Below are 103,955 nucleotides of genomic sequence, written 5' to 3' on the forward strand. Positions count from 1 at the left end.
AAAAGAAAAGAAAAGAAAAGAAAAGAAAAGAAAAGAAAAGAAAAGAAAAGAAAAGAAAAAGAAAAGAAAGAAAAGAAAAGTGGGAGGAATATTCAGACACTTAAATCGTACTTCTATGGAACTGCTTGAAAGTCAGAAAATGGAGTAGCCAAACGCCAAGATATCAAACTCATCATAATCATCAGGCTGTCTAAACTCCGACTCAGATGCTTTTTAGATGTCAAGTAATCCTGCAAGTGGGGATGTATGAATCAGTGCTACCACGGATTGCCTATTGTTAAGATAGTTGCAAAATACAAAGAAAGTACTTGCAGAAGTTTCTAGCACTAGATTTTATTCATACTCAATTTTCTTTTACAGTTTAATTTTCGTTTGGGCTCATTTCTCATGTTCAGATCCAGTCTAAAACATTCAAATCTCCTGCAGTGTGGAAACACCAACTTGTAAATTAAATACAAATTAGTAGCACCCAGCTGAGTTTGGAAAGGGAATTAAGAGACTTTCCTCTTTGCTTTCAGGGAGCAGAGCAGGACAGGAGCCAACAGGCCGGTTGGGCAGGGGCCCATCCCGGGCCCCAAGCAGGGCTGCCCTCAGTCTGCAGCTGGCAGAGCTCAGAGGGGCAGACAAGTTCATGGGGTCTAGACAAGTCCAAGGCAGGTCAGAAATTGAGGTCAGCCCATGGGTCACTGCCCAGATGAACAGGGTGCGTGGCCAGGCACGACACAGCTGGGTCTGCAGCGCCGGGCAGGGACTGAGGGCCTCCATGGCTGGGGCAGGGGGGCCAGGGCTGGTCGCAGCAATTAAGGGCTGTCAGTGCATTCAGGGCCCTGACATGCACATCTGGTAACAATTGCTGTTGTGTTTAAATCAGAAACTCAGATCCTTGCAAAACCCAGGATCTAGCGGGAGGAAGTGGTTATGCCTTTCAGCAAAGGTCTAGTGTTTCTCCTGGGTTGGGCAGCTGATGCGGTTTGCTCGTTTCAGTCCAATCAGTTGCTTCAGATACAAAGTCAAAATTCAACCTCTAAAGAGGATACCTAAGTCTCCCATTTTACTCCCAGTCTCCCTTTCCTGAATGGTGACATTCTGGAGGCTCCTGTGTTCTCTCTGAGGCCCAGGTTTTAAACATGCCCTTGGTCTCAGCCCCACAGGTAGATGTGCCCTGAGGCCCCGCTCATGCCCATCCTCCTGAGTCTGTGTGCAGTGTGTGAGCACGTGTTCAGGTTCTGCTAAAGACACCAAAACAGAACAGCTTTTCAGTGTTTTGTTCCTTCTCAAGGCTGAGGTCAGTGGAACTGGCTTAGGTAATGCTCCCTCCATTAGATACTAAACATGGCTCTCCGCAAATGGTTTTAGCAAGAAGCTGTTAGCACAAAGTTTGTCTCCCTTCTTTCCCTTTTCTTTGCACGTAAGGAGAGTTCCTGAATGTTCTCTGCAGTTTCTCTTAAGTTTAAGCACCATTAGAGACAGCAAAGGCTGAACTGTAGGCCAACTTTTTACTAATTCAAATTTGGAGTGTCTTTTTAGTGTGAAGCAACTTTTTTTAAAAATTGTAGACCAGAATTTTCCAGAGCTGCCAATCTGCAATGAGACCACACTGTGCTACAATGAAATAAGTTGTAAGTGAATTAGCTGAGCTGCAGAGAAGCCTGCAGGATTTTGCAAAGCTGGACTGAGCAGTCTGCTCCCTGTTCTGACATTGGCTTGCCACTGCTGTGCACTCCTCTGGGCATCCCCGTGTTGTCCCTTGCTCTACACAAAACCTGGAAACTCTGTGGACAGGGACTGTCTTTTCATTTTATGTCTGTGCTGTGCTGAGGCTGGGTTCTAGTATGGGGGTCTAGGTCACCACTGCTCTGAGTAGTAATATCTCTCCCTCCTGTTACTAAATTAGGACTTGAGATCATTCTTTCCAGCAGATAAGGGTTCCTAATCTTTCAGGAGATTATGCTGTGGCTGCCACCCCTCTGCATCCCCTCCTGCCCTCCCAGGGACCTCTGCCTCGGATGTCGAGGCACACTGTCCTTGCCTGCCTCAGTGTTGCTGTAATTCCTTCGTCTTTGCCCTGGACTCCTGCAGCAGTTTCCTTTCCTGGAACCCTTCCACAGTGCCACTGATCCCATGGCCCTGCTCACCCTCCCAAGTTCAGGTCTCTCTTCGCCACTTCTTGAGTTGTGGCTGCTTCTTCCCCCTCCCCACACCATCTGCAGAGCTGTGCTATGGGGGAAACCAGCTGCTTAGCATGACAGTAGTCAGCTGAACTTTCTGATGCTGGTTGGGAACCAGGGCAGAAGAACATGCTGACTACTCAATAGTCTAAACTCAAAAAATACAGAGATATTATTATGGAAAATTCAAAGTTCTATGGAAAGTCATTAAGAGCAAGCTCAGAAAATCTCACATATAAATGAAAACCACATGGTATTTTTAGGTGATACGTTGAATATGATTGTTTTTTGTTATGTTATGGCTGCTCATCTTAAGAATAATACACAGTTATTTTCTTGGTCTTAAATGGTGGTGTGGGGATACCAAGAACTTCCCAAATAAAAACTTTAATTAAAAAGCAAACGTTAATCTCCAAGCAGTAGCAACTGCAGCATATTGCAAGATAAGACTTCACCAACCTGAAAAACTAAGCAAGATTCTAATTAAATCAGAGGAAAAAATGATGAACTAGATATATGTTTTATTTAAGGATGGCAGTTATATAAGATATCAAAGATCTCTCAGTTGCTATCTGATGGAAAATGTTGCTGCCAGATCTCATAGACGATTTCCAGGGAGAGAAATCCTTGTTCCACTGGTTCCAAGTATTGTTGTGATTTTTCCTTCTGTGTCAGGGCTTTGCAGTGGCTCTCCCTTTGACTCGGAAGTCCCTTTGGTCCTCTTGAAAGCTGCAGGTGATCCAGTAATGAAGCAATGTGACCTCATGGTCTGAGGAACCACTGTACTGCGAGTGCTGCCATCTCTCCAGCCAGGAACCAATGCAAAGTCCTGACTATTTATGGTTATTAAAGGTCCCAGAGCACCTTTTGAAAATTAAGACTCTTAATCCCTGTATGAGGGCCAAAATCTATTTTCAGTGATGCCACTCTGGCTATCAGCATTTCCTGTATTGTTCCAGATGGAGATAATGTTGGCCATTGCATCCTATTCCAAGCTGCATGCTGAGCTCCTCTCTGGTTTGGAACAGCTGATATTTTCCAGAAACACCATGCTGCACTGATGTGTGAAGGGATCTCTATGTATCCCCCCTTGTCTCACAGGAATGGAATGAGGATTAATCAATTATGACTGAATCATGATTCCAGTGAAGTCAAAAGAAGGGTTTTTTTCCATTAGCATCATGGGGCCAGGGCTGGCTTCTGTGTGGATAGTAATGTTTTGAGATACCTGCATGTAAAAACAATGGAAAATGCAAAGCATTACCCTGTTGAAGGTCTCTGTGTTGTGAGATACTTCTTTAGCTGGAGAGGAAAACGCATTTTAATGGCTGTTTCCTCAAGAGTTTACTTATTTGTCACAAGAAGCGTTATTGCGCTGGAGGAAATTCCGGTTCACTGAGTGTGGCTTTAAGCATGTGATGCTGCTTGGCTGGCATTTGTGGCTTTACATATCCTATGCATTCAAAACATGCTTTGTTACCCTTCCAGGGCTGGCTCCTGCTCTTTTCCCAGGACAGCTTATGCTGAGGAATTATATCTCAAATCCATGTTCTTAAAAACAGCAACAGTTCAGCTTTAAATACTGGAAGAAAGTTGAATACTGAGTAACAATAGCTGCAGGTTATTCTCTTTGACCAAATGTTAATTATTCTGGGCAAACAAACAGGAGCTAAAAAAGAGCAACTCTGGCTAGATTTCTAAGAGACTGCAATATATTTCTTGCTTAGATCTTCTGTCACATGCCAGTTATGATGTCACATTTAAAATTGTAAAATCAATGTACAAGTTGGACAAATGATATCACTGAAAAACATTTTTGCAGGGTCGCCTAACTTCTCCCATGCAAACATAATAATAGTACATCTCTCATGCAAATATAGGAAAGAGTGGTCATGAACTATTTTGGGAAGAGGTACTCACCAGATGGACACAGAGAGAATATTTAGTCAGCCACAGAGGAGCAGAAGAACAGTAATAAATATTATTAAAGGGGGTATAGATGAAGATTAGCCTATTCCTGCAGGAAAACTATCAAATTAAACTTAGAAAAATGTTGGTACATTCACAATATAAATCATGTACACTTCTGCAAAGGAACAATAAATGAAAATTAGAGGATATGTGTCATCCATACTTAATAGTGTTAACTTCATTTTCTCAAATACGTAGAAAAGGTTTTGTATATTAACATTTCTCTGTTGGCTAAAGATTAAATTAAAACAAAACACAGCTCAAAGCTTTTCTGGAAGTTGTAAGTGTTCTGCTCCTCTTTCCACTGAGTCCCACGGTGTTAAACTGAATTGTGTAACTGAGTGCTTGGTGTCATCTCCCATGGCAGTGCACAGGGATCCCTGCCCTGCCTCCAAAGCCCAAACTGAGCTTTGGATAAAAAACTTATTATAATATTATGCATGGCTGCCTACCATCCTTTCAGAGCTTTTTCTAAACCCAGGTAAGGACTTGGCACTCTGTTGGTACTGCCCAGTCCTCTGAGAATTCATCCAGGTGAAGGATCCAGATGCCTCAGCCCACAGAGAAATACATAAGCCTTTATCTAGGTTTTGGGCATTCATGTAAATGAATCAGACCTCAGGTGTACTCAGGGAAATGTCTTCCTTTTCCAGCAGGGCAAGCAAGAAGCTGATTAAGGGGCAAAGTCCGTTGGTGAGTAAACTGAAAAAGCACAAAGAATGAAGTATTTTGCACCAGCCTGAGGGATGAATTCCTGCAAGCAGCCAAGGCAAGCACTTTTGGAGAACTAAAATGCTCTGAAAATGTCTGCCCCCAGCCTTTCCGCCTCCCTTCTGTTTTACATGGGAATCGTGTTTTTTTGTGAGAGAGAGGGTGTGGACACAGTGAGGAGTGACCCTTCAGGGAGGGAGCTGGAGATAGAGACCTGCCTCCTGGGATAAGGTCAGAGGGGAAGCAGGGTGACTTGGAGGAGGACAGGCTGAAAAAAAAAAAAATCCCACATTTCTCACTACAGTCTCTAGGAACATCCCACATTGCCTTCTCATTTCCTCCCCTGGCTCCCGCTGATCTGCCCTCCAGAGCAGCTGCAATGAGCCTGAGGGTGTCTTTTCCACCTCCTCCCCTCCCTCTCCCTCCAGCAGCATGACCCTCTTGCCCAGCTCTCTGACCCTCACCGGACATTGTTCACGTGCCGCAGAGCCCGGCACGGTCAGCGCGGCACAATGGGCTCATTAAAAAGGCAGCGTTTAAAATGCCAGGCTGTGGTTGCTTGGAAATGAAATCCAACTTTGGTATTATTTTCGAGCTCAGATTTTTGAATCCAGAATTCCATGTGACGGAAGAGGTGGGTATTTAAACAGATGTCTGCAATTTCTTTAAAAAATAGAGATTCAGTTACAGATGGTAGAAAGGGCCTGAGAATTAAAATCTCTTGAGCTCCAAGCAAATTTACATGTGAGAAAAATATTTTTCTGGAATGTATGGTCATACAATTCTGCATGTTTGAAAATCAAGCTTTTTTTCACCAAAAATGTGAATATCTTTTCCCTTCCTTATTATCTGTTTCCCTGCTAGTAGCCTTGGCTGTCACCACCATTGTGACAGCCAAGTTGCAATATGAGGGTCCTGTTTCTAACAGTCAAGACATACACTTCTCTCCCTCTCCTTTCTCTTGTACAATTTGGCCTGCCAGGACAAACAATTTTGATCTGAATTAGTTTAAAAGAAAACCAGTCTACCCTATCTACATAACTGGTGGCTGATTGCTGTAACTTCCATTTTATAAATCCCAAATAAATGGAATTTTGTGATATAAGCCTGGAAGGAAACCAGAGTCGTCATCTGTACTTGTGGATGAAATTGAATGGTTTTTTCTTCTTTTGGGATTTAAAAAGAAAATCACCAAAATAAACTTTGAGTGAAAAAGCCGATAACTTCTGAAGTGCCATATGAAATGCAAAGCACTGCATATTGGAAGGGAAAAATGAGCACATTTGGTACATTTTTGAGGAGCAATTCAGGATCCAGCTCATCAGCTGGGAGACCTGTGCATGCCTGTACTTTATGAAGAACTTCACTCATGCATATGTGCTCCAAAAAAAAGCAGTATTTGTGTGCATATGAAACAAGTACATAGACTTAAATACAAGCTGTAAAAGATTTACATGCAGTGCTCCTCACCTACTCTGCAGTCCCAGCCTGTCCACTGCCAAACCAGTTCAAATTGACATGATCTCAGAACAGAGCAGCAAGACCCACTACCTAGAGAAGAAAGGTGTCAGGTGAGCAACATTATTTACTTTACAGTGGAGTGGACATAATCAAAGTGTCTACATCAATGAAAACATTAAGAAGGACAATTGGGATTATCTGTTTGTCTTACCTTGACACAGAAATAGGTCTGTTAAGGGAACAAGGTCTGCTCCAAGTGTGAGACAACAATCCCACAAATGTTCAGGGTCAATGTGCACTCCTGTGTCCCAGGTTTCTAGTAGACCAAAGTACAAAGGATGCCTGGAGGATCTATCCCAAATTGTATATTAATGCTGACAGATGTTCTCTGCCTACACCAGTATTGTTAGAAACTCATCTCTTACAGTTTTGTAGCCTTCAACACTGTGCTGGGTACTCACATTCAGGGCTGCAGTCCTGTGGTGGCTGTAGGGCATTGTTCTGGTTTTGCTGACTTTCTTTACGTCTATGTCTTCTCTCTCTAAAATCTTATTTAATATTATTTTTGGTTAGCTGCATTTGTCTTCATTGAGAAAGCAGCATATACCACAGTGTGACAAGACAGCTCTTTGCATTTACAGAAACATTTGCTTTGAACTGGTACTCGAACATTTCACAGGACAACTCTTTAAAAGCGAGGTAGAAACTGTGTGTGCACTTTCTACAACTCCACTGAGACAGGTGCTTCCTGGCACTAAGCAATTATACATATAAGAATAAACTGAAAGAATAATAAGAGAACATTCAACCTACTATTTTAAAGTTGATTGACAAAATGCTTTTAAATTAGTTTCTCCCCTTTTTCCTTTTAAAGATACAGAAAGTAGTCCTATTATTTTGGCTTATTTCTGAAGGAGGCTGGAAAGAAAAACTTTTTTTCCCTAGAAATTATTTGACTTGCTGGAGGACTTGTTGAAGGTCTCAGATGTTTATTATGAGCTCCGACATTTTAATTGAAAGGACAAGTGTGTTGGTTTTTTTAAGTAAATAAATCTTTTGTGCTAATTGTTTATTAGGTATCAGGTTAAGTTGGTTTTAACAACAAATATTGTAAATCAGAGCATTTTGAACAGTCTGATTTAAAATCCTTTCTTTTCTCAGTTGCTCATCTTTAAAATTTTATATCCAGTGATATTATAATTACACTAGTTCTCCATTTGTCAGGAGATTTTGAAAACTAATTTTCTGTTTCAGATGTAAAAATCAAGAGTTCCCCAAAGCTTTTTTTGGTTAAACTCTTGATAACATTTAAAGCTAGAAAATGGTTGGTCATTTGTCAAAGGGGGGAAAAAGGGAACTGGCACAGTTCTGTTGGAGCAAAAAAATGCAGATTTCACCAATCTACATGGAAAAAGGAGAAAATCACAGTATTGAATATTTCATTTAATACTATCTGCCATGGGAAATAGGGAGAAGACTATCTTGAAGTATAATAGTTGAAAAAGACTAAATGGCAGGTTTTCTGAAATAAAATTATATCTAAAATAAAATAGAGTGGCAAAAGACAACAATAGTGAAAGCCAAACAAAAGGAGAGAACAGAAACACTGAGAGAGAGGAAGAGCCCAGTGAGCTCTTTGCTTTTCAGAATGCAGGCTGGGTACATACTCCTGATTGTTAGATCAGCTTTCTGAAAAGAATATTCACCCTGTATCTAGGAATCAAAAAATTATAACTTTAGGAGGCCAGTGGGAATAGGAGAAATTTCTCATCTAAAGAAGTAACATCCATTTACAGAGTGTGGATATTTTTATTGCTCAGCTTGAATCCTACCAAGGGATCCTGTGCCTTCAGTATTTTGAGTCTTCCTAACCGTGCCACAGTAATAAGAGCACACTTGTGAATACTAAATGAGGACCGAATTACCATCATGTACACATCCTGCATCTGAGCCAAATCGGAAATGAAATATCATGTCACATGTGAAAGCATAGGAACTGATTAATTCTGATAGCATATTTATAGTTCTCATTTACAGAGGACTGAAAATACTTTAAACAACTGGAATGCTAAATTATACAACAATAATGTAAATCAATGGGAACTATAAACAAATTAGGACTCTGATGGTGGAGAGGTTAAAGATGGAATTGTCTGTAGAGCAATTGCTTCATTTGATATTAATAATGTTAAATGGTTTACATGAGATCTGGGCCTTACTCAAATCCACGGCTCTTTTACCATTGACTTAAATTGAGGGCAGGACTTCATCCTCTTTTTGGCAGAGAAAAGAGGACAACAACAGTGTGCCACACTTTGGAAAGAGCAATATCTCATCCATTTGGAAGAATAGATGGAATTTCAGGTGAAGGGAGTGCACTTACAGAAACCCAAATATGAGGAGAAAACTGGGTTAACTTGCTGTCTGCCAGACCAAATGTCTCAGGGTACTTGAGAAATGGGACCATAATTGTATCTCTTCTAGAAGACGGTTGTACAAAGAGCATAAATGAAATGGGAAGGCCTTAGGAACAATGTACAAAATTTTGTATCATGTGAATTTCACAGCCAATTACACTTCCATAAGCTTAAGCTTTATTTTTATAATTGGGGATGAAAACACACTCTTGAATACAAGATTGGAAAAGATTAAAAAATTAGAAAATGCTAAGGCAACTGCAGTTCCAATTTCCAATTTTCATCTTAACATGACACATATAATAAGTGTGTTATCCCATTTTGATCCAATTCCATTAGATACTTGTAAGTCACATGCAGCACTGGTTCATAAAACACAGCTTTTGGATACTCACCAAAATGAGCTAATTAATCAGAGAGGACCAAGACAATTCCTCTCTGATGAATGGAGTGTGTAATTTAACAAAATGAGGTAAATGGTGTAAAAACAGTGAGATAAAATGCTCGAATTCATGGCAAGAGTTTTTTCCACAAGATTGCTAGTCCGCTATTTTTTCCCTTCAGAGAATACTACCCTGCACTGTTTCTCCTAGAAGAGAGGAATGGTCACATCAAAGCCATATTCAAGGATGCAGGCCATCATGAACACAGAAGGATTGTCACTTTTTCCGTGACTATCCCTGAGGAAAAGGAACCTCACCTTCAGATGGCAGAACAGGACATGGGAAGTCTTTTGACATCAGTGATTAGGTAAGGAGTTAAGTGTCCTTCAACATCCAAAGCGACCATCTGACCACGGTAAAGAGAGAAGGTATGCTGGAGAGGTGTCATCCCACAGCCTTTTGAAAATGTCTGCGTAATTCACCTTGCTCTTTTTTTCCTCATGACATAAGACTTTATTTGAGTGTATGGGATTGAAGTTCCATTTTGGTGTTCCAGACATTGGGAAATAGTTGTCTGTCAGAGTGGGAGACAGTTTCATTGTCCCTAGCGGGAAGGTTTTATGTTGCTGGCTAAGTTTTCCACTGAGACTTCCCGTGAGGTCCCCAGGTAATACTGAGGACAACCCAAGTTATTGCACACAAAGTTAAAGCAAGTGAACATAAAGTCTTTCCCACAATTTCTATGCTTTCTTGGAAAGAAAGGATAAATCTAAGTGAGATTTGAAAAAATGGATGAAAATAATCACTCTTGATGGCAGGGTATTAATTATAACTTTGTGTGGGTGAAGTTAAAATTCTCTCTTATGTGTGAATTGGGCATCTTTTCTCCACGAAAGAATAAGTGTGTCTGTGTAGCACAGTCCCACAAACACCCAAACGAGCAGGTCCATGGCTCTGCTATGGATTTGTGTCCTGTGATTGCCGGTCAGATGTCAGTGTCACCCTCGTAGCTGGGCAGCCATTACACAGCTCTTCCACACTAGTGCAATTTTTCCTTCCATGGACAGGAATCATCCCTCTCTTTATTTTCATGAAACCTCCATGATTTTGTGACCGTATCTGGCACAGATTTGGGGCGGGGCTGCAGAGGGCCAAAGGAGAGTCAGTCGTCCCGATGGGATTTACCCTTCTGGGCAGAGCAGCAGGGTGCTGGCGGGGTACGAGACCCAGACCTGGACTGTGGGTCTGGGTCTGCCAAGGCCAGCGCCCAAATGGGGCTGACACGGTGCCGTGGCTTGCAGGCTCCGCACTCACGGCCCCCATGCCCCGCATCGCCCTGGGAACACGGAGTCGGAGCGCGAAACAACCCGGGGAGGGCGTGACAGAGCGAAAGAATCGCCTGCCCGTATTTCACCAGGCATCCCTCAGCGTGGCATCCCCTCGGGTCGGAAGGGCATCCCCGGGACCCGCGCCGTGGCCGGGCCGCGGGGCGGGGGTCGCCTGCGGGGCGCTCCCGGTGCGGGACAGCCGGACCCGCACAGCCGGTCCCGGGCGTGGTGTGACCCCTCTGGCCGCTGGGGTTCGACGGCTGCGGGCGGGGCCGACTGGGGACACCCCCACAACTTCACCCGAAGTTTTCTGGCTGCCCCGTCCCCCTCCGTCAGGTCGGCGGCACCGGCGGGACGAGGCACCACAACCCCCTCCCGCGGCTCCTCGCTGCCCGCCGGGGCACAGCCCCGCACCGCCGGGGCGGGGAGCGGAGGGGCCCCGGGGCGCGCCCCCCGCCCATCCCCGCCCCGCCGCGCTCCGCCCGCCGCCCCCGCGCTGTGCCAGGCAGGGCGGCGGTGCCGCGGGAGCCGCTCGGTGCCGCCGCCGCCCGGGAGGGAGGTTATGTAAGGGGGGAGGGAGGCGGCGGCGGGAGGAGGAGCGGGAGGAGCAGGACGGCTCGCTGCCGCCGTGCAGCCGCAGCCAGCCGGGGCCGGGGCGGCCGCATGTGCGAAGTGGGGACGCGGCCGCCGCTGGCCGCCGAGCGCGGGGAGCCGCCCGGGGGTGCCGCCGCCGCCGCCGAGAGGTGCCGAGACATGGGGTGAGTCCGCCGGGCCCCGGCCACGCGTGGGCACCGCGTCCCGCCCCGGCCCCGCCGCAGGTGCGCTCGGCGGCCGCGGAGCGTGGGAGAGCCCCGGGAGCGCTCCCCAGAACCGGCGTTTTATAACGTAATTAATCACTGACGCCCGCCCGGGAGCGGGCTCCTGCCCCAGCCGCCGGCGGAGGGAGAGCACCGCCGGCACGTTACCGGCGGCGAAATCCCCGCTGGAGCGAGCGGGGAGGAGCTCGGGTTGTCGCGGAACGGGGAGCTGGTCCGGGGGCCGGGGGGTCCGGTCCATCGCCGGGAAGCTGCGGGATGTGTAGCGAGTTCATTGTCAGATGCTTCACTCGGGCTGGTTCAGCGAGAGCTCTGGCTGCTGGAGGCACGCGATAAACTTGCCTGAATTGTGCCAGTTGTTCCCTAATTTGCGTAAATATTTCCCCCCTTGTTTATTTTTTTTTTTATATGTGCCAGAAGTCTCTGATCACATGTGGTGGCCTCTTGGAGAATTCAGCTTGATCTTTTCAGAAATGAGTCCGGCATTTTCCCTATCCTCTAACTTGTATGAGGGGACAAAAGCTAAATGCTGGCATTAGGGCAGATTGTGAACTAAATATGTGGAAACAGAGGTTAAGGTTGTGCTTTTGACTTGAACTATATATGGGTTTGAGATTCTCTCGACCAATATGTCTTGGAGGTTTCCAAACCCACACATTTCATTTACTTTCTTTTTATCCTATTATGTTTTCTCACACCTTTTCCTTGCCTCTCCTCACCCCCCTGTGGCAAGGAATCGTTCTCCAGTTCTGAGCTTACTCCTGCTACTTCCAACTATCCAAATTCCCACTATAAATATGTTTATTTTTGTCGAAGGATATAATTCGAGCCTATATGGATAAATAATGAATTAAAATGTCATGCATGTGTCTGAATTTGATACCCAGGAATACTGAATAGAAGTACAGGGGCAGAAGGAGAAATAGGATCTAAGTGACCATCTCCCTGTGTTTCACTTAAGGATTACTAGGGGCTCATCTTCTTAATTATGTAAAGTTTCACTGGAAAATAAAACAGAAACTGTCCTTGGGATTGGAGAAAGATGCATCAAAACCTGTGTGGAGAAGCACTGCCCTGCTTAGTCCAGGATGGTCAGAAACAGCCATCCGTGGGAAACTTGCCTCTGTCACTCTATCTGGGTGTCTCTCAATGCAAATATTTTTGTTGTTGTCATTTTTAACCGTTTCCATACTGGTAGATCATTTTAGCTGTGGCTTGGAGAGAATTGAGTGAAAGATTGCAGTGGTCCCCCATCCCCTTCTGTCAGGCAGTTGTAGCTCTGGGCTCAGTGTGGTCCTGCTCTGCCTCTAGAGCCTCAGGCTGCGAAGGACTTGAAGACTTTTAAGAGCTCTGGTTGTGCTCCTGTCTGTGCTGCTCCATGTTAGGTCATGCAGACTTGTACAGGGAGCAGGCACGTCCACCAGCCTGGTTCAATACCCTGATTTAATGTGTTTCACTTAAAGTAAGTTATTTCAGTCTTACCCTGGTACTTGTGAGATCAAGCTCCCAGCATCATTCATTCCCTGGGTTTCAGTGTGGGTTGTACACACTCATACACTCTGTACAGAGTGCAGACGAGGTGTTTTTTGAATATGCATTTTTTCAGTGTCTCATGTCGTTGTCTTGCCATTCACCTTATTGATGCTGAGTACTTGGAAGTGTGTTTGTTGTAGCGTTGCTGCAGCTGTGGCTTAGCACACTTGACCCAGGAGCAACCCCCCAGTTTTCCTTCCAGTTCCATCTCTGCTGGTAAATCCTTCACCTCTGCCTTCTCTAGCTTTTCCTTCTGTGAAAAAGGCACCTCTATACTCACCTGTCTTTGTGAAGCAGGTTGTGGTCAGAGGACAGAGCTCGGTCTTCCTTACTTGAAAGAATATATTTTGGCCCAGGAGTTCCAGTGGGATTTGCTTCCTGGGCACATTTTGGTGTCACATGTAGGGCATTTTCTCATAGAAATTGTGACAGCAACTTGATTCTTAGCTCTTAAAATAGTTACAATAACTTGATTCTTAGCTCTTAAAATATTTTTTCTTTTACTTTCCTCTTTTTTTTTTTTTCCTAGGGGTGACCATTGCTAATGATTCATTTAAATGCTGCCTATGGATTTGGCAGTGACTGATGGTGCTATGAAACCTGATATAGCTACTTGAGCTCAGCAAAGCAAAGCTATTTAAATTGCTTATTAGCTGTGAGCTGAGCTATTTAAACTGTTGGTTTAGTTCGACTTACTAGGCAGCAAGCTAGGTTTAAGTTTTACAAAAGTAATTTACGTGTTAAAAAAACCCCTAATGCCTGTAATACAGGGGATATGAAAACAATGTTGTAAAAAAGTGTCCAGGAAAAAAAAAATCTGCTTCAGTGCCCATTAAAGTCAATGTGAAGGTTCCTGCTGACTGAAAACCATTATATATTGGTCAAGCCACTGTTAAGGGTCTCACTGGACAAATGTTTACTTTAAAGGGAACAAATATTTTCCTAAATCACAACTTTCTTCTACCCAGCATATCTGATAGCTGCTGTTTACCTCAATAGTCTCAGAGCTTAAACTTTAGCTATTTGAAAACCACAGTGTAACACATTTCCAGCTGTAGAAATCTTTGTCTGAAAATACCACCTGCCTTGTCTCTTGGTGTTGCAAGCCAAAGGCTATCACAGTCAAGAAAGGGGCTCTGATGTTAGTGAGCTGTACCTACTCATTTAATAGTTTGACCTCAATTTAAGCAGTGTAAGCTAAATATACAGTTATAAAGATGCTTGAGGTTTAGGTCTTAGCTGATTTAAGGAGGTATTGGGTAGCGCTTCATCTGTGTTTAAATTCGTTTACTATTTTCATTTCTGTAGTAACTTTGTATTTCCTTATCTCTCCATTACAAAATATTTCTTGTTATGAGGTGTGTGACAAGTATCCACTTTAGATTAGACCTGTAAATAACTTCACTTGTGCTGAAGCTGTTATTTATATTATCTGTTGGATTAAAACTCAAATCAATGTAAATACCCTCTAGCAATAAAATTGAATGTTAGATATGTTTTATAAATCATATAAAATTTAAAACGAGGCCTCTGACTGTTAGAAATTATTGCAGAAAGCTGTACAACCATGTAGAAGTGTGTGCTATACAGGTGATGAACTAGCTCACAGCACACATTTCTTTTGGCTGACATGAGATGGCTTCCCTCTGCTGCTTCCTCGTGGGCTAATGTGATAAATTAGTCCCCTCCAGCTGGGATCAGTCCATACCTCCCCCAGGTGGGCTTTGAGCCCACTAGCAGGAAGGTGGGAAAAGATGAGTTTCCAAGCCTAGATCAAGCAATGAAGTAACCTCATCTTAGGGTGACTGGACTCTTGAACAAAACTGTTCTACATGTAATATATTCATGGAAAGGTGCAATTGGGGGCTATATTACTGAGGGCATGTTTAATGTTTTTATTATGCAGCGACATTTAAGAGATAAGGAAAGTCTGCCTTGCACTTTCCCCTTTGCTGTCAGCAGTAGTAATGTCCATTGGCAAATACGTGGCTTTATTTGGGGAGTAAAAGGCATGATGAGTGAGGGTGAGGGAAGAAGAAGGTGAAGGAAGCAGAAGATCTGATGAGGCTCATGTTATAGGAAGATGTTAATTTTGAAGGGTGTTCACTTTCCCGGTACCAGCAGTACTTTAGAAACCATGGTGATAAGCTTTGCCTGAGAAGCTCCGTGGCAGGGAATAGTGTGCTGTAGAGGAAATTCACCTTGGCTTTCATCCAGCTCCTGCTAAAATCCATGAGAGTCTTGCACCAGCTCTCTTCAAAGTTTGGCCAACCCATCTGTCTGTGAGGAAAGGAGGCGTCTTGGGACCCTGGGAGTGGCACCTGCCTCTCACTGCAGTCTGGGGTCCCTCAAAGCAGGGCTGGGATGAACATATGCCCAAACACAGCTGAGTTGGTACTGTGAGCTCAGGGGCTCTTTTTTTGAGATTTTAAGGTCAGCAGCTTCAGTTCAGTTCCTAGCATAGCTTGGGGAGGGCAGATTATATCAGACATCATCCAGCTGGTGTTGGTGTTGTTCAAGGAAAGGGACTGAGATCTCATAGATGCTGAAGCTGTTTATCTCATGTTTTTTGAAGCAGCTGGCTGGGGGTGCTTGATTCTTCACATCCTTGGCTCCTTATGTAGATATTCCCATTTTACAGAGTAAATATAAACAACTGCTGTTCTGATTTGGAGGTTTTGGCATCTCTGTGTACAGATACACATGTCTGTACAAAATCCAGTGCAAAAGTCAGGTCCAGAGAACTCTAGTTCTGGAGCAGTATGTTTGGTTCACTGAAATGCATGGGAAAGCTCCACTGACCTCAACAGTATGTAATCCTTATTTAGGTTGTTTATGTGTATTTAAATAAGGTTAGAGAGGCAGGGAACTTGGTGGGGTGGGTAGAGGAAAAAAAGACCAAAAGATCCTTATGATCTGTGTGTGCTTAGGGTTTTGGTGTGGTTGCATTCAAGTGAGTGAACAAACCTCTGGTAGAGTTTCATCCAAGCCCCATTGTCTCCTCTCACAATTTTGTGAGGAGTTCATAGCAGTTCCTTTAAACTGAAAGTTTTTTAACTGATCCAAGATCTGACCAAGTGTCTTAAACTGTTCTTTCAAACATATTCCCAGCGTGACTGAAACAGGCAGAGAAGGGCAGTGAGTTTGCCGAGAACCCAAGAGCAAGGGCATCAGCCTGGTTTTACATCTAGATTTCCTGCAGTGCTGTGTATTCATTTTATTCGTTCATTTGGCTCTATTATTGTGGTGCCTAAGATAAACAGCCTCACCATGAACATACACTTAAGGACACACAAGAATTTTGAATCAGCTGTTGGTTTTCCTGTTGACTTTGTGATAGGGTGTGTGCAGAGTGGGAAGGTCCTCGCTCCTGAAGGCTGCTACATGTTCAAATCTCTGTCAGCTTTCACCTTGAATACTGTCTATCGCCTTTTGCACTTTGTGCACCGCAAATACAGCATGTGACTTGTTTATAGTGTGATTTGGCCGTAGCTCTTTAGGATGTTAATGTGCTCAGGGAACATATTTCAACTATGTTTCTCTGATAATTCAGCAGCACACTGTAAATAGCTGACGATCCTGTTATTAAACCTCAGAATGTGACAAGGGCACTGCTTTCAAACGAAGACCAGAAGTGTGTTTAAGCTTGAGCATTAAAGAAGCACTTTTAATGGCAAGAGCAATTAGGCAGGGAACAGACAATTAGTATTGGGGAAGGTTGCTGCTGCGCCACAGCCACACATCACCCAGCACAGGTTAGGGACGGTGTGAGTAGGGACTGTGTAATACATACTCATGCAAAATGTACAAGATGAGATTGGCTGATGCAGTTGATCTCTGATTATATTTTTGGTGACACATCCTAGCTGCTCTCTGCCTGTTTGCAAAAGAAATCTGCCCGCTGCTGCCGGCTTGGATGTGCTTAGCTCATGTGTGACACGAGTAGCTGGCTGCTTACTCCTCATTGACGTAGCAACTATTAGAGGCTATTGGATCCTCTTGCATCACTCTGAATTGCTTCATAATGGGAATTTTGCCACTGGGGTCAGGATTAAAATGAAGATAATATTTTAAATAATTGATGGTCGAGGTGTTTTAGGATTTGTTTTTAAAAAAAATGGATGTTGCTGGCTGACATCAGCAAGTGGGACAGCCTGCTTAGTGACTCATAGGGGAGCAGGAGGCTCTGCTGTGTAGGTGTTCTAGGATTTGTGGGCTTCATGTTGAAGGCTGGCAAGACTGGGAGCTTTAGCTGCAAAACAACAGTGGCTTTATCGTGGAGAAAGAGCGAGCAGATCTGAGGCAGGGGAAAGAGGGAAAAGGGGGCCTGGTGACAGAGGTGTGAGCAGTAGTGTGTGCTGGTTACTGTGCAAAGCCTGTTCCCTTCAGTGGCATTGCATCCTCCTTTCCTGCCTCCTCCACGCACTGATCTGATTTTATTTATTTGTCGTGGCTTATCAAAATGCAAGATTGTAAGAATTCCTGAAGGGACAAACTGTTTCCTTTCCATCTGGAAGTTTCACTGCAGCCTACAGGATTTAGAAGCTTGAACCCTGCTGCAATTCAAAAAGAAATTTTCTGTAGAAGTTGCACTTTTCTGCCTACACATCAAGAGGCCAGGGAGAGCCCTCCAGAGCTGCCAGTGTTGTTCCCTGTTAGCATTTTCATTATAATAATAATAATAATAATAATCCTACAACTGCATTCTTATCAGGCAACATTTAGTACCTCAGTGCAGCAAGATAGCAAAGGCCTCTGTGGAATATGTTTAAAAATATGTAGCCAGCTTGTATTGGGTTGCTTCTGCTTGTACTGAAGATCCCTCCTTGTGGACTGTGAAATAATGCTGTACATGTACTTACTGAATAAATACTTGTTGTTTGCCTCTGCTTAACACTTTGCAGTAGATTCTCCTCAGATATGGAACTACTGTATTTTTTGGGCGGGGGTGGAAATACAAAATTTTAATTTTGCGTGGCGTTGAAGGGAAACGTTAATTTTATGTGTGGAGGTGTGACCATCTTTTTTTCAGTATTCATTACTTACTGTTTCACTCCTGGAAGAAGTGCAGGTATTGCAGCCGGAGCTGGGGAGTATTGAGCAACACTTTTGCTTTTGAAAACGTGGTACTTCAAGATGCATAGTCTCCCCTCATATTAATTGCATTGCAGTGACTGACTCGAGTTCTCCGCTGTTGGTGAGTTGCTCTGTAGTCTGTAACAGCAACACTTTGTTGCCTTTGTCTCATTCCCTGCTTTTATCAGGCTTTTGTATTCCAGCTTCCCACTATGAATCTGTTGCACACATCTAAAATGTCTTCCTGCAGTTGTTTAAGTGGGAACATGTGATCTGTTTTGTGATGTTGAAAATTGTCAATAAGAGCATTTGAAAAAAGCTGGAGAAGTTCTTTGAAATGAGAAGTGTAAAATGTCCCCAGCCAGCTCTCAGGACTGTGCTGGGATGCTGAGCTGCTTGGAGGGTGCGTGGGAAATGTGGGGAGAGTCTGACACCTTATTAGCATTTATTTTGGAAATGGTGATGTGTAAAGAAGAGTCAGGATATCTGTTCTGGTGGGTAGTTCAGACAGTGGGACAAACTGTCTGGCAGCAGTGTGGTTGTCCCCATGTTACCCACAGCCCCAAGTCCTACAAATCACATAGATAAAATTTTTATATGAATTGCAGATGTAAAACTTGCTTCATGCCTCAAAGTGGGACATTTGGCTTGCAGAGAGGTGATGACAATTGCCCTTGGAGGGTCCTACCTTTTGGGATAGAGCAGTTTCTGGCATGCAGGATGATCTGATGCCAATCCTGAAGGGGATGTCGTCAGTCCCTATTAACTTACTTTTTCCCAGAGCTGTCGGTTTGGATTATTCTACTGTGTCTCCATAAGCACACTTCCACTATGTACATGTCTTGACTTGGAAGTGGGATTTCTCAACTTGAGAGCCACAAGCTGGTCAATTTAATCTCATTCCACCTTTATGCAAAGAAGGAGGTCTAGGCACTTTACCCTCTCTCTTAAACACCTATTTAGCATTTGTGCACTTTCCTTTTTTCACAAAGTGGGAAAACCCCCACAAATCTGATTTTTTTTTTTTTTGTCTTATGATGAGTCTGTATGTGGTGTGGCCTGTACATAAGTGTACCTATGCACTGCCCCTCCAGGTAAAGCCCTTACTTCTTACACTCTCATGTAGTCCAGTCCCTGATAGCCCCAAAGCTGAAATACTCCTCCCTGACCTGGGAGGTTTCTACCCAGACAGGACAGTGCCACAGTGCTCGTGGGCACGATGCACTTCAAGGACCCAAGTGCTGCCCTTGGGTATTCAAGAAGGAGATAAAAGTATCTTTGGACTCTCTTCATGTACATATAAAATTCAGTGATTGTCATAGTAATCCTCTCTCCTCCAGCTGGGATAGGGAGAAATTTATTCTTTTTTTAAATAATAAAGGAGATTCAGTTGCCTAAAACTTAACAGCACACAGGTGAATGAGAGCTCTCTCTTTTCATGATTATTTTTTTTTGACAACTGTTTGTTGCTTATGTAGTCCAGTACAGGAGATAGCTAATTTGAAGTTGCCTGTTGTTTATAGTGGTTATAAACTTGTATTTAAAGTATCTTCTAAAAATGCTCATTCATAAAAATCAGTCAAATTTGGTTTATGGTCCTTTTCAAGAAGAAAAGAAACTGGCTTGACTGAGAACAGGGATCTGTCACTTCACTACACCCACCCAAATTCAAGGGAGTTGAATTAAAAGCTTGAGTGTCTAATCTCAGTTACAATGAAATACAAAAACTGTGGAGCAAGGACTAGATCCCACACTCCAGAGAGGGAGTTGTTGGTTTGGGAGTTATTTGGGGCAGATGGGGAGGCTGCTCATCTCCTCCCAGGCAGATCCAGAAGTGTGTATGTGTCCCTGCTTCCTTGGGGAGTTTATCTTTCCCCTCTGTGTCTCACCTTCCTCTGTGCTTTGGAGCGGGGAAATGGCTGTTTGTGCACAATGTGAAATTCCACTTTGTCTTTTGAGAGATCTGAAGGACAAATAATGTCTTTAAAGTTTCTGTGTGATCCTCAAAGACATTCCCCAGACAGAAAGTTCTGAGCATCTGTTTTTTGAGACCTTCAAAATTGCATATTATGGAAGATGCATCATCTTTCAAGGACATAATCATGTGCAGTCTGATACTCCCAAGCAATCTCTTTTGCCCTGTTTAGACTTTTCTGGGGAGAAAGGCTGTGGTTTTTGCAGAGGGCTGTAGGGACAGCTTCCTTCATCACCTCGACCAAAGCCTGAGGTAAACACATCACCTGTGGTTGTGGTTACCTGCTTTTCCCTCTACAGGGAAGGTCTGTTCTGAATTTTTCAGCCTCAAAGTAATTATCCTGTGTATGTATTGTTCAGATCTTCGCAAGAACTTTTCTCCATTGAGTTAGAAATTAGCATTTCAAATTCTATGGAGGAGAAGTTGCCAAAGTTTTTTATATTTTAAGCTTAGAATTTGGAATGGAATCAAAATATCTAATCCACTTTGCATTCTCTGCTTGGTCTTTCCTCCCTGCCTTATGAATTGGCATCCTTGTCCTTAGGAGGGAGGGCAATATTGTGCAACTCTGTACAGCTTCTCTTGTTAAATATCAAGGTAATGTTGCCCTGATTTGCAACACTCTTTCCAATAACTGTTGAATTAGCACAAGTGAATGAGGTTGTACTGGAAAGGGATTATGCTTGTCAACTGCTATACGGGATGACCTCTGAATTATTGGCCAGGAGAGAAAATAGACACACAACTGCTGGGAACGATTTGGGATGGTTCAGTGCTGTCTGTTATTCCATTAAAGAACAGCTGATTTCCATGAGTTAAACAGGTTGGTTCAAACTTTGCACCTTGCAGTTAAGTTACTTTTTCTCCCTTTCTTTTCTTTTTCCATCTCCTTTTGGCACTTCTCCTTCCCCTGCGGTGACATTGGAGCTGCTGCTGCTGCCTGGGGGGAGGACAGCCTGGCTGGTGCCCAGGGTGGCAGCAGCTCCAAGCCTGGGTCAAAGTGTTGGCTTGGAGGCACATGGAAAAACACAGGGCAAGTCTGGGTTGTCTAGGGAGAAGTGGGCCACTGAAATGCTCTTTTGCTGCCTTTCAGGGGTGGTAAAGCTTCCTAAAAGAAAACTGTGTTTAGGGAGTCCTGTAATAGAGACCTTACAAATCAAATCGATTTAATTCTTAGGGTGCTAAAGTGTGAATGTGCGAAAAGCATAGTAAGAATTTCTCACCAGTTGGCACCTTATCCTCAGTGGCTGAGCGAGCACTCGATCCATTCTGCATACCAACACCAGGCACTAATTTTAGATCACAGGGACTACGAAGAGTGCAATTTCTATCTTTTGACTTGCTGTATTTTACTTATGGCAAGTAGGGGAAACTGGTGCATGAACTTTCTCCTCCAGCAAGGGAGGAGGCTGTTTCCGCTACCAAGAACTTTCCTACCATGAGCGTACATGCCAAACAAATTACTGCAGAATATAAAACATTATTTTTTAATCCTATTTTAAAACAAATAAATGTTCAGAATTTTGTTCTGAAAATGAAGCAAAAAAATAATTTAAATTGTGTAATGTAGGTTGTTATTCTAGCATAAACATCTCTCTAGAATTTGAGCTCATTTTGCTCACATTTGTTTGGTATAAATAAGCAGTAACTCAGATCAGAAGAGGATCATGTCTCCTGCATGTATTGTCCCGTTGTTAGAAGGGTGAATTCACTGCTGCATATATCTCATAAAAAGTTCAAAGCCCCACAGCAAAAGTATCAGTAAAGGATGCAGTCATAAGCATTTTGTGTTGTCTTTGGGATGTGTGTCAGCGTGATGTGCTTTACTTGCATTTGGTAAACACGCTGAGCTACCAGCTTTGTGCTGAAGGAGCACTGCAGAACTTAGCAATGGCTCACATAGTTGTCAGTGAGCAGGGTGAGCCTCTTGTCACCATCCAGCTGGTTTGATTTGTTTTACAGGGTTGCTGGGGCGTAGTTCTGTCCCCTCCCAGCTAATTCCTCTTTTGGGAGCAGACATGGGGATAACTAAATGTATATAGTGCATGTATAGTCATGGAACGGTTTGAGTTGGAAGGGACTTTGAAGATCATCTAGTTCCAACTTTGTCATGGGCAGGGACACCTTCCACTAGACCAGGTTGCTCAAAGCCCTATCCAACCTGGCCTGGAACACTTCCAGGGATGGGACAGCCACAGTCTCTCTAGGTAACCTGTTCACTGCCTCATCACCATCACAGGAAAGAATTTCTTCCTATTATCTAATCTAAAACTGCCCTCTTTCAGCATTTAGTCATTAATCCTTCTTCTGTCACTAGATGTCCATGTAAAAGGTTGCTCTGCAGCTCTCTTGTAGTCTCGTTAGGTACTGGAAGGCAGAAAATCCCAACTCTTTCAGCCTGTCTCCATATGAGAGGTGCTCCAGCCCACTGATCATCTTCGTAGCCTCCTCTGGACTCATTCCAACAGCTCCACATCCTGCCTATGTTGGGGCCCCAGACCAGGATGCAATACTCCAGGTGGGGTCTCACAAGAGCAGAGTAGAGGGGGAGAATCATCTCCCTTGACCTGTTGGTCACACTTCTTGGGATGCAACCCAGGATACGACTGGCTTTTTGGGCTGCAGGTGCACATTGCTCGGTCAGTCCTAGTCCAGACACCCTGTGTTCAGTTCCTCCAGTGTATTTGCGGTTTCTTTTCAACCAGAGAGAAGAAAAGGAATGAGAAAAAAATACCAGGAAAAGGAGGTGTTTGCATCAGTGTTGCCAGCTGACAGGGCAGCCGGCGTATCAAGCAGCAGATAGTGGCAACTAAATAAGGGCAAGGCAGAAGAGCTAAAATGAGTCCCGCAGTCCCCTGACGCTCACACAGGCTCTGAACTCCAGCTGAGGACCCAGCACACAGCCAGTTTCATCAATAACTGCGATACCCGCAGGCCCTGGAGCCTGCGTGGAACGGGAATCCTGGGAGAGAGCCCAGCCCCAGCGTGCCAGCCCATCCAAGCCCATTGTTTTTATCCCAGTTCATGGAAAAATTATTTCAGATCATCTCATCATTTCAAACATTTTGGTAAGTGTTAATATACTTTCAGCTCAGTGGAAATAATCACCATATGGCTGTAAGATTTGCCATCTGTCCAGAGATGCTGGAATACAATTAGTCCATGTAGTCCATTTATCAATCTATAAGTGACAACATTCACAGTCCTGGCAACTTCGGCTGCTGACAGAATCAGCACTTGCATAGAGCCTACCTGTCTGCCCTTATTACATCAATATATAAATGAGATGGAAAAAATCCCATCGTTCAGCTGTGTCCTTCACCCTTGACACAAAGCAAAAAGTCTATATTGGTGTAAATGAGACTGAGGAAATGGTATGCCTTAATTCTTGTAGCACTAATTGGATTTCTTTATGTCTAACAGACCATAATTTGATAAGGAAAAGACAGATTTACTTGCAGTTGTTCAATCAAGAGATACCAGCAGGACAGAGTGTGTCACAGGGGAAAAAAAATACTATGTCCTCTCCTGTTGTATTAATTTCCAAGGCACAAAAAGCTAAATATTACAAACACAAGGAATGTCATCATTTGCATCATACAGGTAAGAATTTATTTTCAAGGTTTCTTGTTTGACATCAGAAAAGCGAGAAGTTGGCTTTTCAGAAGAATGAATAATTTTTTTTTAAGAAAAGGTCAAGGCCTTTTCATTTTAAAGCTCCTAATGATCTGACAGTATAAAGTTCTGACTTTTGACTACTCCTGCCAATCTCACCCTGGCAGGCATCCTAGCGTGGCCCCTCAGAACTGCCATATCCTTGAAACCGGAGTTAGATTTGGAATATCCAGAAAATAACTTGAACTTTTTATTAGGTTTTATTTATTACCCAAACTCATCTTGCATAATAAGTTTATAATAGGAATGTGTGCTATGTCTTGTTTATTCTACAAATTTTCAGCCAGCCCACACTAGTTTTTGAGATTCTGCTGACAGGAGAATGTAATTTTTTTTTGGCATATTTGCATTATAACATGTAGTTATGGAACCTGCATAGCAGGAAAAGTGGTGATACTTGAAATTAAATCCTTCCATAGCCCACACCTCATATAACCTGTACCTCATGTAACACACAAAGTTGGAGGCATTGACATGCAGAAATCAGAAGTGCCAAGGGAGCAGGACTGCAGGGATCAGAAATAGTTGGCTATTGAGGTTCAGGAACTTCTGGGATAAGTTTCTCCCAATATTACCTGCAAATATGCACAGTTTGCAGGTTAGCAAGCTGTAGGGGTTTGGGTTTGTGGGTTTTGTGGCAAGGGAAGTGGTGTTTGTTTTGCAGATACTAATAGTAATAATAGTGGCCAGTCTTCGCGAGCGAAGATTTGGGAAAGGTCATTAACCCTTCGAGCCTGCGCAGTGGATTTTTTAGGTGAGACCCAGCGTGCGCTGAACTGAGCCCACCCTTTAATCCTGAGGTTCATCTGCCGGGGCCAAGCAAACTTGGACAGTGGCAGTGAGGTCCCCAGGACGTAGGTTTGTTTAGAGTGACTTTCTCTTAGATGGATTGCCTTACAGGGCTGACAAGCTCCATCTGCCCGGGGGGCTTTGCAGATACTATGTTTCTCATGAATAACCTGTTGGTTATACTTTTCAAATTAGTAGTTTTTCTCTCTGAAACTCAGGAGAACAGTATCGCTGCTTTTGCGCTAGGGCTGCTGACAGCTTTTTATACCAACAAATAATGTACATATCTGAGATCTGTACTGTAAATCTGATGGTAACAGATGGTGTTATATTTTTAAAGATCAAAGTGAATAATGTTAGCATCTAAATGTTTGAAATTTCCTTTGTGGTTTGAACTGGAAGCAGAAGAAATGTGTCATTCCGTTATTTTACTGGCTGCTAGGAGATACATGAGTTTCAAAAACTCTGTCCCCCAGTTCCAGAGAGAGGTGCTGCCTGCATGTTAGCAGCAACCAGCACACTCTGGTTGTTGATTCTATTAGTCTATTAAAATCACCAGAAAGTTGAAATCTGCTTCTTTTCAGACAGTCTAATTTAAACTGCATTGAGTGGGGAGTGAGGCTGGCTGTAGCCATGCTTGTGTCCAGCACCTTGCCCTTGCCTGACTGCAGCTGTGGGGTTCCTGGCTGTGAGCACAAGGGCTATGCTTGCACTGAACCTCTCTTTGCTGTTTTTAATACACTATCTTTGATGCTCTTAACAACCTTTGGTGATTTTTGTCTTCTAGACGACTTGCTCTGGTAGCATCAAATCAATTTAAACATGGCAGTGCTGTTGCTGTTGCCAGCCTGGTGCTGTTCTCAGCGCAGGCAAGTTGATACACGCACTGAAAACCCCACGCGGGCATTGGATTGCATTTTTCTAATCTCTTACAGGGCAAATTGCTTATCCTTTAATTGCTTTTAATTTTTACATCCTTAAGTTTCATTAAAGACGTGCAGCCTTGTATTAAGCCATCTGTTTGCACCCCTTTTCTTGAAGACTAACAAAGCACTCAGCCCTGAGTGCGTTATTAGCCCAGGTGCTCTGGTGGCAGCATGTCCCAGCACGGGGCACTTGCCCTGCCCTGCCTGTGCTCCAGCACGTGCTGGTGGCCATCAGGACCAGCAAAGCCCTATCGTTTGCTTCTGACATTATGGCTGGTAGAATTCCTTATTTGATCCTTCAGGCAGTAGATCAAAAAGAGTTATACAACTTGTTCTTTAAACTGAACTGATTGGCTTTTTTTTTTTTTCCCCTAGTGTAAGTGGAAGAAAAGCCTCAGGGGAGAGCATTTGAATAGGGCATGGGAAAGCATATCGATAATTACATGCATGGATTAGTGCACAAAAGTACTCCCCTCCAAGGATCTGCTTAGTGCTGTGGCGTTTGAAATAATGGAGTCTTTAATCATATTATTTTGCAATAGTGAGGCTTTGATTATGCCACTGATTGAAATCAAGTTTTCAGATTGCTTTGTGCAAAGATAACCTCATCAGCCATGCAAATTCCTATAGCATGGGGGTTGGGGGAGAAAAAGTCCCAAACATAAAGATGCTGCCCTGGTGGTGTCAGTGGGTTTTACATGGACAAACACATTGCGTTTTACTTCAACCTTCTGTTTGCAGATACCTGTGATTTGGTCATATATCCTCTGACATTTAGCCTCTTCATTTCATAAATAAACACCAAATAGCATGTACAGTCTCAAAGTACCCCAAACCTTCTGCCATGCAGAAGTGCAAAGAGTTAAAAGTAGCAATAAAAGACTCCACTAGCATGTTAAAGGAATTTTCTGCTGGTTTACAAATGCAAAATAAACTATTCTCTTTCTTTGAAAGTGTGTTTGCATTATTTCTCTTCTTTGATTATTTCTCTCCAGTGCCAACTGTAGATGTGTCTGATGTCTGACAGGGGGTGAGGAAGCCCAGGAGTGACTGGGGCTGCTGGCACCTCGTTTCCCTGGCAAGGCCAGTGCTGGGGGGTCCTGGGCATTGCTGGTGGGGTGGGTGAGGGCTCTCAGGAGTACTGCCTCTTTTTGTATTCTGCTTGGTGCAGTTCAGGTCTGTACACTGGCTTCTTATTTCTCCTTTGTAAAACAAACCAGGCAGCCCCTATAGTGTTTCATCTGTGCAGGAGAAGACTGATGGTGGCACAGGGCTGCAGAGCTGTGGTTTTGTCCAGTTTCTGCTGGCCTTCTGTGACAGCAGTGGAGGCTGATGTGTGCCTTGTAGGGGTGAGCTGAGTGTTTCCTGCACATGGGGAACCCCTGGGCTGGTTCAGCCCTGTACATCCCACCACAATGAGCTTCTATGGGGTCCCTCCTGCTCCAGCTGCCTTTGTGCTGTAACAGAGCTCGCTGAAAGCTTTCCAGAGCAGCCCTGAACATGTAAAATACAAGACCGGTGTGTGCTGGTGCTTCATCCTTCCCAGTGCCAGCTACATGGGGTAGATTTTGGTCTGTGTATGCGGGTCTGTGATCCAGAGCTTGGGATCAGTGACATCCCCTTGTGCCCTGAGGTGGGCACTACAGACAAAGCACTGGGGGAGAATGTGCTTCTGTTCCTACAGGCCTGTGCTCTCCAGTCCAGGATTTACACTTTCAATTTACAATGGCATTTCTCACTGAAATATTACAACACAAACATTGTGCCACATAGGAGGCTGTGCTAAAAGCATTAACTCCACTGAAGCTGGAGTGAACACAGAGGAGGTGATTTTTAACCAAGCAAGAAAAATAGGATGACTCTGGGGGGCTGTTCATGTGCTGATCCAGACTCTTTTGTCACAAGGGTAGGAGAGGTGCTGGGTGTAAACAGAGTACAAGTATTTTTTCCAAAATACGGAGTTTGAATTTATACGTATGCAAATAGGAGGCAGTGTAAACATTACTGAGAGTGCAGATTTATGGATCCTTTTTCAATGCCTTCTCGTGAAAAATCTTGAAATGGTCAGAGTTACACAACCAGTTTTATAGTCATGTGTCTCAACTTCTTTTTTTTCCAATAAATAACCTTACCTATGAAGGATTAGTTCAGGGTCTTCTCAGTTCCTGTCACTTGCGTATAATTGTTTATTCGCAGTGTTTTGAAAGGTTAATAGACCTCTGGAGATAGCCCCAAAATAAAGTGTGAGCTTTCTCACTGCCTGAGTTAAGCCTTTTAATTTGTGTATTGACTTTATAAAGGCATAGTGGTATTGTGAGACCTCACAGATGTTACAATGATTTTCATGCTGAGAGCTTTTGTCCTCAAGATTTATTCTTTTGGATTTACTTAGGTGCAGATAAAAAATTAGTTTAATTAATGTCTGTGCTTTTAAAAGACAATTCCTCTTTAGCTAGCTAGTTGTATTCTTATTTTTTTCTGTCTAAGTAACTGGCACTATTATGTTTCCTACAAATGCAAGAAGCACTTTTGCTCATTATATTGTGTTGAAATAATAATGCTTATAAGTGAAGGAAGCTAAAAAGATGGATTTTTATCATGAATTTCATGTATTTCTGTGGGTGAGTTGATATCAAATCTAGTATCAAGTGGGCACCAGAGAATCATGACTGGATATTTGAACGAGTTGCATGACCTTGCCCTTGACTAACACTGCTGCCAGATTCAGCACTTCAACCTCATTGTGAGGAGAGTGGTCTGCCTACAAAATAGGCATTTCAGCAGCTGAAAGACTGGAAAGAAGGACTTTGAGTAAATTCTATTTTAAAAATAGCTGTTTCTCTTCCTTGTTTTCTCTCTTTTTAGGAGCAGTGTAATTTCTGTCCTAGTAGTCTGGGTTTTCAGAAGTCATTCCCTGTACCTTCTGTGCACCCCCAATTCCACCCTGTGGCAGGGAATGCCACCTGAGAGGACAGGGCTTGGCTGGCGAGTACCAACAAAGGCACTTTCAGGAGTGCCTGCGTGTTTTTTTCACAGAGAGAATAAAGAGCAAAACCTGGGAGCAGCTGTCCCCTGCTAGCCCAGCCCATCTCTCGGGGCCAGTTTTCCCATCCCTGTGTACAATTGATAGCAAAGCCTCCCTCTTTTCTCTTCCTTGTATTGCTCAGGGTTGTGTCTCCATTCTTACAAGTAATTTTTGCCATGGAAATACCTGCTTGAGGAGGAAGGACTGTTTGCACTGCAGGACCAACAGGAGCTGGAGGCGGGTGGTTTGCAGGGCTGGCATCCCATCCCACCCTCTTCCACCGTGTGGGAGAGCAGCTCTTAAAACCACTGATAGTTCCTCTCTGCTCTGTAAGACTGTTAATTCTTATAATCCTCTGTTTTGTTCAGTGGTGAATATTCAGCTGTTGATTTAGCCTTTTAAATTCAGGTAGTCAAAAACTTCCCTGGGTAGATGTGGTATAAAACTGCCCTGCAAATGATAGTGATAGCTAAGCTACAGAGAGAAAATGAGGTGATTTAATTTTATTTCCAGGCTTGCTAGTGTCTCTGTTATCCTGGGATGCCATCTCGCTCTCCCTGGCTGTTTCTTCAGGTGTAAAATGGAGCCATTACCCACCTGCTCACCTCATGCTGAGTTTTGCACCCTTGCAAGTCGAAACAGGCTCTTATTTGCTTCTGCTAGTTGTGTGGGCTGGCAGCCGGCACCAGAACCTGCCTGTGGCAGCTGACGAGATCTGAGTGACCTGGATTAATTAGCATATGGCAATTTGGGAAGGGAGCAAAATGCCAGTTTGCTGCTATCACATCCAAAAAATGTGCAGGTTTAGTGTTCACCTCTCCCCAGCTCAGCTTGTGCTGAGTGGGCCCAACCTGCTGTCCTGGTCCCTGCCCCCAGCCATGATCTGGGCAGTGATGGACGTTGAGGTGACAGTATCTCAGGGATTGGGCTGAGACAGCTGAATTTGCTGTGTTGTGCTGAGTGTAAAGGGGGATGCTCTTGTCTTGACTGGAGTGTGTGCAGAGAAGTGAGAAGGGGTCCTCTGTCGTTGTTCTCAGTCATCATTATGAAGCTAATTTTTGTGGTTTTCTTTTTTCTAAAAAGATTTTATCCAAGATGGCCCAAGTGTCCAACATGTAGAGATAACAGGCTGGAGGATAATGGACTCTCATTTTTGCTTGGAGCAAAGATTAGTATTGTGCATAAACTGCAACCGCTGTACTGATTGCGGTATTGCAGTGTGTGACACCACGAACTGCAACTTCTGCCCACAGCGGTTATGCCTTCATCAGAGGAATACCTTTACTTGGATTTTGGTGTTTTGGGGAGAGAGGTTGGTTGTCTTTTGAAGTTTGAGATGTGTTTGTATGAACTAGTGGGGAGAGTTATGGGTAGATGAAACAGTGTTTTCACAGGTAATTCTTAGGCATCATAACTTGCCTGGACTTTCATCGAGCTGAGTATTCCAAATAGGAGAAAAATCTCCATCTGTGAGCTCAGGGGCCATCGTGCAGCAATAAAACCTAGAAAGGCAAGGCAACAGCAGCCTGGCAGGGCAGCTGTGCACCCCGAGGGACCCTGGGGACCCCCCGTGCTGGCACTGCTGTGGCTGAAGGGGGACATTCAGTGACTTTTGGGGTCTTGGAGGGGTAACTGGAGAGCTTGCTGCTTTCAAGGGGTAGGATACAGTTACTCAGTTTTGTTTGGGACCAAAGGCATGAGTTTGCCTCTCTAATATGTATTAGCCTTTGGAGCTGTGCATGCATGTTGGGGAAATCAGAGGCACTGGTAATGCTGGGTGGCTTTGGGAGCTGGCATCGTGCCTGTCCCACTACCACACAGGAGTTGAGGGCAGCTAGTGTGAAAGCCATGGCTGGGCAGGGGTGGTTTGGGAAGAGCACTCTTCTTTTTAGCAACATTGCTTATTTTTGAACAATCACAAATAAATACAAATGGCATTCCAAACTACGATATGTGAAGATGTACATAGAGGATTTACTCTTTTTATTGCACTGTCAGGTAGTAGTAGTGATATTCAATCCAAATAACTGTTAACAACAAGTTTATCACGTTGCGTTTAGCAAATAAATTTTTTTGTATCATGACCAGCGATAGGGGATATGTCACAAAGTAGGATTTTGCATTTGTATCTACTCTTCTTTCTTGAAAGATCCTCATTATCTAATACTTGTTACAGCAAATCACTGCAGATTGCTGGTGCTGTCAGGTAGTATAAAGCTCAGCGTGTGCACAATGCTGGTCTGTAGCAGGAAGCACCACGTTTGAAAATATCTATGCTGATGCGCTGTTTGCAGCCATGTGCATCCTCCACCAAATGGCAGATATATGAGGATGTGTGCTTTCAAAAAATATTTTTATTTCAATTGATAAATTAGACAGCAAATGCAAGACTGTTTACTATTAGTGTCGGGAGAGCACAAAAAATCCTGTCCTGTAAACTAGGAATCCTCATCGCAGAAATTTTAAGTGATCCACTAATGAAAGTTTTAGCAAAATGTGCAAAGAGTGGTTTTGCCTCTGGTGGAGTACCAGAGCTCCTGTCACAACTATATTTGATCTTCCAGATCCTACAAAAATTAAAGGACCTGCTTTGTTCTATTTATTGTGCAGTCAGCGCATCCACCCGATGTGCACTGGACACTTTGTGCATTTAAAAGTATTTGAGTGCTGATCCCGCAGCCACCCACGTGAGTCACTGTGTTTTATTTACTACCAGAAAGGGTTGCTCCAGTACAGAAGTGTTCACATCATCAGTGCCTGGTTCAGAGCTGGAGCTGGTTCCACGTGGCCCCATGCGTGGCTGGGTCCGGGGTCCCGGCTCTCCCAGATGCTGGCTGTCCACCCAGCCAGGGCTCTCCATGCTGCAGCTCCACCAGCATCCCACAGCCCTTAGGGTGCTGGCTGCCAGTCAGCAGAGGCTCTTTACAGCTGAAGTGATTTAAATCACTGGTTGTGCTCATGATTCAAGTGATAAACAAGGAAATTTAAATTAAATAATTTGAACTTTTCCTGGGTGAGAGCTCATTCCCGTTGATTAGGAAGAGTAATGTAGAACACATGGCTTGCAGCTAGTCACACACTTGTAAAATTTGGCGTGGTTATGTATTAACCAGAAAGTGATGCTGCATCTCTCGCAGCTGTGCAGCAGTTAGTTAGCTTGAGAGTCTCGGTTTTCACTTTTTAAATTCTTCAGAAAAGGTTGATGACATTGATGGAGAATGGTTGTTTTTTACTTGAGATTTGTCTCATATGACACAGAAATTAAAGGTCGACTAAAATATGTAAACCATTACTTGAAAATTGCGATTATATTTTTGAAACATGCTTTACATATTTAATAATAAAAAGCATTTTCTGTCTTAAATTACATTACTAAACAAAGAACTATTAGGTATAATTTTCTACTTTTCGAGCAGCTTTACTCTAAACAGTGGATGTTACTGTCTAATTGATTTTTAAACAGTTGGGTTTTTTTTAAAGAGTATTTAATCAATCATTAACAACTTTGGTTAAAATTAATGAGATTTTAAACATTCATAAATTCTCTTTGCCTTCTGATGTGCGGGTCCACAGCCCAGCTGGCAGTGCTGCTGCTCCCTGCCTCCCCGGGCAAACTGGCAGCCTCATGGAACGACCAGCTCACGGGGCTCAAACCATGCAGCATGTGCTGTAGGAGCTTCGAGTTAGCATTGCTGCTGTTTTATCATAACAGTTGATAAATCTCTGATAAAACGAAAATGAAAGGAACACTGGGAAACAAAGCTGTTACTCTACCGTAAAGTGCTTTCTTGAATGTCAAAAGCAGCAAGTGAGTTACACAGAATAATACATCTCCGTGCGGAGCTCTGTAGGGCCCTGGTAAAGTGTTTTAAAAGTAACTAATTCAGCGTTTCATTTGAAAATTGAGTGCCACAGTTTTATAGTTGCCTGTGTGTGCCTCAGTGGTCAAAGGAGTTTGGGATGTAGTGAAGGATGTTCCCCCCCCATGTTAAAAGCTGTACCACTGGAGTTTGTCAGTGCTGTTGCCTTTCCCAACCCGCTGTAGTATGTGGGAAGGTGTGGTGGCACCGGCTCCCAGTGCTGGCTCGTGGGCCCTGACAGTGGGTTTGGGCTCCTTGGAGTAAGAGCTGAGCACAGACCTGCAGCAGGGCAGACACAGCCACAGAAATGCATCTTCTTAATTATTGTGAGGCAACACTGGGAGATCCAGGAGGCTATGTCCTGGGGGTGCTTCCTTTTCTCCAGGGGGTCAAAAATCAATCCTGGGGCTTTGCTGCCTTGTAGAGCCACCTATGGCAGAAAGGTCAGAGGCAGGTGGAGCATCCAACTGGCTCTTCCAAATCTGAGTCTCAACAGAAGGTCCACAGCTCACTTACCTCAAATGAGTTAAAATGCTTAAGTTTACACATTGCATTTTCTTATTTTTAATGATTTATCAACTAGCAACTATCACTGTGAGTGTTACAGCTGCTGTTTGCACACACAAAATGTAGGGGGGGATTTTGTCGTTGTTTAATAATAATAAGATTTAGAAACGTAGATTTTGCCTTTAATAAAAGCCCCACGTGAAAGGATAGTTGACTATCTCAAGCCCTGAGCTTCATTATCCATTAATTTATCCACTTGGATACATGTATACAGCTCCCGTTGACAGCAGTAGCTGCTTCAAGACTCCTGAAGAAATGGAGATAGATGGTTGTGGGTTTTTTTCCTTCCTTCTACTTCTATTATCTCCAGATTTAATTTATATGCTTACTGCTCCTGCAGCAAAGAGGCCAGGCATAGTTTTAACAGTGTTTTCTGGTATCATTAAGATGATGTAACAGAGTTAAAGTTGTTTGTGGAATAGGTTTGCATGGGGGAAACTTTGGAAAGTTTAAACTGTGATATTTAGGTCATATTACTGTAGCAAAACCAATTTTTAGTAGAATCAACTAAAAATATAGAACTGAGTAAAAGGCAAAATAAATTCAAAATCATCCTTCACTCAGGCAAAGTACATATTTTTAAGATTAAGCAGCTTGCAAGAAACTTCCCCTCCCTGCATTCATTATTGCAGACAAACTCCATGACCTTCGTGGGCGTTACAGTGCTAATCCAGTGTAATGGATGTTGGAAATACTTTTAAATGAAGACCTGCCCTTTCTTTCCTCCCAGCTAAGGATGGCATCGATATTAGCCTGTGAAATGAGAGCTGGGTTCAGTGAGTTACTGATAAGGAAGAACTGAAGCAAATGCTACTCTTTGACAGCTGTAACATGACAGTCCCATTCTAATTTCAGTGTATTTCAAGTAAGTATTTTACATGGTTCAGCACAGCTGTCCATCCAGAAATGGAAAAATGTAGAACTCTGCATAAGTCTTGCAAGGAGAAAACCACTGTTTTATTTTCTCCCTCCTGAGGCCTTGCTGGGATTTACTAGTTCACTCCATTACTCCACTGAGCTAATTCTACTCTTAAATCACTTTATCTGTTTGATATTTGCAAATTTTCTCCCCTCAATTTTAATTTAACTGCAATGATTAAGATCATGTGTGAGGGTTTATATGGTTCCTACATACGGTATCTGAAATGGTTGTGTTCAAAAAATGCACAGGTGGCTATACAAGGAGCTGAAAATTATAGAAATAATAATAAAAACATAGTTCCAAAACTATGGGACTGAGAATAATAGAAGATAATTATTTCTTTGAGCAAAAAAGAATAACATATGAGAATAAGAGATCTTTCTGGCCTTTTGCCTACCTCTTTTCATTTGCTTTGTGCAAAATTCATCCTGACAGCCTTTTCAGTTTCCATGTGGTCAACATTCTAGGTGGTAACTCTTGTAGTACAATAGTTTTTGAATCCTGTCATAATTCTGTCAAGTGTACCTATTCATGATATGATATTTTGTATGGGGTAAGAATATACTGAGCAGTACACTTAATACAGAACATTATATACTGCAGCTTTTAGGAACCAAAAGCATAAAAATGTATATAAAAGCACAGCAGAGCTTGATTTGCAGTTCACTTCTACTGCAAAACTTGGATTAAAGGTCTGGTTGGAAGTGAATTTAGTTTTATGGCATTTAAGTAAGTCTTAATTCTGATCTTTAGCCTGGATGACTTTTTGTGTATCACATTTGTTTCTTTTGGTCCTTTGTCTTCTCTGCTTTATGTGTGATTTGCATTGTCACGTGCTGATGGTAAAACAAAACCTCTCCACTGTGTGCACAGTTTTCTTGATGAGAAAAACATCCAAGGAGAGCTGGTGCTTAGGAATGGGGTGTCAGGGGTGGTACATCATCCACTAAGAGCTGAACTAAAAGGCAATATATATATCAGCTCTGGGGTTTGGTTGTGTTTCTTTTTTCCCCTCGCTTCCCAGGATGATTGACTGGTTTGCATCTGATGAAATTTTCATGCACATCCGCAGAGCAGTGGGATCCTGAGGAGAGAGATTAATATTTCAGTAATTGTACCATGCCTGTAGGTCACTGGGGTCCTTAGTGCATCCACAGAGGAGCCCTGGCTGTAGGTAGCAGTTAACAGGAATGTTGGTAGGAGGAAATCCAGCTGTGGGGGGCTTGTTGCTTCTGGCAAAATATGTGGATGGGAAAAGAAAGAATGCATGTGAATGTCCTTTCCTGCAAGTAAGTGTTTTGAGGAAGGGGTGGGTACTGAGTTAGTATAATGCAGGGAGAAAAAAGCTGATTGTTTCTCAGGCTATGGCAGTAACTTCAGGTGCTGAATGTAACTTAGTGATGCCAGGGAGAGGTACCCAAGGCTGGATCATGGCTTGGCAGAGTCACTGCTCTGTCTTTTCGTTTGGGGGATTGCCAGGCACTCTCTGCCTTGTGCTTTCAACATGCCTGGTCAAGGCTGGGCTTCTGGAACATTTCATCTTCCGCAGACTCATGCATCCATTTCTCCTGTCCCTCCCTATTCCAGAGAACAGCCCATCTTCACCACCAGAGCCCATGTCTTCCAAATTGACCCCAGCACGAAGAAGAACTGGGTTCCTGCAAGCAAGCAGGCTGTAACTGTTTCCTACTTCTATGACAGCACGAGAAACAGCTATCGGATTATCAGTGTGGATGGAGCCAAGGTAGGAGGCTGGTGGTACCCCGGCGTGTTTGCTGTGTGGAGCGGGGTGTGACTGTCAGCCCTGGCTGGAGACAGACATAGAGGGGCTGCATTAAACACTTAAGTGCATAAATACTCAGGTTTTTTGTATAATCCGTTATGGAGACTTGCAATGATAATTGGAAAAACATAGGGCACCTGAAAAGTGATTTTGCCCAACTTAAATGATTTTGTCTCTGACTAATTTGCTTCATGACTGTAACGAGCCAAGAGCCTTAAGTGTCCAAATTGAGTCTGTGACACAGTATCTAAAACAGCCACCTATATTGGGTGGATAAGGCTGAGGCCTTTTTGGTGAAAAAAATTTTCTTTTTAAAGGGAATGAGGAGACAGATAAACGCAGACTAGAGCTTTTAATGTAAATGCCAACTGCATATTCACTTTTGCCTGGTTGAACTATTCACAGGTTAGTACTTAATTTTCTTTAGCTTTTACACTGGGGTTCATCAGCCTTAGGTTACAAGTTTGACATGAAGACTCTGCCCCCACATTTTTTCTTATTTTGTTCTGCATTGCCAGAGAGTGTGCTGAAGTATTTCCTGTAAGAATCCCAATCAGCTGGGTTGAATAGGTTGCTCAGACAACTGTTTTTACTACATACTAGATTTATGCCTCTGATTAGGCCCTCCAAGGTCACTTGATGAGTGACCACTTTGCCCTAGCAGACCCCAGTCAGAGGTATAAGTGAAAACATTTTACTCATGTACAAAAATCATTGGTCATTTCTGTCAAAGCACAAACCACAGGACAACAAGATGAGTTCACAGCCTGTTTATCTGCATTCCTGTTTGGATGAGGATGTTAAAATATCACAGTTCTGGGAGATAGAGATCACAGAAATCATCCCTTAATAAAGCTTTTCTATTTGTCATGCCTATTTCACATACTTGTTTTTCCAAACATCTCCTGTGCTATATTTGGTTATATATTGGCTTATAAATCAGCCATACTGCCTGCTTAAATTGATGGTAATGTCTCATTGACACCGGTACAGCATTAATACATCCCATCATTATGCTGTTTGTGCTGGTGTGCTCATTCCCAGAAATGCCAGCTCTCTGCCCTGGTTTGCAGAGGGCACACACAGCCCCTGCAACTTGCTGGGGAAAGCTGAGCACCCCCCAAATTTGCTTATACCCCATGGATGCCTCTGCTTGGCAGAAGCTGGTGCTGCTGGTAGTGGGCTGGTGCCTTTACAAACCCAGGCGAGTTTTTTTCCAAGCCAAAACTGCTGTACTCGCAGCAGTGGGTTGCCTGATTTGTGGCTGTGCATGCACGCATTAAGAGCAATTAATGAAAACAAAGTAATTACTGTATGCGGCAGGCGAAGCTGCAGGGCAGTGTATACCCACAGCCAGAGCTCCTACCCAGAGCTGTGACTGGAAAGTGTGTGCTGAGAATAAGGTGGGCATCTGGCCTTTGCTTTGTGATCTGTCCAAAAGTCATTCAGAAGGAACAGCCCCAACTCCCCACCCCCATTCTAGTATGTCCCAGAAGAAAGTGAGTGTTCCATGATTTGAATTCTCCCATGGGGCCTCCCAAGCAGGAATCAATTTCTGGCCACATAAATTATTCCTCTTTTATTGAATCTTTGCTGATTAAGGAACAGGTTGAGAGGAGATGCTGCCTTCTTACTCGCCTCTGGAGAGTCCCGTGACCCTGCATGTCCATTTTAAGAGTGCTAATTTGGGAAAAAATTGGTGACTATGCCCAAATAAGTTAAAAGTTGCATTTTTCCCCTCAACCAATTATTGTTTAGTGTTTTGACCTACTTTTCCAGGCAAAAATGAAACTGGCTAAAACTGTGAGGAAGAATATAGACAGCTTCAGATGATGGTGTCCTGCTTTCTGTACATTTCACTTATTAGAATGAAGTTTTCTGTGTGTTGGCAAATACCAGATGGATCAGCATCACAGCACCACTGTGGGCAGGAGTTATCTCTGTCTTACGGACAAAAAAGCTGAAGCTCAAGTAAATGAAGGGACTTGGCCCTAGGAGGAAGGTGGTGACAAAGGACATGTGTCTCTCCATCCTTGTCTGAGCTGCAAAGGGGCTGTTCTAACAGTTTATTTGAGACAAACATATGCAATGCACATTGGCTTGCAAAGAAATCTCAGTTAAATCCAACTCGTATGCAGCTGTTGGATTAATTTGGTAGTTTTTTTACCTTACGTTGATGTTATATAGTAACAATAAAAATGTTTTAAAGTGATCAAGACCACAGGGCATTTCACTTAAATATTGCTCATTACCTGGTTGCATAAGCTTTCTTTTACTTGTAGCATTCAATGTGTCACTCTGGGCAGCGTGTTGAGTTGCAGAGGAGCACAGGGCTGCTGGACCCTGTTAGTGCTGCTGCCGTGCCAAGCACAGGGCAGGCTGTGTAATGTCACCCTGATGAGTATTTCCTCCTGCTGCAGCACTGATCTGATGGGCTGTGATTCTGGCAGGAGTGGCTTCTCCAGGCAGCTTCTGCTGTCCTCAAAGGTCCAGAGCCTCTGCAGTCCCCTGTCCTTCAGCCCCATCCTCTCTTCTCCCAGCAGGCATAGCCTGTCCCTATTTCCTCCTTGCCACTCGTCCCCATGCACCTGGGGTGCTGGAGGATGGGGAAGGGTTCTGCAGGGCAGAGGGGAGCAGCAGGATTTTGCAATGGGCTTAAAGAGGGGGATTAAGGGAACTGCTGAGTCTGTGTGTTTAAAGGTATAAATATTGGGAGCTCATTTTGTGAGCCTGGCTGGCAGAAGGGCAGAGGAGCTGCTTGGCTCTGCTGCCCAGCACAATACAACACTGCCTTCACATCCTTACCACTTTGCCAAGTGGGGAAGGACCTAGGGGGACCTGGCAGGTACACGTGGAAGTGGTGAGGATGGACATTGCGGCAGAGAAAAATGGGATAGAAAGAGAGTAGGGTAAAGATAGGAAGCAGAGTGAAGTCAAGACAGCTTAACTCTTACCTTGCAGAGGGATGTGCAAGAGTCTTATGCTGAAAACCAGGAGGGCAACCAGGAGAGGGTATACATCTTCAGGTACAAGGTTTCTTCCAAATCCTCTCAGCCCAATTACAAAAAAGCCCCACTGAAATGCCTGGGGAATCAAGCACTGCATGGTGGAGACCCTAGATTCAAAACAGCTTGTACCACTTTAATTCCTCATGTTTGCAAAGCTAGACGAGAACAGCTATTATAATTCCTGTGTCTTTGACAGAAAAACAGGTGCTGTGGACAGTATCTTACACTTTATAGCAAAAGATTTCACAAGTACTATAAAAGAATGCACTGAATGATCTTAACCAAGATACCATGACCAAACAAGGGAATAGATTAGTATATCTTTTAATTACATAGTAATTGACTTGTATGTTGTCAAGAAAGTAATTTCATCATGACGTTTTAAGAGGTTTCTAGCCAGAGGCTAACTGTGGCATAATGAATGGTGGAGGAAATGATACAGTAAAATGCAAGGGCATACACTGATTCAGAGTTAATGATGCAGCCAAAGACTTCACCATGTGAAAGTGTTCAGTGTTGTGGGCAAAAGTCAACCCTGCTGAAAAATGACAAAATACATGGATGGTGCAGGGAGAACGTGAACTTGTAAGTGCCCAGCTGCTGTGCAGTGTGTGGGGAAAGCCACACACAGGGCTCCTCATTAAAAGTGACCTACATTGATCTGTCTTTTTGAGGTGAAAAGAAAGTTTGAAAAGGTATGAAAATTATGCAGACTAATAGCCTCTATCATCTTCAGGAATAATGCATGGTAGTGCCCAGGTTGGTGGGTTTATTTATTTTTTATAAACTGGAAATATGTGTTGTCCAAACAGTATGGAGAAGGAGGAAAGGCATTTCAGATGGAGATATAATCCCTCAGAAACAATCTTCTGCCCTCATTTTCAAATGTTCATATGTTGTATTTCTACAGAACTTGTGATTGCAAGGTCATTTTTCTCTTTTGAGAAATGAGTTGTTAACAAGGAACGTAAAGCTATCTTAAAAATAAATAGCCAGCAATAAAGCGTATAGTGAGACATACTGAGTTGGCAGCAGCAAAGTGACGCAGCAAGAGTCATCTCAGATGCCAGTCCTAAGTTGTCTCTGAGAGATGCTTAAACAGATGACTAGAAAAAATTAAAATCAGGGTTTAAAAGATTACTAGATTGCAAGAGTAATTGTGGTAAATACATGATACAGAAATAAAGTCTGTGTTTCAGGGAAAAAAACCCCAGCCATCTGACACTCATTCCCGGTTACTAGATCATTTAAGAATTTATTACCTGACAATTACCTAGAATATTGGAGAGCAGCAGCTAAGTTGGGCATAAGTGTGTGAAAGTACTGAAGGGAGAACCAGAAAAATTGCTGGACTGGGAAAGCAAAATCAGTGAATCTATTTCTGAAGTAAATTGCAATTACTGAGAACAAGAATATGGGCCAAATTTTGCCAATCAGTATTCACATAATTCTCCCCAAAGCAAATACAGGGCATTGTAGGGTGTGATGAAGCTGTTTGATTTAATGGTATATATGCAGCAGACAGTGTGATTTCCAGAGCAAAATGAAGCTGGCAGGGACAGAGCCCCAGCAGCCTGTGGCAGCAGATATTTAGTGAGGTAAGAAGGGGTGATATGTAAGTCTGCTAATATTTGATGTATTTCTGGCTTTGTCAGTTCCTGTACTGGTCCTAATTGCTACCTAATTGAATAGCTGCCCACCTCTTTCTGACCACGCTTTCCGTGTTGTCACGACTGGAGTCACAGAGAGGAAATTCAGAATCCTTCCAGTGATGTGTTCAGACACTCAAAACAGATCATTTTCTTTGCCCACGGAAAAGGAATTATTTTAAGGCATAGCTGTTAAAAATATCCTAGAGTATTTTGCCAAAAGGTGACTCTTAGATTTGAGAAGCTTTTTTTTCACAGGAAAACAATTGCAGGGTATGGTAGCACAGATGAAATTCCTTCATCTTGTTAGTTCTTTTTGTTCCTTTTTTTTTATTTCATTGACGTAAATTCAGCCACTAAACCAATAGCAACTCTTTCTCAGGAAAAGCCTACTAGGTAATTTACATATTACAAAATTTTTGGCACTGAATTATAAAAGGTTTCTGGCAGCATGTACCTCACCAGGGGTCTGCGTTGGTGTGGCAGCATTTAACTGCCTCCAGGACCTCATGGATCTGATTTTAGATAACATGTAGCAGAAACAATCAAAACATCACCTTCTCACCTGGCATTCAGAGTTATCAGTGTGTGTTCATCTGACCCTATACCCGATGAATTACGTGATGTAGAGTGCTCTATTTTTAAATGCCCATATTTTTTTTAAATGCCAAAGTTTTTTAACTACCTAATTTTTCAAGTTTAATGCCTCTGTAGTGAAACTACAGAGGATGTTTTACAGCCTTGGGTAGCCAAAGATAAAGGGACATAAAAGTACATGAAAAGTGACCTTACAAAACGGTGTGTTGCCTTTTCTTTTAACGTGTATGGAAAAATCCTGAATTAGATGCTATGATTTGGAAAGATGTGGGTGAACGTATTTGTGTGTTTTGTCAAAAGAATGGAGATTCTTTGATTTCTAGTTTTGCCTGCCCTAGTTTTATATTTATGGCCATTGCTTGTCACACTGCTGTGTGCTGTATCCCAGAAGTGTGGTGCTGCTGGGGTCCCAGCCAGCTGCCCTATGCCTGCTGAAATGCCAAGAGGCCCCACTTCTTGCCCTGAAGATTATTTTGCTGACAGCAGCATTGGCAGGACTATGATTTCCAGAGAGTCCCTGCTAGTAAAATCTGATTAAATTAGCAGAAAATACTTTTTGTTCCATTTTCTCAAAGCTTTTTTTTCCCCACCGAGTAACTGAGATGGGTATTTCTTTTTCTCCAAAACTTCTTTTGCCTCACAGTTTCTTCCAGGCTGTGTGGGAAATCTCTTCTGGTGGTCCCAGAAAGTGTGCCAGCCATAAAACCTGGATGGGGAGAAGTATGAGCTCAATATAATTTATGTGTCTGACACTGAGAACCAACACGAAAGGGACCTTTCATCTAAGGGCAGCATGTGACACTTTGATGACCTTTCATCCAAAGGCAGCATGTGACACTGTGCCCAGGAGACACATCCAGCTTGAGGGGGACACTGCATTAGGGTAAACCACTGCAAAAGTGTCCAGGCTTTGACCTCTGGAGGTCTGATTTCGCTGATGCAGTATTTCTGCCTTGTTGTCCACACCTGTCCACAAAAGAAACCTCCATATGTCATAAGAAAAGACTTCCAGTACTGGTCTGGCTGATTACTGTAATACAGAAATATGAGCATATTTGGTGGCCTTTATCTTCTCTTTACCATAGTATGTAAGTATTTAATGAACTATTGGACCTAATTTCAGCATGACTATTAGCACTGGAAATGACACTGGAGTCAACAAATGGAGCTAATTAACATCCCATATAAAAAGAACATCTTTTGAAATAGAAAAAATGGTTTAAAATACTATTTTAATGCATGATCCTGTCTTCCAGTGTGCACTGTGCGTGTGCATGTTACAAGAAACATCTCATTGCTTTTATGCTAGGGAGATGACTATTGAGTAAAAACATTAGTTGTGGTTTTGTGATTTTATATATACGTTATATAATCATAGAATTGTAAAATGTCCTGAGATAGAAAGGACCCACAAGAATCATCGATTCCAGCTCCTGGCTCTGCACAGGGCTACTTCAAATAGTTAATATAATATATAAGACTAAAATAGAATAGTACTTTACTGTTGAAACAGAACAGCGATAATAAATACCGGTGTGTATATACTGTTAATCTGTACTAGAGCCTTTACAATAAATTTGTGCCATTAAATCACTCTCATCAGGTGACTTTTGGACTTTTCCTGGTTCAAATTTTCCAACCTGTGCTGGAGAATGATGCTCATCTGCTGGAGACATGTTCTAGTACAAACAGTGCTAAACCAAAGGATTTTATAAAAGATGCCTGAAAAGTCTCAAGCTGCTTTTTGGGGATCCCTTTTGGGCTTGTTATTGCTGTAACTAGTGAAACTAGATCAGACTGCTCTCTGAGAGGCAACTGCTCCGTTTGGTATGATGAGCAGATTGAGATCAGAACATCTGTCCTGGCCTGAGTCACAGCCCACCAGCCTAACCTAAGCTGGAACTGGTCTCTCACTGAGACAGTGAAGCAACTTGCAATAAATAATAATTATTTTTAATGGCTGTTTTCTGATTTAATTTAAAGGTGTTAGTGTTGTGGTGATGCAGCTTGCAGACTTTTTAGCATCACTGATTCAGGGAGAACCCTCAACTCAAGGAAGAGCTGCCATCAGTGGTGGTGCTGGTGGCTCCCAGGCAGAGGCTGCTGCTCCAGGGCAGGCTGGGGTGCAGGTTGTGGGGTGCAGGTTGTGGTGCAGATGTAAGGCATGAGGTGTAAGGGTGTCTGCATGGAGTGATGGGTTGGGCACCTCAAAGGTGTGGGAAATGTCCAAAATGTTGTTCTCCGGGGGGGTCCTGTGCAGACATAAATCGTTCAGCCTGTGGAGTATCAGAGAGAAATGTCAGTGTTGGGGTTAGGGAGAGCTGAAGCAGGACTGATGCAGTTAGAAATTGGAAATGGATGTTTTAACATGAGGATCATTGGAGTGAGCCCACTCAGGTGTGCACTGGATCCTTCTGCTGCATAGACTAGGACTTATTCTTCTCAAAGGCATCTTTGAAGTAAGAGTGAATGAAAGTAAGGAAAACAACAGTGCCTGATGATCTTAAAATATTTGTGGTGTCTGTATTAAGGGTTACTTGGCTTGATTAAAGTGACTTAGGCTTTGGTTTCTCTCTAGACCTTAAAATAACTTGAGAACATTTTCTTTGGAATTTGGTGATGAAGAAATACAGCATAAAGGAGAAGCAGAGCTGTCAGCCAAGGATGAGACTCCCCACTTGCATCATCCTTTATTTGCTCAAGGTCATATCAAGTATTCAGAAATTCAGGTTGAGGGGAGGTGCAGGATTTAATAACTAGGAGGATAGTACATTGCCTGGAGTTGTGTCTGCAGGAGATTGTCAACAGTTGCTAAGACAGGTTTAGATGGGTAGAGCTGGTAACATTGGGTGCACTTGTGTGAACAGGTCTTTTCAGTGTTCAGAGGATGAAAAAAAATGGTTAGGGCTTATCTGCAATGGGAATTTCAGAACTGCTGTATTGGCTCAGCAGGTACAGATGACCTGGCAATGGAAGGAAAAATTAAAAATGTTTGCACAAACAAGGTGTAGGGCTCCAGGTGGAAAAAAGAGCTTGTCAAAAGCTGAGAAAGGGAGCAAAGTAAATGCCAGGAAATGTGGTGGGTCCCTTGAGATTGAATCAGCCAGAAATCATGATCACCTGCTGAGGATGTGTTTTGGTTTAGAAAAAAATTAAAAGTCTAGAGCTGTAGAACTCAAATGTTTCTATATTAATCTCTTTCCAAGTTATTAACTTTGAAATGTGAAAAATCTTCTCTTCATTGCCTGGATTATTTCTGGAAATAAATCCTTCAGAAGCTGGTTAGTAAGCTTAGGAGAAAAGATAACAAAGTGCTGTCAACAGCTGTATCCTTGACAGAAGAGCAGAAGCACATCTGCCCCTGTCTGTTCCTATCTGGCTCATTTTTCTGCTTGTATGTATGTCGTGTGTGTCACTGGCTCCAGAAAGATCACACACAACCAAATCCAGGAGATTGCATAAACCTTTTCAGAAACAAAATTTCTTACTCATTTGAAAGCAAAAATAAAAGTCTGTGCTAAGGATTTCTTGCTGTACCACTCACCAGCAAGTAGGGAAACTTTGGTCTGGGGAGATTTTTTTCTTTTTAAAACCTCTCTGTAAAATTTCTCAGAAAAGCTCTATCAGAGTGTTTCAGTAAGTAACTGCCCCACACAGAGTCGTTTCTGATCACCAGACATGAGTATGATGTGGCATCTGAACATTCCAGAGAGGTTAATGAAACCACGTGATGTTATTGAAAAGAAACCTGGACACCCTGTCATCTCCTAAAAATAACATACCTGTCCTTCTTGGCCATTACTCCTGCCAAGGGACAGTTTTACTGGATTTTGGAGAGGAAGTAAGCTATCCTATTGCTAACCACTCCTGAGGTGTGTAGGTTGCTGAAGAGTAGAGGAGTCTGTAATGATGCTGTGTGGTTGTGCCATTCCTGACCTCTGCAAAGGGACCTTCAGGCTTTACTGAAGCTCTTGCCACACAGCTTGAAGGATGCAGAAAATGATCAGTGCTTAAATTATTCACTTAGGGATGTGGTTGTACTCTACACAAAGACTATATGCTTTTATTAAATCTCCCAAAGCATAAATGTGATATGACTTTGGGAAGTTTTATAATTCTATCTAATTATAGATAAAGCAACCTTCTTCCTCGCCCCAATTTTAATCACTAGGAAAAAATAAAGAGTCTCTACTGTATCCTTCTCCCTTTCTGTGATAAGTTAGGAATCTTAGTTCTCATGTGAGAATAATCCACAAGCATCTTGGTTTATATATTTTTTAAATTGTTGCATGAAATTCCTGGATAACAATTTGTTCTAGAGTGTTTGAAAATCCTTGCTGTAGATTTTCTTCGTGAAACAGCTGCTGGTGCTTTGAATCGTGTGGGTGGATGTGTGTGCTGTGCCTAAAAGGAAAAAAAAAGTTCTAGTCAGATGTCAAAGCAAAAATAGGAAATTTTAGAGATTTAGACTGGGTGGAGGATGTGGGAAGCCAACTGTACAGAGATGTTAATTACCTTGGGAAAAAAAAGAGAGCAATGGAGTAGGTGTAGAGGTGTAGCAGGAGATTTACTTAATACAATTCACATAATCATGAACCCACTTTTGTTGCATTTAGACAGGTTGTCAGAGAGGGCTTTAGAACAGAAATATTTTACCAGAGGAAAAACAATTATTAGTCTTTTTATTGGAGGGGAGGGCTATTTTTACATTTCTTTTCATGAAGGAGGACAAGAATTGTATGAGTTTTGTTTGATTTGTTGGCTTTTAGGGTTAAAAATGAACCTAATTTTTCATTGAATTTTTCTGGGAATGCAAAGTGATGCAGGATAAAAAAAGCATTATTTCCAACACTGGAAATGGCCCTTTTTCTCATAAAACAAGAAGCAGCAGCATGTGAGAGACTTTACCCATAAAAGGAGAACCTCCTCTCTGCAGAGAGAACTCAGGTTGGGAAGTAAATGTTGAGGGCTGCAGCAAGTCCTCTGTGGCTTGCAAGATGTCCCTTCCACTCCCACCTCCTGCAGAAATACAGGATGTAGTTTTGGAAGCTTTTGGACTTCATTGATGGGTGAAACAGCTCCTGTCCTGGTTAACTGTGTAGAACAGAAACTTTGGAAAAGCAGCAGCTGGCCAGGCATCCTGGCACTGAAGGGATCAAATGGGCAACCCGAGCAAGAGCCTGGTAGTGGATGTCCTGCCAGCTGCTGCCTACCCGGTGCTCAGCCCCCTTGTCATGCACAAACAATGGAGCAGAGCAGGAGGAACAGCAAAATGGAGAATCCCAATGTTCTTCTTAATGTACATTTACAGTGCTCCCAGTCTAATTATTCCATACGTCCAGCATGTCCCAGGAAAAGCACCATGTACACGTCAGGTGCAGCACATAAAGCAAAGCTGGAACAAGTGCTGTTGCTACTTTCAGTTTTCCCAGGCTTTTTTTTTTTTTTTTTTTTTTTCAAATGGCCTTCTATAAAGACTTGTCAGCAAGGGTGGAGAGACAGATTTGATCACTTCTGCTGCCCCTGATTTGTAAAACAACTATGATTAACCCTCCTGCACTACAGGTTCAGTTTTGGCCAAAGGCTGTTCTTTCTTTCATCCCCAAGTTCTTACACTGCTGTGAGAATGTCTTTGTACTTCTGCTTTACTCTGTTTGGTGGCCTCTGCAAGGGACTTTCTTTTTTCCCTTTAATACCACTATCTCAATTAACAATGTGTGTGTGCGTGCATGTGTTCTGACTTTCTAGGACTAGAAATGAGATGAGCAGTTTATCACCAGTGACATACTGGTGAAAAGATGTTAGAAGCAGAAGTAGGAAGGATGGTAGATAGTGCAGAGGATAATACAGATCATGGAAATGTAGGTGGGCTAATACCACAAAAGAGTTGCTGAACATTTGGGATAAGGGGAGAATTTCTCTGTAAATCCATCCCTGTCTCCTCATCTTCACATCCGGTGTCACAAGCCCTTCTGATTCATGCCAGCTTGATGAGCTGGAAGAACCTGCTGAGCCTGTGATAGCTGTGGCCAGAGGATTAGCAGCTTCTTTCCTTCTTCAATTCTGTTTTTAGACTGGGATACATCTTTACTGAAGATTAGCAGCCTGGTGGGTTGAGGAAATTAAATTTCACAGGGGCTGGGAACTGGAAGCACATATTCAGAGGTGTGGAAATGAAATGGGGAGATCTTAATATAGTCTTAAGGAGTAGGTCCTATGGCCTGGAGTCTGGGGACTTTTCTGGAGGTGAGTACTCTTTGGAGTAACAGGTGATGTGAATTTGAAGGGGAAATTGCAGAATAATTCCTGATCTGGCACTCTTGCCCCAGAATAAGGGGCCCCTTTCTCAATTAATTTAACACAGTTCCAAAATATATTGCCCAATACATTTATTAGCTTCATAGCTGTTATTTCAGTCTTTTCCTAGGTAGAGAAGCTGCTGCCAGGCTGGCTGACTTGGCTCATCATCCCCTTTGGTGAGTGTCCTGGCCAATTCCTGCCAGTGTGTTGGTTGTCCTCCTCCTCCTCGGGGCTGTGCCAGTGGCTCTGCCAAATGCCCTCTGCGATCTCTGCTCTCCTCCCCTTGGAGCTGAGCTTGCTCTCGTCTCTGCTTTTCCCTCTTGTGAACCTGGCAAGCTGAGACTGATGAGATCAGGGTGTGCACTGAGAGCCAAGCTGGCAAACCCCATGTGCTGCTCCAGCTCTGCTCCCTCTATACTCCAGCTGCTGACACACACCTTATTAATGAGACAGTGCCTTGGGAATATGTGTTTTCAGGAGCCACATCAGCTTTTCCCCTTCATTGCACTGTTGTGGTACGGGGAGTGTGGGAGTGGAGCCCTTTAAATATTCGAAGCACCCCCTAAAAGAAAGAGCAGCTGTATATATGGGCACTGCTCATACATTACAAGCAGCATGAGCTGCCAATACATTTTTCTCCTTCTACGCACTCAGGTCGTCTTGTGACCTCTCCCTGTTTGATTTATTTGGCAGTTTCTCTCTGTGGGAAGGCACAGGGATGGGTGTGTTGCAGCCCATGAATGTTCTGCTCTATGCCAGCTTATTTGCATTCACCTTTATCTGATGAATATACCCACTGTGTTCCTAAACGTCTGGAGTCACCTGTGGGAGCGCTACCTTGTGCTGGAAACATTCTTTTGTTTCATCTTCAGATAAAAATTTAGATCTCTCAGGTTCATTTTTTTCCCAAAGGAAATGAAATTAGTATGAGATTTTGTTTGGCTTATGCAGGTGTAGCAGGAATGCTTACCATCTGATAAGTTTGCATGTAGTGAGTGCAAAGGCAGGTAGTTTTTTTTTAACCACATGTAGACAACTCAGTATGATGAATGAGTTTATTATTTTGTAAGGTGCTTATTATATTATGCTCCTCTTTGTCTTTAGGGAGAACTTTTTAACCACTTCAGGGATCGATTGCATTTGATTAGAGAGTAGTATATCTTCTGAATCCATTATTCTGGATGAAAGTCCACAAGTTTATTCCGTTTTATGATGCAGCTGGAATTACACTGTGTGTGTATTATACAAATGAGGACCAAAGGCAGAGCTTTTTCATAAGAGCTCATTTGAATTGATGAGTGGCCTTTTCTTATAGGATTATAACACTGGATTGCAGGTAGAGATGGAAAAGACCCAGTGGGCTCATCCTATCTGCAGCAAAATAGTGCCCTTTTCCTTCTCTCCTTCTTCCTTTGAAATTTGAAAATTCTGGCTCATACCTTCACAAAAAAAGAAAGTTTTCCGAGTTTATTTGACCTTTCTTGTTGTAGTGGCCACAAATGCTTCCCCTGCCTTCTGCCCCAGCTGAGACTGCCTGCCCAGGAGATGGAGGAGTGGTGGGGATCACTGTCCTTCTGGTCTCACACAGCCGAGGGTGAGCGTGAGCCAGCATGAGGGGGGGATAGGCAAGATTACCTGGCAGGAACATTTGCAAGCCTCATTTTTAATTGTTCTTTTAAATCATAGCACCTTTTCTTTCTCCTAAACACAACCAACACGATTTTCCCCTGGCCAGTGTAGTGTCTCTGTTCAGAAATAATGACCAGATTTATGGGGAAGTGAATGTACAGGCAGATGGGGTAAGGATGGAGAGGAAGACAGGGTGGATAATCATGATGTACTCACAGCATCCATCTCCTCTCAACTGCTTCTGTGAGCTCTGATTTAATCTCCCGAGCTTCTACTTAGGTTTTCACTTCTCTGTAGGAATGCAGTGTTTCTGAAGTGCCTGATTGACAGAGGAGGATTTAAGGGGGAAAAAAAGGTAGAGCCAGCTTCCAAGCAGTTTCACTAATTGCAGCTTATTATAAATTTAACAGATGAACTGTCAGTTTCTTGAAGGTGTGTGCTCACCACAAGCTTTCCTTGGATTCTGCACTGGCTATAGAAAAAGATTAACTTGTAAGGTGCTCAGCTAATGGAGCGTATTTCATTGCTCAGTAAGGTGTTCCTTGGTTTACAATTTGCCAGCTTCATTATTCCTTTTACCACATCTGATAATACTGAACTGTAGTCTAAGATAACTTTGAGTTTGTTTTTTTTCTGTTTGTATTTACTCAATGATCATTGTAGGAGGTATGGAAGACTTTTATTCTTCTCAGGGTAAGCTACCAGTGAGTGAAGCTGTTGCCTTTCAAACAGGTCACTTTATTATTTTTCTTTTCCACAGATGTCTAATTTGATAGGCACAGCAGGACTGAAATAATACTTTTTATGACTTGAAATTTCTGGGCATTTCATAACTTCTAAATTAAATCGTGTAACTTCTAAATTAAATTCTGTAACTTGAGAAGCTAAACATTTCTAAGTGGTTCATCTGCCCGGTGTAAGATTTTTTTAAAAAGAAATATACGTATAGCACTTTCTTTAAAGTTTTTGGAAAGCATCCTGATTTTTCTGGGTTGGTGGTAGCTTTTCCTTCTGCTCTTGTGACTCTCTGTATCATGCAGTCCTGGTATCATCATAGTCCCTTTGCACTGTCAAACCCTTACCATAAAATATTTGATTTGCTTTTAATTTACATCTCTGAAATCACACTTATATTTTATGTTGGCTGTTTCTGTCGTGTAACTTAGCTGCAGGAGAGCACATCTGGGCAGCTTTACTTATACCTCTGCCTGTCAATTGGCCATTCAAAAAGATGTTTTGAATCTGGAAGCAGATCACAGAATCATAGAATGGTTTGTTTTGGAGGGGACCTCAAAGATCACCTAGGTCCAACTCCCCTGTCATGGGCAGGGACACTTTCCACTAGACCAGGTTGCTCAGAGCCCCATCCAACATTGAACACTTCCAGGGATGGGGTATCCGCAGCTTCTCTGGGCAACCTGACGTCTGTACAGTGTGTGTTGGCCAGTGCTGGTTGCAGAGCCTCCTCTCCCCCTTTCTTGCTCTGTTTTTTCCCATGCAAAGGACACTTTCAGGGGTACCAGCCACCTGGCCCTCCTCTGCTTTCATCCTTTTGGTGAAAGTCTGATTGGTAGGGAATGGTAGAAAATCGTACGTTTATTTGAAAATGATGATGCAACAAGAGGGAAATAAGTTGAGCTATTTCTAAGAAAGCAAATGAAAGCATCAGCGCAGAGGTCTGAAGTCATGGAGAGGATGGAGTCAAGTAAGGATCTTCCTCCGGTAGCTTTAATTCACACTTTTTGCTAAATGTAAATGAAAGCTTAGGAAAAAGTCTGCTTGGAATACATAGTAAATGATGTTGCCAGGATACTTCCTGATCATGTTAATTAAACTGTCCCACAGATTGGGCTTAATTACTGCATAATTTGCATATTGGAAATGATGGTACACATTACTAAAGAAAGTTCTTATTCTGTTAGCAGAAAGAACATTGTACATGAATTAATTTCCGGGGGAAGGAGTCTCTAGACTCATATAATGATGTATCTTGAAAATAAAGTTAAGGTTTCTGGTAATGAACTGACATATATCTCATTCCTTTTTGCAAGATTACATTTTATACCTGTTCCACTAAGTTCCTTGGAGACCTCATCCACCAGCCTTCATCTTTTTTGCTATTTCCTTAATTACAAGGACTACTGTTGCTTTCAAGGTTGCTGCTGCTGAAGTAGATATTAGTTAACATGTGTGAAAGGGCAAAATATTTGTTCTGAGGCCCAAATTTGATACTGTATGTGCATTGCTGGTGATACACTTCACCCCCTTCCCAAGTTGAACTCACTGTTAAGATATCAGCTTCTCCTTGTTTTGTTTTTTTGGTTTGTTTGTTTGTTTTTAACTTCTGACATGTCTCTGGCATCCTACTTGTGAAGGCCTGAGGAAAAATGGAGAAATGTAGAAATACCTCTCTGCTCTTCAGATCTGAGGTCAGGTGTTGCTGGTGGATGCCCTGCTTGGAGGCCTTGGGCATCTCAGGTGCCTGGTGGGGTGTGGTGGGAGTAGCTGTGTGCCTTCCTAGTGCTGCAAAAAGAGGATTTTGCATCTGCATTTCTGCCAGGGTAATTTTACAGCTCTTGACCCTGCTGTTGCTTTGAGTTCAGTGATGTTCCTGAAGCCTTTTTAGCTGCAGGACCATGATAGTGCTTTGAAAAAAAAAGACAAAACATCAGAATTTCTGCATGAACTAAGACAAGATAAAAACTGTTTTGTTTCGGGAAAAAATCTTCTGAACACAGCAATTTCCCAATTTAGACTGCTAATTGCTTTGGATGATATTGTTGCTAGGATATATATTCTGATGTGACTTCTACTTTTTAATTCTTTTTTGCTCTGTTTTTGAACAGGTGATCATAAACAGCACAATCACACCCAACATGACCTTCACTAAAACGTCGCAGAAGTTCGGGCAGTGGGCAGACAGCAGAGCCAACACCGTGTTTGGGCTGGGCTTTCCCTCAGAGCAGCAGCTGACAAAGGTACCAGGGCTCACTGAACTTCTGCAAAGCCTGTCTCGTTTCTTATTAGTGAAGAGTTGCCTAAACCCATCTGCTGACCCAGGTGTTTCTGCAAGTCCTCTTCAGCAGAGCAAGTCGCTCATCTGCTGTATTTACCCGCTGTCTGTGGGTGGCAGTGGGTGGTGGCAGTGGCAGGGGATGAGTAGCCCGGGAGGGCTCATGCCAGGCTTGCTGACAAAGCTGCCTCTGCATTAATACAAAACCCCTGGCCATGAGTTTGGTATTAATGAAACACTTCCCTGGATCAGGGACTGGCCACAACAGCAGGCTTGTAAAGTCTAGAGCTGCCTCTTGCTATGAATAGCCAGCAGTTTAAAATACATCCTCTGTCACTGGATTAGTGGTCTTGACAAGTGCTTATGAGGCAGCTGAGATGATTGTTTGTTCATCTAGTTAAAAGCCCTACTTATCTAACACATAGTTGACACCTGAAGCATGGCTACTTGGCACTGGGCTTTGTAAGGTAACTCAACATGGTGTCCTTGGGCATGGCACACAGTCTCTCACGTTGCTGTCCTCTCCTAAGAAAAGGATCATGAGAACAAGATGTTTCTTTTGTGTCCAAATCAGCAAAGGCAGAACATTGCAATAGAATGACTTTTCCATGAAGTGAATTGTTATAGGAATTTTTTTTAGTTAGTCTGTCTTACTGAGTTTTTCCAATTTCTAGAGAAATACGGTTTTTTGCAAGTATTTCTTAAAGGAAAGCCTATTTTACTTTTCATGTTAAATTATTTTTGTACTCGGGATGTCCACAAAGGTGCCATGACAATAACCTGCTCTTCAGGAATGCTAAGGCCACCCCATCAATCACATGGAAAGGTTGTTTAAAATGAGGTGCTGGTGATGGTTACATTTCATGAAGCTTGCCCAGGTGTAGAGGACTGCTCATTTCACTTGTGCATATTCCCCACTCCTGGGACAAAGAGGTGTTCATAGTAGTTAATAAGTAGTGTGGGAATATGGGAGGATTACACTGGGACCTAGGGGAATAGTTTGCTTTGAGTAACAGATAAGCATGATCCAATGCAACCTTTGGACACTGAATGAAAGGATTAGCACCACTGGATAATAATTTTTAATCCTGGATTACTGAAATTACATGTCTGCAACATGACACATGACCACAGTACCTGAGTGCGGGCTGGGGCTAAACCTGCACCGTGCACTGTGGGGCTGGTGATGCTGAGTCTGGATCAGGAGAAGAGAGGTTTATAATATAATAAGGCACAAGGTATATTTGGAGGTCTTTGCACCCTAATCAGAGAGGTTTTACCATATTCTCCAAAACTGTTCAAACACATACTTAGAAGAAATGTATTGCTGGTATCAGAAAGCAGCTCTTCAGTGTCCATGTGTCCAGAGTAGAGCCAATTTGAAAAGCATGTTGTATGGGCACAAGGACCTCAGCACCAGCTGTGTTTCTCTCCAGATCATTTTGCATATCTGTTTGCACTGCATAATCTGCTGAAGAGCCCACTGCCTACAATATAGCTTTCTACTTGCGTGAAAAGCTTTCCAAATCAGCAGAAAGACTTCTTCTGGTCAGAATATTGAGAGGGAGCTTAAGGGGAGAACTTCTGAAAATAGCTTGAGATGATCTCTAAAAAAAAAAAAAAAACCCAAGCCAAAACAAAACAAAAAAAACCCTGAAACAAAACCCAAAACAACAGAAAACCCAAAACTCTGACAGTTACCTAAGTGGAAAAAGTAAGAAAACCTGATTTATTACTACCATGCAAAGCAATGGGATAAAGGTGCTCCTTATCGTCCATGCTTCCTGTTTAATTATTGAACCATTAGTAAGAAAGATCAGAGCTGGTGGCAAGATTACAGATGTATAACTGTATTGGGAATAGTAAAATCAAGTTTCATTTTATGTTAATATCGTTATACTCTTATAAAAGATATAAATTAAAGCTTGCCTGTTTTACGGGAAATAATTGAAGTGCTTAGTCAGGAATTGGAAGGACACACTAAAACTCCACTAAACCAGAGATCAATAGCCCTGGCTTAAAATAAATATAAATAAATAAAGGTGAAAAATGTCTGCTGAAAACAATGAATAATAATGAGACAGGAGAAGAGATTAGCACGCCTAAAAATGCCTGCATTTTTAAGTATATTGCTTGGCCTAATAAAAGATAATGCCTCATTCTAATGCCTTGCTTCTCTTGAGATACTTAAAGTATTAATCCATACCTATAGGGAAAAGCAGTTCAAATTAAACATGAGCCATTAATGAAAACTGCATTCCGTGACCCAGTAACCTAATTACCATTCACATTGATTGGGAGAATCCCGGGGCTTAAAGTTGATGTCCTTTTCAGGGTCTTTTTTCCCTCTTGCAGGACTTGCAGACCCTCCTTTTCCCCCTTCCTACCCTGTGCCTCAGAAGGGTCTCAAGACATTATTCAAACATTGCTACAGCCAAACCGAAACAGGAATCAAAAGAAATTAATGGGGTGTCTGGGTGTGAAAAGGCAGGGCTGGTGCTCTAAAGGTAGTGCTGTATTTTGCACCTGAAGCAGTTAAGGAAGTCGTTCAGGGTGCTTTGAGGGAGACATGCTATCTGAGGAGCTGCAGTCAGTCAAGGTCATAGGGACAAAGATTTACACGGGTGAGAAACCCAGCAAACCCAGACTTTGCACATCATAAAACAACTGCATCCAGCACCTGGGAAGCACTGGACTTTATTTATATGCACACGTGCACATTATGTGGGGGGGTCACTGTGTTGCAGGGAAGCAAGTTCAGGGCAGAGCCTGCCCCTGCCTCCAGCACACAGTGCAGCCCCTGCTCCAGCATCAGAGCTGGCAACGCACTGGCTGGCATAGAGCACATTACTGGCCACTTCTGGGGTAAATAGTCTTGTTCTCTGTCAATCTGCCCCTACTGAGGGCTTATCTAGAGAAAACCACGGGAGAAGCACGGGTGCGTTGTGGGTCATGGCACAGCAGTTCTCCCCAACGGGGACGTCACCTCACCCAGCCTTCCAAAAACTGAGAGGGAGATGAAATATTTATGAGCCTGCTTTGGGTGGGAGCAGCTGTTTCATCCAGCACTGGCACAATTTGTCAGTAGGAGACATAAAACATAATGCCAGACCAGGACCCTAAAATTTATGCATACAAGATCATGCTTTTTAATGTATAAAATGCTAAGAAGGTCTATTTAAATATATATATATTTCACCTTGTGACAAGCTGGCTACAGATTTGAACATCCTTTAAATAATCTGTGCAATGCACATTAATTTTTGCTGGCCAAGCTTCCTAATCAAGCACTGCTCATGGGCTACAGCCACTTGACTAAAAGGCTTCACAAGTGTTGGTAACAGCACATCTTTTCCATATTGCAGCTTAATCTCACAGCTTCCTGGGGCATGGGAAGACGTGTCCTATAATCCATGATAGACTATTGGAGGGGTGTTCAGTTACTGTTTCTCCTACTCCAGTCTTTTGTTTTTTTGCTAATTTTGGGGACTTTTGTCTGACCAACAGCAAGCGTGGAGGAAAGTAAAGATGGAAGGAGAAGGAGCATAATGAATTTTTAAGTTGATTTCATATATTTATACTTTCATTGCCCTTTGCAACCATGCTTACCAAGCTTTCATTTACTGAACAGACTGTTCTTTAACCTTTTAACTAAGAATTTCACATTTTAAAAGTACTCCCTTTTGTTGCAATGGTTTGACAGCTCAAAGTCTACTTAGATCTTGGAAGTGGAATGTGATTTTGCAGTACCAATTATTTGTCAATTATTTATGTTTGGGACAGAAGAAATCAGTTACTAGAGAAAAAGCAGCTCTCTGGTTTCTGACAGTGATTAGGCCCTGTGGCTGTGCTGACACTCTCCAACAGCCTCGGGATCTGGGAGGTTCCAGAAACGCCTGCTGTGTTCCTGTAAAAATTAGAGTTGGTAGTGCTGCACAAGTGTGGGCTGTCACCACTGCCTTGCTGCGCTCAGGAGAGTGATCAAGTGAAAGGCTTTAATTTCATAACAAGCCAAGTGATCCTCTGTAGCTTTCAAAAATAGACTGTTGTAAAATCGAGCAGGTATTAATTAGCTGAGAAACTGCAGCAAAACTCTTTATGGACTGACTGTTTCCAAGTGTGAGGGGTAACCAAAACCCAGAGTCAGTCTTTCACCTCTGTTTCTGTTACAACCATCTTTATGCCTGTAACAACCATAAGAAGGAAGGGTAATATTTTGACGCTTAAAACCAAAGATCTGTTACTGAGATAGTGAAAAAAAATCAGTTATTTGTACTTGTTTCTAAAAGCAAATGTGTTAAATACTTCTGTTGGTGTTTCAGACATGACTGAACTCTATTATTCAGTGAGATCGTTATTGGTTTAGTATTGAAGATTAACAATTTTTTATTATGGAAGTGTAGGAAAAAATGCCCTTTTCTTCTCAACTCACATAATTTTTCACAGAAGTCTCCTGTGTGCTTTATGAAGATAGCTGCAAAAATAAAATTTGATAGATCACTCCCAATTCTTTTTATCTTTTCACATTTCATATCGCCCGTGAAGAACCCTCATAAGTTTTTCATACATAAGATGAAAAGATTTATTGTAAAAGAGAGAGAGAGATTTATTATAAAAGACAGACTCAAACCAGCCTAATACTATTTTGAAGAAACCCAAATATAGAACTTACTATTGATATAATATTTTAGAAATAATCAGCTGGTTATAGCTGTTTTGTCACAGCAGGAGATACATTTTGTGTAAAGCTGGAGTTAAATCACTTAAGGCACAAATGTGCTTGTTCTTAACGATCTGTAAAGTGCTACAGAGGTAATCAAGTCGTTTGTGTGTGCAGCGACTGCACATGCCATCAGATGGCAACTGCTGCCATCCAAGAGCACACAAGAGCTTTGCATATGCAATGTCAGCTGCTGTAAAGAAAACAGCTGGATTCCAGAGCTCCATCTTCATTCATAGGCATCCTCACAGATCGTAGAGTACACCCAAAATTTCGCTCAGCTTTTACAGTGTGCTTGTCCATGGGATTTAACACTGATGTGTGTGTGTGTGTGTGTCTTTTGGAAATTACCAATTTTTGTATTATACAAAACATTGGTGCCTCCACATATGAATCCATATTTCTTTTAGATCAAATGGAGATTTGTTTTGTCAGTCTTTACAGTCTCAATATTTTACTGACAGAGAGCATGCTAAATACCTGCCATAAATCTAAAAGTTAGAAGATAAGATTAGTAAGCGGGTAATGATTCTTCCTATTCCTCAACTATAAAGTTTGATGTGTTTTTTCATGCTTTTATTTATAGTTTTTTCATAAGTATTCTGAGTTATCCAAGGATATAATGGCAATCTTTTCATTCACAAACTGTGCAATAAAATACATCTATTTATATTTTTACTTTTAATATGTCCTACCTTTCTGGCATTTCAAGTTTCTCAAAACACAGGCAAGTGGGACCAAGCTGCTTTAGCTGAAAGACAAAGTTACCCATCCTTATACTGGATACATCTTAATTTAAAAAATAAATTATGTATTACACCTTTTTTTTTCCATCTTTGTAATCCTCCTTTTAAAACTTTAAACACTGTTTAGGGTGTTTGAAGCCCTGCAGCCCTGACTGGCTGTGATGATAATTGTATTTCAAAAGTGCCAGGCTGGCTTTGGAGCAGATGTCCTACAACAACTTGCAGAGGTTGGGATTTGTACTTTTCCATCTTTATCTTTCCTTCCCCTCACCTTCCCCAGTTTGATATAACCCTCTTACAGGAAGCATTCAAGCCTTTCTCTGAAGTCTTCTGCATTTATTTTTGCCAGTAATAAGAAAATTAGACCAGAAAAGCTGTGTTTTCATAGGACTCCATCATGCATTCAGATCTACCTTCTTCTCATTTTTCCTGTGTCTTGATAATCCCTTGCTTGCATTCTGCAGATGAGCTTATTTGCACTCTTTAATTTAATTGACTTGCTCTTAGGAATAGAAGACATTGATAATATTTTTATCCAAACATATGTCTTTTGTACTTTCATCTTTAACAGACCATCAGCACCAAGTGAAACAGAAGAGGGGCAGGAAATAAACCAGGAGACACTAAAAGCTCCTTTTCCTCTATGGGTTTTAATGTGGTCAGCCAGAGGTACAGAGATATCCCTCTTTTAGAAACATCCCCATTCCTTTTGAAAGAACCTCCCTGCCAAAGAATTAAGATGTTTTTTCATGCCAAAAAATTTAAATTAATAAAATTAGTTGTTCACTTTTGGAGATCTGTGAACCATATTGAGATAGTAATCTCAATGATTTAATAGATAAATCAAGTTAATACCTTTCATGCTTTTTCCAGTTTGCAGAGAAGTTCCAAGAAGTAAAAGAGGCTGCCAAACTAGCAAGAGACAGATCTCAAGAAAAAATTGAGACCTCAAGCAATCATTCCCAGGTTTGTAATTTAGCTTTAATGCCTTTACACATACAGGATAAATAGTTTAAAGTTAAATTTCCTAATGAACTGTGCCAGCTTCTGGCAACCAGCTTAAAGTGTACAAAATGGAGATTGCTGAAGGTAATTGTCAGATGCTGGACACTAGCATTGTCAGAGGAATACTTTTCATCCTTCTATGCCCTTTGCTTTCATTTACATCTAATTTTTTTCAGCAGTTCTTGAGCTGTTATAACTTTTTTAATAACAGGGGAAGCTATACGTCCTTTGATTTGTAATGTTACACATAGTTTGAGAGTTTGAGTCATTGGAGAGCAAGTCAGTGTAGTGCTTCAGCAGACAGTAAATGAGATTCATCGAGATCCTTCTTTTTGTCATCTGTCTAATCCACTTTTGTAGGTGTTTGATTTGCTAGTGGAGAGCCTGACTTTGTGGCCATAGTCTTTCCCTGCGTAGGTGTGGCTGATGGGAAGCTGTGGGAACAGAGGCAGTGCTTTAGTGAGTGGCTGGAAGAAGCTTGTGTTGTATATCTGTACAATACACTTTTCTAGGCAGCACACCTTTTATCACCAAGTGCCTCTGTGTTCAGGGAGGTCTGGGTTTCTTACAAACTGAAGGAATTGAGTGTTGTCCCAGTCTCTCTGTATTTGACTGTATTTTGTTGACTGTATTTTCATGTGCATTTCATTAGGTAAGAGTGAACCCTGCTCAGCAGGAGTTCTTGGCCTGGGCCAGTGTTTGGAGAAAAGTCAGACAGATTTTGATCAGAGAGGAATTCAGATTCATGATCAGAAAAAAACTGCTGAATGCTTTTAGTTTTGAAACTACCCTCCTTTTTGGAGTCCACAAATATCGATCTGAGCAGCTGATTTTGTATACTTATTTTATAAAGACTTTGGTCATGGTCTTTGTAGCTCACTTTGTTCTCTGTTGATGATCAGTCCCAAGCACTGTGTGAATAGTATCTGTTTGAAAGAGCAGTGTTTGTTTGTTTGTTTGTTTGTTTGTCAGTTTGGGCTTTACATGCTTCCAGGTGCACTGTATTGTTTCATTATCTTAAAAAAACCCAAACAACCTTTAGAAAACACAAACCTTATCAGGGGAAAAAAAAAACTTTAAAAATTTTTGAACACTTTAAACTTCCGTTTGTGTATCATTCTAATTTTTTCATTCTTTTTAAACAGACCAGCTTTGCAGCCAAGATGAAAAGGGTATGTGTGTGTTACCACTGTTCTGCCAGGAGAGCCGAGGTCTCAGCCAAGTGGTGTGGGATCAAGATTGCAAAGAAATTGGTGTTGTGGTCTTGCAGGAGATGCAGGAGACACCCAGTGTTCGTTTGTGTGTTGTGCTGCAGGAGTCTGGACGTGAAACACCATCCTCCACTCGAGCTTCTAGTGTGAACGGCACAGACGACGAGAAGGCATCACATGGTGGCCCTGCTGAGGCACATCTCAAGTCTGAGAATGATAAATTAAAAATTGCTCTAGCCCAAAGGTGAAGTTCCTTTAAACCTAAATTGCATTGGAATAGTGTGCTGTAATTGTCTGATGGCTAGTGATATTAACAGAAATTATTCAAATGTAATTGCATTAATTTAAAGTAGTGCAGCAGAATGGATGAATGAGCAGATTTTAGCAAGTTCCTCCTGGTATCCAGTTGAGAGATATTTACCATTTCATGTATTCCTGATCCAGTTTGTGAAGAAATAAGCTCTCTTTTATTCTGCTGATGCCAACTATTATAACCCCCTTTGTTCATGAAGTTTTAGAACTACAGAAATAACATTAAAGCCATAGGGGAGCAATTGCTGCTGATAACATGTGAAGGCAATCTTTCTTCCTCTTTGAGTTTGCTGCACTTACTTTGATGAAAATAGATATGGATATTTAAAATTATAAAAGGGAATGAACTCAACCATAAAAAGTTGAAGCGAGAAATATATTTTCATCAAGCTGCCTGGAAGTCTTAGGGGGATGTTTCTGAACTGGACAGAGCCCCTTGAAGTCACATTTTTTGCTATTTGCTTTGATAAATAATTTGAAAATGCTGAGAAGAGTAATTTGCAGCTGTAGTGAAAATACAGGCGTTGCAATATGCAAAGTTATGACATTAAAATAGAATAATTCTCTACTGGGATCTTGCCTTGTCTGCCTCTTGCATATGAATGTATCTGTGAATGGAAAGGAAATCTAATAGGATCAAGCTACTCTTAAAAAGGTATTTAAAAAATAAAGCAGCATCATAAGCAGCGTTACCCTGTGAGCAATTTCAAGGTTGCATATATTATATTTGAAGTACATCATCTCTCTTTATTGACATTTTAATAGCGTAAACTATTTCAAACCATAATGTTTGCTTGTTCCTCCTGCTGAAGACACCTCTACAAGCAGCAACTAGCACACAGGGAGTGTCAAAGCCTTCCTCCCATTCACCCTCTAATCTTGTGCTCTGTGCTGCAGCTCAAAGCTTTGGGGAATGAGTAGTTTAATTCTGCAGCATTATGTAACACTTTTATAGTTAAGACTCAGCATTAAAAAAAAATTCAAATATAGATCATGTCAATGCCCTAAAATCCTCCAGTCTGAATTATTGTACCATCTGCAGATGTGCAGAGTGGCTTTATTGCAGGGGTGCCAGGTCCCCAGCCTGTGCTGCAGCAGAGGCAAGGTGAGGCACAGCCACACAGCTCGGGAGGTGACGGGGCCCATGCACTGCACTGGGCTGAGACCCCTGTGTGCAAATGGTGGGGATCCCAGCTGGACCCTACAACCTCCTCTGACAACGGGGCTTTTCTTCCAGACACACAGGTCACTGCTGCTGGAGTTGGTAGATCCCTTTGTTTTGGCAGAGACTGTCAAATTAAGGCTTATGTTCTCCTTAGGCATGCAGAGTCTAAAAGGAATTACATATATCTGAGTGTTCTTCATCTTATTGCAACAAATTAATGGCCAACACACCATGGTAGATGAGTTTGCATACAAGGTAAAGAATAACGATTCACAGGATTAGAAGGTGAAACCACCTCATGGCATCCTGTTTTTCTCAGTTCATCCAATGTGAAGAAGTGGGAGACGGAACTGCAGACGCTGCGGGAGAGCAACGCCCGGCTGTCCACAGCACTGCAGGAGTCTGCAGCCAGCATTGAGCACTGGAAGAAGCAGTTCTCAGCCTGCAAGGAGGAGAACGACCAGCTGAGGAGCAAGGTAGCAGAGCATACCCACAGGAGAGCCATCCCCTCCACTTAGCTGCTCCTGCCATTGCTCCTTCTCTTGGATTTTTGCAGCTTTCTCGTTGTGTGTGTTAGGAGGTGGATTTTATCTTTGAAAGGGAGTTGGATGGGGAGTTAAGGCAGCTGCTTCCCTCTGCGTGCAGCAGGCAGGGAGGTTCAAAGGACTGGGGATCATCAGGAAGACTAATGCTGTTCCATCACGTGAAGCTCGCTGCCTCGAGAGTCTTAGCATCAGCAGGCATTGCTGGATGGGATCATAAACCAGAAAGGTTTTAAAAGTGAGGTTACTATTGCATATTCCTTTCTAAGCTCACTGAAATACTGATAGATATGAATGAGCAGAAGGCATGGTTATCACCTGGTTACTCAGAGGAAACCAAGCTGGGAACCACTCAGTATTAGAAGCCAATCCCTACAACATGCAGAGGAATGAGGATTTGAGTTATTTCCTCAGCACTGTGGGCTCTGAGCCGGGTCCTCCAGCACTAACACCTGGCACATCCAGAAACCTGCCAAGAGGCACTGTCAAAAGCCTTTTGCCCTTCATTACTGAGCACACATCTCAGTAGTGTTAAGATGGAGGGTTAGCAATGGTTACAACAGAGAACAACTCAGAGGTTTAAATTTGTGAAGTCTCAGTTTAGAGTAGTCATTGGTACCATCCCTCAGATAATACTGCATTTTCTGCAACAGCTCCACATGGGACTGACACCAGCCTGGGCACAGAAGAGCCTGGATTCCATGAGCACTGCCTGAAGGGATAATTTCACTTTATTCATCCTAAATGTCTTGGAAAAGCTGCATCCTTTTCCTTCTTGCTTAGATGGATCACTGGGACATTTGAATTAGAGATCAGATTGTATCAGTCTGATGAGGATATTTTTCGTTTAGTGTTTGCTTTCAAAGAAGGAAGAAATTTTGTGCCTTTCTGTGTGTCAGTAGCTGCAAATAGTATTTTAGTGTTGGAGGTGGTTTGGGTTGTCTGCTGGCACTGAAAATCCATGTGGACCAATCTTTTTCCTGAGGCAGATACTCAGCTGTCTATTCTCACGTGTTCTATGTGTGCACAGTGGTAATGCAGAGATCAAACCAGAGCCATATTAACTGATGTTATATTAACAAATTAATATTAGTTGTTACTTGATTTGAGTTCCTATATCCAGTCTCTTGTGGACAAGGGGGAAGTGAGAGACTGGAACAGTATATTATAAGAAAATGGCATAATTTGTAGTGCAGTTATTTGCTTTCCTATACTGTTGCAGACAAAAGTTGTTCTCATTAAAATTAACTGATGAAACATGATACATCCCAATAGCTGTACTAGATATGAAGACATTATTAAAACACTGCCTTGCTACAGCTGCAAAGTCATCATGCCAGTGACTAGCCAGACTGCAGCAGTGCTGTCTGTATAATGTGCCATCTTTTTCTATAGAGGGAGGTTTTCTGAGCTTTTCCCCAAGTAGGTTCCTTGCTCAACACTCACACTGCACCGCTGCAGCGCCCTGGGAACTTCCTTCTCCTTTATTAAATAGGTCAGAATTTTTTGCATATTGCTCTACCTTCAAATGAGTGAAGTTATAATCCCAAAGCAACACGAAGCTGAGAATTAAAGTACATACTTTAATGAGCTGGCCCATTGGCCTGTGGGAAGTGCATCTCCTGGGAGCTGAGTCCAGAGCTGGCAGGAGGAGGCATGGAGAGAGCAAAGCACCTCCCTGGGCGAGAGAACAAAGTGGCTCACATTGCTCTGAACTGGTTCTTCCCCTGCAGTTTTGATATTCTGTCCCTCGTACACCAGCTAGAATAATAAGCAACCCCCAAGGAGGCAAAGCTGGGAGTGATGGAGATATTTCTTCTCCTTGTTGTGTTAAGAAAACCCATCCCTTGTAGTCTTGTGTTGGTTTCATAGAAGTGAAGTGCAGATTTTATCCCCAGCTCCACTTATTTTAGGAGCTCAGTGTTTTGTGCATTCCTGAGTACTCACATGAGAGACTGTGACAGAGAATAAATACAGACCCAGGGCTTCCTAGTGGATGTGTAAATTTGCTCTTTTTAAGGAAAGAAGTGATAATTTGGTGAATCAAATGCTGTGATTTAGGAAACAGATCCAATGCCTATTTCATCATGCCCCAGACTTTCAGAAAATTGAAAAATTTCACCTGATGTCTGATATTTCTTAAAGATTGAAGAACTGGAGGAACAGTGCAATGAAATAAATAAAGAGAAGGAAAGAAATGCGCAACTGAGTAGACGTCTCCAAGAACTGGAAACAGAACTTCAGGACAAAGAGCTGGTGAGTGTCCTGAACACTGAAATGGCATTTTCATGTTTGAGTGGGTCTGTCTGCTTCTCTCTTGGGGTGTAGATTTATGGAGTGGCTCACCTACAACCAGAAGCAGCCTGGTGTTTTTGGGTTGCCTGCTTCTAGATTTTCCATGTACTACTCCTTAGCAACAGTTTGATAGAGTTCCTCTGTCTCAGTTTCATGATGTGTTATGTGCTGTGATGGCACAGTTTAATTTGTCAGGGGTTAACAAACATGATACTTTCATGTATACAACACTACTCCCAATAGAAGAGCCAGAGTGGTGAAACTTGTTGCCCAGTGCCAGACAGATGTATGCTGAGAACAGATTAATTTGTCAGTCCCCATGCCAAAATTCCTGTAGACATTAGGACCATCATTAAAAAGACATCATTTACAAAATAACTTGGCATTTGTGTAACAAGTCCTGTTTCTTTTTCTGGATGGCTCATAGTCTTCAGCTATGTTCTGTGGTCTCCCTCTGATCTCAGGACTAATGCCAACAGTGAGAAATTCAGATTCATCTCGAGTACCCCAGTTTGTAATTTTTGACATACAGGGTGTTAATTTTTCTAAGGAGGATTATGATGATGGCTTGAAACCCCTGGATAGTGGGGAAAAAAATGGGATCCTCTTTTTTTTCCATTGTTACAGTGGCCAAGTGCTCTGTGCTGGCTGAAGAGAAAAAGCTGTCAGCAGCTCAGTCAAGTTTGCCATGTGCCATTAAAGCATCTCTGCTGGTTCTCTTAAAAGCACTGCTCTTAAGGGATTTTATGGTGGCACAAGGAAATAGTTTAGGGAGATGGATTTTGATGCACTGTTATAAATATAATGTTTTTCAGCCCTATATTTCAAAGGAAAATGTCATTCTTTCTTCCCTACCTTTCTGTGGCAATAGCATGTATCATAACCCTTATTCTCTGCTAGTGTTTTCCTCAAGATTCACGTTTTTACAGTGCCAGATGAGCTAGAAAATAGACTGACTTGTAAATATTACACGCCTGTCTTGCATTTACGCTGACAATATGCTAACTTGTTTTAAAAATTCATGCTTACATTAGCAGGTTCTCAATTAGCTCTAAACTACCCATAAGTAATAACCTTTCATGATCTGGAATTCAAACCCACATGAAGTCTGCTCATGGGCATTGCTGCGTAAGAGAAGCTGTTGATACCCTCTTCATGTAGGAAATGAGGAGAGAGAAACGTAAAGACATGGAAATCAGGACAGACATATCTAGTGAAATATTTATTTATGTGTATATCTATGTCATATGCCATATGCCACATACCATATATAGTGTGTATATAAATGTACATACACTGTGTTATACTATATATGGTAAGTATACAGTATAGTAGTTATATATATAGTAAGTGTATATATCGTATTAATATATTTATATTTTGAGATGTGAGCTCTAAGCCATTATGTAGATATGTATATATATATGCACAGGAGTTCATATCTCAAAACAAAGGGTAAGTTACCCTTTCTTTCCTCTATGTCAGTAGCTGGGACATTGTCTGAATATAGTTACTCTTACATTAGTTAAATTCTTCAGTGCAGTTCACAAAAAATCTGGAGTAAAAAATGTGCTGTCTCCAATACTGAACCCTGTGGAACACCAATTGTCACTGGACTCCACCTGGACATCAAGCTGTGGACTACAACTCTTTGAGTGTGGCCATCCAGCTGATTCCTTATCCACCAAGTGATTCATCCATCAAATCCATGTCTCTCTGATGCAGAGACAAGGATGTTGTGTGGGACACTGTCAAGTGCTTTACACAAGTCCAGGTAGTCCAGGGATATACCCCTGCTTACTCTTGAGACCATCACCTACATGGGCAGTTTCTGGAGAAGGATCTTGCACTTTTTCAGGTCAGAGTTTCTCTTGGAGTTGCAAATGTGTTTTTCAGATTCCTCAAACAATCTTTCTGCAAAAATGTGTAGCCTTTCTTTGAGTCTTTCCCTACTACCCACATTGGTGGTGTTCATTTGTGGTATTCATGTAGTCAAGTTGTCTTAATTTCCAACAGAGACATGGACTCCTATCAAGGCATGTTGCTCTTTTTGTTAACTCCTTTCAGCTAATCTGCTGTATTTAGCTAGTGATGCCAGAACCAAATACAGATTTTTGGGGAGGGGAGTGCTTCTCAGAGCTGTACCATGGAGGAGAGCCCATTACAGCTGTGCTCTGTATGATGCCTCTGTATATGCAGCTGGTATTGCCATTGGCCTTTCTATTTGCTGTCATATATGATTGAAAATGTACGTGTGATTTGCTCTTTGCTACCATCTATAAATTGCTTATAGCATTACAGTCCTTCAGATTTCTCTGTTATTTAATATATCTTTTGCATAGGTATGTGGTTTAGGTTAAGATTTCATTAATATAATTAATGGCATTCATGCTAGAGATTGGATTGCATTGTCTGTTTTAGAAATGCAAAGTATAAAATTCAGTGAAAAAATGTATTCAAGTAGAAAATTAGCAATTTTGGAATGCAGGCAAGTTATTTTGGTTATTTTCCATCCAAATACTGTGCAGAATACAATAAAATATGCAAAGCCATTTCATCATCTCAAATTTCCATTATGTTTTAAATTGAAGCTTGCACTAATATTATTTTTTTCTTTTATGTTTTCAAAGGAACTGGAAGAGCTCCGAAAGCAGGGTGAAATTATACCAGAGCTAATGTCAGAATGTGAATCTGTATCTGAACAATTACAGGTACAGTTAGCAGTGAAATTAATTTTAAAAAAGTTGGTACATCTACTTTCTTTCTCACAGCTATATGCATTTCTCTGTTCAGACTTCAGTGTTTGAAGGCAAAAGAGCTCCAGTTTGTAAAAGCAAAAAATGCTAATTACGTGCAAAATACACCATGCCCTTCCCAGCATAGGAGTAATTAAATAGCTCTGTTTCTTTGCCTTGCTGTTTGCAGAAATTGGTTTGCCTGGGATCATGTTTCATCTGTCTCCTGCAGATTCCAGGCTGTCCTGTATCCTGTATTTTCTGCTGCTCTGAGCTCATGGAGCCGCACCACAGCCTTGTGTGTTGAGCAGCAATCCAAGACCTGGGGCTAACTGCTGCAGTGGCACCAGGGAAGGCTTTTGGGAAAGAAACAGATGAGCATAGCTGCACACCATCAGGAATAAAAGTTCACCTGAGGATGCATTTATGTGCTGTGTCATCCCTTTCCAGCAGCGTTTGGCTGTGCACATGTGGCTCCTCTGCTGGGAGGTGCTCGCTTGGAGCCAAGCTCACGGGGTGTGGGCACCCTGCCCCAGCCAGCAGCTGGACTTTGGGCATCCCTTCCTCAAGTCAAGGATTGTTTAAATGCAGTGAATTAATACATGAAAGGAGAATAAATATAGCAGTCTCATCAATGAAGTGAAATCCAATCAATAAATCCCATCACTCTGATAACCTAAATGATCTAAAATATTTTAGAAGGCTGCTGAGGAATGCAGATGCTGGAAATGGCTAAAATATGAATTTTGTTTGGTTCAGTATGGTAGAAGATGTGGTCTGTGGCTTTTGTGAGAATAAGCATGAGCTTCCATGCATGAAACAGAGAACAATACGCAGAAGAGTGTAAGAGAGGGGAAAATAGTTGGACGAAGTGCAGCAAGGGAAGAGTTACCTGGCTACCCCATTCCTTACCTGAGTGCTCACACAAAGTGGAACTTTACCAATAAATCCAAAAGTCCTGAATAAAGCAACTTTATTCCTCAGACAGTATTTTCTAAGCTTGTTTTTCAAGGTTAACCCATCACAGATAATTCTGTATGTAATTGGTGGCACAGTGTCTAATTCTGCAACTATAGCAATGACAGAAATGTATGCACAGTGCGTGATTTAAATCCAGCTGAATTTGAAGATATCAACCAAATGACAAAGTTTGATGCAAAGCATCTTTTCCAGTTAATCTCTGTCCTTTCCTGTATGGGCTTTCTTTCCTTTTATAATTGGACTAGCACATGTCTGTTGCTTTCGAAGGTGCTTGTGTTAATCACTTTGCAGAAGTTGAAGCAAACTTGCACAGCCCAGCTGCCATTTGTTGCTTTAAAGTATGAAATGCTGTTCATCCTTCATCTCCATAATTCCTCTTATTGTCCTTTTATCTTTAAGGCTGCTGAGAAAAAGAACAAAGATCTTGAAGAGAAAGTCAGAACACTAAGGACAGAAGTCGAAGAGAGTAAACACAGGCAGACCAACCTTAAAACTGAATTAAAGAATTTTTTAGATGTACTAGACGGGAAGATAGATGAATTACATGATTTCCGACAAGGACTGTCTAAACTTGGGGTTGACAATTAGATGGCAATAGATCTTTTTTGTAATCTAGGGTCTGGATGTTTGATGTTTTGTTGATCCCAAACGTGTTTTACGAAATATAACTAGAATGTTCCACTTGTTTGCATTGGTTTTGTACATAGAGGCTGAACATTTGCTGTGGGGGTTTTTTTGGTGGGTTTCTTGTTTTGTTTGTTTATTTACCAAACCAATCATGCTGCTCACTGAATTCTGTTGAGATTAGAAACTTTCTATATTGCTGCTCTGGCTTTGTGGGGTTGGGAACAGGTAGTGGGTTCTGTCTCAGGAATCTGGAACTAGATCTACCTTAAAATGAATATGCAGTTAGTTGTTGCAGGGAAATTTATATCTTTCTTAAGGGCTGTTGCAACCATAGAAACAGAAAACAAGTCTTTTTCCTGTCCAAACTATCAGCACTCTTAGCAACAAAGACTTTTATTCCTTGGAGGAGTAGAGAGATTATCTGGAGCTCCTGCAGTTTGTAAAATGTGCCTGTGGTGAGCTGCAGTCAAGTGAATCACTTCACACAGATACCAGAATCTGTAGGGACCACGTCAATCAGGCCTAATTCACCAAAAAAAAAACCAAACCCCCAAAAAAACCCAAAGTGCAGTGGATTTCAGATAACCTCTGACAGAGGTTACATTTGCTTGCCTGGACCCATACAGCACAAAGTCAATGATGTAGAAATGAGTTTCAGCTCTTGAGTCATGAGTCTTACCCAGTTGGTGAGGACAGCTTCTCTTGCTTAGCAGCATCACCTCTCTTTAGCCTTCAGTTTTGAACCCATACAGTCCCTTCATTATGTGCATCTCTGAAAAATGCCCACCTGAGTCTGGGGACCAGATATTTATTTTTAAAAGTAATATGTTGCTGGTTTGTACATGACTCATGCCCCTCTGTGCAACTTGATCACTACTGATTAACTTCTGCAGCAGTGAAGAAGGAGACAATGCATAAAAGCATTATAAGGTAACTTGAAGGTGCTACTCAGAAGCAAGTTTCTGCCCACAAGTCTGTCAGGGCCATGACCACATGAAATGAAATCCTTTCCTATGATTTCTGCATTCTTTGGCAGTAGGGTGAGAATTAGTCACCAAGTTATAATGTACAAAAAAATCCCCACCCCAACCTGAGGTGCAGAAGTGCTGTTGTATTCTTAAACTGGTTATTCAGCAGCTCTAAGGGTGTTTTGAGAAATGCAAGGTCATACCCTGGCCTCCAGTGAGAAGGAAGTTCACTTAATTACAGATAGGAATGTAAAACGGGCCAGAGAGGAGAATCCAGCCCAAGTTTTGCTCTTTCCCTAGGACTTCTTTCTCTTCTTTTTTCACAACCTGGTTTGTGAGTGTTCAGGGATCTGAATTAATTCAGGAAAGTACTTTTGTTTATGTGACATTATTACTTGCTTCTTGGTTAAGCACCATGTTAGTGCTTTCCAGCAGTGACTGATGTAAAATTGCCATGCTTTTTTTTTGAATTTAGGGGCTTTTTTCTTTTTTTGGCACATCTTGATTATTAAAGTGACCTTTGAAAGAAAGATAGGTTATAGATGAAACATGCATTGAATACTTTTTTGCACCTGAATATATAATCCCCATGGTGGGGATAGGGTCTGTCTGCAGTTGTCCCTTGAATTTTCTTTTCATCTGTTACATTATCTTCGTTGCCTGTTTTTCAGACTGGACTCTGAGTATTTTTGCTTTTGCTCCTTTTAAACAATGGATGTGAAGCTGAGACCTTTCATAACCATTATGACCATTTAAGTCTCTTTAAAACAAAATTGCTGTAGGCTTTTGATATTTAAAAATAAAAATAAAGATCAGGTACATAACATGTAGGCGTGTGAAAATTAGACTTTGCCAGTGTGGAAGATTCAACAGTTGCATAATGTGGGGGTTAGATCAGACTTCTCAAAATGAAAATGACATCAGAAACTCTGTGTGGTTCTGTACAAGTAGTCTCCGTTTTTAGTCTCCTTGTCTGATAGAAAGTCGGATATACACCAGCATTTATCAGGCAGCTCATCCTGCTTCTCCTCTCCTCCCATGCTGGTTTTGGTCCCTGCATCAGCTGGGAATCACAGCATAACACAACTAAGAGCTGCAAGAAGTACTGGCAGTCAGAGCCCTACTCCTCACAGTGGTTCATTGCTTTTGTATGAAGGACTCCACTCTATCTTCTTTTTCCTATTGAGTAATCTTAGGGCTCCCCTCTTTGTTTTAATATAACCTATGTTTTTAGCATGTTAGATTCCAGGTAAAAGGATGCAAAAGACTCTGTGAACAAATTATTTTATTGGGGTTAATCCAGATCTTTTTTCCCACTTTAGTCAGGTCTATCTCAGATCCAGTTCATTAGGAATGTATTAAGCCACTCTTAAATTGCAAGAGAAGTGTTTCCATGGAATTGCATTGATTTAACAGATGGAGTTTAATGCTGGCACATTAAGCCAGTGCATAGCTCTGACACAGGCAGTTATTTCTGGGTGCTTTGTGCCCACCAGAGGAATGATGAGGGTGTTCTTAGAGAAATCCCTGCCCTGTCTCTTCTAGTCTTGTCCCAAATGTATGTATTTGCTCGTTAGCTTCTATTGCTCTGATGTTGAGTTGTTAAGGATGCCTGTACACAGCTCTATGCTGTGGGAAACTCTATCCTTTAAGAATCCAAGGTCTTGCTATAATTGCCTTCTTACTTTTTCCTTCCCAGCAGCAGCAAGTTGAGAGCTGCTATGTATAATCACTTAAAAACTTCCCCGAACTCCATCTCTTTTAGCCTTTCTCTCTCTTTCATTGTATTTTTCCTCTTCAAAAGCCAAAAGTGTACTAGGAAGAGGCAGTGCATGCTCTCAGGAATGTTTGGGCACCAGCTGCAGCTGCCCTCTCTGGCCTGGCCCCATTCCTGCCCCAGGACTGGCATCCCATGCTGCTGCTGGGTAGGGACCATCGGTGTCACACACTGCTTATTCCTCAACGCTCTGGGATGGCCCAGCAATAACCCATGTGCCAAATCATGAGCCTCACACTGCTCCTCAGAGACTCGTCCATGCATTGAAATGCCTCTTCTCTCCAGGTGGGAGCACCAGGGCAGCCAGCCTTCCCCACCAAAATGCAGGCACCATCCTATGGATGCATTTAATCCACCTTTTGTGCACAGCTGGAACTCAGCCTGTTCCTGTGGGCGCCCTGAGTTCAGTTGGCAGACACCTGCTGAGGGACGGCCCCAAATGCTGCTGGGGCAAAGAAATGCTCACCCCTGTCCCAGAGAGGGTCTGCAGACTTTGGTTTTGTTATACAGTGCTGGGCAAATCCTGATTTCCAAATGCCATCAGGAATGTGTTGGTCAGTGCTCCAATTCCATCCAGCCTGAGTGGAGGTGTCTTTATACGAGGCTGAGTTTCACCTTGGGCCACCCTGAGTTCCCTTTCTGGACACAGGTTTCTCCCTCTAAGTGGTTGATGGCAGGATCTCTCCTACCTCACTTACACAGTCTTTTTTTAACAAAGGTCTTGTGCTTGGCACTTCTTGTGCTGAGTTCTGTTGGCTGCACCACCACAGATCCTGCCACGCTGGGGCTTTAGGAAGAAAAATCTGTGCTGGCCTCTTGTGACCCCAGGGCAGAGAGTGTCTTACTGTTCTCTGGGCTGTGTCGCTTCTTTTAGCTGGTGTTAGAGCTGCTGAATAATGGTGGGGTTTGAATGGTTTTTGGTGGCCAAAATGAGAAATAAACAGGGCTACTTCATATTAGCACAAAACCAAAAAATATTCAGTGAAATAAAAATACATGAATTTTTTTCAGTTGTTTCATATCTAATATTCCATTGGATGTTACATCACATTTTGGAAAATTACTTTAGTCTCATATTAGAAATAAATTATTTCAAAATGAAAAACTGAAACATTGTTTCACACCTCAAAATAAAGTAGGTTAACCTTTTTCTTTTTTACTATTTGGCTGAATCTTTATTTGCCAATTTTGACTCAACTTCACAAGTAGTTTTGTTTGGCCTAAAAATGTATTTTCAGCAAAAGTAGTACTTTACAGTGTTCTATCTACATCTAATTGGTGTCTCCTTTGCTAAGTGAGCTCACTGGAAGAAAACTGTCTTTCCTGTAAGGAATTCCATGCCACCTCTCCCTTTCTGTATCCTAGTATTCAAAAGAGTCACGTTTTAAAAACAATTTTATGCTGGGTGCATCTGTGCCCAGAAAACAAATGTTCTTTAAACAATGTCTTTTTTCTGGACAAACACCTGATTTTATTTTATCTGAACAATTTAGACAGAACATTTTTTTAAAGCTGCCCAGTAAATTAAGGCGAGTGGGAAGAGTTTCTGCTGTTCTGCCTGTTGTCACTGCCATTGCTTTCCAAGGGTACCAGCCAAAGCATTTGTGGTGCTGAGGCAGGTGCTCACCTGCCTGTGTTTGCTGGGTGGCTTGTTGGGCACAGGAAGCCTAAATTGTCCTTAGGCTTCTGCACTCTTCTCTATGCTGTTCAATTTTTTCCCAAGTGTTTATTTTCTCCCTTATTAATTTTTTGCCGCCTTTGGTGGCTTCATAAGTAACAGAAGGAAAATTCTCTGTTACTGCCACCACCTTGCAGTGGTGGGAGTTTCTCCGCCACAAGACCATGCTCTTCCTTAGGCTCTTCCAAAGCGTTATCTCTGCTAAACCCTTCGGAGCATCAGTGGCTTGTAAAGAATATAGTGTTGTCTTCCTGAGCCTATGGATTAACAAAAACAAAACTGCTATAAGGGTGAAACACCTCACTTAGCTTAGTGTGTGACCAATGCTGAACCCGAAGGGAAGGGGTGTAAGGAAAGGTCAGCAGCAGCAGCTAATTTCGACGATTGATTGTTTCAGCAGAGGCTTTGGTGAAAGGTGCTCTGCCCACAAGCTGTGGATGGGCCAAAGGTCTGGATGGCCACACTGATCCATCAGCTCACCCACCTTTGTTCAGGCACTTCTGGACTTGTCAAGCCTGTAATTATCAAAAAGTCCTCAGCATATCACACAGGTGGTGATGTGAGGGATGGAAGGCGAATGTCCTCACACACAGAGCTGAGCAGTGTGAGAGTGTTGCAGCACTGGTTATGATCACACAGTTGCAGTCAAAAATAGAAAAGGCTGTTGCTGTCCTACAGGGCCTCAGCAGTACCAGGGACCTTGCATAAGGGCAGGTTCAGCTTTTGACGGGGGCTGAAAGGCAGCAAGGACTCCATGGCTGGGCTGGCAGGGTCTGGTTGTGGACACAATTTAGCAATGGTAAGACATAGAGCTACCCTAAGGTAATTTTTCTTTCCATAGATCGTGTTCAACAAGCACCTGTGCATCATGCAAAGCAATATGTAGCCACAGGATGTTTAATCCAGACACACCACCGGTGGGAGAGCCCCATCTGGCTTACACAGCCTGGCCAGGGATGTTGTGCCTGGAGTCCTGTGCCCTGGGAGCTTGACAGTGTTTTAGGCTCGCTATTAGAATGTAAACTTGACAGTTACATGAAGTTTGCACGTCTTAAATACCATTCTCTGTGGTAAATAATAAGGTACCTGAAGTGAAATAGAGAGAGGAGGTGAATGATAAATATGATAAAGGTGCTTCCCAAATGAGGGCTCTCCTGCAGGCTGTGGACAGAGCTGATCCTGGCCAGGAGGGCTTTGCTTGTGTCCCTGGAGGATTTTGGATGTCCAACCTGTTTGATTTTCTACTGTGTATTGTCTTAGCTCTTCTTTTTTTTCTTTTTTTCTTTTTTTTTTTTTAAACAGGTAGCATGAACATACAGTCTTCAGATGAAGGTGCCTATACCTCCAAAAATTTTATATGCACATTTTGAAATTTAGTTCATTTAGTAATTAATATTAATGGTACACACATGAAAGGCACTTGAGAAAAATCTGTTTGCTGGTGTATTTTTGTTTGGGTTGGATTTGTTTGGGTTTTTTTTAACACTGGTCAGCAATAATTATTTTAGCCATATACTAAAGCTAAAAGAACTGATATGTAAGATTTGTGAAATAAGTTCCTAAGTTTGCAGTGTGCTGATTAACTTTGGTATGTGATGAGGGAGCTATGCTCAATAAAAGAGTATTTTGCAGCATTTAGATGTTTTCATTTAATTGCCTAATAGTGATCATGAACATAATATTCTATAAAGCTCATCATGAATGGCAAACAAAGCACATCATTTTTAACATGCTATACCCTTGTAGTTGAAAGTTCTGAGAGTGTTTTAGTGTGGTCTGCTATACCAAAATATTTAGATTATTATGAGATTTTAGTACTAAAGATAAACATACACCCTGTTTTTACTGTTTCAAGTAAAGTTTAGTGAATGACTGACAATTTGTTGGTATACAACTGTGGGAAAACACTGCAGTGTTCTAAATGTATCTTTTTATTTGGGTTTATTATATTTAGTATATGGTTTAATGAAAACTGAAGTGTTTACTACAGTTGGATCATCATAAAAGCATCTCTTACCTCATCATTTTGTCTGCTGTAAAAAAGTACTTTCCTCTTTTTTTTTCTTTTTTCAAATTGACCATAGACAGTCAATGTTAACATTTAGACTCCTAGTAGCAGTAAATGCTGGGTTTTATATCTCTAAAAGGAAAACTTGATTTTTTTCTTTATGAACTTATTATATAACTTTGTGATTTTTATCTGATTTTATTGTAACATAAAGTTGTTTTATGTAAAAATATATAGTTTAAGTAAAATCTCTTGTCTCGCTGTCTTCATTGACTTCAGAAAACCAACATCCTTGTGGCTGCAAGTCTGAACTCAAGTGAATGCTGTCCTTTGATAAGAAGAATGTGATTTTGATCTATACATATGGTATCAAGCCTTGGTAATCTTAAAAACTCTTTTTTCAGAAGGTGGAGCTTTAAAATGTTTGTCTTGCTTCCCTTTATTCTGTTAGTCCACTCAGAGGGAGGTTCAGTATTAGGGTGATACTTACATACCTAAACTGAGAAAGTAGAATCTATAAATATTTGACCATGAAATTTTGGATTTACTGCATGCTGAGAGAGGCCTTTAGTTAGGAGGCAGCTTTTTGGCATCCTGTTTGGGGCATGCTCAGGACTGAAAACACGCTTGTGATTCCTGGTGCCAGCTGGAGCTGGTATTTTCTCTGAAGAAACTACCTAGGACTCAGAAATAACCCTCTGCAATGAAATGAGGGATGTTTTGACACCAATTTCCTGCATCAGCATATAGCAGTTAATAAGAGCCTCTCAGATGAGACTGTTTCCAAAAGTCTCTGCTGGTGTCCAGTGACACAGTCCACACTCAACAGCACATTCCTGGTAGGGGAAAACACTGAAGTCCATCTACAGACAGTGCACAGTGATGCTCTCAGCACTGTCCTATTTGTTGTACGGAAGCAAGGTTTACACCAGACCAGGCTTTCTCAAAGGGAATAAGGAGGTTTGATGACTTAAGTGGCTGTGGCTCATTGTGCCTTTGTTACTCTGGGCTACAAGGCTGCAAATGTCAAATTTGGGGTGAGCGAGAAACTCGTCTGCCCCTGACCTTTTGTCAGAGCTTTTCTACCTGGAGCCATCAATAACTCAGACAAGCAGTTCAGTAAATTCTGGCAATCCCTGAATAACCAGCAGCTACAAAACCAGCTTACATGTGTTGTAGGAAAATGCAAGTAACGGTCTCTAATTCTTGGCAAACACCATCCCCCCCCATTTATCTATTTGGATTTGCATAATTATAAATGTTAGTATAACGCCTGTGTGTGCACCTCATCACCTACAGTTTTCAGGAGCGAGCATCATTCTGTTCCTAGGAAGCTACTGGTCCCACAGTACACATTTCCACTCATCCACATGAGCACCGTGCCGTGCATGGGGCAGAGCCTCCTGCCACTGTGTGGAGGTGCCTGTTCGGTACAGGCACACCTGGCATTTCTGTAGGCTATTCATCTCATTAGATCCTGGATGCATTTTTAGCATCAAGGAAGTCTCTGGTTTGTGTGAAAGGCTGTTCTTTGCCAGTTGTTTGTAATGCAGGTGACCGATGGTTCCAAAAGAAACAGCCTGGTCTGGGAGCCGTGGTGAGCGATGCTGCCAGCAGGGATATCTGCTGCTGCTGTCTGTGATCCCTCAATTTTCACATTCGACTGGATCCTATCAGAGAGCTCATGAGCCTCCTCAATGGATGTGCCCTTCTGCAGTTACCCATTAAAAAGCATTTTAACCTGGCTCTGGGCTGCTGAGCTGTGATGTGCCACCTCGGGATGTCTGACAAAAACATGAGGTGAATTTCAAATCGAATGTTTGACTCCTAAGTAGATGAGCGACTTAATAATACGTATTCCTTTTAGCTACCTTGAGTTCCTTCAATAGCGTAGCAAAATCTAGGCCATAACTTAGTTCCTTTTGGAGGAAAAAACCCACCATGGCACCCTGGGGGTAGCCTGTATAAAGACAGTACAGTGGATGAGATCCCTGAGCAGGAACAGGCTTGCTCTCTCTGTAACACATGCAGCATGTAGCTGGTGACAAGGCTGAACTTACATAAAATACAACATTATTCTGTCCCACACACTTTTAATGTTCAGTGCTTTTCATCTAAAAGCATGTCTGCACCAACAAGGGAAGAAAGGAAGATGTGTTAATTATATATTATTAACTGTCTCCCCACTTCCTAGAAGACTTGAGCATATGTTCACAAATCTACTGCATATATTTTCTTTCATTTCTTTTTTGCTCCTAAAAAAATAGCCAAAAATCTTGTAAAGCATTTTAATTATTTACAACATTAAATATCCTTTACATAATCAGCGTTGCTAACCAGAGCAGAACAGCAGCATCAGTGAGCCTAATACATAATAGGCTAACCTTCTCCTGAGAATGACTGAAATGTTAATGTTAGAAAAAAAATGCAGCAGTGGCAGCTGAAGAAGCAAAGCCAGGTGATGGCTGGAGCTCAGCCTCTGACCTGCAGCGGTGGTGCAGCCCTCCTTCGGTCACCGAGCCCACTGGAGCAAAGTCCAACCATCCTTCAAAAGCAGAAAAAACCACCCTGCCAGGTGCACTGCCAGGTTTGATTTCAGCGAGCAACGCTAAAAATGGCCCTCCAAAGGCTCGTGAAGCAGCTCTGCGAGGGCTGTGCCAGTGCCCTGGGACAGGGCTTTCCACTTTATCATTAACAGGCGTCGGGGCAGCGCTGCCATGGAGCTGTCTCAGGCTGGGCAGATCTGAGACATGGTGAATTTTAAAAGCATAGCTAACCCTTGCAAGGCAAACATTCCGATCTTATTGCAAGAATGCATTGCTGGGAACATGTAACAGATCACTGCAGCCAAGTGGTACTTAATTATGACCTCTGCCTTTGAATATTTCAAACACAGATCTCCGTGTTATGAAATTCCCTCTGGGTTTTAACAATTTTCTTGAATATTGAATATATTTCAATAACTTTTCAAAACTGTTAGATCTTCTCAGAAGCACTGTCTGAAATTAAATGATCTCTAGATGGAAAACTAGGCATTGAAAATCAGAGTTATTTGTGTGCCAAATGGGACCCAGCTTCTGATTTTGTGGCTGTACCCCAATTGTACAGGCACAGTAGGCACATCTTACTGAACCAATCGTGCTCTAGCAGAGCTTTTGGGACCTGCTGTTCTTCACCATAAAATGGACCTCTCCATAAATACATACCCTCCTGTGTTTGTGTGCAGCAGTAGTTGTTATCCAGGATTCCAGAGCTAAATCCTATGCAGCTTTCCAGGGCTATACTTGCACACATGGCTGGATGCTGCAGTCAGAGTGAGGGCTTAAATACCCTGAACAAAATTTCTTGACAACGGTTTGCATTTAATTAATCAAGTTTATGAGCAGATACATCTATTGGCATGTGAAGCAGGTTGATTTCAGTATTTTTGTTTTCCTTTCATGTCCTCTCCATTCATTAGTACTGGCAGTCTATGAAAAACAAATCTGTGGCTGCTGTAATCAAGAGAGATTGAGCTCTTGCTTTTCTCCTGACTTTTCATCATTGAATATGATTTGTTGCATATGCCCTGGATTGTACTTAATGTATGCTGGCTGGAGGGAATTCAGACATTCAGGGAATTATAAATAACACCAGCACTGAACCTTTTTGCATTATCGTGTCACATTGAAACGTATCAGTTTTCAAAGCTATTTACTTTTAGGCTTTTGCTATTTATTTTGTTGCTACCATTAGCCATGGCTTTCATTTTTCTCTGGTTGCAGGTTTGTACCGTTCATTAGCCTGAAGATGAATGTCACAAAACAGGATGCTGGAGTTCCCTGAAGAATAAAGAACCCAGGAAAGAAGCAAAGTATTTATGCCTTTCAAATCCTGCTTATCTATAGCAGTGTTGGGTGCATTTATAAAGATAATCCCTGACTCTGAAACTTGAGAAATTGCAGTGATTCACTCTCTCCTTAATGCTGTGGAGGTCCCGTGGTCACCAGCACAGTCATTTCAGTGGGAAGAGAATGGCTTTAGGTCAAGAATGAGAGAGGCAGGGATGTATAAAAATATGAAGGGGAAGGGGCAGAGCTATGCTGCAGCCTAGCTCTTCTACATCAGGGTGTGTAGCATCTGATAGGCTTTTTGATTCAGATAAAAGATGACCAGAGCCCAGTGTCCAAGTCCCTCCCTAAGATGAGATGCAGCATGCCTTGACAATCCACAGCTTCAGCTGCCCTACTTTGTATCTTCTAACTGGGTATTGGAAATAGCAGGTGAAACCTCCAACTTGCAAAAGTTTTTGAACAAACTCTGGGCAATTTTCTTTAGATATGATTGTTGTAATGGATTTGATTTTTTTATACTTTCTGGATCAACCAACATTGCTGGTCATACTTAATTCCTCTTTGGAAAAGAAATTTAATGGATGGGCTATTACTGATTTACAACGCCTTGTTTCTGCTTGTGGGATAAATACATATAAAACCCAACACCAGCACCGATGGCAGTGTATGAACAGGAACTGAGAAGCACAGTGTTGCAGCAAATAAATTTGAACTCCCCTTGTCGTACAGACTGGCACATTTTGTGCAAATTCTGGAGCAGTGCTGGCATGGCTCATCCCAAGGCATTCTTTGGGTCACACCAGGTGACTGCAATGGAGCCCAGCAGGCTCAGCAGAGTTGCGTCAAGGGAAAACAATGCTTGTCTCTAGTTGCCTTCTTCACCTCTGGTCCAGATGTCTCCTTGCCCAATTTAAGCTAATTACAGTTTTACAGATGACTGCAGCCCTACTTGACTTCTGTTCACATTACCATGGGGAATACTGCTGCTGTTCCTGGAGTCATCCCACAGGGATGGATGCTGGTCCACAGAGTCAGTCCCATTTCTGACACCAGGTATGGCCTGGGGAGCCCCTGCCCTTGGGGGAGCAGGCAGCTGCCTCATGTGTGGGCAGAGGCACCAGTACCAGTACTCCCTGGTAAGCAACGCCAGGAGGGAACAGAGGGGTCACACGCACAGCACAGGCTGTGTCTCCTCTTTGTGCAGCCCTTTTCCCTTTTCCCTACTTCATGGAGCATTCACACATGCAAAGTGCTCCTTTTGGCAGAGCAGACAGGATGCATTGCTGCCTCCTCACCCTGTGTGCCTGCTCACTCCTGCACACTTCTCAGGACTTCTGTTCCAAACTAGCAAGGCTGCCAGCTCGGGAAGGAAGGGATGGTGCAGAGCTCGCCATGTAGGCTGGGGACGTGTAGGCGCTTGATCCTGTTTCGCTGTCACCTCTGCTTCGCAGGAAGAGACTGTGGGAAGGGCAGTGACTCACTTGCTGTTGAATAAATGATTCGAGCATGTCTCCAGGAGTGGGACAGATTCATTTTGTCACCCCCAGTGTCTGCAGTGCCCACTGCCATGGTGCCGAGACATGTGGATACCACGCTGCTGGCATCGGAGCTGGCTGCCTTTCAACTTCTTCTGGGTGAGAAGAGGATGGAAAGCGGGGGCGGAGCAGAGACTGCTGCTGGTTCTCAGAGAAATACCCTTGGGTTCTGCAAAGACACCCGTGGGATGGTGTTTAGACTATTGCCTTGGGATAGAAGGGAGGTGCAAATGTCTTCAGATGCTAAGAGTGATGAACCGATGCTCAAGTGGGGGGAAACCCAGTCTCTTGGCAGGACACTGAGTTTCTCCCCCAAGCTGCAGCCTGGCCAGTCTTTCCCCAGACTGCTGGCCCTTTGGGTGCTGGCAGGGCAGAGCTGGATGCTGCTGTGGGTTGGGGACCAATGTGGCTCCTTTCTGTCAGAAGGCCCTTACTCAGGGCTGGCCCTGACCCACAGCCACAGGACCATGATTTACCTGCAGGCAGCTGCCTGGGGAGGCTGCTGTCCCCCCCTCTCCTCAGCACTTTAATGGGGATTTGGGGCAGGATGGGGATCTAGTGGAAAATGAGCAACTGTAGTTTTGCTAAATATTTTTTCTGAGCAGTTTGTGGCTCACTGTTACTGCAAAAGCAAAGGCTTGCTAGAGACGGCTTGTTTTACAAAGCATTTTCACAAGTAGCTGAGCTGTTAATGTCACTGTTACCTGAGCAAATTTAATTGTGCTGTTTCTTGCTCTCAGTTTAGCATGACGTGCTGAGAATGAAAATCACATACCTTTTCGCCAGGAAAAAAATGCCATGTTCTGGAGCCGTTTTGAATATTTCCTCCAGGGATACGTTCACATATTGTTCTGAGCTGCTTTTGCTGCCAAGGTTTGCTGTGGCATTTATTAAATAATGCCTTCAATACCATTCGTCTTTTACCATCACCATGGGTTTAGTTGAAACAATGTGTCCCTCTTGCCTACCAATCACATTATTATGGCATATAGTGCGCAGATGTGCTCTTGGATGCAAACAGGAGCTTTTGGAATTAAATCCATGCATAGACTTAGGTCTCATTTTCTCCAAAGGATGCACACTTTTATCTACCAACTTCTTTGTGGAGGAGGACTGAAAAAAGAAGCACTTTCCAGCTTTTTGTAAGTCCTAATGAATGCATTCATACTGATCCTCTTTGTCCCTCTTGTTCCTGGTGTCCATGTGCATCTTTTTATTTATAGGGATAAAAGAAGGGAGTGGAAGTGATCGAAGGATGGATCATGGATGCTGCCCTGCAAACCTTCATGGGCACCACTTCAAGTCCACATATATTCAAGTGTATTCCATGGTCCCCCATAGTCCCCACAGGTGCACAAGTGATGTGACGTACTTGCTCAAGACCCTATAAGGTCATTCTGGATCACTTCAGACTTGATTTATTCAATTCAGTACCATTTTGCAGAAAAGAAAAAAATCAGTATCCAGCATGCAAGTCAGCCCTGTGCATTGAGCTGGGGGGGTTAGCTATGGACATAAATCCCTAAAAGCAGCATGTTGACAGAAATGCTGACAAATCCATAGCTACACTGGCATTACCAGCTATGGCCACGGTGCTCCGTGCTCCAGTACCACAGCCATGACTCCTCTCTTGCTGTGATCAAAGCACTGGCTTTTCAAAGTGAAATTCTTTCAGTCAGACCAAGCAGTCTTTGAATACATTAACTTTAAACCTCCCTAAAAATACTGGCAGCTGCTGTCTGGACTGCCCACATCATAGAGAGATCACAAGCCACAGTGATACTGATTTATAGAAATTGATTTCTTTATCTCATTACCAGGACTTCCAGTAAATCTGTGCATTATTAACTCTTTAAAGACAGACAACTGTATTTTTTTCAGTTTAAACAAATAAATTTCTGCAGCTGGACAGTCAGGGGAGACTATAACCACTGAGGGATTCGCTTATTAGCCCATGATAAGTTATTTTAAAAAGGTGTCCCAGCATTTTTGCAGGTTAATATTAATCTAAACTGATAGAGCTGGTTATCACAGAGCCAACCTACTACTTCAGTTTCTCTTGTTTCATCCATCAGCCCTTGTACTTTGCTGACTGTGCATGGCACCAGCAGCTGCACCAAACCTGCCGGATCATGTTGGTGTGGGAAGGCATCTGCTGAAGCCTGAGCTCAAATCCAGATTAATCCTCTTGACCCTTGCAGGTGGCTTTTCTTAAGTGTCCCATCAACCTGGGGTAAATCAGCCTCAGGGCGATGGGGTCATTTCCTACCCACTCTTCCTTCCACAGCCCAGTGCTGGTGGCACAGGACAAGTCACGGTCATGGAGAGCCAGAAGAAAAGTCTGATGGTGGTTCAGAAAGGTTTTTTCAAGCCTATTTACATTTGGGCATCTCTCAGAAAACAAGCTGTGGTTTCCCCTGCAGAGGAAACAGCCTCAAGGCAGCAGACACTGAGCTCAGCTGGCCAGGGGCCGAAAACCTCTCCCTGCAGTGCCTCAGCATTACCAGCAGTGCCTCGGGGTGTTTATCTAACCTGCTCTTAAAGATTTCCAGCGACAGAAACTCCAACACCTTTCCAGGCAACCTGTCCCTGCACCTGTCTGCTCTCACTGTTTGTTAGAAAGGTTTTCCTATCGTTACCCTGAACTCTTTCAGCTATAATTTAAGCCCCTTATCTCCCTGTGAACACACAGAACAAATTACTCGCCTCCTCTTTGCAGCCGCCTCTTACGTATCTGAAAACTGCTCTCTCTCCTTCTCCTCTTTAGGCTAATGCCAGTGCTCCCGGTGTTTACCCTGGTCATGCTTCTGATGTCCAGGAGTGTTGGTGCTCCAGTAGCTACTCTGCTGAGTAGCACCCATTAAATTTTGCTGGTGAACCAGGTGGTGAGGACACTTGAAAGAGGTGCAATTTTCCACACCAACCAGAAAATTGCAGCAGCACATTTTCCAGAGCAGGCTTGTTAATTTGCCTGTCTAGCAAATTAAGTGGGCTTCAGAAAACAGGTGGGTTCAGTGGTTTCTGAGTGGCTTTTCAAGGGTATTTTTCAGCCTGGGAGGTAGAGAGATCTGTTGAACACCTGAGATCAGCCCCAGCTGAACTTCAGTTACAAAAGAAACCCCTAAGCAGGGGAAATCACTGTCCAGTGACACTGATCTTCAGATGGCCTCTCATAATTAAAATTGCTGCTGTTAAACCCCCCAAAGCTGTAAGATTTCTTGGAGAAATTGCAACTCATTCTCTGCGTACTTTAAACTGCTGCATTTAATGTCCTAGCACTGTAGTTAAGAATTCAACAATAGAATTAAACCACTAAAGGGCTCTGTGCTGCCATTTGGCAGGAGGTACCAGCCACAGGAAGGCAGCCGAGCCTCTGCGCCCTTTTCTCAGCTTTAAATAACTGCACTGCTGAAGGGCACGGCCTGGGAGAGGGCAGCTCTCAGCCCCAGCACCAGCCCCCTCTGCCCTCCCACTGGCCAAGACCCCTTCTGCCCAGGGTATCCTTGGGGAAGAGATTTCTGCTCTCGAAGGACCAGATTTTGTCTTCAGTTCCAGTCTACGTGAAGTGCTCAGCATTTGGGGTGCTGAAGTCTGAATGTGCAGTAAATTCTCCCCTGCTCCCCCATGCCCATCCTGGCTCAGAGAGAGCAGGTGTGGGGGCACTGCCCATTGTGCCCAGTTCCCCTCTGCAGACATCACTCAGAAAAGATGAGTAAGAACTGATCTGTGCTGCTGCTGCTGCTCTTGTCTTTGTTTGGTTTGATTGCAGTGGACAAAAAGAAGTTTGTTTTTTTTCTGACATCCAAGCAGCAGTAGGTGCTTAAATGGCAAAAAATGAACCCCCAGCTGCTGCTTCTCGAAAACTGTTGCACACGTATTTACTGTGCTGATTAAACAGATCTGCTGCTCTGTATTAAACAGGGAATTAAAGCACTGTATTTGCAATTTTGTTACCAAATTACAATTCATAAATATTTGAGAAAATAAGAGCATTTACATATAACATTAGTGAGAGTGCAGTTGTTAACAAAAACTAGAGTACCATGATATAAGTAACAGTTACTTCATAGCAGTATCCTAAAATGACAGCACACTGAATCCACTTCCTCTGTCAAGATATATTTTTATTAAGGGTCAGTATAAACTTCAAAAAAAACCTTGAATCATTTCTGTCACTATCTACCCAAAATAGCAACAGTCTCTACATTGAATGTAGCTGAATTTTTAAATAGTCAGCTTCCAGGCACAACACAAATACCTGCCATTTATAAGGCCATCAGGTAATTTAAATTCATGACAGTAGCTATAAACATGTATTGATGTTTTCAGCAGAGAAACGCAGCTCTGCATTATAGGACTAGATCCTGGAAAATACTGTCTACAATATTTTGGTTCTTTCTTTCATTGTAAATGTAGAAGTATGAAAAACATTTAGCATCTAAAAGTTCTCTATACTTAATCTTTTCCTAAAAAGTAAACTCTTCAGTTATTACTGCAGTAGTGCTTATTTCAAACATGATACTAATTTTCCCAATCAGCATTATCAAGCGCATTCATAAGTGCACACTTTCTAACATAATGCTAAATGGAGCATCCATGTAGTTATTTGAGAGTGAGCAGCACTAGAAAAGCAAAATGTTAAAGAATTTTCTGGACAGTGGAGGTAGGAGTGAAAGATTCCAGATTATGCTAAGTTTTCTGGTCTGCCTCTGTCACCACAGATTTGGTTCTACTTTTATCTGACAAAGGAGATTTTCAGTTATTTTTTCACTCCTTAAACTTTGTTGTGATAGCATTACCTACTGTGTAGTAATGATCTAAACAGTGTATGTTTCAATCCAGCATTTTAACTGTCTTCAGATGTGGTGAAAGCATGACATGGTTGAGCCAAAAATACCCATTAATGCAAGCATAATTTGGAGTATGATTTCTTATGCAAAAATAAGAATTTGTAGCTCCTATATAGAAAATCAACAGGATTATTTTACTTTACAAGACATTTTGGACTATCACACACACACACACAATCACGCTTCTTTCATTTTGAAAGGGACAGTCTTCCACAATGTGCAAAATTAGGCAGACAGTTCCAGTCAGTAAGTCTGTTATGCTGAACTGGTTAGCTGTCCCATTCTCCATTATTCCGATCATTGTCCTCCTCTTCTTCAGAATCGGCAGACACTTTCTTAATTCTCTGCATGGCTGCTTTAATGCTTCTCTCTAGGTCACTAGGGGATCCTTTACTGACATCTTTTTCAGTATCTCGATTCACTTTCCTTAGTTTAACTCCTTGCCTTATGGCAGAGAGGATGTTGTCTTTCACAGAAGCATAGGGGTTTGGCTGTTCCACTTTGCGAAGATGAACTTCACTGCGTTTTAGAGAAGCCAAAACTTCATCCATGGAACCTGCAACAGATGAATCTATTGTTACCAGAAGAAAGAACAAGACAACCACACTTAGCGGTATAAAGCCCTACCCAAGTGCTCAGGGCTCTCCCTTTAATCTGTACTAAAGACAGGAAAAAGAATGGTCTCTTCCAGAACAGACTCTTTCAAGCTTCTGCAACAGCAGGCTCTGGAACTGCTTTTGAAAAGCAGTAAAGCTTTTATATCTTGAATTGAGAATCCAACACTTCTTCAACACTTTACAAAGTGGTCCTCTAAGGAAGATATTATACACAAAGGATGATGCTCTTTTTCATTACAACTTTATGGGCTTTCAAAAAAATTTCACTGAACCAAAAAATCTCCTGCATTCTCCGTTATAAACAATCTTCCATCCCTCCTAGCTTGCTCAGAAGCCTGCTGAGACCATCAATTGCATTTTTGCTCAGCCAAGAGAAAAATAAAAGGATTTGAGTAGAAGGGCTTGAAAGTGCACCACTGAAATCAGTGGGAGCCAGCTCAGGCCCTACGCAGGCAGGTCTTTTCTGTACAGACTTAAAAAACAATTCCCATTTTACAACATGATTTAAATCTCAGGTGTATGTTTCTGAACTTCAGACCATGAAGGGCACCATACTGAGAGAGCTTCCACTAGTCCTCCTGATACACACTAATTTGTGTTTTACTCCTGTTGGATTCTTTGCTGCTTGCTGCAGACTGTCAGACAGGGAGGCCGTGCCCCTGGACAGCAGTTGACTCCTACAGCAATAGGTCCAGACCATCTGTGCCTCACAGCCAGAAGTATTTTTGCCATGCGCAGTGCACACAGGGTTATGTGATTAACATCAAGCACTTGAAATGTAACATTTTGCTAAATCCTGTGGTACCATCAGAGACTGAAAAGGATCAAGCAAAGATCCACCAGGTCCTCTTACAAAGCCTACAAGTAAGAAAGCCTTAAGTCTATTAATGAAATGGGCTGCCTGGTAAAATACTAGTCAGGCTAATAAATCATAAAAAAAGCCTCTCCTGGCTCTTCACATACAAAGACACGAGTAGTCCATAACAAAACCAAACATGTTTACGAAGCTGTTTCAGGAAGTTCCTGTGGCACTAATTTAGCAATTACTATTACAGCTATTAACATGATGGTTTTCTTCAAGAAACTGGTGTAAACAACCAATCAGATCTCTCCATTAAACTAAAAATAATTTTTCTTATTCAAAAATAATGAAAATACATCAATGTTAGGTTGTGAATGGCAGCAATATTAACTACCAGCAAGGCTGTTCCAACAGCAGTCAGACTACTCTGGTGTACAACTCCTGCTGCTAATTAAAGCTTCTTAAGAGTATCCGTGGTAGAGTTAACCCACGGACATCCCAGACCAAAGTCTGCACTGGATGCACAGTAGTTTGTCATGGGAGCTCGACTGCGTATCAGCCCATCGGCTGCTTGTACGTCCCCACAGCTTGGAAGAACTGAAAATGCTGAACTTTCCTTGGTATTTCTGCCTGTGGTTTGCCTCTTAACTGAGAGGATACAAAGGCTGCTTAGATGTATTGTGAAGAGTCTGAAAGAGAAAGGAATGTACCACGTTTAAACACATTCTTCATTCTAGCATAAGCTCCACTGTGAAAAACGACAGAAAAAATTGCTGCCTTCCAACTTAGATCAATCTCCCTGACACAGTCAAAATATCCGCTCGCTTTAGAGATAAAAATAAGCCTGTTAGCAGGATGTAACCGGTGCAGCCTTGGGAGGCTGCTGAGCTCTATTCTCATTCAAACTACTGTTTCAATTGCCGAGTTCAGCCTTCAATTACACCTGCATGATCTTGCTAACAAAGCAAAGGTGTAACAGAGCAGAATTTCTCCCCTAGGAATGTATGCCAAAACTATTCACCTGCCTTTCAAATCCTGGTTGAATCCTACGCGAATTCTTTTATGAAACCTTTATTTAGAAACCAAGCAAATTGTAAGTGGACACGGGCTGTGCACACCTTAGAAATGCAAGCAGCCCAACTGGTAGATCTGTAGTACATAAATCAGAAACACTAAATTGCAGCCTTAATACAACTACAAATTTACCCAGTGGTCTTCACACTGGACAGGTGATTAATCCTCAATCAAAATACCACATTCAGTCAAAGTTCCAAAATTGTGGCAAGAACAAACCCAGTAATAAAAGTTGCTTCTCACCAAACAAAAAGAATAAACCTCCTTTCCTTGGAATTTCTTCTGACACCTTCCTACCAATTGCAGCTGTGGGATGTTCAGTCTCATGAGAAAAGCAGGTCCTGAATTAAGATCTCTACAGAACTATTAGTGCTGTGATTAAGCATGGTTTAAATTAATTTCTAAGGCCATACTTAATAAATATGCAGAGATTCAAGTTCAACTGTGCTAAAAGACTGACCTGTCCCCTTTGACAGCACTTCACAAAACATGCCAAGCCACACACTCCAAGTCCAAGCATCATGAAGTGAAATCATTGTTACTCATTTAACATCCTGAATTATGGTCAGTGTTATTGTATGTGGTTTTTTAGACCAAGCTTTCCAAGAGCTTCATTCTCTTGATCAAAACTACACACTATTCCTGTCCAGAACCAGAGGGAGGGGGAACACAAAAATATAGGAAGTGAAAAAAGCACCAGCCGATGTGAGTCCACTTACCTATGCAATTATTTATAGACGTCCTGGGTGAGTCATCCTGTTTGTGCAGTGCAGGGCTTTCTGAGGGGCTATTGGAGCTGAGGGGAAGTGGTGTATCCTCTGTTGCTGGTGGTGTCTTTAACTGGAGAGGTAAGGGGGGAGGTGGGGGAGGAGGGGGCAAGAGAGGAGGGGGCAAGGGAGGAGGGGGTGGAGGAGGAGGTGGTGGTGGTGAGGATGGAGAGACCAACAGCTCCTCGCTGTGCTTTTGTTGCTCTGTGTCACCACCAGTAAGCTCTGTGTCACCATCAGTAAGCTCTGCGTCACCATCACTAACAAAAATCTGAACAGGGATATCTGCTGGGGTGTTCTGACACAAAGCTTTTGATTCTTTGGCTTCAATCAGCAGTATGCTCTGTGGCTGCTCTGGAGCTGTCCTTGCTCGTGGTGAGGGTGCAGGGGACAGTACTGCTGGGGATGAAGGTGGAGGGGACAGGACTACAGCCTGCTGGGTGATGTTTCGTGGCAACTTGGGACTGAGAGGCTGGGGACGAGATGTTTTCAGAACAACATGAGCTGGACACTTCTGAAAAACAAATCAGAAGGCAGGAGGTCACATGCCCATTGGACTGGTCAAAACATCAATCCCAAAGAGGTAAAAAGTCAGAGTACAGACCTGTCCCACTCACCCATTCAAGCAGAAAATTCAACCTTGAATAAATTTAAATGAATATCAAAGTATTTCTTTCAAAGCCTTTTTCTCACCTATATTCTTTGCAACAGGTTCCACACCTGGAAATTATATTCTTAGTGGATTTAATCCTCTTGACTCATAACACATATACCTATTTTAGGCTATCCAAAACGTTGTCTCTGATTTGGACTGTGCTCACAAGTGAGCTATGACTACTTTCTGATGTTGTGTTTTCACATCATTTAGGACTACTGGAGTTCACAGTACTTGCCTCCCTGAATGCTTTCAGCCTCTCCAGCGTTTTCTGACGTTCCTGGCTTATCCAAGCCTTTTTCTTTTTCTCCTCCTCTTTTTGCTTGTCTCTCTTCTGCATTAAAACACAAGTAAGTGAGCCTTAGTCTGTGAAAACAAACAGCTGGGAGATTCTTCAAGGCTGCAATTCAGTACTCACTATCTGTATGCTGTGATGCTGCTGGAAGCGTTTTTTGCTCTCTTCTGCCTGTTGCAGTCTCTGCCGGTGGCTTGCTTCACACTGATCCTGGGAGAAGAGCAAAATTCAGGCAACTCTCAGTCAGTTCACATTCACTGTGCACCATCTGTGCCATTAACTCCTGTGCAACCATGGTTGCTATTTAGCATTGCCAAGAAAGATGGCTAAGCTCAACTAGTGTCAGATGTGAGACCCTGATGGTGAAGTCTGTGGGAGTCCTTCCTGGCTGAAGCCAGTGGGACCTTTTGTTTTCCTAATTAGTCATATTTTTATTAATGCTGCAGAGAAAATATACCCAGACCTGAATTGACCACTCTGTCTTATACTTTTGCTAAAAAAATAATAGAAGAAATGGAAAAAAAAAACAAGCTGTGAAGAAATGTCACCCAAGTACCAGCTGGAGAGAAGGAATGCAAAGACATGAGGAAGAAGGCAAGAAGGAAGCTAGCAGGGCATTACAAAAATACAAGGCCTCTTTCCCCTGTTTCTTATTTGCCATAGGTCCCAAGTAAAAATGCCAGGGAAACAAAGGCATGGGAAAGCACAATGAATGCCTAGCAGGGGTACTGTCTGTTAGTAAGAAGTGCCACAGAAAAGCTGTAGGCTTCAATATTTTCTCTGGGAGTCGCTATTTGTCTCTGTACAGAGGGGGATTATCCACATGGCTGGACAAGCATTTGCAAATCATCTGGCATTTGGCTTTAGTGTTATATAACCCATAGACAGCAATTAAGGAAATGAAAACAGAAGCAAAAGAAGTGTTTGCCAAGGAAGCAGTTGCAAGCAAGAGACAATGATGGCTAACAAAACATTTCCAATGTCATTCCCATTTTGTCCAGGCTAGTGACGGGTAAAAGGTCAGACAGACTGGGACCCAATTTCTGCTCTCTGCTCCAGCAGGACTGCAGGTGTAAGGTAAGCTCAGCCTACTGGGAAGGTTCATGAGAGTCAATTTGTGTCTTCCTAGTTCTGCTCTGGATAGGAAACAAAAGAAAAACTGCCCTTTGCACAGAACTGAGAGGCTGGAGAGAGAATTGCAGCAGTTAAGTTTTCCCCTTCCCTCTTCAGAGGTAAAAGTATCAGTGTGTGGGCTGTTCAACCACTGCAGCTTCCTTCATGGAAGGCCAGGCTTCCTCCTGTACTGCAGATATTTTGAAAAGGCTGCTAAGGCAAAGCTCCAGCTGGCCTCAACGGGGCTCTGGTAAGGCTTAGCTGATGGGGGAACACCTGGGTCTCCCAGGTAAGTTTGTGTTCTAAGCCACATGCACTTGCACCACACCGCGGAGTATAAAGCTGGCTTAGAATCACATTGCCCCTCTTTCTGTTTGTGGACCTTGGCGCTGAGTTTGAATCATCCTGTATGTTCCACCCAAAGCTTCCCTAATTGTTTCCTGTCCATCCCTCGTGAGTCAAGATATCAGCTAAAGAAAATGCACATCTCCAGGACTGCATTTACTTTTTTGTTCCTGAGGTAGGCTCTCCTCGCACAGACAGTCCCACGCTTTGTCTCCAACTGCTTAGTCTTCTGCCTCAGCATCGTCATTTCTGACAAGTTAGCGTAATGTTGTCCCATTGTCTGTTCAATGACCTTGAGCTCCTCAGGATTTTCACATGTATCATAGTAAACAACTTCATCCTGTTTCTCTAAAAAGGCATTTGGCATTTTTTAAAAAACCAAAAATTGCCACAGTTATTTAAACATTTAAAGAGCTAATGACATTTCAAAAGCCATTGAAGGCAGTGAGTTAGTTATGAGGAAGTGTAATGCTCCAGAGCCGAGCTTGGTCCTTCACAGTCTTATGCAAACATGTCATGTTACTCACAGGGGTGCTTTGCAGGATCAAGTTTATGCTGTTAGCATTTGTTATTTAGCTTCCTCTTTCAAATGTCTCTCTGTGTTTTAACTCCTACCTTCACCAAATGGAGTTTTCCTGGAAAACCGAGGACTGTTCTGATCAACACTGAGTGTCTTATTTTACTATTTACCACATTTTAATTATGCAACAAGCAGCAGCAATGTTTACTTCACAGTGCACATGGTAACAGAATTCATAAGCTCAAAGAAGAACAAGACTGGTGCCTAATTTGCTCATAAATACGTCATGATGAGACACTTAAACTGGCATATAGCAGCATTCAGGTACCATTCTAGCCAAATCACCTCTTTTTGTCATTATAGGATGTATTTTGTAACTTGTACACGTTAGAATAGATTATGATGAATTATAGGACCTATTTCAGCAGGTTCACGATATCCAGTTTCTACGCATAGATCTTGTAACTGTGAGAGCAGTTAAGCACTGTCAATATAAGTTATTCCACATGCTAAACCAGTGCATGCACATATCACAGCTGCTGGCAAGATAAGCAAGCACTGTGGTGTTTTTTTAAACTTGTGCCATCAAATTAGTGCCTAATTAGTTAGAGGACAAAATATCAGATGGTGCCATGGTGCCATGAATGTTTTCCAAAGATGCTTTCTACTGTTGAGACCCAAGCAGTGATATCCTTTTTTTAAAAATGAAAACAGAGCAGACTATATCGCTCCTGTGTTCTGAATATGTGCTTAAATAATTGTTTATTCTCACCTTTTATCTGCCTCTTTATAGTGTCCAACTGTACAACAAGCAGCATCTCTTCATGTTTCAATACTTCAAGCTGTACATTATATAACTCCAGCTGCGTTTCATAATACTGTATTTCCAGCTCCTCCACTACACTTAAGTTCTCTTCTTGTTCACCAAGACTCTCCATCTGTATAGCCCCAAACAAAAAATAAAATAACAAAATATGCACACATGAAACATGCCTGGATGTACAAGTACCTGTAAAGAGCCTGGCCTAACTGGCAGCTGCTTAGATGCTTTGGTGTGGCAACAACAGAGCATTAGAAATGGCTTGGAGCAGAAACTCAGAGCAGCAGAGAGCCTTATTAACCTAAAGTGTAGGTTTCTAAGTCTTTCCAGTCTACCAGGAAAGACTTCATTATAAACCACACAAATGATACTACTCCTGAAAACAATTACATATGGTGCAGTACACTACTCTTGGAAAATAAATATCAGGTACCCCTAGTGGCAGTTAGAGGGCAAATCAAGAAGATCAGAAGACTAATATTAAATATTTTCATTTTTCAGTGTCCTCTGAAAATAATATCTGGGTTTATCTCCCTAAAACTAACAATTTCAAAGGTTAATATCACAAATGCTAACATGACATTTGAACTGTAAAAGCATGTATCTTAAACTTTGCTAAGTGTCCTCAAAAATGCAGGAGCAATTAAAAAGACCCTGAAGACATGCATTTTTCCACAACTTAAAACCATGCTGAAAACCAAAACTGTTTCATAGACAAAGACTTTGAAAGTCTACTCCCATGACCACTTTGGTAGGTTTTGATGAGCCCTTCACAAAACAGTAACAGAAAAGGAGGCTTTGCAAGGTCTTACGAGTTTCTGAATGCCAGTTCTCTTCTGTTTCAGGCACAACTCTCTTGCCCTCAGATGCTGAAGGGTTTCTTTTGCTAACATACATTTCAGGTTTTCTAGTCGTGGCAAAGCTGATGCCCAGGCGGTTTTACCAAATCTTTCCTCATCTTGTTCCATCTGTTTGTGCATTGCTGTGGATTAAAACATTGCAGTAAGACATGAGAAATGCAGTGTACTAATAGCCCTTGTGCATTTCTGCAGTACTAAAAATGCTGATCCAATTAAACAATTTTGGAAGCTTCTTTAGAAATTACAGGATTAAAAGGCTGAATTTGTGATCTTATATATGTAACTAAAATACTTCGTTGTACCATGGAAACATGCCTTAACAGTTGCATGGAAACCTACTCAGCTCACATGCTGAAATCCTTGAGGCTTGCATATTAAGCGTTAAAACTTCCATGGGTTTTGTGCAGAGCTTTGCAGCCATGGGTCTCATGCTTTGATAATATTTATGTGCAAGACAGATGCAAGTTGTAAACAAAATTAACTGAAAGATATAAATCTTAAGTGAATAAAAGGCTTCTTTCTTAAGCTGGACACTCATCCTAACCTCAGGTTCTGCAGATACATAAGAGGAGCTCTCAGTCCCCTAAGTCAAGTATTTACACAACCTTTTGTGTAAATCATTTTGATTACCTGCCAGAGCCTTAACAGTTTCTTTGAAGTAGTTCACAGTGATATCCTGAATGGAGCACACAGCACTCTCAGCTCGCTTAGTCCATTCTTCAGCATCTTTCTGCAAAGCTGCCACTCTTCTAGGCCCCAACTTATCATACTGCAAAGACTTCTGCAAGGACACAAAATTCCCGGTTACCGCCTGGTTTCCACAGAGGTGCAGCTGCACGATAATATACTTGGGGACGTTTCAAGCAAGGCAGAGCATGGTGGGAAACATGAGCTTCCCCTCACCTGTCACAACGTGAATCACTGTTCATGCCTATGTATTGCCTTGTTTCTCATTCTCTAGGCTAACTCAGAACCTTTGTTTCCCAACCCTGACCCCACATTTATTTCTTAAAATATTTTTTAAACTATCATCTTAAAAATCATATCCACCATGACTGTTTTTAGTTGTTATTAAAAGTAACTCAAACCCACTCTTCTATGTGCAATGTTCCCTTCTATTTTTCCCCACGTGTTGACAGCACATTGCACTGTCAGGTTCTCCAGTTTGGCAGTTCTTTCACACAGGAACAGGGATACAGAAAAGAAACATAAGAGAGTATTTTCAAGTCCACAAAGTGTACATGGGTAGAAGACTAGTATTCAAATACTTTTTTAAAACAACTATGTTTCAAATAAGCCTAAATATCCCTTAGAGGTTTTTTTTTAATACAGAACAAATTTTGTTTCATTTGTTCCAATTTTCACTTAAATTTTCAGAACAGGACACTGGATATTTCACCAGGTCAGATTTAGACCTTCAGTATTCAAGCACCTTAGTCTAAACTTAAAACTGTTCTGCTCTTTTTGAGAACATCAACAGCTCATTTTAATTTTAACACACTATTTAAGTAAAAATCAAAACAGTAAATGGCTGCCATTTCCAGGGGCATCACAACTTTCAGCATGTGCTTCCAGTTTAAGATGCACATAAAACTAAATGAATGCACTGACAACTGACATGTTCCTAATCTGTACTTGTAGCAGGTTGTAGCAGCAATAGAAAACTTCTCTGAGTGGGAAGGTCTCCTCTGTCTTCTGGTCTACCAGCACAACTGAATTAACCAGGTGCATCAGCATTGTTGAGGGAGGACATCATCAAAGTCATAAACTTATCCCACTGAAGGGGGCACAACAAAGGCTACTTAGATCTCTGTAAATTCAGCCTCCCAGAGAGTAAACCCCAGGAAGGTGGAGCTTGGGAATATTTTTCTTTTAACTGGGACACTGGTGGGAAGACAGCTGCAGTTTTAGTCAAGCCACTACCAGGGACTCAGAAATCCTCTGAGAGCAGCTCAGCCCTAACTCTGAATTTCTCAGTCATGTTTGATGGCTTGGCAGGGGCGAAAAAAGTAGGTACAGACCAAAGTAAGGAATGTTACGTGCTTTGAGTTTAAACTGCTCCAAGAGCAGCTGGTGCCCTCCTATACAGGTTGGCCTTTCACTCTGTAAAGGCAGACTTACCAGGATTTCCAGTTTGTACAGTGTCGCCAGCTCTCGCATATCTCTGAAGGGCTGCAGTAAATACTGGTAGAATTGTGTTGCCATGGTGACCAAATCCTGATAAGCTTCATCTTCTTTTTCATAAACCTTCATCAAAGCCACCATTGTGTCAGCACTTTTATGCTGCTGCAGAACCTAGTGGGATGAAAGGTAAATCAGACACAGCTGCTTTGCATTCGTGTGTGCTGGATGCTGAGGGGCTACTGGGGGAACGACCTGTAGTTCCACATCCAAGACTTCCCACTGCATAGGAGGTGTATGCCAGGCATTCTGTGGCCACCCCAGCTGAAAATATCTTTGGCACCACCCTGTTAAAGGCACTAATTGCTGCATATTGCATTAGGAGACTGCAAGGAACATCATGCCTAGGGCTTCCACCACAGAAATTCTAATAACTGTGTGCAGATGACTTTGTTTCTGCTTTTTATAAACATAACTGGGAATCTTGGAAAGTTAGTGTACTGCAAGGACAAGCAAGGCATTCTTAAACTAGCTCTTGCATTGCTTCCATAAGTACTAAATGCCTGCTAATGAATTTCTGGATCCAGAATTTCTGACCTCGGGCACAGAAAAATCATACTGACATTTAAAAATAAGAATTCAAAAATATATTTCTACACCAGATAACCCTGCAGTTAAATTCCTTTAACTGCTGTACAATTTATAATAGTTTATTCTAACCTCAGTTCTAATGATATTACATTTTGTAACTCATAATTCTTTCATGGAACTGCTGCCTTCCTAATACACTAGACCCTATTTAAAGTCTTTACTTGCTTCTATGACAAAATACAGAGTTGGGGACTTCCCTTTAATTGCATTTGTTTATTGGCACCAATCAAAGCTTCAAAGATTTTTTCTTTGACAGCAGCTGGCAGAGACTATGGCATGCTCCACATGCCAGGATAGAGTGTGCTGGCTGAGAGAACACAGCAAAGTACCACTAAGAAACACAGACCTTCCTGGAAGGACAGTGTGTGCTCTGCAGCTCCAGGAAGAGGGAAGGGGATGGGAGGGAGGGGTGTGCTACAACAGTGAGGAAAAGCATTAAAAAACTAAGCTTGATTGTGTTGCAACTGAAAACCACTGAAACTAAACCATCATCTTTGCTCTTGCCAGCTGAGTCTGGGTTAAGACAGCAGGAGCAGAATTTCCATGCATGGATGCATTTCCTCAGGGCAAATCTGTGGAAGTCAGCTCAAGGGCATTTCCCACCCATCCTGCCTGCAGGCCTGGCACAGGCAAGACAGGGGAACAAGAGGATCTGAACTGCAGTATTACTGATAATCCCAGATGTTTAGCAGCCCCTTAGGGCTCCCCAGGAGCTTGTGGTAGCTCAGATACAGTTCAAAGGCCCACCTGCAGCAATTCCACAGTCTGCTTTTGCCCCACTACTAAGGCCAAACACAAACTTAACAGTTAACTTTGTGGTTCCCATACTAAAGGCAAGTAGTGAGGGTCATGCTGCTCCTGGAGAACGTTTAGAGTGAGTACAATGGACGTGTTAATGATGTTTTAAAGTCAACTCATGAGACAATTATTCATTTACAAGGGTTTTGGCTTTTTTTTGTTTGGGTGTTCTTCATTTTTCTTTTGAAGGGGTGGTATAGTATGTCTACCATTTGGCCTGTTTTAAGGTAAAATCCCTGCTTTTACACAGTCTCATACTCTTTTAATAGAATTCCAGTTCACCATCAGCCCAACTGACTTCTTTGGTTGCAACAGTAATGTTCTTGTGTTTTTTTTCCTTGAACACACAATACAAGAAGTATTTACACCACACTACTCTCCTCCATCATGTACCAGTATCTTTTATATTCTCTAAAACTAATTTCCTGGCCCAAAGGATGAAGTATTTGAGAAGGACATGGATACGAAGAGGGGAGAAGGATACTCTGGTACCTAAGGCTGGGTTAGTGGCTATTTCTTGAATCTTGCATAACTTGGTCTAGAATGAAATATAATGAACTTATGTCCCTGTTAGGCCTGCAAATACAACACTACTCTATAGCATCTTTAGCCATATCTAAAATGTAGCTGGAAATAGTAAAATAACTGGCACCAAGTTGTACTTGACCCTCAAGCCGCAAACTGCTACACAGCTGTACATGTTTGTGCTGCTTGCAAAAGAGTGTGGTGGCTGGAATGTGTGTATAGCTGGGCTGTGAACTGTTATAGTCAGTGACAGACACTGACTTTTGTATACAACACAGTACACGTTCATGTAAACTAAAGATGTCTTTTTAAAAACAGTGTCTTTCTGAAACAGGAATGTTGTTACAGCTGTTAAACACTGTAATAGGAAACAGAAGGCTAAAGTCAACTGTCTTAACTTTCCTCCAAAGCATGATCACTTTCATAAAATACCTTTCAGCTCACTTTGCCAGAAAACGGACTGGAAACAGGAACTACAAGGAAACTGTAGCAGCAACACACTGGTGAGCTTGAACTTATCTGTAACTCTTGTTTTAACATTCTGCAACTGTGTTACCAGACACCATCCTTTGAATTCATGCTTACAACAAGGGGGGAAAAAAATCCAGGAATACATCTATAACAAGAAAAAACTTAAGGTACTAAATGAAGAAAGGGCTAACATCATTATTTCATCAATCATTAGGGCAGAATTTGACACTTTTAAAAAAATAACACAATTTTTCTGACTACAATACACTTATTTGGCATAGAACTAGGGCAAAGTTTGGTTTTAATAAATAAACCTGACTTAGAAAATTAGCACATGATTGTACTCTCCTCTTCGGTTACTCTTCCACACATTGCACAACACTGCTGGATGTTTTTAGCAATGTGTTTTCGTAGGAGTGCTTACAGCTTAAGCAAACGCCCCAGTGTTCTTATATTGACTGCCCACCTGGAGCCGACTTATTCCCCACTTAATAAAGCTGCACTTACAAGGCTGACGACACTTAGTACTTGAGAAAGTTGACTTGGTGGCTCCCAGGCAAATAAAAAAAGTGTTGTGTAAGCCAAATCTGGACATTGGACAACACTACGAGCAAGATGGTATCAGCGGCTCGGTCGCCCTTGCTCACAGGAGTCTTGCAAAAGAGTTTGCCCCGAGTGACTGAAGCTGCCGCAGCAGCGGCTGCCACGCTCACCGTGCACCTCCCAGGCGAGCGAGGGTGACCTGCAGCACCAAACAGCAAACGTGCTCCTACAGCGTGGGGACCTTTAGGGAGCGCAGGGGGGGCCCGGCAGCACCCTCATCCCGCACCCCTGGGGGACAGTCCCGAGCCCCGGTCCCTCCGCCCCGCCCGGCCCCGGGGCCCGTACCCGCCGCAGGGCCTCCTTGGCCCGGGCCAGGTGACCGCGCAGGGCCCTCCCGCGCAGCTCCTGGAGGCTCTCGAAGTACTCATCGTCGCAGCGGCGGTCGGCGGCGAACAGCGCGTCCAGCACCACGCGGCCGCCGCAGAGCTCCAGGGCCCAGCCCAGGTACAGCTCCAGCGCCCGGCACAGCTCCTGCAGCTCGGCCTCGCCCGGCGCGGCGCCGCCGGGGAACAGCACGGCCCAGAGCCCGCCCGCGGCCGCGCCGGGCAGCGCGGGGGGCAGCGCGGGGAAGGCGGGCTCGAGGCGCGGGCACAGGGCCGACAGCTGCCGGTGGACGCCGCGCAGGGCCGGCGCCGAGAACAGCCCGGCCCAGCTCTGCGGGGCCTGCGCCGCCGCCTCCGCCCGGCCGTGGCAGGTCACGGCGAACGCGCCCTCCGCGCCGTTCCAGCCCACGAGGAAGCGGAGGCGCGGCGGCGGCTGGGGCTCGGCGAAGGCGGTGTCGCGCACGGCCACCCACCCGTCGAGGCTGTCAGGCTGCGGCTCCATCGCGACAGCGGCGACAGCGCCCGGGCGGGCCCGGAGCGAAACAGAAACCGGCCGCGGGCGGGGCGGGGCCACGCGTCGCGTCAGCGGCGGCTCGCGCGCCCATTGGCGGGCGGGGCCGGGGGCGGGGCCGTGACGCCTGAGGGGCGGGGCCGGGGCGGCCTCCACAGCGAGAGTGGAAAATAGACGTGAAAAGGAGCGGGAGGGGCGGCTCCGGGAAAGGTCGTTCTTCGTAGAGTCGTGGAATGGTTTGGGTTGGAACGGGAGCTTGAAGATTGCTTCGTTCCAACCCCCATGCCGTGGGCAACCTTCAGCTAGATGAGGTCGCTCGGAGCCCCATCCAACCTGACCACCTCCAGGGATGGGGCATTCAATACTTCACTGGGCAACCTGTGCCAGCGCCTCACAACCTTCACCCTCAGTAAAGAATCTCTTCCTAGTATCTGATCTAAACCTACTCTCAATTTGAAGCCATTCCCCCTTGTCTTCTGCGATTCTGTTAGGACAAGAGGGCACACTCTTAAGCTGTGCCAGGGGAGGTTTAGGTTAGACATTAGGAAGAATTTCTTTAGAGAGAATAATTGGACATTGGAATGGGCTGCCCAGGGAGGTGGAAGAGTCACCATCCCTGGAGGGCTGGATGTGGCACTTGGTGCCATGGTCTACTTAACAAGGTGTTGCTAGGTCATAGGTTGGACTCAATGAACTCAGAGGTCTTTTCCAACCTGATTGATTCTGTGATTCTTGTCCTGTCACTACATGGTCTTGTAAATAGTCTTGCCCTATCGTTCCTGTAAGTTCTCCCTTCAAGTACTGAAAGGGAAAATTTTTGTGAAATAAGCAGCTACTTCTGCGAGGAGCAGCAGGCAGGAAGCAGGGAACACGCAGTGTTTTGGGAAGGAGCAGCATCCTCGGGTTTGTGCCGCTGCCTGAGGGAGAGCCCCGGCTGCAGGTGGTTCTCCTCCCACCCAGGATTCCTGTAGTCACTGAGAAACATGAGTCCTTTTCGTGTCTGAAGGCAGGTGAAATCCCACACTCCTTCCTCACAATGCCCTGTGCCCATTTGCCCTGACATCCAACTCAGCCCTGAGGTTGCCACACTTTGTATAAATACCACCCAAACACCGACTCAGGGGCCGCTGAGGAGAGCAGTGTTTATATGTTGTCTGTCCCTTATTCAGGCCCTGTGTGCAAGGCTGAATGCAATTCATGGTGCACAGAATGTTATGTTCCAGTCTTTGGCAGCGAAGCTGACGCTGCTAATTTTTCAATAAATTAAGGCCTGCAAGATAGTGTAGTGTAATACAAAGAAAAAATAAGTTCTAATTTGAAAAATTAATAAGATGTCAGACAGCATAAATGTTAACATTTCAGCAGAGGCTGCATCATTTATGTGAAAACATTTCTGCTCTGATCTTACAGATGATGAAGGTGCTGTTAGTGGTAATGAGATCGTGCCTACATGGGCAATTAACTTGTGATTCCTTATCAAACAGCAAACAATGGCACTGCTAGGAATGTGAGAAAATGACACCAAGTTTAATTGGAAAAGGAGGAAAAAGGAGAGCTGTGACAAGATTGTTTCCCCTTGTGCTGTCTCCTGAGCCCAAGACACATATAATGCAATGTTCTCAAATGTGCTTAAAAGCCTCCTGCCAGCAAGGCTGGCTTGGTAGCATGTTCACAAGCAACAGACTGTGTGTGGGTTTGAGCAGACACACAAAGCTCAAGTGCTACAGCAATCAATAATCAGTGCTAATACACAGCCTGGTTTTTATCATATGGACCTCTACTCAGTGTAGACTGGAGGGATATATTCCCATGAAAACCCACTGACCACTTTCTTCACTATAATTAGCTTTCCAGAGGTCTGGCATACACATAGGGTGGGGATGTATGTGTATGTATAACAAGCATATGCAACAGTATGATTTCTATTTTTTTCCTAAATTCTGAATTTTAATATTTCTTTCTAATATATGATCATGATTCCAACTCAGTCCCATAGTAAAGCTTCTGCTAACTTAATAGAGAGGACTTTGCCAGTAAGTGTTTGCAGAGAACAGAACAGACACTTCCATGTAGTTGTGCAGCAATGCTGTAAGCATGTGTCCAGCCACGTGAGTTAGTTTGTGCTGGATGCAGGCTCTGTGTATCCCATACATGATAGTCTGCCTAACAGCCCAGCCTTGGAAATCACACCCAGAGGCAATGACTGCACTCTGCAGGGTTTATTAATACCACCTCCGAAAGTGAGAGGGTGCTCTGGCTTTAGAGAGGGCTCTCTATAACCATTCTAAGTACTTCAGATCCAGGAATCAACCTTCAGAGCCTTTTCTTGGTGTATGACATTCATCCTGGTGACACTCAAGTAGCACACTGCTGAAGGACAGCCGGGGCACATCTATATTTGTGCCATTGCTCATTGCTGGCATGTCCCTATCGGAGCAAAGAGGCAGGCTAGGGTTACTGCAATGCATCTTCCAACTGCAGTCATAGGAAAGTGGCGAGGAATTGCTTTCGTGTGAATTAATTTTTACTAGGGGAAATAGAAGTGAACTTTGATGCCATCTGAGCTATCAGAAGAATTTATGACGTCTTAAGATAGAAGGCAAGTTTTTAGGTAGTAACATTCTTTGTTATATATTTACGATAATTGACGGTCACGGACTTAAACATGCTTCGTGTAATTGTATCTGTGCCTGTAAACTGAGCAAACACTGAGCAATCATCTGAAAATCTTATTTAGGCAGCAGGGTTCCAGACAAACTTAATTATGCTCATTTTAATTTATTTTATTTTATTTCATTTTGGTAGGAAAAATACATGTTAATTCACTTTTCTAATTAGTAGTAGCTTCTAAAGCAAGTCTTACTGTTATAATTATGGTGGGAAAAGCCTTTGCGGGAGCCAGACAACATTTTCTGGTATGTGTCAAGACCTTTTCTCTGTTTAACATGTTAGAATTTGCATGATTTATTTTACTGCCTTTAGCATAAATGGTATTTCTGCCTAACTTCTGTGTTTTTGTCTGTAGTAGGATATTGCTATAGCTGTAGAATCCACACTTTGTCTTCAGTGCCAGAATATAAACGGTGAACTTCTATGTGGGTTTTCTTACACATCTGTAAGGCTGGACTGAGTCAGGAATATAAAAACAGAGAGTGCAAAGTTTCTTGGTATTTTCCACTAGTTCAAGAAGTTGTTTTCTAGTAAGTGTTGATAAAAAGTTTCTGACTGTGTTGACTTTGTTAGCTAAGTAATCCTCAGGAAAATTAGTAAAATACTGATGAAATAAATTTGAGGTAATAGCAACTACTCAAAACTACAAAGACCATAAAAAGTAGTTTGAAAGCAAACTTGTGAGAAAGCTTATCCAAAAGCTCTGATGACACTGGTGTCTGACTGATCTTTTGACTTTTATTTTTCAGCAAAAAAGTGATTTTAAAGCTTTCATATGCTTCACTTATCTAGGACTAGATGTAACTACAGGTTCATTAATATTCAGCTGAAATCTTTCCATGAACTCTTCTGCTTGTGGTAGTAAACTGCTGATAAAACTGATCTGAGTAGTTTTGTAGCCATGATTTCATTCATGCTGGTGAGCAGTGGAAAGCTGTGGGAAGGTTTCAGCTCTGACAGAGCTGACTCTATACTGGCATTATTTCATTGCTGTTGTTAATACAGGCTGGTTGGAAAGAGTGGGCTTGGAGAGTCAGCATTAAAATTGCCTTTGCACCTTTAATGTTGTCCCACGTGCATCTGGGATATGCTTTATCATACAGCTTTGTATGTCACCTCCACGTGCTCTTTTCACACATCCCTCATTGCACACAATGGACAAAATGTGCAAGGTCCGTGTCAGAGCAGACATTTCTCAGCTCACAGGTCAATGACCTGTCTTGCTCCCTAGTTATTGTGTGCTTTATAATGGAGACCATCATTGATATTTTTTCTGAGCTTCTTTTATGTTAAAATATATATTTTTCACAGCACCTGAGAACTGTGAACACCTCCAAAAGGCACTATGTTTTCCCTGCAGTATTTTAAAGAAAGGACCCAAGACCTGGACTCAAATTTCAGTATTAAGAATAGCAACTTGAAAAATCCAGAACAGGATTTTTCAAGGCATTTTCCAGTGTGTTATGTGGCATCACTGGTCACAAGAGAGGACGTCCTACATTATGCCTGACTGACAGTTCAGAAAACACTCTTGACAGCAGCTGAAGGGTGAGCAGACTTCAAACCAGGCCATTTCCAATTGCACAGAACAGCACTAACTGTGCCTGAAGCACAGCTGTAGTGTTGAGCTCAGGACAGGGCTAGTCCATAGTTTGGAAATCAGGCATGAGGGTAACAGATGAGCCACTCAGAAAACAGGATGCACACCAGCGACAGCTCTTTGCTGTGCTTTGCACAGAGGTGAGAAAAAAATAAGCCTCCCATGGCTTCCCTTCAGAAGCTTCACTCAGGAAGTGAAGCTACTGTCTGTGGTCTTTCCTATGCCTACCTCCAGGACCTGGGCAGTCCTCAGCCAAAACTATTCCATCTACATATTTTTAAGCAAGAAAAACTCATGCTTTATATCTAAGTATGTAGCTAAAGATCTTTCTTATCTTTTACAAGATTGAGACTCGACATCTCAAAAGCCTTGCTGAGGATACCAATGTCATCCAGATCTGGCAGCACAAGAGAGTATGAAACTAGTAGCCAGTCACGTGGCCATTCAGCTTCCCCACCAGTCCCAGAGTCTAGTGAGACTGAGTCTGAAGGTTTGATATTTTATCACATGGATCTTTATGGATCAAAGGAGAGGTTTGATATCTTTCCTGAAGAGCTGTCTGGTCGAGAAGACAGATCTCTGGGGGATACAAGAAGAGAATCTGTATTGAGTAGTGAAAAAGTTCAGTGCTCACAAGAAATTGGCTATGACATGGAAAAGGAGGTTGCAGAGCTGGCTAAGATGTATGGACTTGATGAGGATAAAGAAAAAGAGCTGGAGCTTCTTGGAGGACGTGTGGAGATGGAGAGCAGATGGCCACCTGCTCGCACAAAAAAAGCAGGATCACAAGGCTCCACATATAACGCATCAAAAAGCAGCACTTCAGTGAAAGATCAAAGTCAAAGCACAAAGCAACAAGGACTTCCTGGCGAGGCTTCTCAAGATGAAGATCAGAGCAAAACCAGAGCAGATGATGAGGTTGAGAGCAACAGATGGTCCAGAGAGGGGCTTAGAAGTGGCGGCATGTCAGATGAGTGGAACAGTCAGGCTGTCAGTGAGGAGCAGGAGGAGGAGGAAGAGGAGGAAGTGGCGAATGTTTTTTGTTCTACCTGCAAGATACCAATCCGAGCTTTTGACAAACTATTTGGTGAGCACAAGGATCATGAGGTGACTCAACTGCCCAATGCCTTGGAAAGTGAAAAGGTGAGAGTAATACAGGTGTACTGGGGTGCCTCTAAACCACTGTTCAGTCATAATAAGAATCACACTGGGTGTTTTGTAGGAAGAGATTCATAAAAACATGTG

The 103,955-nt window shown here is 42.6% G+C and overlaps 3 protein-coding genes across 5 annotated transcripts in view; 2 read left to right on the forward strand and 1 right to left on the reverse strand.

Annotated features, from left to right (window-relative positions):
- Positions 1 to 11,155: 11,155 nt before the first annotated feature.
- HOMER2 (homer scaffolding protein 2) lies at positions 11,156 to 74,599 on the forward strand. 3 transcript variants are annotated; one of them, XM_017805152.1, is made up of 10 exons: positions 11,156 to 11,197; positions 35,190 to 35,346; positions 51,415 to 51,546; positions 57,921 to 58,013; positions 59,198 to 59,224; positions 59,323 to 59,507; positions 61,060 to 61,216; positions 63,428 to 63,538; positions 66,208 to 66,288; positions 67,693 to 74,599. In XM_017805152.1, exons 1-10 carry the CDS (start codon positions 11,193 to 11,195, stop codon positions 67,879 to 67,881), a joined length of 1,137 nt encoding a protein of 378 aa, XP_017660641.1. In that variant the 5' UTR covers positions 11,156 to 11,192; the 3' UTR covers positions 67,882 to 74,599. The 3 variants fall into 3 exon arrangements, with proteins under 3 accessions (XP_017660641.1, XP_017660642.1, XP_017660643.1); XM_017805153.1 differs by having other exon boundaries at positions 59,368 to 59,507; XM_017805154.1 differs by lacking the exon at positions 59,198 to 59,224 and having other exon boundaries at positions 59,368 to 59,507.
- A 9,223-nt stretch (positions 74,600 to 83,822) lies between these two features.
- WHAMM (WAS protein homolog associated with actin, golgi membranes and microtubules) lies at positions 83,823 to 98,431 on the reverse strand. The gene is made up of 10 exons (XM_017805007.1): positions 97,892 to 98,431; positions 94,559 to 94,732; positions 93,068 to 93,218; positions 92,390 to 92,559; positions 91,530 to 91,695; positions 90,398 to 90,585; positions 88,903 to 88,989; positions 88,723 to 88,818; positions 87,782 to 88,343; positions 83,823 to 85,125 (listed from the first exon to the last, which is right to left on the reverse strand). Exons 1-10 carry the CDS (start codon positions 98,429 to 98,431, stop codon positions 84,839 to 84,841), a joined length of 2,421 nt encoding a protein of 806 aa, XP_017660496.1. The 3' UTR covers positions 83,823 to 84,838.
- A 2,835-nt stretch (positions 98,432 to 101,266) lies between these two features.
- The window catches only part of FSD2 (fibronectin type III and SPRY domain containing 2), a 17,868-nt gene continuing 15,179 nt past the window's right edge, over positions 101,267 to 103,955 (forward strand). Inside the window, exons 1-3 of the mRNA XM_017804956.1 lie at positions 101,267 to 101,355; positions 103,055 to 103,853; positions 103,933 to 103,952. Of these exons, the coding sequence (XP_017660445.1) occupies positions 103,095 to 103,853; positions 103,933 to 103,952 (779 nt within the window). The 5' untranslated portion in view covers positions 101,267 to 101,355; positions 103,055 to 103,094. The remainder of the gene's footprint in view (positions 101,356 to 103,054; positions 103,854 to 103,932; positions 103,953 to 103,955) is intronic.

This window comes from Lepidothrix coronata, unplaced genomic scaffold (assembly GCF_001604755.1).
Source record: "Lepidothrix coronata isolate B3197 unplaced genomic scaffold, Lepidothrix_coronata-1.0 Scaffold11, whole genome shotgun sequence".
Lineage (NCBI taxonomy): Eukaryota > Metazoa > Chordata > Aves > Passeriformes > Pipridae > Lepidothrix > Lepidothrix coronata.

Coding starts and splice junctions, on each gene's coding strand:
- WHAMM (XM_017805007.1), bottom strand. CDS start 98,431: ATGGAGCCGCAGCCTGACAGCCTCGACGGGTGGGTGGCCGTGCGCGAC. Junction 91,696..92,389: donor GAACTGGCATTCAGAAACTC/GTAAGACCTTGC, acceptor GGGGCTATACAG/ATGGAGAGTCTTGGTGAACA. Junction 88,344..88,722: donor GGCTGAAAGCATTCAGGGAG/GCAAGTACTGTG, acceptor TTTGTTTTTCAG/AAGTGTCCAGCTCATGTTGT.
- HOMER2 (XM_017805152.1), top strand. Junction 58,014..59,197: donor CCTCAAGCAATCATTCCCAG/GTTTGTAATTTA, acceptor CTTTTTAAACAG/ACCAGCTTTGCAGCCAAGAT. Junction 66,289..67,692: donor CTGTATCTGAACAATTACAG/GTACAGTTAGCA, acceptor TTTATCTTTAAG/GCTGCTGAGAAAAAGAACAA.